Here is a 121,896-nt window from a genome sequence, read left to right as displayed (position 1 = left end):
ATGAGCGAAAATATTTCCTTTTCACTCCAAATACATCTTTTCTAATGTTTTGGAGGATGTAAAGGAATGAAAGTGCCATTATGAGTATCATGACACAAAATTCAACTGATTTTGACTTACTTTTGCGAATTCAGGAAGATTTTTAAAAATATGCCAGAATAATCACTTTTACTCAAAGTACATCTTTTCCTGTGTTTTGGATTTTGTAAATGAATGAGGATATATTTATATGTATCATGGCACAAAATTCAACTCATTTTGACTTAATTCTGCTAATTTGTAACAAGTACAAGAATCTGGATTTCCACTTCAATTTTCATGGCTTTTTCATTGTCTTGGAGGTTGTAAATATATGAATGAAAGTGTGTTTATAATTATCACGACAAAAAAATGAAATCATTCCGGTCTTAATTCGACTAATCTCTCTCGTGGACGAAATATTTTCGTTTGCTCGTTTTCTTTATTTTGCAAACATATGGCTTAAAAATAGATGAAATTCTAATGACAATTCAGTTTAATTTCGTGAGTTTAGTTTTATGTCGCACTCAGTAATATCCCAGCAATATGGCGGCGGTTTGTAGATAATCGAGTTTTACTTTACTTCCAGCAACATATACAATACACTTAGAATACTAAGCCTTGAGATTCTTTTGAATTTAGGTATTCTATAAATATACCAAAATTCGACCTATATCTATGAAGTTGAAGTTATTTGTGAAAGCCCTAATCAAGAGTGACCAAACTCCAGTGACTATGCTGGGACACATTATTAAACGGTGTTGTGAGATCTTTAAACTGTATTGAAATATGTCTTGCCAATTCCGCTGACATTCACCAAATGTACCTACCTAGTAGTTTTAAGTGTACCTACCCAGTTTAGCATGTGGCGTTTTAATAGTGTGGTCTCCATTTTTAGTAATTCCCGTTTGCCCGCCCCGGCTTTTCTTCGTCCGAGGTTTTATGGGGTATTCTCCTATTTGTCAGACCAGAAATTATCTACAACAGGGGTAGGTCACTCGCTTGTTTTCTTTACCATTTGTACTAATTAGTATGCGCCTCCTCATGCTCCAATGCACACAGTGACCTGATTCGTCTCCATCGCAACTTAGGCTGCGTTTAACAGTACTTCAGCCTGTTTACTGTATCAGTCGAAATCTTACAATGAATGAATGAATGAATGAATGAATGAAGAGCAAGAAGTATTTGTGAATGAATGAAAGAAATAATAAAAGAAAGAAGTACATATGTGAATGAATGAAAGAATAAATGATACACCACGGCCATCCCTTCCAAAACATGCTAAAGAACGCAAAACTATCGTTAGATCACATTCTAAACGAACCACATTCTTTGAGAATCAAAATATGTTTTAAGCACATTTCCAAAATTGAAATGCAGCATGCACACAATAACTAAATTGGAAGGAATATCGTGCCGGACAAGGTTTTTTCCAGAGCACCTGCACATAAATGTCAATGTCTTTCAAAGACTAATATGTGCAGGTCTTGCAAAAGGACAAAGCAGGTATGCTTGACGAAGTTCTTGCAAAGGAGGTTTATACACAACACCAAAACCAACCGGTCAGCTCGACGCCTTATAAAACAATCAAATCGAGATTTCCTTTGAATGTGAGATATTTGGCTGCGCGTCTTGCGCAATCAGTCTTTTTCATCTATATACACTCACGAACACCTGTTCATTTCAAAGCTGGTGTCCCCTAATGACCTAATGTGATCCATGGATGAATTTTGTACACTTGAAAGCGGCAGCTGTTATACTCCAATAAACAAGACCAGCGGACGAGACATGACTTTTTCGGCGCAAATTGTCGTAGGCACTTTGCGGAAATTACGTAAGTGAACGCGGAAGAAACACGAAGCGTCATCGTTCCGCTCAGTTTCCATTGTCTTTGCGAGTTATGCTGAGATACTCAACAAACTGAGATAAAAGTCAAAATGATGAAAAAGTGGAAATCAGTGTGTGGATTAGAAAGTGAAAATCACTCATGAAGTCTCTGACAAAGTAATATCTGTTCAGGTTATGATCATTTGGAAACAAATACGAAAGTTCTATGGATATACAACTTCTTATAAGGTAAGCAGCATTTCGGCGTAGCTGTTAAACTCGTTATCAAGAAAGGGATATCTTACAGGTAGTCCTGTAAGTTAAACCTTTGTTTTGTCGAGGTCAAAATCGTTTGGTGTAGTGACAACGGTGTTGTTTTATGGGATTAGACACGGATTTTCTATAAAAAAAAGTAAAATGTGTGTCCTCAGGAAACGAAATAAGACACGTGTACCAGAATGTAAGTGAATCGATGTTAGGGAGTTCAATCAGTGACTTCAGTTAATAAAATGGGCTTTCAGTTCACTCCTTCCATTAGTAATGAGTTATTTAGTTTCTTGGTAAACTTGCTTGCAAGGTGAATGTTGAAAATGACAGTTTTCAGGATCATTTTAACAACTTCAATTATGGCAATCAGTTATGGCTTCAGTAAAGCTGCTATGCTTCACGTTTCGTCCTACCTATTTTACGGGAAGATACCTTTGTGTAAACAGCTATATGTTCATTTTGAGAACTGGTAAAAAGGGAGAATATATCTCGTGAAAATGAATTTTGAAAGACTGCAGATCAACAGTTCCAGTTGTCTCAACAACATACTTTCTAAAATACTTAGAGACCACAATCACGAAAGCCAAAGTAAATCTGTTCGAGTGTAGCAAAAATAGTGAAAATTTATTTAAAAAATAGAAAAGTAAACGCAAAGTCAATCTTGATTACATTACGTATTCCTCATAGCCCGATATAATGATTACACATTAATAGTATGGATACGTTAATCTATAGTTTAAACTAATCTCCTCAAGTAATCGGGACCGGATTGGCAAGCATAAACATACATATCAATGCCGCTCCATACCAATAATATAATTACATAACATACATGATAACAACACTTCGTATTCCGCTCGTCAAACGTCAGAATAAATTTACAGTTATCAAAGCAGATTAACAGGCCCACTAGCAGTAAAAAACAAAACAAAACAAAAACAAATAAATTAATAAATCCAAATGAATAGATGGAATACTAAAAACCACCAAAATATGCACGCCCCCTTTAAAAAGGTAGAGTGCAAAAGTGGCAAAGCGGTAAAATATGCCACGATTCAAACTCAAAACTATACAATCGTATTTTACTCGATAAATCAGAATGGTCTCAATGTCATAATGTGGGTAGTTACAAATCGAAGCAAAATATTGTACATATATGTATCATGAAATGATAATTTATCAACTGAATAACACATAAAAAAAACTCTTATGATATGTATAACATCACATTTGAGTAAAAAAATGCATGTGTTGAGCTTGTTAGATGTTTTAAAGATTAATGGAATAGGTAGAAAAGGACACCCCCACTTGGGAACTTGGGAGCAGAGAGACGCCACGGTTCAGTGGTTACAGCTGTAGGGCCCTCTGTGCTCTCTGCTCAATATATTAAGGGTGGTGATGTAGATGAAGGTTACGCAGGAAAAGTAGGTGATGTGGGTATACTACGTCAACAGGCAGCTGTGCAGTCAACCAGATAGTTTGTTGTTTTAACCTGTCTGACAATTGTTACGCCTGACCAGGGAGACAACAACAAGCTGATGTTAACACATGTGATCTAACGATAGTTTTGCGTTCTTTAGCATGTTTTGGAAGGGATGGCCGTGGTGTATCATTTATTCTTTCATTCATTCACATATGTACTTCTTTCTTTTATTATTTCTTTCATTCATTCACATATACCTCTTGCTCTTCATTCATTCATTCATTCATTCATTCATTCATTGTAAGATTTCGACTGATACAGTAAACTGGCTGAAGTACTGTTAAACGCAGCCTAAGTTGCGATGGAGACGAATCAGGTCACTGTGTGCATTGGAGCATGAGGAGGCGCATACTAATTAGTACAAATGGTAAAGAAAACAAGCGAGTGACCTACCCCTGTTGTAGATAATTTCTGGTCTGACAAATAGGAGAATACCCCATAAAACCTCGGACGAAGAAAAGCCGGGGCGGGCAAACGGGAATTACTAAAAATGGAGACCACACTATTAAAACGCCACATGCTAAACTGGGTAGGTACACTTAAAACTACTAGGTAGGTACATTTGGTGAATGTCAGCGGAATTGGCAAGACATATTTCAATACAGTTTAAAGATCTCACAACACCGTTTAATAATGTGTCCCAGCATAGTCACTGGAGTTTGGTCACTCTTGATTAGGGCTTTCACAAATAACTTCAACTTCATAGATATAGGTCGAATTTTGGTATATTTATAGAATACCTAAATTCAAAAGAATCTCAAGGCTTAGTATTCTAAGTGTATTGTATATGTTGCTGGAAGTAAAGTAAAACTCGATTATCTACAAACCGCCGCCATATTGCTGGGATATTACTGAGTGCGACATAAAACTAAACTCACGAAATTAAACTGAATTGTCATTAGAATTTCATCTATTTTTAAGCCATATGTTTGCAAAATAAAGAAAACGAGCAAACGAAAATATTTCGTCCACGAGAGAGATTAGTCGAATTAAGACCGGAATGATTTCATTTTTTTGTCGTGATAATTATAAACACACTTTCATTCATATATTTACAACCTCCAAGACAATGAAAAAGCCATGAAAATTGAAGTGGAAATCCAGATTCTTGTACTTGTTACAAATTAGCAGAATTAAGTCAAAATGAGTTGAATTTTGCGCCATGATACATATAAATATATCCTCATTCATTTACAAAATCCAAAACACAGGAAAAGATGTACTTTGAGTAAAAGTGATTATTCTGGCATATTTTTAAAAATCTTCCTGAATTCGCAAAAGTAAGTCAAAATCAGTTGAATTTTGTGTCATGATACTCATAATGGCACTTTCATTCCTTTACATCCTCCAAAACATTAGAAAAGATGTATTTGGAGTGAAAAGGAAATATTTTCGCTCATGGGCCCAATGTTTTTCGCCCATGGGCGAGATGTTTTTGAAAATCGGTCTCAATTATCAGAATTAAGTCATAATGAGTTGGATTTTGTGCCACGATACTCATAAATATATCCTCATTCATTTACAACCTCCAAACCACAGGAAAAGATGTATTTTGAGTGAAGGCATATATTCTCGCCCATGGGCCAAAATATCTTTCTCCCATGGGCGAGAGTTTTCAAAATTGCTCTCATTTAGAGGAATTAAGTCAAAATGAGTTGAAATTTCTGTCATGATACTCATAAATGTACTTTCATTCATTTACATCCTCCAAATATTGGAAAAGATGTGTTTGGGGTAAAAGGAAATATTCTCGCCCATGGGCCAAAATGGGCCAAATGGTTTTCGAGGGCGAGGCGTTTTGAAAAATCACTTTAAATTAGCCGAATTAAGTCAAAATAAGCTTAATTTCGTGTCAAGACAATAATAAATACACGTTCATTCATTGAAAAGCTGCAAAGCCTGGAAAAAAACATGTAGTTTCAATGAAATTAATTATTCTCGTCCATGGGCCAATATGTTTTTCACCCATGGGCGAGATTTTTCAAAATCGCTGTCAGTTACCAGAGTCAAGTCACAACAAGCTGAAATTTGTGTCATGATACTTATCAACATTTTTTCATTCATTTACAACCTCCAAAACATTTATTCTGGATGAAATGAAGCACTTTCGCCCATGGGCCTGCCTATGGGCCTACCCATGGGCGAGCGAGTTTAAGTTTTGAGTTTTCGAAAAAATTTTTTTTCATTTTTCCATCCTTAGCACATATACAAAACAGCTGCCTGTTTAATTTTGCGAAATCCCTCGTGAGAGAGTGGCCACAGTGCTGAGAGTTTCTGGACTTTTGTGAGTCCAGAATTAAATTGTGACGTGTTCTCTGTTATTTGTAGCCACAAGGAAGGATGTGTACACACGAAGTGAAAACGTACATATACATATGCCATGGAATACCCCTAGTATTCGTAGAGAATATGTACAGAGACGGATGTGTACACGCGATGATAATATGGTTTAACCCCAGTGGTAAGATATCATTAAATCACAAAGGCCAAGATAAAGGTCTCTCATTCATCAATGATTGTTACCTAGGTGAGTAGAATAATTGTACAACTACAGGTAAATGCTTCAGAATATTTCAATCAGTACGATCAAAACCGTTGCTTATATTCAATACCCTCTCAAGACAATCAGGAATAGATTCGACGAGGTATGCCTCTAATTAAACATCGTACTAGGCAAGGTTTATTCCTTGCCATTCTTCATGCAGAGCGACGCCAAGTTCGACTGCGTTACCTCAGTGTAAAACATACCTACTGTGAGAATGCAAAACAAACATGACATACCTACTGCGAGAAAACAAAACCAAAAAACCTCAAAGCAAGCAAAAGCAACCCCCCCAAAAAAACCCTAAAAAAAAAACCAAACAAAAAGAACAAAGCAAAAAACACCCCCCCCAAAAAAACCAAACAAACAAAAAAAAAACAAAAAAACAAACAAAAAAACACACAAAAAAAAAAACAAAACAAAAACAAACAAACAAAAAAAACCCCCCAAAAAACAAACAACAAAAAAACAACAAAAAAACAAACAAACAACAACAACCAAAAAAACCCCGGGTCCACCCAAAAAGCAAAAACAGATCCCCAATAAACCGGCAGCGCCAAGGACACCGCCCTCCCCACCAAAACACGCACGCACGCACGCACGCACGCACGCACGCACGCACGCACGCACGCACGCACGCACGCACGCACGCACGCACGCACGCACTTCAAAACCCCACCCCCATGACTGCACTCGATTTACACCATTCAATTATCTTAGTTTAGGTAGGAATTTTAGCTTTTCATTTACGAATAGGATATATCAGAACGAATGGGATTTATCATAACGAATAGGATATATCACAATGAACAGGATTTATCACAACGAATTGGATATATCACAACGAATAGGATTTATCACAACGAATAGGATATATCACAACGAATAGGATTTATCACAACGAACAGGATATATATTTTGAGTTGTGGAGACAGATTCATGTCAGGTGAAATATGACAAGCTTTTCCTCGACTGATTCTTTATTCTCAATCCACACCCGCACCACATACATCGCCCTTCTTGTTCCAGTAGCTGTCCTCGGTACAACGCGGGGGGTAAACACATATCAGGCGTCCGGGACAGGTTCTATTAAACAATATTATCTTTATTGACAATTGTCATTTTACATTATAACGTACCAGGTAGTTTGTACAAGTGTATGCTTTAATCACAGATGTATGCGATATAACACAAGCTTTCTGACGATTCAGCACATGTTGCTTACATTCCCTCTGTCATACCTTCAACTGGTAATAGCTGATACATGATAACTAAAGACCGAGTAACTGTCGATGTAACAAGACACTTCAAACCTGTTTTTTCAAAGATATTGATGAACAGATATTAATTAAGGAACGTTTTAATACGTATTTTCTCCCTATCGTTCATTTCATATGATATCATGACCATATTATGTACAGTTAAATGGTAACACAAAGCATACATCTGATTATCTACACCTATTTACCGTCAGACACAGTATTATTACAGAGCATAGACTACCACGGTTTCTTCCGCAAAAGTAAGTCAAAATCAGTTGAATTTTGTGTCATGATACTCATAATGGCACTTTCATTCCTTTACATCCTCCAAAACATTAGAAAAGATGTATTTGGAGTGAAAAGGAAATATTTTCGCTCATGGGCCCAATGTTTTTCGCCCATGGGCGAGATGTTTTTGAAAATCGGTCTCAATTATCAGAATTAAGTCATAATGAGTTGGATTTTGTGCCACGATACTCATAAATATATCCTCATTCATTTACAACCTCCAAACCACAGGAAAAGATGTATTTTGAGTGAAGGCATATATTCTCGCCCATGGGCCAAAATATCTTTCTCCCATGGGCGAGAGTTTTCAAAATTGCTCTCATTTAGAGGAATTAAGTCAAAATGAGTTGAAATTTCTGTCATGATACTCATAAATGTACTTTCATTCATTTACATCCTCCAAATATTGGAAAAGATGTGTTTGGGGTAAAAGGAAATATTCTCGCCCATGGGCCAAAATGGGCCAAATGGTTTTCGAGGGCGAGGCGTTTTGAAAAATCACTTTAAATTAGCCGAATTAAGTCAAAATAAGCTTAATTTCGTGTCAAGACAATAATAAATACACGTTCATTCATTGAAAAGCTGCAAAGCCTGGAAAAAAACATGTAGTTTCAATGAAATTAATTATTCTCGTCCATGGGCCAATATGTTTTTCACCCATGGGCGAGATTTTTCAAAATCGCTGTCAGTTACCAGAGTCAAGTCACAACAAGCTGAAATTTGTGTCATGATACTTATCAACATTTTTTCATTCATTTACAACCTCCAAAACATTTATTCTGGATGAAATGAAGCACTTTCGCCCATGGGCCTGCCTATGGGCCTACCCATGGGCGAGCGAGTTTAAGTTTTGAGTTTTCGAAAAAATTTTTTTTCATTTTTCCATCCTTAGCACATATACAAAACAGCTGCCTGTTTAATTTTGCGAAATCCCTCGTGAGAGAGTGGCCACAGTGCTGAGAGTTTCTGGACTTTTGTGAGTCCAGAATTAAATTGTGACGTGTTCTCTGTTATTTGTAGCCACAAGGAAGGATGTGTACACACGAAGTGAAAACGTACATATACATATGCCATGGAATACCCCTAGTATTCGTAGAGAATATGTACAGAGACGGATGTGTACACGCGATGATAATATGGTTTAACCCCAGTGGTAAGATATCATTAAATCACAAAGGCCAAGATAAAGGTCTCTCATTCATCAATGATTGTTACCTAGGTGAGTAGAATAATTGTGCAACTACAGGTAAATGCTTCAGAATATTTCAATCAGTACGATCAAAACCGTTGCTTATATTCAATACCCTCTCAAGACAATCAGGAATAGATTCGACGAGGTATGCCTCTAATTAAATATCGTATTAGGCAAGGTTTATTCCTTGCCATTCTTCATGCAGAGCGACGCCAAGTTCGACTGCGTTACCTCAGTGTAAAACATACCTACTGTGAGAATGCAAAACAAACATGACATACCTACTGCGAGAAAACAAAACCAAAAAACCCCAAAGCAAGCAAAAGCAACCCCCCCAAAAAAAACCCTCAAAAAAAACCAAACAAAAAGAACAAAGCAAAAAACACCCCCCCCAAAAAAAACCAAAAACAAAAAAAAACAAAAAACAAAAAAACCAACAAAAAACAAAAAACAAAAAAACCCCCAAAAAACACAAAAAAAAACCAACAAAAAAACAAACAAACAACAACAACCAAAAAAACCCCGGGTCCTCCCAAAAACCCAAAAAGCAAAAACAGATCCCCAATAAACCGGCAGCGCCAAGGACACCGCCCTCCCCACCAAAACACGCACGCACGCACGCACGCACGCACGCACGCACGCACGCACGCACGCACGCACGCACGCACTTCAAAACCCCACCCCCATGACTGCACTCGATTTACACCATTCAATTATCTTAGTTTAGGTAGGAAGTTTAGCTTTTCATTTACGAATAGGATATATCAGAACGAATGGGATTTATCACAACGAATAGGATATATCACAATGAATAGGATTTATCACAACGAACAGGATATATATTTTGAGTTGTGGAGACAGATTCATGTCAGGTGAAATATGACAAGCTTTTCCTCGACTGATTCTTTATTCTCAATCCACACCCGCACCACATACATCGCCCTTCTTGTTCCAGTAGCTGTCCTCGGTACAACGCGGGGGGTAAACACATATCAGGCGTCCGGGACAGGTTCTATTAAACAATATTATCTTTATTGACAATTGTCATTTTATATTATAACGTACCAGGTAGTTTGTACAAGTGTATGCTTTAATCACAGATGTATGCGATATAACACAAGCTTTCTGACGATTCAGCACATGTTGCTTACATTCCCTCTGTCATACCTTCAATTGGTAATAGCTGATACATGATAACTAAAGACCGAGTAACTGTCGATGTAACAAGACACTTCAAAGCTGTTTTTTCAAAGATATTGATGAACAGATATTAATTAAGGAGCTTTTGAATACGTATTTTCTCCCTATCGTTCATTTCATATGATATCATGACCATATTATGTACAGTTAAATGGTAACACAAAGCATACATCTGATTATCTACACCTATTTACCGTCAGACACAGTATTATTACAGAGCATAGACTACCACGGTTTCTTCGCAGCTGTCTGTTTATATTTATGTAAATTCCTGTGTGCGATGTGGCTCTGGTGTAACAGATTATATTGACTGTCCATTGGGACTACGGCAAGGATGCATTGTAAGTCCGATTTTGTTCTCGTATTTCACTATCGAATTTTATTACGATGTTATGCAAAATGGCAAACGTGGTGTGCAGCTGTTTCCAGATATTATAGTAACTTTTTACGCTTTTATTTGCAGACGATGTTATCTTGATATCCGAAACAATTACTGGTTTGCAAAATCAACTAAATATTCTTGAAAGTTATTCTGCAAACTGGAAACTATCTGTTAGTTTAGACAAAACTAACATAGTCATATTTAGAAAGGGTGGTACTGTAATATCCAAGGAGAAATGTTTTTTTTCAACGGAAACCCTGTTGCTGTTGTCAAACAATATAAATATTTGGGAATAATCTTTTCGCATACGATGAATTCAAATGTGTCCATGACTTGGTTCGACGTGCAAAGAAAGCTACGATTTCAATTCTATCTATTTTCCAGGAATGTGGAATATTTACTCCAAATATATTTTTCAAACTATCTGATGCCCAGGTACAACCCATTTTGTTATTTGGATCGGAAGTGTGGGGATTTCATCGCTACGATTACTTGGAGAGACTACACCTTATGGCCTGCAAAAAATCTCTAGGTGTTGGGCCCGCCACTCCAAACTGTATGGTTTACGGTGAATTGGTGAGACACCCTATGTATATTAATTCACAAATACGATACCTTAAATACTGGTTTAAAATTCTGATAATTCCTGAAAGTCGTCTACCAAAAATATCGTATAATATGATGGTTCATCTAGATAATATGGGTAAAATATCTTGGGCATCACATATAAGAAATCTTCTGTTTTCTCATGGGTATGGTCTGGTATGGATAAGCTAGGGTGTTGGGGATGTCATTATGTTTTTGAAAGAATTTCGCAATCGAGCGGTAAATATGTTTTTTTTTTTTTTGAATTACACTTTATCAGAAGTGGCATTTCACTCTAGAAAGTAGCTCTGTTATGAATTATATATAACAACCTGAATTGTATTCATCTAAACTAACTTTTTGTAATAGAAACATGTTTGCCAAATACAGGACAGGCTTGTTGGACCTAATGGTAAATAGAGGTAGAAAACTGTCCATCCCAAAATATGAAAGAATTTGTCCTTTATGCAATTCCTCAGTTGAAGATGAAGTACATTTTACCCTTGATTCTCCGTTTTATGAAGACTTACGTTACAACTATATCCCAGAAACCATCATTGACAGCCTTCACTAGTATATTACCAACTAATAATGAATCCACCCTTAGTAACCTAGCTCTCTGTGTTAGGTATGCATTTATCCGTCGTAACGAGCACTTACAATTGGCCATATCCTAATGTATATCCCCCAAACATGTATCACGACGCTGTATGCAACTCTCCTGTATAAGGGCCGGTGGCCTAAAATACAATAAACGATTGTCTTGTCTTACCTCTCTCAGCAATATTCCAGCAATATGACAGCGGTCTGTAAATAACAGAATCTAAGCCAAACAAACCCGTGACTGATATCACAGGTATTGATCTATCCATTTGAAATACACCAACCTAGTTCATCATGGGCTCATGAAGACCAACTCCTCACAAAAGTAGCTTGCCAACCATCAAGAATCGGCACATAGTGATGTTTCAACGGTAGGCTTACGTAAGAAACTAACAGTCCATGAATGGGAGATCAGATATGGAAACCCGATTCAACAAAGAATTCCATGAACACTACCTACCTTTCTTACAAAGTAAAATATGTGTGAACAGAGAATCTCACCCAAGTGCTCACTCATATAGACTATATCAACAGGAGTTGATAAAGCTACAGATATGCAAGGCTTGAAAAGGATATGTTTACTTTTAACGGATTTTGACATATGTGATATCAGTAGGCATGAAGGTGAGATTCTATTTATCATCACACAGTGCCGCGATATCATAGCGTTGTGACGTCATCATATTTAGAGGCGTTGGGGTAGCCTGGTGGTTCAAGTGTTGGATCGTCACGCCGAAGACCCGGGTTTGATTCCCCACATGGGTACAATGCGTGAAAACCATTTCTGGTTTTCCCCGCCGTGACATTGCTGGAATATATGTATTGCTAAATGCGGTGTAAAACCATACTTACCCACCAAGTTTATGACGCCATAGCATTGTGAGTCATGTAATTGATTATATCAGGGCATTGTACAAAATCTACTGTCAAAATAATATCTCCTAGGGAATTTCGTTTGATCTCACACAAACTATATCTCAGTTCTGACACAGTTTTTGGATGCTAATATTATGTAACAATCACACTTGATTGTGGTTGCTTCTTGCATTGCGGATCTTTTAAAAGTTCATACGTCATTGACCATAGGGGCTTGTTTCGCTTAGAAACAGTGTTAGAAAGACATAGATGTATAGACCCAACCCTAGTACCATATACATGTATAAGAAATGTCATTTTGGAAAGGTATGGTACATGTGAAAAAGGAAATTGAATTGGGCATCATATTGGTCACTGGCACAGGTCCTTGCAGCGCTTGGAAACTTTGTTAGAGAAACATATAGGTGTATACTGTATAGAGTCTACTGTAGTACCATACCTTTCCAAATGTTTTCAGGTGAGCAGATTGCTAACCTTAGCACCGTCGCGCAGGATACGCGCATAATTCCGAGAATTCTGGTATCGTCACTTTTTTATGTTGATTCATGTCCTGTCGTCGTATCTTATTGTGTCAATGCCTGGACTGTACGGTCCAGACTCGATTGTTTAGTGACCGCGTCGTAAAGCTTTATACTGCTGAATGAATAGTCAGAATTCTACAATCGACTCTTACTGATGTGGAAGGGGTTTTGTCGTTTCTATCTGTAAACGCAGTTAGCCTTTGTCTGCCTTCCACAGTGAAGTTACACTATTCGTACTATTCAAGATTCCTTCAAGTGCTGGGTAGCTGCAAAAAACAAATAATATGCGTCTGGCTGGAACGTGCTGTTGTTGCAGTTCATCGTGATCCTTTGAATGGTCAGTTAATTTATATCCTAATGTAAATATATACATTACATTAATGTATGTATATATATACATTAGTACACACACACACAGATATATATATATATATATAAAAGAAGTGGTTTCCGAAATAGTAACAGATATAACGGTCTGTTTAGCTGAAATCACGTCTCCCTGGAGATACACGATTGAAATATGTAGGAGAATATCTGTATTGTGTTATATTGCTGAATACATGGCCTTTGTGACTATGTTGCTATCTTTGCACATTCACGTAACTATTTTGTTATGTTTGTACTGGTTCAGCATTCGCCTGATGAAGGAACAAGATTTAGCTCTGAAACGTCGTGTATAGGATAAACAGAAGTTGTTGGTATCCATACAACGTGTCATGTCTTTATGTTCGTTCAACTTCTAACTGCCTTTAAAAACTTAACAACGATTTTTCACTGGATCAAGGTTTATAGCATATTAACGCCTAGCTCATAAAAGGGCTCATTGAAACCCTTCAACTTTTCTCGGGAGAATGATTCACTTCTGAAATAGTGTATGGGTGTAATTTATATCCTCTTGTCAAGAGGATATTCATACCAAGCTTCCCCCGACACGGTCCTAGGATACGGAACAGTGAAGTTGAACTGTTAACGTGATAAGAGGATGTAATACTGCTTTCGTGAACGAAATCAAGCTTGTGTTGTGATTTATGATGGATTGTATTACAAGGGGACTATATTTGGGTGTGCGTCATCATGATTTTCAAATTATCAAGTACGTGTCACAACGAGGTTTTTTCAAGGAATTACCGTGTTGACGTCACGAACGTTTCACGTCACACTTGACTGTTGAAATGGTTACATGACGCGTTGCTATCCTGGAATTAAAACCATTTTTATTAAAGAAATGACTTTGTGGGTGGAACAATTTGATAATCCCCGAGTCAGCTACCTAATCGCCAGCACACACTAATAGGGATATCACCGCACGACTGACCATGAATTGCAATGCGTGTGTGTCAGTGGGTGAGTGTGTGTGCATGTGTGTTCCTATTGTCCCTATATTTTGGTTAACGGGGAATAAAACTGTTTAAGGAATTCCCCACAACTAAGCTATTCATTCGTTCAATAGTTAGTTTTAGCGCCGATTGTTCGCACTTCAATGATAGCAGGTGGATCCCTACAATCAGTGCAAACAAAGGATAACTACAGATTGCATAAAGCCTACAACTGTCATTTCTCCGTCTTATATAGATAGTTTGAATCGCCATGATCAAAGGTTCAAAGGATCATGAGTGACTGAGGAAATCGTTGGTACTGATGTCTTCTGTTTGATCATCTGATGACAAAATCTCCACCAGATCTGCTACATGGAAAGTAGCATTCTGTAAAAAGGTGTAAGCATGTGTGAGCTTATGATACAGGTATAATCAATTGTGTGAATAGTTCTGGCTTCACAGAATGCTGTCACCCAGCGCCGTTTTCGTTTGGGTTTGATTCGATTTACCTTCACCATGAACCTACAGTGCCGGTTTTAAACATCCAGTTGCATTGAAGAGGTATTTGCTCTCATTGTGTATGGGAGGATAATGTTTTAATTAGCAACTGTTAAAGCAAACGCCTGTTATACTAATGAAATGTATGGGATCATGAAGTGCTGTGACCCGTGACCCGAAGACAGATCAGTCATTTAAGATGTAATATAATTTTACTTCGTCATTAAAATGACTAAAATCATCACATTCAATGTGACATTTGTTAATTGCAATAGTCCTTTCATTCATATACAATGGACATTTTGTACGTCAACTGGGTGGCTGTGACCTACTGACCAAGAAACACAGGTTACAGTGTAGATATTACAGTGTCCACAGTATCTGGAAGCAAGACTAATATCACTGAGCTGAATATAGTGGGAGTGCTAAATCTGTGACTAATGAGACACGGATCTTAAGTAGTGAGTGGGTGACTTTAGTTTTACGCTACTTTTAGCAATATTCACGGTGAGGAAATGGGAGTCACACATTGTGACCATGTGGGGAGGCGCACCCGGGTCTTCCGCGTACCAAGCAAGCGCTTTAAGCACTAGGATATCCCACCGACCTTTAAGAAAAACAACCCAGCGGGAGATACTAAACAATAAAGTATGTTACATAGAGATTTTGAATATATGCATGTTGTACTTGGGCACCTCGACAGACTTTTCCATGATTACCTTTGCCAAATCTGCAGCATTTAGAGCTGACTGTTGTCTATGTGCTTCACAACGAATGACCTGAAAACGATTTTTCAATCTTATAGGTACATTTTGTTTTCAAATTGTTAGGATAACACACATTTTTTTCAGTATCAATGGGTAAATGTTCTTTTTTGTTGGCAATATATATCTAGTCAGGATCAAGGCGATTTCAAAGTGGTTTTGGTAATGCAGACATGTCTGTGTGGACTTTTTATGCAGCATGTTATATTTCTTTCTATGTCTCCGTTTGTGGACCTACACAGCCTACATTGTTCATTGTCGCATGGCACCCACTGCACGTTCTTCATTGTTACGTGACATCATTGTCGATTGACATCCATCGAGCGTTCTTGACAGTCGACTGGATATCCAGCGCACGTTCTTCATTGTTAGAAGGCATCAGTCGCGCGTTCTTCATAGTCAAGTGACACCACTCGCACGTTCTTCATTGTCAAGTGACATCACTCGCACATACTTCATTGTCAAGTGACATCACTCGCACGTTCTTCATTGTTACGAGGCATCAGTCGCGCGTTCTTCATAGTCAAGTGACATCACTCGCACATTCTTCATTGTTACGAGGCATCACTCGCGCGTTCTTCATAGTCAAGTGACATCACTCGCACGTTCTCCATAGTCAAGTGACATCACTCACACGTTATTCATTGTCAAGTGACATGACTCGCACGCTCTTCAATGTTACGTGGCATCCATCGAACGTTTCTTTTTTCTCGATTGACACTCGTTACCCTTTCAAAAATGTCAGGTATCATCAAATTTACCATAGCCTAAAGGTCGAATAACATTTTACAGAAACTGTACCCCGTAATCCATCCTGTAATCCACCCTGTCTCTTCTATAATTATTTCCACAACTACGCGTACAATAACTCTGATCAGAATTACCGGTAACGCACTTGACATCGAACGATACGACTAATTGGTTGTGAGGGTCAGAGTGGGTATACACGCACAAATTCCATAGGTTCGCCCAATACTAATTCTACAGACTGATGTATGTAGGTGGAATATGCCTTGTTAAAGAATTACACGAACATCTGCGAAAAAAAAGGAAAACAGATCAATCCAGAATAAGTCTAACTGAGTTAACCGCCTTCAGCTATACCCCAGGAACATCACGTACAACAGGGGACACAAGAAATGGACTTCACACATTGAACACGCGTGTGTGGCGAGTCGAACTCGGGTCTTCGCCGCGAAAGCTTTAACCATTAGGCTATCCCACCGACCGCTGAGCAGAATGAATGAATGTATATATAAACGAACGAACGAACAAATGCCTGGTAATTCGGTCTGGGACTAAAGATCCAGTGTACTAAGATGCATGTCGTAAAATCTTTGTAAATCTGGATTTCTCTGTCCCCGATGTATGTTAGTTTAATGATAAAGTTGTAACAGTACTTTCTTGCTCGTACATCAAGCACACATGCTGCATACTCTAGTAACACTATAACACACTGGTCATTGAACATTCCTCTGACTTGGTCATACCTTACCTGTATTAACCGGACATAACCTTCCGAGATTAGTGGACAATAGGTCATTTCGTGATTCCCTTCATGTTGTGATGACATGTGTACTTAATCGTGATGAGGAAATGGTCCGTGCTATTCGTCAGCATTTGTAATACACGTACTGTTCGCGATATAACGCTATCTTAAATGTCGCATCCAGTCACACAGATTACCATATCCTGTTTGGTGAGTGTGGGGGGTCTGTTAATATTGACATTGTTTTTACACCTGATAATACCTTTAAAAAACTACTGTCAACTGGACACTTCACAACTAATACCTCACACCGTCTGAAAATACTCGTCGGTCCGATAATAAACGAGATACTAATGGTGTCGACTCTACTTGTCATATTCAGCCTTATCAAAGGCGGTAGGGTAGCCCAGTGGATAAAGCGTTCGCTCGTCACCGCATTATTGCTGGAATATTGCTAAGAACGTTGTATATCTATACTCACTCAGCCTTATCAAGCTGACTCGCTTATCCAGTTTTCGCCGTTCGGGGACAGGTGTAAGGAGGGAGATATCATGACGCTTCAGTTAAAATGATCAGCATAATTTGAATAGTTCTGTTTCAGGTCGCAATAGATTCATGTATAGACACAGGGATCCCACAATATGATGACACAAACACGGAGTTTCCACAAACCGTTTCAGCTTTATAATTTACCTTTACAAAAAGTCGAATAAAGAGACTCAATGATATATTTCAAAAAGTAATATCATCACCCTTTATACTGGTTAAGCGCAACCCTGATTCATTTTATTTTAAATCTAAAACAGCGAAGATGAATTATAAAGAGGGTGCATATAAGCATCGGTCACAATAAAGATTTGCTATTCATAGAAAACAGGGAATTAAATGCTAGAGAATAGACACAGACTCTGGTTCTTGAACAGTTTTTGATGCTGATCCCATGTTCAACATCAGTACTATTTCGTATGTAATTCGTTGGATGTATAGCGTGTAAACAGACATATTGTGCAGTGTGCTCTGTGTCGATCGATCGATCGATCGATCGATCGAGAGAGAGAGAGAGAGAGAGAGAGAGAGAGAGAGAGAGAGAGAAAGAGAGAGAGCTCGAGCTCATCTGTGTAGATGGATGTTTAATGTGTTGTTTGGAGTGTGTGTTCCAGCTGCAGACGCGATCATTTACGTCATGACGTCCATCACCATGTCGAACTGTTGCTGGACACTATGTTAATCAGATCGAAGGAGAAATAACTTCATTAATTTGATTTATTGCTTCGGCAATTAGTTCATTTCACACAGAGCCTATAAACCCGAGGTTACGTTAGAGCTTGTGCAAGGAGAGACACGGGCGTCTTCGCCTTTACATGGAAGTGAAATCATCATCGCTGCGAGCCGATTTTAGCTCAAACCAACCTCTTTGACGGACAATGTAACCTCGTGACGATGATAGTGATAAAACATATCTTATACTTAAGGTTTTTTCTGAGTGAGTGAATATGGTTTACGCCGTTTTTAGAAATATCCTAGCAATGTCACGGCGGGGGACTCCGCAGATGGGGTTCCCACATTATACCCTTGGGAAGAATCGCCGTGTCCAGCGAACGCTTATACCACCAGGCCCCGATTTCTTGAAACAAACTTAAGTTTTTACTCAAATCCCAAACAGAGTTTCACAGTCTGAAACAGCTGAATTTTAACTCAACTGCATTTTGGTCATATAAAACCCAAACAAATTAAATAATCTTTTCACAAAACTCAAATTGTTTCCTACACTTTGAGTTTTGTGCCGATTTTAGTTCATTCTGAGAAATGCGTTTTCTCAGTTTTGTGTAAAATCTCAGACTTAAGTCAAAACTCAGACTTAAGTTTGTTACGAGAAATCGGGGCCCGGTATCCCAACACCCTGTTGTTTATGCGTTCAATACAAAACATGCAAGTTTCCAATACGATCATGGTATATTCTCTACAATATTTTGAGAAAGGTTTGCCTTCAGGGGAAAACAAATACATACACACTCCACACTGTCTCAAGATAAACTGCTTTTCCGGTTGACCTTCGAATACCAATTATTACTGAGTCTTAACACGGTTTTATTTGACAATCTAACTTCTCAAACCTTGTGTTGACATGTTTGTACTACCAGCACTTTGAGAAGCTGTGTTATGTGGAAGGTAGCAAATGAAGTTTTTCCTTTTAAACAAGTGCATTTATCGGAACACATAAACTTAATAGTCACTTAAAATGTCAATAAATGCAATAACAATAGCTTACATGAATTACTTACCTTACCTACGACGATTCTGAGTATAATACGTAAGTTATACAGTTGGTAGACATGGTTCATGTACGTTATCCGAATAGTCCGAATTACTTACTTGTCTCCCTTTAGTGATTACTTGTATCTGGTTTTGATTACAATATATAAATCATGCAGTTTCTATGGTAAATATGTTTATATTGTCCGAACAGTCTATCGCAGCTATATTGTTACTAGGGTGATTAAATTCTTCAGTGGGTCCAGACTGTGTATTCGAAAAGGATGGAAAGATAGGATGGTGTAGGCAAAGGCAAGATTACCGGAAATATGAATGATTAATTATGTAGTTGTCAATAAACATTTTTTATTCCAATTTGGATAAACGATGTCTATCGAAATATCATCCTCGATATCTCCAGGGTATACGTTCCGATAGGCCTCCACTATCGGAAAGTATACCCGATGTGGATGTCGAAGTATTTGCTTGTGGGAAAAACAAAACAAAACAACAACAAAAAAAACCCCCAAAAACATTATAACTGAATGTCTAACAGTACATTAGTCACGTTTTTGAGTATTTGTCAAATAAAGTGAGTTATGAATTACGTTTGCATAATATCTGAGAAAGGAATACACCAATCAACACTTTCAGATACATGTCAGCAAAACCAGTTCCTGACTGAATGTACACAGATTCATGTCTAACAGATCTTGTATGAGCAACTGACAGCTCAGATCTAGTAGTTATAATTTGTATGTGCTGGCTATGTAATTATTCTTATCATTTTACTCCAGGAATATGCCTACTATTTTGAATGTGTTTGTGCTGGTTATGTTAATATATTATTTTACTCCAAGAATAGACTTACTAGTTTTGAATTTGTTTCGATATATCACAGGGTTAAACATGTTTTTTGTGACTAGCGTTACTGATCAGTAAAGATGTTGTAATGTAATTCAAATTGTCAGCACAGCTGTACTGTCCATATAATCTCTCTTTGCGCTCTTTTCACTAACAGACTTTCGTGAAATTATGAAATTAGACCACAAATTATAACAAATTCAATACAATTCATTTGCAAGTTCCCTTCGTGGAGTAGTGTCGCTGCGAGCAAGTCTAGATTGCCACCTCACCGGCTAAGGGGGGGTTACTCTTAGTCTTACTCACAGTAAACGGGGATTCTCTCGACCTTGCGACATGTCAGTTCGCTTGTCTAACGTTATAGAGACAAATCCAAGTTTATTGCGCCCTCTACAGTCGTGTGGAGCTGTTTACATGCCCGTCAGCGTAGTCAAGACGGGTTTTAGAGAATACAGCCTAAATCAACAGTATCTCTGTAAGTCATATTCTTCCTGTTAAATAGTGTTATTGATGCAGATAATGCGAAATAACGCACAATAATGCTTATTTGTCTAATGAACGACACACCACGCTCATAGACAGTTGACAGTTCTGGGGCTGTGCTGTTGTAGGTAGAAAAAGATTGGTCACTTGCCGCTGCCAAAAAAAGCTCTTGATCAATTCAAATAAAACATACGTGTTCATAGATGCTCTGTCTAATTTGACTAAACTGATTGTCAGGAAAGGGCGATCTACGGCTGGTACTGAACCAATGCCTCCAAATGACTGACGTTCGATGTGTGTTAAAACGCCTATAATCTAAATATTTAGTAGGTCCATTTAGTGATATCAAGGTTCTGTTAACATCAGATTCACAGATTTCCAGATTAAGGAATCCCGTCAATAGGGTATATTAATTTAGATACATACATTCGTTCAGAATGAGATCTTCCAGAATGCAGAGATTTCTGATTAACAAGGTCTGTCCTATGGAGGTTTCACAGTATCCTTAATCCAAATATGTTTTTTATTTGTATTACATTCTTCTCTAACTTCAGATGTCCCACAATGACTCACCAAACAGTTTTCTCATTAATTTTTTCCACCCAAAAAGGAAACACTGAAAATGTTTAGCCAATCTTTTCATTATTCATCTAGACATCTAGAAGAGGCGTTGGCTGAAATGAAACCCCAGCCCCACAAAATGTCACAAATTTCCAATGGTGAAAATGTCATCACTCAAAACAGTTACTGACTGTGAGGTTAAAATGGGGTTTCTAGTAAACCATAACAGTAGAAACTATTTATGTAGTACCAGGTGAGTCTAAGCACACAGTGGTGGGCGTGTGGTCCTTAACTTGAAGTTAAGCTCTGTCTCTGCAAGGTTGAGTGCAGACAGTCCTTAGATGGGTGTCTGTGTTTGGAAGCCTGACTCCTGCGAGTTTCTAGGACTTTGGTCCTGCCCCCACAACAAAGCACATGCGGCACATTTTGCCTCACCTTACTCAAGTGAGTTTGTTCAAAAGTGCCACTGATCATCCCAGCAGACAATGGGTACCCAGTGGGATAGGTTGTGACTAATAACCTAGCACTTCACAGGCAGCTTGGATTATTCAGGGTAATAATGTGTTAGCAATTTGGGCATGCACTAGTGTGTGGAAAAGGTGTGGTATAAATAGCCATTATTATTGTAAGCATGGTAAGCATGCCGTACATCTCAACACACATGCAGTTATATTTGACTGAAGGAAGAGAGTTTTTATGGATGCCAACTTCTTTATTATGAGGAACACTGTGTTAACTATGTTACTCTCTGTACAGATTATTGCTTACCTATGTTGTCTCTCTTTAGAACACACTGCCACAAAAATTTCAAACTGGTCACCATTCCTTAGGTTATGATTTGTGATAATCTGTTTCTAAATACACCTACAAAATAATGCCATTTGAATTCATTGGTCATCAGGTATGCGTGATCAATCATATCTGCATACACAGTCATTGAATAAGTCCAATGATTTTGAGGGTTTTCTTTATCTGTTTAGTAAATAGCAGTGGCACATTTTATACAGGCTTTAGTCCATGAACACATTAACATTTTCAATATGTTCATTTTTTTCCAACATGTACTGGAATAATTTGATCATGCACACAGATTCCTTTTTATTTTTTAGTTTGAATTATTGTGCAAAGGAATGGAGATTATTAGGTCTATATTCACAGATGTTGCACGTGAATACTGTCATTCGAACACTCTCTATCTTCCTTTGGATGTGTTATGCACTCTGTTATATCTGTGCATGAGATTGGTGTGTATGAAGTTTCATGATTTACATAGGAATCTAGGAGGGTTGTTACTGCCAATTTCTCACTGAATCAATTTTTGGTGTTTTGATGCTACTGGTATGTCATTTCAGTTAAATCCCTGTGATTTGTATGATGATCATCTTCTAAATTCATCTAAATAAAAATGCTGAGTATTTCAAATCCTTTATTGATTCACAATTAGGTGTGTTGCGTAATATTTTATTCTCAGTATTGTTATCCGTTCAGTGGTGGTTCCCAATTTGTAACTATGTAAATAACCGAGAATCGGCCCGTAAAAGAGCTATGAGTACAACCAACAAACAGCACATGAATGTGATGTAACAACTGTATTAAAAATAACTAAGACCACAAATTATAACAAATTCAATACAATTCATTTGCAAGTTCCCTTCGTGGAGTAGTGTCGCTGCGAGCAAGTCTAGATTGCCAACTCACCGGCTAAGGGGGGGTTACTCTTAGTCTTACTCACAGTAAACGGGGATTCTCTCGACCTTGCGACATGTCAGTTCGCTTGTCTAACGTTATAGAGACAAATCCAAGTTTATTGCGCCCTCTACAGTCGTGTGGAGCTGTTTACATGCCCGTCAGCGTAGTCAAGACGGGTTTTAGAGAATACAGCCTAAATCAACAGTATCTCTGTAAGTCATATTCTTCCTGTTAAATAGTGTTATTGATGCAGATAATGCGAAATAACGCACAATAATGCTTATTTGTCTAATGAACGACACACCACGCTCATAGACAGTTGACAGTTCTGGGGCTGTGCTGTTGTAGGTAGAAAAAGATTGGTCACTTGCCGCTGCCAAAAAAAGCTCTTGATCAATTCAAATAAAACATACGTGTTCATAGATGCTCTGTCTAATTTGACTAAACTGATTGTCAGGAAAGGGCGATCTACGGCTGGTACTGAACCAATGCCTCCAAATGACTGACGTTCGATGTGTGTTAAAACGCCTATAATCTAAATATTTAGTAGGTCCATTTAGTGATATCAAGGTTCTGTTAACATCAGATTCACAGATTTCCAGATTAAGGAATCCCGTCAATAGGGTATATTAATTTAGATACATACATTCGTTCAGAATGAGATCTTCCAGAATGCAGAGATTTCTGATTAACAAGGTCTGTCCTATGGAGGTTTCACAGTATCCTTAATCCAAATATGTTTTTTATTTGTATTACATTCTTCTCTAACTTCAGATGTCCCACAATGACTCACCAAACAGTTTTCTCATTAATTTTTTCCACCCAAAAAGGAAACACTGAAAATGTTTAGCCAATCTTTTCATTATTCATCTAGACATCTAGAAGAGGCGTTGGCTGAAATGAAACCCCAGCCCCACAAAATGTCACAAATTTCCAATGGTGAAAATGTCATCACTCAAAACAGTTACTGACTGTGAGGTTAAAATGGGGTTTCTAGTAAACCATAACAGTAGAAACTATTTATGTAGTACCAGGTGAGTCTAAGCACACAGTGGTGGGCGTGTGGTCCTTAACTTGAAGTTAAGCTCTGTCTCTGCAAGGTTGAGTGCAGACAGTCCTTAGATGGGTGTCTGTGTTTGGAAGCCTGACTCCTGCGAGTTTCTAGGACTTTGGTCCTGCCCCCACAACAAAGCACATGCGGCACATTTTGCCTCACCTTACTCAAGTGAGTTTGTTCAAAAGTGCCACTGATCATCCCAGCAGACAATGGGTACCCAGTGGGATAGGTTGTGACTAATAACCTAGCACTTCACAGGCAGCTTGGATTATTCAGGGTAATAATGTGTTAGCAATTTGGGCATGCACTAGTGTGTGGAAAAGGTGTGGTATAAATAGCCATTATTATTGTAAGCATGGTAAGCATGCCGTACATCTCAACACACATGCAGTTATATTTGACTGAAGGAAGAGAGTTTTTATTCTCACTGAATCAATTTTTGGTGTTTTGATGCTACTGGTATGTCATTTCAGTTAAATCCCTGTGATTTGTATGATGATCATCTTCTAAATTCATCTAAATAAAAATGCTGAGTATTTGTTAGTAGTTGAGGTATGCAGTGACTTCAATTGAATGAAGTCATATATAGCTCTATTTGTTGAACAGTTTATTTTGAACAGGATGAAACTGCTGACATGTTTTTAGCTGTGAATGTTATGTCTATCACTTCACCAGGTCCCTTATTCTCAAACGTTCTTATCCTTAAGAATTCTTAAGTTTGTAATCAATGTGTTAGAATGGTCTTTAGAAGTTCATAAGGCTACGAATGTTCTGAGAATAGCTATCCTGGACAGACCAGGTAAACCAAAGGTCATTGCATGGGATAAAAGTGAAGTAGTTTACAAAGCTTGTTTATTTAACTGGAGGTCTATAGTACTGACATGTTTCTTCAGGTTTTCTTCCTGCAATATCAAGTGCTATTGAACATGTTGAATAATGCATATGTTAAGAAGATTTCACACAGGCCAGGTGATTGTTGATCGGGAATAGTGGAAGACGTTAGCAGTTATCATTAGTAACAGGTGGAAAGTTCTAATGCAAACATTAGGATAAGGAGATTCCGACATAACGGGTGTGGTAATGGTTGAGTGTAAATATGTTACTTAATGGTGAAAATTATCTATTGTGCATTGTACTGTGTTAATCATTGGACATGTTGGATGTAATATGGGTGATTAAAAGATTCTGATGTAACTTTGATGATACTGCGTAGTTGTGATATGATTAAATGAACTAATCAAAGATCAGAAGGTGAAAACAACAAGTTGATAATACATTTTAATAAATATGACACAAGCTGTTTTGCAAAGTTCAAATTCTGTTTTGTTTTCTGAGAGGGATTTTCATCTGCTTACTACTTAAAAAAGCACTTAAAGTATAAAACTGTGAGGCCAATGGTATTTTTAAAATGGGAGTTTAAATGAGTATTTATGTTTATTTTCATTAAGTGTGGCCTAGTGCTGCAGAACTCAATTTTACAAAATGGGATACAAGAACTGATGAATATTGATGATCAGTATGTTGGAATTACCAAGTGGCCAGTGCCCAACACTGGTAATACATGTGATAGTTGATTTTGTATATGTTTAATACTGAAACTCTTGGACTGTGTTCCTTTTGCTGTCCAGGTGTTATTTTATGTTTCCTATCTTCCTGTCGCCATGATTTTGTAAAATTTGGGGAAATTTCTGCTTTGATTTGCCCAAAAGTATTAAAACCTTTTGTACACTCATTAAAAACACAGATGAGTCTTCCTTTGATTTCCTCTTCAAATCTGGTTAGCTATTCTTGCAATGTTTGTAGCCTCTGAACTTCTAAAGTCCATTCTAATAGATTTTTTCACACTGGCTATGATTAAAGTTAAGAATACTTAGGGCTATGAACGTTTTGAAAATAAGGACCCAGTTTCCTAGCAAAGAAACTCAAACTTGAATTTATTTAAACTTGAATTTATTTATAGACAAGTTGTTACGTGAAGATATTGCAGTGCTTTATCAAATTGCTAAGTCTACCTGAGAGATGTGTACACTGATCTAGGAATTATTGAACAAGATGTACACTAGACAGTATGTTGAGTTGTGATGAGAAATAGCTGTCACCAGTCTAAGTAAGCTTAGTCTCAGTAATATTGGTTACACTCCTACACCCAGTCTACATCAGGTAACCTTTGAATGACCTATGACCATCCAGTAAAATGTGAGATGGATGAAAGTATTTAACCAATCAGACAACGGCTACTGTTTAGGGGTTTGGCAGGACTTACCAAATTCCCTGGGCACTGACACTGATCCCTCCAAAAACGAACATCCACATAAATCACAGATACTTGACCTGCAGTATATACGCTTGGGGTTTTCTGATGACATAGTTACCAAAAGTGCTTTATTCAGTGACTATTTACTCACTGTTTACAGTGCTGCAACATGCTAAATGTGCATCATCCAGAAGCGATCATATGGAAAATAGCATAATTTGGGTACAAATCTTTTTGAGGTAAAAAGCTCATGTCCACTTTCACGATTTGATAAGCTGTGTTCTGATTGGTCAGTCTCAGAGGTTATCTGATGTGATCTCCAACAAGTGTTTGTTAGACTCAGCAGAGGAGTGTAACAAATAATACTGAGACTAAGTTTACTTAGACTGGGCTGTCACCAGCAAATACTTGACCTGCATTGTTGAATGGCTTTTCCGAATCATTCAAGTTTGTTGATATTAATACAGACATGAAGGAATTTTTACTGTAAAATAGTCTCTGAAATGAACATATTTTATATATGAAACTGTTCATAATGATAAGTGTAATGGACAGAAGCCTTGAACTTAAATTTCTTCATTTTCACTGTGGTGTCTTGGGGAGTATTCAGGGACTCTCCCCATGAGTTACCCCTGTGAGAACTAATGGAAACTGTATACTTTAATATGTATTTTGTTGATCATGTATAACAGAATGTCTGTAAACGTCATAAACTTCCATGCAGGTGTACTGCGAACCTGTAAGATCGTCTGACAGAGCACTGACGACCTCAAAAATACTTCTGTGAAATTGTATCTGATAGATAAGCTGACCCCCTTCTGCAGACTGCTTTTTTAGGTCTTCAGAATTCAGCTTATAGATGGTAATATACAGTTTTGTTAAACACAAGTGGCAGCTAGAGTTCAGCTGATAATTACAAGCACTGTGTTCGCTTGTGAATTGAGCAGATTGGTACAGCCACTGAAACTGTGGAAATCTAGACTTGCCACGTAAGCTAGACTTACTTGGGCTTTCTTGAACTATATGTTTCATAATGTGTATAACATACCAGAGGGAACTTCAGATGTTTCAGAAAATACCTGCTTGCTTGTTAATTGTGAATGAAAATAAGATATGTTGGCTGAGAAGGTTAACTGATCTTTAATAACGGTCAATTAGCCAGATCTCTTCGACTGATTTACCCAAATGAACCTGAAGTAATGGTGGCTAGTAAGACTCCCACATGTTTCATTGCTCAGATCTACACATAAACTCTCCAAGAGACTGTATAGCAAGAGGAACCTGTTGGTATATTCATGTCAAATATTATCCCAGTGTGCTCAGCCATAGGTGTCCACAGTACACTTGTTCAAGGTACAATTAACCATAATTCTTCTATGAAGCTGTAAACCTGATCTATGATTCATGCTCAATAGTTGCGTGACTAACCCCACTACATTTAATGTTGCATCATAGTAACATCATAATGATAGAGATTCATATTCAGAGTCTCTAGTTATGTTCTTACAATGGACACAGGCATTTAGCAACTATGCCTTATGAATGTGGAAAGCATTTTGTAATTTTAACAAAACTGACACTATATAACTCTTTGAATTCACCAGATATTGTCTAAATGTGTTGATATGGACCCTTACTCAGCTGTTTTGTAAGAAGGTATTTGTCTTGTTTTTCTTTTGCCTGTCTGTCTCTTCCTTACACCTGAGACAATATATTGATATTTATGTCGGAGATGACATGCATGTGAAGAACATGAGTGGCCTCAGCCTGACTCCAGTGGACGTGCAAATGGACATTGCAAGTCATATATCATAGTGTTCTTGTCCCTATGAATTGCCAAATAACTCCATTTCAGTATCAGGACCATGTGCCATATTGTCATGTAAAAGATTATTTGTGATTCCAAGATATTTTGCAATTCAGTGTTCTCATGTGCCGACAAACAGACTGTACAAGTGACCCTCATCAAACTCATGGTAATGACAGGCACACAAAGTCATTTCTTACCATCACATTTGTACGATCAGTGTTACCCCAAATGCTATATTTATCTGGTATCAGCAGATCTCCACAAGCTATCATTTACCCTAAGCAGTAAACTACAACTACACTGAATAGGCTTGAAGGATCAAATGTGGGTTTGTCAAAGGCAGGGTGGGTAGATATCACAGATATACTCCACTGAGATCAGTCAGTTGGTGTCAGTGCATTGTAAAGGTGTGTGTGTCCCTGTGTGGTGTGTGTCCCAGTCTCAGTCTGTATGTATGTCCTGGTGTAGTGTCTCCAGGCAGGGGGCCAGCATGCTTTTCTGACCCAAAGACTGCCTACATCTGTAGTAGCAGTACTCCACAGACTTCAACATACTTAAGAATATTGATTGATCATAAAGGTTAGGTGAACCTGAATCTCAAATGGTGTAGATTATCAGAGTGTGTTGAATGTTATCATGGTTATCCACTCAACACTGACAACCTGTTTGCTTGTTGTAGTAGTGAACTTGATAGTGCCTGTAGACATGGCCTTGAGTAGCCTGCCTGACAACATGCTGGGTAGTGAAAATAAACAACGGAAAAAGTTATTATTAAAGAACACTTGCATGCTGTCCACCCGATGTACATGTATACAAGACATGCAAGATGTAACTGTTTTGCAACATAGCATTATTTTGTAACTTAGGTTTTTAAGGATCCATGTTTTAGTAGATCTATTTTGTTGGTATCTAAATCCAAACTTGCCAGTAAAAAGGCTGTGCAAAATCCATATCAATTTGGCAGTGGTTGGGTAGACTAATCATTAAAGCATCCCTTTGTCATGCAGAAGACTGGAGTCTATTCCCCATATTAGTACTGCGTTTGAAGGCCAGTTCTGGTGTCCTCTGCCATTGTATTAAACAATTTATCAGTTAATGAGCTTTGTTGTCAAGTTTTCATAATTACTTAGAAAGAAAAATAATTCCATGAGCCCTTTTTTATAATCCTGTGACATTGTGTTGAGTCAGTATATTTTCTTCATTCATGCCTTTTTGCTGACTGATATCTAACAGGACTAAATTGTGGGTAAATATTTAAAGATTCTTACACCTCAAACAATGGCTTGATGAAGCTGCCAGTTGAATGTTAGAAGTGGCGCATTGATTTCATGTGGGAAGTGTTTGGCTTGTGAAGTAATTAACTGTATATTGGATGTGTGTGTGTGTGATGTGGTGGCCCCTGGTGTAGGTGGAGCATCAGGGAAGAAAAGCCAGAAGATCATCAATATTGCACAGAAAACTACACCCAGGTCTTGATGTCTGGGTAACTGGGAAGGCTGGGGAATTGTCTTGTGTGCATTTCGGAACTGTTCTTCACACTCTTTGACTCCCATGATCTTTGTGTAAGGCTATATGTTTTAGTTTGTTTGATTCAGATATATGGAATATGGAAAGTGGAAAGACAAATCAGAAGGACATGTTTTTTCACATGTGGTCAAAGCTGAAGATCTCTTTGACAAAAACATAATTTAAGGAGTATTTATTTATAGAGTCAGTTTTGATCCCCAGCGACTCATCTCTGTCACTTCTGACTGGGCTTAGACTAACAGTTGTTGAGGAACAGTTTGAAAAGTGTGATATGTATTCATTCACTCTTGAACAAGCAAATTGAAGTGAATGTTACTTTAGCTGTAGTTCAAACTAATTTGATACTTTGCTCAAACTGAGATGTATTTCACTGATTACAGGTCCAGTAAAGAGTAATGGACTTTTATGATTAATTTACACTGTCCCATAATAATACTGAAAGAATACTGTGCTAAAAAAACCTCTGAAATTAAGGGAGTTCAAATGTTAAAGTTCTCATTTTTTCACAACAATATCATTTAAGTTCAAACTTTAAAAAGTTTGTTAGGTTTTAGTTTTGAGTGAAGAGAACATGCTGCATTGGATACAAGTAAATTTTGCAAATATTGTTTTTACAGCAAATACATAGGTTGAAAAAATTCACATTGTCCCTTGCAGATGGGGTATGACAAGCTCTCTTACCTTCATGTGAATGTCAAGTCTGATCAGCTAAGGTGGCCCATTCTGTTACTGACAAGCCGATCAATACCCAGTTTACACGTGAAGTACATTTCTTGTGTTCTCTCTTGATGTGTTCAGCCTCTGACTGGGTATTTACAGACATACCAACCGAAATGTTTCATCTTAAATCACTGATGCAAGATTCCTTTCTCTGGACATTTCTGTAATGCTTTCCTAATGAAGTAAATCTAGATGGTTTAACTCTAAAGTGGCCTTCACTTGACAGTCTGAAATTTGACAACACATGTTGAAATGTTTAAACTTGTCTAACTCATGCTTTCACACATCAAACACATGTTGTCAAAAACTTGTGTGTAAACCATGTCTCTATCAGTGTGGTCACGTGACTATTTCGTTGTCTGTAATTGTTTTTTTCTGAACAACATCAGTTCGACAACACTTCAGACATCAAACTCAAGTTAACAACACTGAAAGTTTCATGAAAAAGTTGTTGAGTAGAAAGACCGATCCTATTTCTCCACACCAGTTTGACATCTCTGAAATTGGTGGCAAGTTGTTGGAATGTTCATACTCTCAAACTCAAGTTTGACAACAGGTATTGTCAGTTTGTTGTGTGATGGCTGCCGATGTTTGTTTACTGGTGTAAGCTATAAATGCCTCTCTGTGGTAACCTTGCAAATTGTGAACGAAGCATGCACACTTACAAAATAATTAGGTGTTCGGTAACCTAAGCTCATTGTCCACTAATCCCTTGAGTGATATCCCTTCACTGAAACATAACTAACATGATGTCCCCATCAAGGTGCCCATCAAGGTGATTGAACTACTGAGCCTGGCCATCTAGTACCTCATACTACCTATGACAGATCTATGAAGGGGTGTGAGAGACTTATTCTTTTCCTTTTCCTTACCTTCTCTTGTGGACTGTCAGACGGGGTATATGAAGTTGCTTATCATTTCCTCTATTTTTTTTTGCCTCATAACATAAATGAACTGTTGTATTGTATTGCAAATTACTTATGATGACAGATAATATCCTGCCATACCATTGTCCTCTGTCTTATAATACCAGCCTGACTGAATGGACAGAATTTGCCTGGTTGTTGTGTTAGCTGAAGTAAATTTTGAAGATGATTAATATTAGGATAATGACGTGAAAGTGTCTCTGTGCCATTGGTTGCTCCACAAACTGTTTCAATCTCCCAACAGCAAGTGTGACTATCTTTATCGGTCATTATCCCGTCAATAAATCTGTCAGCCCCCTGTTGTGCTGTTTATTTCTGATCTTATTGATTTCCATTGCTACCTGCACTGCAATGATTAGCTCCACTGTGGGACTATTTCAGGGGATGCCTGCTCTGGTGAAGTCATGGTTTGATTGAGGTGCATGCTTTTGGACAAGGACGTCCCCCAGAGTGCAGCACTATGGCGGCAACAGAGGACAAGGGACCTGACAGAACGATGGGGTGAGAGTGGGAGAGTCTATGGGTGGGGATGGGAGAACATACAAATGGAGGAATATGGTTTTATGGTCTCAGACTGTGAGAATATGCTTACAGATAGCTATATGTTGTAAGAGTAGGCACTGAGCAATTGGAATTACTGTATTTGTTTATATTTGTTTATATTTATATATATTTATGTAGCTCCAATATCCAGATCACCTCCTCAGAGGTGCTTTGTTTTCCCCATGATCATTGGATGTCAGTCTCAGACAGTTATCAATCTCAACTCCCTGAGGATCATTGAACTCTTGCAGCCACAAGGCGCAGTAAGTTGTGGCTTTCCCATCCGTATGAGGTACCCATTCACACTTGGGTGGACTGGGACACATGGTCACTTTGTGCAAGGTTGCTGCAACACCGCAACTAGGTGTATGCATGTGTTCGTGTGACCACCATCTGGTCATATACCAACGGATTCGTGGGTTCTTTTAAGTGCACAGGGTTGTGTACTGTACACTAGGGGTTGTGACAACACTGGAAGAGTCTGTACACTAAGTTGACTCGAAGGTTTTTACATTAATTTTAAAAAACAATAAATTTGTACGAAGTAAATGTCTGTATGGAACTGAGGGAGACAGCATTGTTTGGTACATTTGTGTGTAGGGTTGATGTCAGGATGTAAACATTGCGTGTCCGTGGTTTACTTCCATAATGCACAACTCGGTCAGAAACAGATGAAAACAGCACACTTCTTAATTGGGCCATGCTCGTCAGCTCTAATTAATGAATGGTTTGGTCCACTCCCATACCAGGGGTTACTGTTACTCTGAGTCACAGAGTAGTGCACAACAGCAACATTGTCTTACAACATTACTTCTTTCTTAAATCTGCTATTGACAAATTTGGTGAGCACAAGCTGTGTTGAGAGGATCAGAAAATTTAACTCTTCTCACGAATCTTATTCAAACATAACCTTAAAGCATGTAAAAATATTTGCATTAAAAAAAAATAAATCAACTAACGTATAGTCTGACTGAGTGAAAATGATACCAATGAATCACAGTCTAATTCCAAATTGGTGCATAATCAAACATTCATTTTAGCTCAGAATGTAATGAAAACATCAGGCTAATTCTGGAAGAAGTTTCAAAAAGTTTTTCCGCCAAATGAAAACGTTACTGAACAAACTGTCATCACTTTGTTTCGATTTTCCAAGCGAATGGGGGGTAATGTTACTGTAGTACTGTTGTAGGAACAGCCTCAAGGTTTCTTAGACCACCAACCAACTATGACGGATGTTGTTTTAACAGGTCTGCATCTTGGGAGGATACCACTTGTGTAATGAAAGTGGTAATGTGTAACGAAAATGAATATAGCATGGTCATTTGTGTATTGCATGTTTGGAAGTACAGTGGAAGCTGTCAAAACCAGCATCTGTCTAATCCGGCAAGTTGTCAACACCAGCATAAAATCTCACTCCTGTCCGTGGCTTGTACATTTATCATCAGCTGTACAATCTGGCACACTGTCTTGACCGGATTATTTCCTCAGTCCCAATGAGTGCTGATTTAGACAGCTTCCACTGTAGTCTTTTGTGTCTGTCTAATGAAGGGCTGTTAGTGATGAACACATCAAGGACAGTTGTGTATTGTATGTTCAGGACCAGGATGAGCAACCTGTTCCAACTGCTGGAGAAGACATTGGGGAAGTCAAGCAAGAAGCAGACAGTTGAAGATCTACAGCAGATCAAGTATGTCACCACCAAGCTGCACCAGATCGTCAATGGGCAAGGTGAGATACCAGTTCAATTGGGACTGGACCCCAGAAATCATGCTTTTTTTCAAGTACCTAATCATATAATGAATTATTATTGTTGATTATCATATTTAGGGCAGCATTCTTATCTGATCATCCTCTCACCAAAGGCCCAGGTTTGATTTCTCTCATGGGTACAATGTGTCAAGCCTGGTTCTAGTGTCCCCCAATATGATATATCTGGAATATTGATAAAAGCGGAATAAAAACGAATTCACTCACTAACTCACCGATGATGTTGATTGATTATATTCACTTTTAGCTCTTACTGTAGGATCATGTCACATGACCTTGGTCATTGATTATGTCATGATGGCACAGCATTGCAGCAGCAGATTTGAGACACCAGTTATGTTTCATATTTTTCAAACTGACCTTTAATACACACATCTGTGAATTCCTTGTAATTTCAAATTTGAATGGAAATTTGTCATCACCAGTACAAGTGCTTCTGATGAAATCAAGTCAAACAAATTGAGGCATGAAAAGAGCAGCTTTTTTAAATGTAATCCAAGCAAAATGTATATTTTATACAGTGTAAAGTATACAACCACTGATAAGCCATATTTTGATGATAATAACCATATGCTGTAGAAAGAGTTTGGTTTATCTGAAACCATGGTTATGCTTTCACCAAACATTTTTTTCTGGTGGTAAGATATGACGTTGTATTGCTTCATGTGAATGAACAAGAAAAACTTTGCAAGGATGTCAAATTTAATAATTAAACTTCAGAAGACGGGATGATTTAACTTTTCAATTCTAATTTGTTTTTGCAAGGCATTGTATTATGTGCAGGGAATAATATTATTGTGACTGTGTGTCTTGTAAACTGAGCTGGAAATAGCAATGAATTGTTCCAACAAATATCACTTGTAATGAGAGAAAATATACAAATATCTCTATTTTCTGTCAACAGCAGTTCATTTCAGCATGTTATTCATGACAATATGATTGTGCTTGCTGTGAATAATGTAACTTAGTTTTAAGAGTCAGATTCATATAATTTCATTACAATTAATATAAACTTTATTGAATGACATTTTGAGTAATATTGATAAACCAGATTATGAACATAAATCCAGATATATAAAAACATCTTTTATTATGAGATAATGTAACAACATAATTAACATGCATAGTACAATACTGGTGACTCAATACGACATGAAGTTTGGTAGGTTGGTGGTTTGGTTTCATGTACCACACATACCATTTTGATACTTATTTTAAGGGTCAAGTTAAGACCTGACTTATGTATGAGATCGGCTTATCTACAGTCATATATTGCAGTATTTTCATCCATGATATAAGATTAAATCTTCTTGATTACATATTTATGAGTATTGTGATGAGAAGGCCAAATGTTGAAACACGACAACATATACTGAAGAGCGAAAGAAACTCAACTGTTTATTTTGGCAAGTTTTTTATGTAGGAGACATAAATATGAACGCTTACTTTTTGAAATTTCATTTTTTTCAACTCTTGCATTTCTTTTGCTGTTCAGTATATTACAGTTATCCGTTCAAAAGAAATAGTCAACAATTCCCTTCTTGCACTATGTCAATAGTATCTATCTACATTTCTTAATTGTTATTTTTGGTAGAATAAAAAACATTAAGTCAATCGATATTCAGATTGTCAGGTGGTTTCTGATTACTGAGGTAAAACAATTATCTAAATAATGGATAAATATTGCACATATTCAGTAATTTCTTCAAGGTGAAGGTCAACTGAGAAAGTGTACTCATAGGAATTGTTTCCTGTTGTTAAGTCATGATGAATATCTTTAGTTGTTCTTTTCACACAATGAATTACCCATTGGGTATTCATCAGTGATCAATATTTTGTCATGCATAGATCATTGCCACAATCCTTGTGAACCTTTGATAATCTGGGTTTTTCAGTTGACAAATTTAGTTTTGTATGCCATTCTTATCTTCTAATGATGCGTGATAGAAAATGTACCAAATGTACCAATTTGGAGTGTTTGTTTGGAATTACAACAAATATTGTAATTTTGCAGAATATGTGAATGAAAATGCTTTCCTGTTTTCCTCCTGTCATGTAATACCAGGGTATATAGTTAGTGACTTCTCTTACCATCAACTTTTGTCTTGATCATATTTCATCAAAACATGTTATCTCTTGAAAATTTGAATATCTGAGCATTTAGAGACTGCATGTCAGCTGGTGCCTGTTGCTTTTTAGGAATTTTTAGAATGTGTGTTTTTCTCTCAAAGGGCGCACATTTGATTGACTCTGTCATATCTTGGAGCATTTTTCTGGACAATGTCTGTGAAAATATTAGGTAATCTTTCATGAAATTTTGCACATGGACTTATGACTGGTACTTTTTGCTGTTTGGGAATATTGAGAATTTGTATCATGGCATCAGTTGGGACCTTGACTCAGTTCACAAGGAAATGATTCTCCAGATTCTCCTTATCTCCACAAATGCTCTTTTTCTTCTGTAAGTACACACAATGACCAAAGTTTGAACTGGTGCTTTCAGTTGTCTGTATAATTTCAATCATTCTCTGACATCCGCTAACTCATATCTTTGCCAAGGAAACCCTGGCATACAAATATACGTTTGTGAATCCCATCTCCCTGCTATTGTCTTGTCAGCTCAGTAACTGCTCTGGTATGTTGACTGATTACATAGGAATACCCTCATCAATAATACAAACATCTCAGCAACTCACGTGCACAAGTTACAGATCACTTTTGTAGGATGAGCTGCAGGACTATGAAGACGTGCCCTCTCAGACAATACCATGTCACACAGTACATTTATAGCACTACAGTAGTTGCTAAATTTGCCATTTTTAGACATTTCTGAATCTCTGAATCATGTCTGCTTTCAAACAATTCAATAATTTAAAGAATTTTTCACCTTTATATCTGTGCACAGGTGAACAGCTTGTGTAGCACCAGTGCTGTGCAGTCACTATTCTGATGTGTGTTACTGTTAGGTGTGTCATCAAAATGATCTTGCATCTAGGGGGTTAAGGTGGGAGCTACTGGACTGTCATGCGTTCCCTTACCAGGTCTTACATTATTTTTATCACTGTTGATGATTAAGGTGCATGTCAAGGAAATAATTTGTTCATTACTTCTACACTGATATTTTCCTGTATACATACCACAGCTGTATATGGCTGTCTTGTCTTCAACCGTCCAGTCACAATGAGTGAGTGAGGTTTAGTTTTACATCAGTTTGGGCAATATTCCAGTTGTATGATGATGTGGGACATCAGAAATAGGCTTCACTCATTGTACCTATGTGGGGAATCGAACCTGGTCTTCGGTATGGTAAGCTAACACCTCACTGCTTGGCTATCCCATCTGTACCTGAATGACACTTGCCATGTGTCTGATGGAGCCACAGCTATAGCTCCATGGCCTGGTGTGCTGATGTTCAGAGTGTATAGACCTCCGTAACATCAGTATTACATGGTCAATTATTTAACACCATTTGTAACTGCCTCTGTTGCACTAGACACTTGTAAAATAAGATAGCAATGTTGATCTTTTTTTCAGTAACAAATCATGTGATGGCAACGCTCCTTTGTCGAGTGCACACAAATGTTTTTAAAGAAATACTGATCTGAAGGGATGTAGAGATTCTTAATGTTAAAATTGAGTAGCAATATCATCAGCCTTACTTTGTGTTTATTCATGCAATTCACAAGCAGATATTTAATCACGTGTGTATGTTGTTTGACTTTCAAGAATTTGAATATCAAAGATGTTTCATTATTATGATCAGTATTAAAAACAAATTGTCAGATTTGTGTTCCTGACTACCAAACACAAGTTACAATAGTTTATGTCCCCTAGTACCAAATGTGCATTTCATGTTTCAAGGTCAGTTGCTATAGTTTCCTTTGAGACTTTGGGATGATCATGTAATTGTTACGGATGGAAATATCTTTAAAATTGCTGGTGTACTCTGGTACAGTGGCATGTGTAAAATCACTTATCCTGATAATTTTTCCAGTATACTGGCTGATTGTTCATGTTCATTTCTAAATGAGCAATATTATTAACACTGGAAAGTCAACTGGACTCGGAACAGATTGATATACAAATTTGCTTGCCAGACAGAAAAACACACTGGACTGGGATGTTGAGCTGTGGGTTATTGCCACACCTACTGGTTAACATGTTGTGACCTTGGTATTGGTGTTGAAGTATCTTCCTTCTTTCACAGACAAGCTGCATCGGGACTTGATACTGAAACAATCTAGCAATGTGGACATCTTGGTGGCGACACTGCAGGTATGGCAATATTTCCTGTGTAATGAAGGGTGGAATAGAGATTACCCACAAGACATTCTCCTCAAGTATTCAACTACTATTTTATTTCTTTTTGGAGTATTCAAAATAACAGTAGCATCTTATGATAAAAATCCATGTTACCTGTATGTAACAGTGAAATAACTGCCACATGTTTTCTAAGTGTCTGTTCCAGCACTAATCATCAGTGAAGACCATGAGTTAGAATTGGTCTGCAGGGCCTAGATTTTCGAAGCTCTGTGTTAACGCTAAGACAGTCGTAAGTTCATGTTAATGTATGGCTCTTATGACTATCTTAGTGCTAAGTGTGCTTCGAAAATCGAGGCCCAGCATCTCATGCTTGTCATAAGAGGCGACTTATGGGATTTGATGCTCAGGCTTGCTGACATGGTTTACACATGTCATCGTATCCAAAACGTGTAGATTGATTCTCTTGCCGTTGATGACCTTATTGTCTGGTCCAAACTAGATTAATTACAGACTGCTGTCAACAGCTGGTATATTGCAGAGTGTGGTGTTACACAATGAACAATGAAATACATTGTCTTTTTAACTAATTTCCCCAGATTGTTGTTGTTATTCTGTTATCATTGTATTTGTAGTTGTGGTTCTGAGTTTACCTCCATGGTTAAGTTGATGCACCTTGACACACACTGATATAGTGTTCAAAGTGGTGGTAAAACCAAACACTTATCCTTTGTGGGAAGGTGCTGATGGATATCCAAGCATAGGGTTTGTGAGAATCCCATGTCGTTCGATTCTGGAGCTCAAACTTTGATTGACCAATCATTTCCTGTGTTTGTAGAATACATCAGACGATCAGGTCATTGCAGGGGTAGTTGGTATTCTCATCGAACTGGTTGGTAAAGCCCGTAAGTATACTATTCATTTGGAATACTTTGTTCTGTTAGAGTAAACATATGGCATATTCTGTTGCTTAAGTCACAGAGAATGTTTGATATCGAGAAAATTTAACTTGTATATGAACACCATGATGGTTACTTGATGTATATACGTTCTTTAATGTCATTCTTTTCAGTTCAGAAAATGATTTGATGGCTGAAAGTTATACACATCATAATCTAAGCATTGACGAAAATTCAGAATGTCAGAACATGCTACGTTTATCTTTTAAGATATGCGATTTGGTCTTTAAAAATAGATATTTTTTCACACTAAAGATAAAGTTACTAAGAGGGTCATTTAGATGTGAAATGCATAAGAAAAGCAAGAATTATGGATGTGAACTTCTTTACTGTGAATAACATGACTTTTCGGGCGTATGCCTGCTCATTCATCATTGAAACTGAAAGGAAGTAAGGAGGTATATGCACCATTGCAAACTCAACCTGCCTAACTGTCCGGGACTGTCTATTTTGCAACGGGACGGTCAGGTTTAAAAAGTTGCATTCCTGATGGTCTTGGACGAATCTGACTTTAAGTATAATGATTAAATCCTTGATGTGAAACAGATTTGAAAACCCAGTTTCCCTCCTCTTATTTACCTTCTTATTATTTTTCTTAATCCTGAAAATTCTGGACATACACCCCGAAACTTGGTATTATTCACAATAAAGAAGTTGACATCCATAAATCTTGTCTGAAAACAAAGTAGTCATACCCAAATTTTTTAAAGTCCGAAGTGATAATGTAATTGGGTGAGCTGATTGTGTGGGTTTCCTGTACAGAAGTAGGGAAAAGGGCCAGTCTCCTAGTCAACCATGGAGTCACCTCTGTTCTCTTCCACATCCTCAAGATGGCAGCACAGGACATGCCATTGGCTGATGATGTCCTCATGAATATTCATATGGTACTCAGCAAGATTGGACACAAGGGTAAGATTACTAAATCTTATTCATTGTTTAAAGCTGAAGATGCAGCTTAATGATTTTGTCATAACCCAGAATAAACTTATAAGAAGACTTATAGATCAAGTTTCTTCAGCAAATCATCTTAAGGTCAAGGTGACACCTGTGGATACATAATATAGGTGCGGGGAAGACAGAGAAGTATCATGTGTCTTGTTTAGACATTATGGATTTGATAAGAATAGGCCAAACATAATCTTTTGTAATCATCTATAACACTCTGTTCAGTTGAGAGAGTGCATCTTTTCACAATAGCCCATCATAGCTTTGCTCGATCATGGAGCTGAGCACTGTGACAGAATTCACAAGAAGTCCTGACTGTTAATATATCATGTTCCAGATCGTAAGTTTGCTGTGAAGGCTCGGCTGAACAAAGTGCTGTTATTGACACTTGGGCTCATTAAGAGCAACACCTCCACCTTCCGTAACCTACAGTGTCTTCTTCAGGTCTTTAAGATGTACACAAATAACAGTGAGTAGTCAACACTGATGCACCCTGTACATTCTGAGACTGTTGTTGTTCTAGGAAGGCATTTTGTATGCTCACACTACTTAAAGATATCATCTGAAAAAAATAACACAAACAATTCTTGCTATATGAGTGCTTGTTGTTTTTTAAATGAAGTGCCTTCTCCTCTAACATCTACGTCTATCAGCTGCTAGATCCATCAGGTGAATTATCACTCGTGAGCCTGGTGATAAACAATGCCATCCGATATTGACGAAATGAGGTTCCATGTTATAGACTCTATGGAAGAGCAGTCCAGAGGGCTGGAAAAAGTTATTATATGCTCAAGGTCATGAATTTTATACAGATGTACTTGGGGCATCAGCAATTTTGTACATAAAAATATGAAATAATTATTGATTTTGTATGTGGTTTGCAAGGGAATCACTTACATTGTACATAAAGTATAGTGGGGGTCATTCACATTGTACATGCTTCTCCATAAAAATCATCACCATCATCACCATTGTCTTCGTCGTCATCATCCCATAAATTATGAACAGTCCCTGTAGTATGTAGTATGTTGAAACATACATTTCAAAAGATCCAAATTCCTAATGTTGTTTGTCCTGGGACATATTGTCATGAACATGTTTTACTTGTTTGCAGCATTGATAAACCATGAATTTTCTCATTATTAGGTGTAAATGCATCCTACCTGGGCAAACACAGTTCCATCAATGTCATGTTCAAAGTTACCTCCCTTTGTGGTAAGAAGCACACTGCTGTCCTCAAGCTTGCCCTGGATAACCTCAACAACCTGACCAAATCAAGTAAGGGCAACCACACACAACTTTCACCTTCTATCGTTTTATTTTTCATGTCACCAGTTACATCTGATTTCGTAATTTATTACACTACGCACACCTTAAATGGATGGCCCCAGAAGACTTCACTTAGTCCGTTTATCAAAGATGTTCCATTCCTTCTTGTGATAGTGAGTTTAAATCCGGGTTTGCACTAAAGTTGTTTACATCTAACACCTACATCACTTCATGATGATGCATCATGATACTACTGAAGTTTGCTATATGTTTGTTGATTTGTTTTAGCATATTTTATTGTTTCAAAAATCCCAAGTTTTTCAGGAAGTTACCACATATTTTATAGATTGATGTGACCATTCAGCTACAAATATTCATGACATGTAAATCTTCATTTTTAATGCAGCATTTACCTTACCAAAAATGATGCATTTTTACCAATTTTGACTGTCATACATTGGCCTCAATTGACAATGCCAGTGTTTATGCATCATCAACATTTTTTTACCTGATAAACCAAGTGTGTGTTACAGAAAGCAACTCTGCAAGAACTATTGGAATGGGGGGAGTTCCCACAGTATTGTCTCTCTACACGGACTGGCATCAGACAGACAGCAAACACAGACACATTAACCTCAGGAAGGCTGTGCTCAACATCCTCAAGAACATCACCAATCTCAGTAAGTCATATCTATAGGCTATGCATGGAGTGACTGCTATCTTAAGTGCTACAGTTTATTGTGCTGATTTGTGTTCCTTTAATATACCAGTATTCCTTGGTTGGTCCTTGGTTAGAATACTTATTTCTGTCTGATAAGATGTGACATAACTGACTGTTGACATAACTGTTGAAAGCAGCCTGACACCAAACTTGGCCTCCAGCTCAGTTCTGTATACAGCAAATGTACATTGAGCCAGACATTCTGTATATTGGCACTGTAAGTGTAGTTTGCTTCTAAAGATTTTGTTGTCATAAATACAATTTAATGTTACCATTTTTTTATGATATTTTAGGAAAGGTCTCAAGACATCTATTGCTTAAAGGTCACATATACTCTAAAAGGGTACAAATGCAAAATCACTTGCTGACATTGTTATAAATGAAACCCCATCATTAAAACTGCTCATTTCGATCTTTAATTACCTTAAATAGACCTTTTTGTCAACTGTGCACAATTCTCAGCCACAAACGAAGTTTCAAACAATCAGAGCGGCGCGTCTCCGTGACGTAGTAGTGGGTATAGAAATGAGGGTCTGTGCAGTATTCATCTACATTTCAAGGGTTAAACTATTTCGTTTACAGGTTTGTACAAATATGAAATCGCGAAAGCTGTTGAGAAAAATGAAAGCTATATGTTCTCACAATCTACTATCATTTAGTTTTGTCTCCTGCTTTGCCTAGTTTTGGAGTAACAACCCTTGTTTTCATAGACGATTCTGTCAAAATCACTTGGTGTCGCTAGGTTGTAATCCATGTTAGGTGGTATAAACCTACACGTTATTTGTTATCATTCACTTGATGCTCAGTTAATGAATTTATAACAGGTATAATTAGTGGTAACGCCACTTAGATTACCCGCCAAAGGCCCCCAATTGGCATTTCTTGCGTCTGGATCGATCAAAGGATTAACCGATAACACGCTGATTGATTAATTAGTTTTATGGGGATTTAAATGGGGGATTTGTCAAAAGGTAGTGTTTATGTATGTACATTTACTAATCTATACTGAATACACTCTGTCGTGTCTGTGTCTATGTAAAACAACAAAGGATTAACCGCCAATACATTGATTGCTCATTATTGGCTAACTAAATAACTTTTTAAAAAGAATGACGCACATTATGCAATTAGTTGCCAGGTGAGCTATGTTGGGTAACCAATGAAACTATACAGCAATGTGAAAAAGCTGAAACGATACATCACGTTTTCGTATATTAGACTGTTAAAAGACATATGACTTGTGATATCTGCAGATGAATTATACATCACTTGTTTTTGTGGATATTGATGGATACATTCCTCGAAGAAGGTAATAGCCTGACATTGCTCCTATAACTTTAATTTTAATATTTGCATTTTTTTTTTTAATAAGTTGTGGTAGCTTTCAACAGAATCATTGTTTTCGTCGTTAAGTGTAATGATGCAGACGACATACACTAGGGCGTGCGTGCGAATTATGATTCATATAGGAAAACTATGATATGTCTACATATTACATTCCTGTTATACATTCGCAGATCACTTCTTTTTATCAAGTTTCAAAATGCATACAAGTATGATTATAAAGTAATTAGGATTAGGAGACCAGGTATAAAGACATATATTGACAAGTGTCTACATACTGGTGAGTGAGTGTTACAAACCAAGCAAATTAAGCAAGTGAAGAAATTTATCGCGCAGTATTTTCACTTCGACTCCGACCTCGCTTAGGTTATGTTACAGGTTGTGTCATGCAAACCTCCTTTTGGTAATGATTCAAATACATATTTATGTAGTTTTGATTTTCTAACGTGATGAGAACAAACCATACATAATCTCATTAATTCAAATGGATTTGACTTCACGGTTTTCAAAAATGGCAGTGCCCTGTCTTAGGATGAATGCTATTTCAGTTTGTTTCCATCGACTCACAAAAGGACAATTACTTTCTATTGGTAGTAAAATATGTATTTTATTGATGGACAATAGGATTTTGCATGACATTGCTTATAGCATAACAATTTCACTCTTGGAAGTTAGGTGGAGGTCAATATAACATTGCTTGCAATATAAATGTCACTTCGACCCCCACCTTGCTTCCTTGGAAGAAGTCCTTATGTTAAAAGTTGTGTCATGCAAAATCCTTTTGGCCATGATTTAAATGCATATTTAACTCCCAGTAAAAAGTAGTTTTGATTTTATAACTTGATGAGAACAAATCATAATGTCAATAATTCTAACAGACTTTAGCCTGTGACTTCAGGATTTTCAAAAATGGCGGCGCCCTGTCTGAGGATGAATGCTATTTAAGTTTGTTTTCACCGACTTACAAAATCAAAATTACTTTCTACAGGTAGTAAAATATGTATTTTATTGATGGACATTAGGATTTTACATGACATTGCTTATAACATAACAATTTCACTCTTGGAATCGGTCAAAATAAGGGGTCAATATAATATTACTTACGATAATATTGTCACTTCGACCACAACCTCGTATCGAGGAAGAAAGCGTTATATCCATGCAAAATCCTTTTGGTCAGCAATGTGTAGTAAGCAGTCTTAATTTTATAAACTCGATGAAACATAAACTCCATTTTCTATCCTGGAAGCATAGTAGGTGGGGGAACCATCCGATTTAGTGTATACCACAAAGCTCATTTCGCACACACTAACAACCAATTTAAGCACAAACTACGGAGTCTGGTGGAAATCTGTGCATAGTGACACCATCACCCGACCCCAAGGAACAATTGATGGCAACACAACAATTTGGCATGTCTTTGGTGACGTCGCGAAATCAGCAAAATGACGAGCTTCCTACACATTTTCTCTACATTTAACTGGAAACCGTTCCTTCTATGACGTCACTGTGAGACTCTGGCGACAGAGTTATGTAACCTGTCTGCCGTTTTGTTTGCGGGCGAGAGAGAAGCAGACGGCTTTAGCAACTTTTAAACGCTTGGTATTAATTAACCACAAGTTTTTTTTTTTAAAAAAAAATGGTGTTTCGTTTAGGACCTACCAAAGTCTTTCATATGCAGTGATAAAAAGAGTACCAAAAAATTGAGTTTAGTGGTCCTTTAAAAGAGATGACTCTTTTGGGTCAGGCTTGCTCTTCTGGAAATGTTTGCCACCCTACGAACTTCCTAAACCCATTCTTAACACATTGGCTGTGATCAAAGTTAGAATTCTTAGGGCTACGAAGGTTTCGAGAATATGGGCCCAGGTTGTGAGTGATAAATGCTGTACATAATACCACTGGCTTGTCTGTCATGTACTCTACTATTTATAGCACACATCGACATGGCTGCAGGGTCGTTGACTGACAAAAATACAGCTGAAGATATGAACATGATGTTTTATCATTGAGCAGGGCTTGGGGGTTCCTATTTAGTAGGGGAGTTAAGTATCCCATTAATATTGATGTTACAAGAATAAGCCTACTTCATCTTATTGATGTTTACATTGATTTGAAATGGGATTAAACTACTGTTTTGTCTCCAAAATGAACATATTTTACAGAAAACAGTTCCTAAATTATGTTCAGAAAATAAAATTTATTTAGCCCAGACAGGTTCTACATGCTGTAGTGAACAAACTTTCTAATTTTTAACTTACCTTACCATAGGTCTTATGCATATTACCTCAAGCTTCGCTAGTAGAGATCAGACTTCCTGAATGGCTACCTCGTATAATCTACGGATGTAGTCACGGAAGTGACGTGATCTCCCTACTCGCGGGAAAGCGAGCCATCCCAAAATTCACTTTTACTTCTAGCGTTCGTCTGATCAGACGTGTTTGTTTCGCTCGGAGTTTTCTATTGTGTTGAATAAAGTTGTCGTTCAACAGGTAGGTATGTCTTGTTTCCCTAGGTGTGTGGTTAGTTAAATTGAATTTAACTTCACTTACCTTGCTACCTCGTGTTGTAAATGTTTCTTTTTTTTTCTCACTTCGATGTGGGTTTTCCTGCGTCGTTTGTGAGGTGTCATGGCGGCCTTGGAGGTTCTTTATTCCGTCAGGAATACTTCCTCCATCTGTTCTGCTATTTTGTATGGTATTTCCTCCCGATTTTTGCCGTTTTTCATGTGTTTTTTGTCCCACGTGGCATGTTTCACAGGTAGCCATGTTGGTTGCTAGCCGTCGCTGTCGCGAGCTTACAGGCGTACCCACTTTAGGTTGGGGGTGCGCTTTTGCTGCATTTTTTATGTAGGGGTGTTTTTCGTTTCTACCTCTAGCGTTATTGTTTTATTTCACGCTTCGGGTATGTTTTTATCTGTTGCAGTTAACTGTGTATGACTCGGCAGTTTTGTACTGTCTGCAAGGGGCAGAAGTCAGCCAAGGATCCCCACCCCTGGTGTCCGGATTGTGCATCGCAGACCTGTTCCCTTGACAGCCGCTGTCAGCATTGTACTAGTCTTTCAGTGGCGGATTTCAAGACCTTTTTAGCTGTCCGTAGAAAGAGGTTTACTCAGCGGAAGAGGAGAATGTCTTCCCCAGCTTCTTCTTTAGGTTCTTTACAGGACGACCCGGAGCTGCCTACCTTTACAGCACCAACGCCGACGTCTGGTTTGGAGCGCTCATCTACGACGCCGGTTCGATCGTCTCCGGAGCCACTTCGCTCGGACGCCTTTGTTGACTTATCCCGTCCGGACGCCTTAGCGCACCCAGAAGTTCAGAGGCTATTACGGTCTCTCCTGACGCCCAGCACTTCTACTAGAGAGCCAGCGCCGACCTCAGCTACTGTGCCAGCGCCCATGTCAGCGCCTGCCTTGATTCCCGAACTAATTTCAACGTCAATGCCTACGCCTATGCCAGCACCGACACCTACGTCAGCGCCTATGCCCACGTCAGCGTCTACAGCCTTGATGGGGACACCTTCACTGGTTCCAATACCAGCACCTATACCTACGCCAGCGCTTGTTCAGACGCCGGCTCCTGTGCCTCCGCCAGCGCCTTACCGGATCCCCAGGATTTCTCACACGCTATCTAGAGAAGAGGTGCTACAACGTCAGCTAGACGAGGAGCGCGCTCGGCGCTTAGAAGCTGAGCGCTCGAGACGCAGATCATGGTCCAGATCTCCGAGGAATCGGCGCTCCCGTTCTCCTCACCGTAGTCGGCGCCGGCGCTCGCGCTCATGCTCACGCTCTCCTAGACGACGGCGCTTCCGTTCGCGATCCAGATCTCCTCGGCGCTCTTCCAGAACCCGGCGTTCACGTTCACCAGAGGCCTCGCGAGTTTCACTGAAGGATTCTTCTACTCGGACGCCTTCTACCTCTTCCACCCAGCGGCGGGAATCGACTTCAGTCTCTTGGGAAGATTTGGAGGAGCAACACTTCTGCCCTGACTATGAAGAAGAGGCAGGTGTAGGCGAGGATGATGGCACCTATCTACCACTATCGGCAGTGTTTGAGTGGATTGCTGACAGGCTACCTGACTGTCCTTCTCCGTCAGTCGATCCTAATAATCCGGCGTCCATCCGTTTGTCCCCGGAACTACTCATTCCACCTCATCCTATGGTGGCGGATGCAGTGTCTCTCCTGGACGAGGATTTTGCCAAGCTGTCTCTGAATCCTACAATCAAGGTGTCTAAGTCAAGGAAGTCTGATTACAAGATCCACAGCCTAGACTTCACAGATAATGGTGCAGCCCAGGACGACTCACTCAAGCGCTTGTCAAGTTCTTCACTCTCAGCTTATAAAGTGCAGGACTCCAAATTAGCAGCTATTGACACGGAACTCAAGCGTATGCTTAAACCCATTTCGGCGTTAGCCTCAGCTACTTCAGCGGCTGCAGCAGACCTATCAGAAGACAACGCCTCCAGGGTGGATCATCTCACGACGATCTTCCAGTGGCAGGGCAAAGTTCTTCATGACTTACTCGGTCACTTACGTGCAGCGTTGGCTATGACAACTTCGGTTCGCCGCTCCGGCTTCCTGGATACATGTAATTGGCAGGAGGAATTTAAGCGCCAATTACTTCGGGCTCCCTTCACTTCCAAGTTTCTGTTCGCCGACAAGATTCCAGATATTTACAAGTCGCACGCGGAATTAACGAACACTGAAGTCGCGCTGTCTACCTTTGAGGCGCTTGGTTCTGCCTTTCGTGGCAGAGCCAGAGGAAGTGGAAAGAAGCGCTATATTCCCAGGAGGAAATCCATCCGCTCCTCCTTTGGGAGGGGACGGGGCCGCACCAAGGATAATGACACTCAGCGGAAGCCCCAGGAGCGCAGCCGGGACACCCCCTCGACGCCAGGGCGAGGCAGAGGCAAGCGCCCCTACTCTGGTCGCTGAAGCCGTGGATGTCTCCGACTGGGACCTCCCACCCCCAGTCGTACCTGTCCATCCGACTCCAGTAGGTGGGAGACTAGGGATCTTCTGGCCCAACTGGTCATTCCTAGAGGATCCGTTTGTAAGCAAGATTCTGAAGTCCGGCTACAAACTACCATTGGTCGAGACTCCACCGCTGACATCTACTTCCCAGTCGCGGATATATCCTCAACACCAACTAGCTCTCCTAGAGTCCAATATCGACATTCTGTTATCCAAGAGAGCCATAGAGACAGTGCTGGAACCCCACCGCTCCCCGGGGTTCTACTCACCCATCTTCCTGGTGCCAAAGAAAGATTCCGACAAGATGCGCATGATTCACAACATGGCGGTCTTCAACAGACAGTATCTGGCCGACCCTCCTCATTTCCGAATGACGTCCCTAGAGCAGATTTGAGCCAAATTGTCTCCCGGGGCCTGGCTAGCCAGTCTGGACCTACAGGACGCTTACCTACATGTTCCCATACATCCGCGTCACAGGAAGTACCTGAGGTTCGTCTTCAACGGAATACATTACCAGTGGAGGGTGCTTCCGTTTGGCATTTCTACGGCCCCGTGGCTTTTCACACGCATCACGCTTCCGGTTACCAGGTTTCTTCATCTAAGGGGAGTGGACTTCGATCCATACATAGACGACTGCCTTCTCAACCACGGCAGTCCTCTACTGCTACGCAAACAGTTGGACTTCTCCACCCGCCTGCTGCATCAACTGGGTTGGATGGTCAACACCAACAAGTCACATCTGGAACCAACTCAAGAACTGACCTTCATCGGGGGATTATTTTTAACAAAAGACAATCTTGTCAGGGTCCCTCCAGATCGATGGCTAAAGATTCTGGCGTTTGCGGATCGAGGTCTCTCTCAACCCATGACCCTCAGAGAGTGGCAGTCTCTGTTGGGTCTTTTGACATCGGCGCAGGATCTTACTCTCAGAGGGCGCCTTATGCTACGGCCCTTACAGAGGTTTCTGTCACCATTCATCCAGATGAACGACCTCAAGTCACGGGTTCTTCTACCTCCACATCTACATCAGTATCTCCGGTGGTGGATGGTAGAATCGAATGTCTGCGTCGGCGTCTGTTTGGAAGACTCCAGTCACGACCACGAGTTGTTCGTGGATGCGTCTCTACTAGGGTGGGGCGCCCATCTGGCGGGCCGAACGACCTCAGGGCTGTGGTCCGACGCCGAAAGGTTGTGGCACATCAACAACCTGGAATTGCAAGCCGTCATTCTAGCAGTTCGCCGCTGGCTACCGATTTTGTCCAACACCAAGCTCCTGGTGGCGTCGGACAACTCCACAGTCGTCTGGGTTATCCGGAATCAGGGCACGACCAGGTCCAAGCAACTTCTAGACCAGATGTTCGTGTTAGCAGATCTGCTAGACAGCAACGGGATCACAATCAGGGTTCGACACATACCCGGCTGCAAGAACATTCTGGCAGACGCGTTGTCGCGCCCAGGCAGACCTTCACCGACGGAATGGATGCTTCATCCAGACGTGTTTCGTCAGATTTGCCTTCGCCACGGGAGACCCCTGATGGACCTCTTCGCCACCAGCTTCAACCATCAGCTACCAACTTACGTGTCTACCGTACCGGATCCACAGGCTTGGGCAGTCGACGCTCTATCTCTGTCGTGGGAGGGTCTAGACGCGTACGCTTTTCCACCACCCGTTCTTCTCCCAGAAGTGATTGGCAAGATCAAGCAGACACAGAACCTGAGACTGCTTTTGGCCGTGCCCTGGTGGCCAGCCAGACCGTGGTTCCCCGATCTGCGACGCCTCGTCAGCGGAGATCCGGTTCAGCTTCCAGATTGGCCACACCTCCTTCGTCATCCGCACAGCCAACAACTCCATCCAGATCCGCTGAGATTCCATCTGCACGGCTGGACCATTTACAGAAGGCATTAAGGGCGAAAGGCTATTCCTTGCATGTGGCGAATGCCATAACCCGAGCTCATCGGACATCCACCAGATCCCTCTATGATGACAAGTGGCGCTCATTTGAAAGCTTTTGTGCTCAGAGATCACAGGATCCCATGACAGCTTCCCCACAGTTCGTGGCGAATTTTTTGATGTTTCTACGTAATTCCAAGCATCTCAAAGGGAGTACGTTGGGTACCTACTTGTCAGCGTTGAACTCCGTCTTGGCGGTCAAGACGGATCGTCAGATTTCTAAAGTTCCAGAACTGGTTGCCCTGCTGAAGGTGTTCAAGTTGGAGGACCAGAAGGTCAAGTTCCGCCCTCCAGCTTGGGATCTGAATGTTGTTTTGCAACACTTGAGAGGCTCCCCATATGAGCCCCTAGAGGATGCTTCCTTCGAGCTGTTGTCCAGGAAGACGGTCTTCTTACTTGCCCTAGCTACGGCAGCTAGAGTTAGTGAGATTCATGCCCTGGATGTCACACAAGTGCGTTTTGAACAAGCTAGGCATGGTCAAGTCCACTTGGGATTGCTGTGGGACTTCATTGCCAAGAATCAGCTTCCCGGGCAACCAGATAGACGGTTCTCCATCCCGCCTTTATCGACCATCCTCGGACGACATGATACGGAGGAGGAGTTCCTGTGTCCAGTCAGGGCCCTTAGATATTACATCCAGAGGTCTGCCTTGAAGAGACATTCCCGAAAGAGACTGTTTATCCCTTTTTCTTCATCGTGCAAGGGGGAAGTTAATAGAAACACTATTGCTCTGTGGCTTCGTGCGACTATCCTGGCGGCGTACGATGCCAAGAAACTCCCCCATCCGACGGCGAACAACCCCCATGAAATTAGAGCCCTGGCGTCCACTATGGCCCTCCACAGGAACTGTACGGTGCCACAGATTATGGAGGGTTGTTTTTGGAAGTCGTCCACCGTTTTTGCCTCACACTACCTGAGGGACTTGGCTGTCGAGGACATGGAGGGGCTTCAGTCTTTTGGCCCGTTGGTGGTTGCACAGCAACTCACCCAGCCTTCCGCCCATTAGGTAATTGTGTTGTTCTTACCTTTGGTCTTAAGATTAACCTCACCCTCTGGGTGCGTCGGTTTCTCTTTGGAGTTCCCTTGGGTTATCCTTTATCCTGTTTCCAGGTTTGCCCTGTGACGTTGGCATTGGTCTCCCGGGTCTCCTGTGCATGTGCTTGGTCTGCTGAAGATGTGAAGGTCCTCCGGAGTCCACACCACCGTCCTCTCTGTCGAAGCCATATGCATAAGACCTATGGTAAGGTAAGTTAAAAATTTATTAAAATCTAAATATTTTAGATATTTAAATACTTACCTTACCATAGGGCGGTGACTCCCTCCCAACGCTGGATGCTCCTCCCCACTTTGGACTCATCGGACCTTTCTTTCCTGCTGCCAGTAAAAGTGAATTTTGGGATGGCTCGCTTTCCCGCGAGTAGGGAGATCACGTCACTTCCGTGACTACATCCGTAGATTATACGAGGTAGCCATTCAGGGAATGGCGAATCAACGTCTGTCTGATCTCTACTAGCGAAGCTTGAGGTAATATGCATAAGACCTATGGTAAGGTAAGTATTTAAATATCTAAAATATTTAGATTTTAATAACTTTCTGTTGTGACATAGGTATGATTCTGTGTTTACAGAATCTGGCAGGAAGGCGTTTGTGGAATCTGAAGGTATTCGGGTGCTGTATGAAACATCCCAGGAGGTGATCGACTGTCGTGAGATGGAAAGTCTCATTCTGCTGGCCAGTATCATAATGAGGAAGTGCTGTCCACGTAACAAACTTCCCATCGCCGATGTCCAGAGTTGTGTGTCCTACCCCTTGCCAGCATCTGATTTCCATGTTCCAGAATGCTGCCTGTCTGATGAGCAAGGTAGTCATTCTCTTAACAATTTCTTGCATTCTCTTTATGATCCTGAAAGTATTTCATGGTTTTTGTTTTCGGTATTAAGGGATTCCTTGCCAACATCTATCAAGGGAGATAATCTTATCGCCACTTGTTTATTTATGTTACTTTGTACACTTGCGTTTTTGCTGTCACATTGCTGAATGAATGCTTGATGATACTGTGCAATCTAATGTTTGATTGTATTGTTTCAGCTTTTGGTATTGTGCCTAGTCAAGAAGAGAGTGATCATAGTTCAATGGATGACGATGATGACATTGACAGTGATGATGAAAGATTCAGAACTGATCACTCAGATGAGGTAATTTAGATGTTTAGATGGATATATTATGTACAGGTCAAATGTCACAGTAGCAATGGGATACTGAACTTCTTCCATTGGTGGTTTTCAACTGTGTTTACCTCACAATGCTATTGATTGAGATTGTTTTAATGACCATGGGGATTTCTTTTAGCGTGCCATTAAAAGTTGGAAGGTTAAGGTCACAAGATAAACAATCTCACTTGTAAGGTTGTTGCACTTTTTGAAGAAGTTGTAGTGCGCTGTCTTTATCTTTTCAAGTTTACAAGGTTTGAAACGCCATAGGGCTGGTTAGATATTAAACCTGTCAGCTCTGACCAAAACTTACCTGCCCACAGATTGTCTTCATGTACATGTCTACATATTAACCAACTGTCGGGTAGGTGAATTTAAGAATCTGTCGGTTTGTGTTGAAAATAATCTGTCCTGAGCAGAAATTTGTGTCTGTACCATGAAAACTGCAACTCTTGTGTCAAGATTACTTATCCACACCAGACCAAACGTCTAGTATCACATGTGTCCAACTCAGGGATGAGAAATGTGGATGTTTTCAGCCTGATGAGGAGCAAGGGGATGGGCTTGAACCGATGATACAAAGAACAGCTGAAGACCTCCGAATGTATGATAAGTTCTTTCCTGAACTATTTGAATATGATTTTGAGGTAAGAATGTTACTTTGAAAACCCTTGACATATGGCAAATATATATGAGATTGGCAAACTATCTTTATGTACAGCTAGTTGGTCTGTAGACTTATCTGAACGAGTTTGAATTTTGATAAAAAAATAATTGAGATAGAAACACTGTTAAATGTTATCTCTTGCAATGATAGAACCATCAAAATAGCTTTTTAAGCAGATGTGCTTGATGTGATTTTGACTGACCAAACACAATTAGGTAATTCCCAAATCTGTTGCAGGATTTTGATTATAGGAAGTGTTTTTGAATTTCCAGAACTGTTTTTCTGGTAAAAACCTTTGAAAAAATGGAACTAGCTGGAAGTTTCTTTTGTGGTAATTTTATGCTATTTCATAGTCCTGTTGATAAATATGTGGGTTTTATTTCATTGTACTAATGCTTAAACCAAGAATTGATTGTATTAATCATATTTGTATTGATCTGTGAACCATTGCAGAATCCGGGAGGCCAACCTCAAGGTTCGGTGGTGATACCCACTGCTGCCTCTGAGCCAGTGTTCCTCAGTGCATATGACCATTACCCAGACATTGCTTGCCGCCGAGTCAAGTCATCTTCCAATATCAGTGACAGTTTCGGCCGGACATCACACAGATCTGTTGGTGGTAGCGAGTCTGACACAGTCATTAATCGGATAAGCAGCCATCGACCTGCTGTAGGCAGTGACATCAGCTTTGGGCGCTATGGTCCTTTCCAGACCAATGAAACTGCGACAGCTGTGAATGTGAAAACTGGTGCCAGTGTGTTTTCCTTGGATCTTCAAATACCAAATAGTAACAAACCCATGCCAAAGTCTGCACAGTCCTCGCAAAGGCCTTCAAAAAAGCTGAAAAATTCTAAAAAGTCCCAAACAGGAAGAGACAAGAAAACAAAACGAAGCAAAGCGGAGCCTGAGTTCACAGAGGCTTTGTCTATCACGCCGATTTCCAGCCCCCATGAGTATCTAGAGGATTACGATCGACCCATGTCATCTAGCAGTGATGATATAGATGAATATGACTTGACATATGACCCTAGGGTTCACAATCATTTAGCTTCAGCAACAAGAAGTGCCTTTAAATTTGAGAAACTGGCTTATCCAGATCTCCACGGTGCCAAAGCAATGCCTCTACCTGAAAATCTCTACAACAGAAAGTTTGGAGTACAGAGGTGAGTTGTTCTGTCATAGATTTGTGAATCAATAAGTCACTATGACTGACATGAAAACTATGTAAATGTGTAATTCTAGTTATGTATATTTTGTCTCTTGTTGAGTAAGTGAGTGTGTTTAGTTTTACGCCACACTCAGCAATGTTGCAGCTATAAGCAATGTTCCAGCTATATAGGTGTATAAGTAACTGAGTCAGGACTAGAAAATCCAGTGATCAACAGCATGAGCATCAATCTGTGAAATTGGATTACGACGATGTGTCAACCAAATCAGCAAGTCTGACAACCCAGTCCCGTAAGTAACCTCTTATGACAAGCATGGGCTATTGAAGATCAGTTTTAACCTGTATCTTCATAGGTTATTAAAAGTTGTCAACATAAAACATGTTCCTCCATGAGACACACCTGGATAGTGTCTGCATCACCTGTTTGTGTCATGAGAGTGAACTGTGATCAGCAGCAATACTTACCTTGAAACCAGGACTGGTTTGTGATACTGATGTAAGCGTGAAAAGGATATGCACTAAGCCCCCCCAAAAGGTTAGAAATTGTCCTGCCCCTCAGTATGCCATGTTACATCAGACAATGTGACTTCCTTTGGGAAAGTAGCTTCTACTGGCAAACAATGATAAGTTGAGCACCGACCTGACAATTGACCAGTATTAGCATGTATGTGTGCCACCCACTGACACTTACCCATGGTGAACAAGGAACCCCAAGTTGTCTGTGGTTGGTACGCTGAACATGTGAGAGTCATATGAGCAAGGTGTGTATATCTATGCATGGAATCAATTTCATTGTCATGTACAGCATGTGCACTAGCCTACATCTGTTCTTGCTTTCACAAACCAAATGGGTTTTCTCATTGCCATGCACCACCTACTTCTTGTAAACATGTTCTCTGCACCGGTCCAATTTATCATTGTTTGCAAGTATCTAAGATAATGATCACCATTATTGAAAATGACACAGACATAAATTATGTCTGTGTTCCTGATGATATGAACCATCGATCGGTATGAACAGCACTTTTTCTGCCCCAGACCGATTGTTTAGCTTGAATGCAGCTGGAAGCACATGTAAGCCACGAAGTCCACTCCACTGTGGGTTACAGCTGCAAAGGGATTCTAAGCAATATTAGGGATGGGGATGGGGATGGGGATGCTTCACAGGAATACTGCCATCATAATGTTTGTTGTAATGTAGAGCCAAAGTATTTGAGGACATTGACAGAATGATCCACTCTGACTATATTATCGACCGTGTGGTGTACAACCTTGACCTTGCCATGTCCGATGCTACTGGACACAGTCAGGAAAACTCCAACCTTGCCAACAGAGATGAGCTCAGGTAGGCACATTGCATATATATGGCATCTATAACATGTCTCTAAATAACATTTGTACCATAGTCCTGAGATACTAAACAGATTTCCTTTCCACTGGACACATCACCTCCCCAGAAACCATTACACCAATGACACTTAAACTTCGCCATGTTTCTTACCAAAGGTGATGACACTTAATTTATACAAGACGTTATATTTAGCACATTATGACCTTTTTTCAGCCATGTTTGTTTTTTGGCACATGTGTAATTAGTAGTAAGTGGGGTTTAGCATATATTTAAAGCTCTTCATCTATGAAATTACCAGACCTGGTGAAGTGAACATATGCATGTGTGTTTCTGTCTATGATGACTTGTCTTTAGCTTTTCATGTCTTCTTTCTTTAGTCCGTATCTATATATATTTGCAAGCATAAATGCTGAAATCAGGGCGATTTTGTGACTTTGGGTGACATTTGTAACTGTTTGTCATACTGTATTGTGTATTTCTTCCTAAAATTAATTTTAAGTTTCATTTAACACATTCTGAAAGGTTGAAAAAGACGTTTTCATATTTTTCCAGGTGTTGATTAATGCAAAACAAACAAAGTGAGTTTAATGTGGATAGGGCTATGCAAGCTTATGCAGTTGAACCCATACAGAGCTTGTTACTGATATAAATCAAATCTTACACATGATTTATAAGCATCATTTTGGAAGTCTCTTGGTATGATGCCCAATGTAATCAACTTACTTTGCTCTCAGGATAGGTAGACAGGACATGACCAGTAGTGCCTTACGATTTAACTCACAATTTGAGAGTGGAAACCTCAGGAAAGTCATTCAGGTAAGATAAGAGATCATTCATGTAGTGCAGGGACCCCTTTCCACAAAGAGATATTAGTGCTGTGAGCGTCCTAAGTCAATGTTAGAGTGTGGGAGTTATGACTGTCTGAGCACTAGGACTTCTGTTTGCAATGGCGTCAACAGAAGAGGTTCCAACAATTTTCCAATTTTGTCATGGTTCTTCAGAGCAAAGCCTAAAGTGATACATGTCTTAAACATGTACTTACTTGATGAAACACGTATGGACAAGTATAGGGCTGACTATTAGTTCATAATGAGAGTAAACTTTGGATGAATCCATGACTAGCAGATCCTGCTGAGGTCATGGGAAGAAACTCTTCACAGTAAATTGTGTTACCTAAGTGCCACCTTGGCATGTCTTATTAGATGAGAAAATTAATGTTATGTATATATGTGTATAAGAAAAATAATTTTGAAGTCTTTCTAGAATATAACATGATGAGAAAGATTATCACAACTGCAAGCCACTGTGTTTTCATGACATGATAAACTATTGCTTGCAGGTACGTGAATATGAGTATGACTTGATCCTTAATCCTGACGTCAACACAAACCATCATCATCAATGGTTCTACTTTGAAGTGAGCAACATGGTTGCTGATGTGCCGTACCGCTTCAACATCGTCAACTGTGAAAAACTCAACAGCCAGTTCAACTCAGGTAGCCTTAGTTGTAATGTGTTATTTACAGATTTACGTCCTTCGAGTGATAACTGTTTGGACATGTAACATGCCTCTGTATCAAAATCTGATTAAACCTCCACTGATATGGATATGTCTGATGATACCTCCAATGAAGTATATGTAAGAGGACCAAGGATTGGATATTTCTCGGTCAACAGGAATTAGGTGTGAGTTTCGGAGCCAAAATGATGACAGCTGACCTGAACAACTTTGCTTGTAACTTGACCTCCTTGACTTGGTCAGTTCAACAGTCAGTCAATTTATTACAAAGGAAGTTAGTTTTGTTTTATAAAACAATGAGTTTACACAGGTTTAAGTGTGTGTTGTTTTATGTTTTTAAGAGAACCAGTAAAGTATGTCTTTAACTATTTACCTAATGGGAGGATATCAGGATAATGTTGAGTTTGGTCTCACAAGTTTGTGAAACCTTGCAGGAATGAAGCCAGTGATGTATTCTGTGACTGATGCGGTGGAGGGCCGTGGGTTCTGGAAGCGGGTTGGGACAGAGATCTGTTATTACAAGAACCACTTCATCCGTAGTGGCCTCACGACAGGTGGTGTGAAGGGCAAGTCTTACTACACTGCTACCTTCACCATCAAGTTTAAACACAATCGGGATATCTGCTACCTGGCTTACCACTACCCCTATACCTACACCATGCTCATGGTAAGTCTTCTTTCCCCTATACCTACACCACGCTCATGGTACGTCTTCTGTCCCCTATACCTACACCACACTCATGGTAAGTCTTCTTTCCCATACACCTACACCACACTCATGGTAAGTCTTCTTTCCCATACACCTTCACCACACTCATGGTAAGTCTTCTTTCCCATACACCTTCACCACACTCATGGTAAGTCTTCTTTCGAATATAACTACACCACATTCATGGTATGTCTTCTGTCCCCTATACCTACACCACACTCATGGTAAGTCTTCTGTCCCCTATACGTACACCACACTCATGGTAAGTCTTCTTTCCCATACACCTTCACCACACTCATGGTAAGTCTTCTTTCCCCTATACCTTCACCACACTCATGGTAAGTCTTCTTTCGAATATAACTACACCACATTCATGGTACGTCTTCTTTCCCATACACCTTCACCACACTCATGGTAAGTCTTCTTTCCACTATACCTTCACCACATTCATGGTAAGTCTTCTTTCCACTATACCTTCACCACACTCATGGTAAGTCTTCTTTCCCTATACCTTCACCACGCTCATGGTAAGTCTTCTTTCCACTATACCTTCACCACACTCATGGTAAGTCTTCTTTCCCTATACCTTCACCACGCTCATGGTAAGTCTTCTTTCCCCTATACCTTCACCACACTCATGGTAAGTCTTCTTTCCACTATACCTTCACCACACTCATGGTAAGTCTTCTTTCCCATACACCTTCACCACACTCATGGTAAGTTTTCTTTCCACTATACCTTCACCACACTCATGGTAAGTCTTCTTTCGAATATAACTACACCACATTCATGGTACGTCTTCTTTCCCATACACCTTCACCACACTCATGGTAAGTCTTCTTTCGAATATAACTACACCACATTCATGGTAAGTCTTCTTTCCCATACACCTTCACCACACTCATGGTAAGTCTTCTTTCCCCTATACCTTCACCACACTCATGGTAAGTCTTCTTTCCACTATACCTTCACCACACTCATGGTAAGTCTTCTTTCCCCTATACCTTCACCACACTCATGGTAAGTCTTCTTTCCCATACACCATCACCACTCTCATGGTAAGTCTTCTTTCCCATACACCTTCACCACACTCATGGTAAGTCTTCTTTCCCCTATACCTACACCACACTCATGGTAAGTCTTCTTTCCCATACACCTTCACCACACTCATGGTAAATCCATCTTCCCATAAACCTCTATCACACTCATGGTAAGTCTTCATCTGTCTGGACTAATATGCTGTGATTGCCGATATAATGGTGGACTCATCACTCAGTTACTCCTCTTAAAGAAGTGTTTACTTGAATTAATTACTTGAAGATGGAAACATTTCAATTGAAAGAGGAGTTATGTTGCCCTGTGGATGTTGTAGACCCATCTGTACCAGCTTGAGGGGCAGCTGGACACCCGTCAAATCTACTACCACAACCAGACCCTTTGTGACACCCTGGGAGGGAACGCCACCCCAGTTCTCACCATCACCGCCCAGCCCCACACTCTTGACAAGGAGGGTATAGAGGAGTTCAGTAAGTCACTAGCACAGATATACCTATGAGGCAGTTGTTTGAATATAACAAGTGCTATAGATCAGAGTTCAGGATTTGGGGGATTCTGATTCTGAAACGTAGCATGCTTCATTGTAGGATCATATCAATCTGACACTGTTGGGAATTTCACTCACTTGCATCTGTATAGACCTCAGGTGCTTCAGGATTGGATGGCCCAGTCATCCATCAATGGTGCAGCAGTCCATCTTATAGAGTTGACTCCCTGCCCTCCACATTCAGCTGACAGGCTGTGATGTAATTGACATACTGTTCAAACTGCCAGGAAACCAAACCCAACCAAAGCAAGCACTGAAAAAGGTTATAATTTTGTTCTGTTATTAGGTGTAAAGTCATTACGGATAGTTTGGGCATCAGTCCTGCATGGAGATCGAGGGTAGTTCTTCAATAATTCTTTAGTGTACTCTGACTGAAATGTTTTGGCAAAGCAGTGTTTATAATGTAAACAATAGTTGTATTTATTTGCACCAACAGGGAGTCGTCCGTACATTTTCTTGAGTGCTCGTGTCCACCCAGGTGAAAGCAATGCCAGCTGGATCATGAAAGGTACAGAAAGAACAAACTGTGGTACTGGTTGTTACCTTGCCTGATGTCCATGTCCAGAGGACATTAATGGGACTGCAATTTTCCAGCTATATGCAGGTGGTCTGTAAATAATTGAATCTGGACCAGACAAGCCACTGATCAACAGCATCAGTATCAATCTGCGCAATTGGAAACTGATGACATGTGTCAGCCAAGTCAGTGAGCCTGACAACCAGATTCTGCTAGTTGTCTCTTATGACAAGAATATTGCAAGCATGGGCTGCTGAAGGCCCATTCTATCCTGGACCTTCACGGGTCAGTCAGGGACTGGTCAGCTTGGTGTTAGTAAGCTATGGATGTGGTGTTAAATGTGAGATGCAATATCCATCATCTAGCAGAGTGAAACCAGCATTAGTCCTGACTAGTACAAATGGCCGCACACTGTATGCTCTTTACTATTAATGAAAAGTCATCATAATTGCACCTCATGTCACCTTGCCTCACCCATTTAGCACATTGCTATACTTCTGTTACAAAGTCTGGAGTCATCTGGAAATGGCTCACTTTTAAAAAAAATTAACTGATTCAAATACACCTCTAAATGTATGTATCATAAATCTTTTCAGCATTGTGGTGTCTTTGTGTGAAGTGATACTTTTTTTTGAAGGATCAAATACATGTACCTTTGAACTGATGTATCTTATGTTTTGTAGGCCAGCCATCATGTTAGAATGAAGAAGTCAAACAGATCAATTGATGCTGAAATCAAATGAAGATAAGACATTTCCTGAAGTAGTGATTCATTGTATTACGTTGCAGGCACCATTGACTTTTTGATGAGCAAGAGTTCACATGCTCAACAGCTGCGAGAGAAATTCATCTTCAAAATTGTTCCCATGCTGAACCCTGATGGTGTCATCAATGGAAAGTAAGTAATCTAATAGGAGATTATGGCAGTGCCTGGGGTGCACTGGCAGTGCTTCTAAACCAGACAGACATTAATAACCCTTCTGACTCAAGTAGTAGGTCATGGTGGCTGAAGTAAGTGATGAGCAGGAAAGCACATTGCTAGAAGATAAGCTGTAGAGTAACAATCAGTTGACAGTGTTGGTGACACAAAACTGAAGAAATACATGTGACAATGCCAATAACCAGCATGTGATGAGGATATTTTCATGTCCAATAATGTGTGCACCTCCTCAAGTCACTTTGTAAAGAATGACTTTGATTTCACAATGCCATTTAGAAAATGGTTACATGTAACAAATGTTATATTTGGGAGTACTATTTCTTAGGAAAGTATAAATTCCAGTGGAAGGTGTGGTGGCTGAGTGGATGAGGCGGCTGACTGTGTGTGCTGGTGATTAGGTGCCTGAGGGGTGTGAGTTCGAATCCTGGATGAGATTCAACTCAAAAAGTACTAGAATTTGTGCTACATTAGGAAAGTGTAATCCCAAATGTAACTTAAGTTAGATAGGATTGACTTTGTGAGTATGTTTGTATCCTGTGTCCATTATAGCAACTCTTGTTTCCAGTCATCGATGTTCACTGGTTGCGGAAGATCTGAATCGTCGATGGCAACATCCTTGTCCCAAGCTGCACCCGACGATATACCACACAAAGGGTTTACTTCAGTATCTCAATATGGTTGGCAAGACCCCTCTGGTGAGTTCACATTGCTTCGGTAGGTTTATACCATTGTTGCTACATGCATTGATAACAATGGATACTATTGTCTGTGAAGGTATTGTGTGATTGGCAGGGCACTGTTGTTATCTGTGAAGGTATTTTGTGATTGGCATGGACACTGTTGCTATATGTGAAGGTACTGTGTGATTGCCATGGACACTGTTGTTATCTGTGAAGGTATTGTGTGATTGCAATCTGTGAAGGTACAGACGTCTGTGACACGTCAGGTGTCACACCATTTTTGTTGCTTCTGTGGCTGATTGGATTAGGTTGCTGTTCTAATGATCAGGGATGGTAATTTTCCGCAGATCCATGGATTTCTGCCGATATTGTTTCAAACTGATCAGTTATGTGAATCGTCTGAACCCCTATTCAAAAACACAATATTAAGTTTTCAGCTGAGAACCAATTTTGGTAGTACCATCCGTTTGTGATTATACCATGGATACTGTTGTTATCTGTGATGTTACACTGAGGCTATCATGTCATCTCATGTTTACAATGTAGGTATATTGTGACTACCATGGACACTCTCGGAGGAAGAACATCTTCCTGTACGGCTGTAGTCCCTCCATGTCCTGGATACCAAGTGATGCCCAGAACCCTGCCTCCACCGGCAACAAGAGTGAAGACAATGGCTTTAAGGTAGGCAGATCATGGAGAGTTATAGAGTTAATGTCAAGGTGGAATCTGGAGTCTGGGAACAGCAAGGGTTGATAGTGCGAGCAGTGGTCCATGTTATATGGTCATGTAAGATCATGGACAGTTACACAGTTAATGTTAAGACTTCATTTTGTGAAGATAGGATTCATGTTGAGTTGAACTGATTAGATCTCAGAAATGACCTAATTTTCCAAACATGTTTGTCCCATTCTCCTGGTGATGGTAAATGCTTTTCCATTTCAGGCTTTACCTCGTATTTTGCACTCTGCTTGCCAGTCCTTCTCCATTCAAAACTGTAGCTTTGTGGTAGAGAGGGCTAAGGAGACAACTGCTCGTGTTGTGGTGTGGCGGCAGATAGGTGTGGTGCGCAGCTACACAATGGAGAGCAGTTACTGTGGCTGTGATCAGGGCAAGTATAAGGTGAGTCTGGTGACAGTGAGAGTGTAGGAAAGGGAGACAACTGCCCGTGAAGTGATGTGGCGGCAGATTGGTGTAGTGCACAGCTTTGGTCAACAGAACTGGTTGTGTTGTGTGATGTTTTGACAGATATGTATTTAAAGTACAGCTATTATAAATCCATGAATACCTTTTGTGAAATGCTCTGACTTGAAGTAAGACCCAGACATGTACACAGCAGACTATAGGATGTTATCCTGCTGCAGGACCTGCACATGAACACCAGGATGCTGGAGGAGATGGGGGTGAAGTTCTGTGAGTCCCTGGTGAGAGTCCTCAAGACAAGCTCAGCCTTTGATCAGATGCCTAACCTGGAACACAGCATGGGTGGAGCTAACCAGGAAACTATAGCAGGGTAGGCAAGACACAGGGATCTTTTTCATCAGGGCTATGCCAGTGCTTACATTAATATTTTCCTGGATAGATGAATCAATACAGTGAAATTATGTTGATCTTTAGCCCTGTTGTGACTATTTACAGACTGTTATGATATGTAAGGAAAATGAATCATTTGGTCTCAGACTCCGATACAAATTACAGAGGGACCCTGACTTGGCAAGGCTTTTGTAGCTTCTATAGTAAGGAGCCCTAATGATGACACAAAGATTCTATAGTAGAATAGGACATGATCTACTTTGTCAGACTTGACTCTTCTTTCAGGGAGGACCTTGGCGATGATGTTGTGTATGACATCGATGATGACATGAAGGCTGAAGGACAGAGTGTCCTTGACCTTGACCTTAATGAAGATGACAGTGACGAAGAGGCCTACCAAGATGATGATGAGGAGAACTATTATGATGATGATGCCCAATAATACAGATATTGCTACCCATCACCATGTCTTGCCATCACTCAACATCAGGGACTTATGAAGGACAACAGAAATAATGTTCTTGCTTCACTCCCTCCTACTTGTCCCAAAGACTCATGAAATGGACAGCATGTCACAGGATTTCGCAGAGATGATCAACAGCAATGTATGTGCTGTTTTGTTCATATATGATAGTGCATCATTTATCATCTTTGATAAGAAGGTTCCCCTGTTTCTGACAACACTCGATACAAACAGTGGTTATTCCAAAGTTGTTCTGACCAAAGTGCTTCAAGAATAAACCCATCGAAAAGCACAAGATTGCCCTGCTTGTTATAACAGATTAGAAATGTCTTCTTTCTTGACGTTAAAGAGGACAACCTTTAATTTCCTGAAACAGTTTCATGGCCATTGAGATGTATAAAAAGAGGATGTGTGTGTAATTATTTGTTTGTTTACTGACTGATGCATCAGACACCTTGGCTCCAGGGAAACTAGCGTTGTGTATAGACAGATGAATCAGATAGGCACCATTGACAGATACCTTCCACAATGGAGAATCTCCAACATCAGCTTCTAGAATGATCACAAGACAATATGTACAGATGCAGTGGTTGTATGATTGTTAGCTGGATCACGCATATGTATCTATAGACGTGTGTAATGTGTTACACCATAAACAGACTTGCCATACATTGAAACAACAGATATCAGTCATCCCTGTCTATATGCATTTATTATTCATTGGCATTTCAGGTTATATTTTGATGTACTTATGACATATGTGGTACAGTATGTTCATATGTAGAAAATTTCAGTGCATAAGTTGTGATATGTATTCTGTTAGCATTTTATATCGACCTGACAAAACAGACCGCTTCAAATTGCTATTCCCATGGACTCAAATGTTCATTAGTGCCAGTTACTGAACTGAATGATGTGCAGGTGATTTCTGAGACATCTTGTCAGAGTGAATCAGCCATGATGTCTTCTGTGTGTTATGTTCTGCTGCCTGTGTGCTGATGGATCAGTCAGTAGTATGTTTGGGTTCAATTGAGGTCAATGAATGATTAAATAATTCAAAATTGGGCTAAGTGCAACAAAACATAAATAAGACATTTTCACAGCTGGTGGAACAGCATCAGTATACATTCAAGTGCAACTCTGCACATCCAGAGGCATGTTCAGAATCATGAGCGCCCGCGGACCATCTTCACAGCTGCCTGCCTTCACAGCTGCTTCACAGCGAATAAAGATGGCAACCATGTTTAACAGAAAAAAAATGCCATTCAAATCATTATTATTAGTTAGCATCCACCTGACGAATGGGCAAGGAATAGCCAAGAAACGTTGTGTCAAGAATAAAGGAAGAGACATTCATCACATTTTGTCTTATACATGTTTAATGTCATTCGTCATCACTCGCCCCTCTCTGCAACCTCCAACAAGAAGACAAAAAGTTATTAGGCTTGTCCCGGAATAACACGAGTTAGTCACGAATAGTTTAATGTAACCATGGGCTTGCATCTGTTCAGGACCCATGTGAGCGCTCACGGGAGGCAGTCGTGCGGGCTCTTGCGGTTCTGAACACACCTCGGATGAGATGACCCGAGCTGGTCAGGTGCTGTTCCATCAGCCTTTCGTCACCTCCTGGTGTGAAGCATGAAAATAGCACACTATTACAAGATAGTTTCGTAAACAACTTTTTCCACAGTCGATTAAAAAATGTCAAATTTCAGATCCTTTGGGGTTCAGAGGTTTCAGGATCATGTGTCTTATTTCTGTTTTGAGCACCTATCCAAATTTCAACTTATTTAATCATTTGTCATTCTCATTTGAACCCAAATGTGACTGACTATAGATACGCCTGCTGTAATGAAGGACAGGTAGCTGCTGTTGTGTGTATGTTGTCAGGTTACCCTACAAACATTACAGACCTCTTCCATAGACAGGGCTTACTTAGAGCCTCTACCATCACGGGTAGCCACTATGTTTGGTCTCTGTTTTATTGATAAATGCCCCAGATCCATACAACACCAAGCACAGCTTCATTTATGGAAATCTGTCTCTCTCCTTTCATGCAGTAGGTATAGTTTTTTCCTGTCCTGAACTTACAATCACCAGTCCGTAAAAATGATTCTTCAAGATGTGAGTTTTGAATACATCCAGAAGAATATTTTATACTTCATACGAACAAGCCGAGAATTTGTTGTCAATTGTTTATTTGAATCAGAAAACTATTACTAATGTGCTAGTAAGTGGAAAATTGTTCCCAGAGTATTTTGACATAGAGGGAGATACTTATTCTACTGGCTGTCCCAGTTTGTATGTGAGATGGTATGTACTGGTAACCAAGCAAAGGAAGTACTGAGGATATTGGTTGAGAGGTATTTGATTGGCTAAATGAGGCTATGCTTTTATATGTGTCCAGGGTATTTACTGTAGAGATCATTATGTGATCGATGATATTCCTGTTCAGGTAGCATTTGTATTAGCTCAGGACATCCAAAATGGCTGCCACCCAGGTGAATCTGTTGACATGAAGGTGATATTTAGGTCACACTGCTCCCTCATCTTGACTTCACAATTTCACCAGGAAAGGTGGAATATGAACAATAAATAGATGGAACTAAGAAAATACTTTATTGGTTCAAATCCTTTCAATGTGTAAACAAGGAAATAAATCTGTCTGACCTGAATAACGATGTTTGTACATAAGAGCCAGCTATGTGGTTTCTGATGAGCTGTTATTGAGTTTACCATATTGGGGACTCAGTTAAACGGAAATCTTGTCATATCCACAGCTGTACTCCTGGGATCGCTCTGAGATTGCATGTCTGGTGGAGATGTGGCAGCTTCAGTTTGCAGCTTCTGCCAAAACAAAAGTCATTCTGTTTACATTTATTGTTATTTACAGTTTCTTTATTGGAAACTGGACTGTTTTGCCAACCTAGTGCTAGTGCTGAAGATGTGATGGTTGTCCTGCTAGGCTTTATCTAGTGCACCTCATGTAAATATCTTGTGAGGAACTTGAACGTTTATTTTGTAAGTGTATACATATTTTTGTTGTGTATGTGTTCTAGATGTTTGGAAAATCCTTTGCCATGCCACTGTTAGTTGTACTTTCAAACTAAACTTTTAAAATCAAACAGCATTTTCTCATTTGGCTCTTGGAAGATCAATGTCATGATAAATATGTTGTCCTTGTTCCTTCATTTAATATGCTGAAAGATGTATAATACAAAGAGATGTATCTTTTTGGTGAGTACTGCTTGGGCTTTTGGTATCTTATTCAATTCTTGCTGGATGAGTACAGGTAGAAAGTCACTGCTTTGTTGCTAGTAAGACCATATAATCAGTAGATATTGTTAACTGTCTAATTTCCACGCCTTTAAATTTTTGCGACTGACGGTCACTAAATCTTATCGTGCCTTCTTATTTTCGCGAGGTGATCTGGTTATAGGGGCGTCCCGGGATGTTTTTACACAACACACAGGTGTGTGACCATTGATCTGTTATAAAATAAACAGATTTGCGAAGTGATCAAACAACAAATTAATGTAATTGATTTCAGAATTAATCCTTTTTATTTGGGTGTTAGAGCAATGAAAATAGAACATGATTGAGCATGTTTTTATTCTCTCGTCATGAAGTCTGACATGAAGTTCGCAAAAATTAAACGGTCGTGAAAATTTGACTGTTTACAATAGTATGCCATGACTGCATACGTTTTATGCAGATTTTAAAAAATACATGGCAATTTCGTTCTAAAGGCACATTATTTCAATATTCCATTCATGCTACATCTATTTGTAGATATGGTTTGCAGTCATGTGGATAAATTGAACGAGTAAGATCTCGGTGTTTGGTTGATACTGTTTTCTTGTACAACACTTGCTGCTCAGTGTTTACAACATGCTGGTACGTGTCTGTTCTTGACTTACACTTGCGGAACTGGTAGAAATCAGTCTTTGAAATGTACATTGAGTAGTCAACAGATCGAGTACATTCATATTTAAGTGAGCTGCAGGAAAAATGAAAAAATGTGGAAATCTGAGCCTATTCAAAGTGAACAAGAGAAATAAATACTTTGGAAAAGGTTCAGCTCTTCAGTGCTGTCATATAACTGGACCTGAGTGGGTTTGGGCAGAGTGTATTCATGGACCTCCAAATGCCTCCAAGAGGACCCCTATGAAGCTGAGGTTTTCTTGAAAAGCACCCACCAGTTGTCTTTAATATGAGTCAGTTACATGTCTATCGCTGTTTCCTTTCTGCATCTTCTTCACCTGTATGGATATAGTGACTGGGATCTAGCTAGCAGTGCCTTTCGCTCAGTTAAGAAATATAGGAACCTTGTTCATTGTAATGTTACACATTGTTGTCTATGTTTGTTGTGGTTAATATAATCATATATATTGGCATATGGTTCAGACAAGATTGACGAGGGAAGATATCACAATATATTGATATATGTAACTGTTTAAAGACATGTGCCACATGATTTTAATAGTCTTCCATTTTATTAGCAGTACTAATTAGTACTAATTGCTTTGGTAATGTATTGGGTGCCTAATTTAACTGTTTCCTCCTTCATTTCTTTGAATGTATGACAATGGCAGTTTGTTCATTTTTACCATCTCTAGCCAGTATATGCTTTGTGTAGTGTCATGTGATAATGACCATGTATAACCTGATTGTACTTGTGATGGGACATGATTTCGTGCCAGTCTGTCTGTCTCACAGTGTGTAACAGCTATTACACATAGCTGACCATTAATAAGCCATACACAGTAGTTGGTCATGACTGAGTGATCATTAGTGGAATTCCCACAAACTTGTCGGTTAATTAACTCTTGCAAGGATAACTGTCATAAATTCAGTTTCAGTCGAATTGTTTTCTGTGCTTACTTGCCAGCTAAGAAATCACCTCAGCTACATACACACAATTTCTATTGAATTTTCTGATGATTTAGTATGGCCAGCTGGTAACTACTGTAGTGTTTGTTTAGACCATTGTACACTGTGCTGTCAGATAGTGTTATGAAAATGTGTTTTTTTGGGTTTTTTAGTAATTGACACGAATGTAAGTGATATTAATTAAAGCTAAATGTTTAACATGTCTAACTGATAATGGTTTACCAATCCAACTTTGGGCTAACAGAGTAAGAATTGGGACTTTAATGGCACATTTTGAACAGAATTTCATATTTCATGGACAGAAATAGAACAATTTTTGGCATGTTTTTGCTTCATCCCAGGTGCTGAGCACAAGGAATCTTGTAATAATGGCAGGCCTTATTTCTTCATGTTCATTCTTGGCATGATCAAAGAATGCCAGAAGACGTTTGTTTCTTGTGCCTATTTTGACAACATGTGACACTTGAATTAAAATACCCGGTACCATTGATGTAGCGATGAGATAACTTGTAGTGGCAAGTTCGACGAGAATTGATTCTACAAGTATACCCGTGAGAGGCAGCCAATGTGTTAATGAATGTGTTGTCCAGCATGAAGTAACAATCCCTGTGTGTTTGAATTATGTTTGTATGACATGAAGGTCAGTTGTAGGGGTATCATATACAGACACCTCAACATTCCAGGGCTTGGTCTAAGGAATAGAAACCTTCATGCACCTGATGATGTCTTAGGTAATAGCTTTTTGTACTGGCCAGGCAGAAACAGGTTGCACCTGCTTAAATAAATGATAATGCTTTAGTTTTGATAGAGATCACTTAGAATACGTTTATAAAAAAATTGTTCTGGGTCAGACAAAATGTTTATTTTACTTCATAAAATTTCATGACATGAACAGCAGCGGTCGTTCCATTGCAGTTCCTCCTCAGTCTGTTTTCCAGAAGAAGTCTGTGTTGTTTAAACAGCAGCAGAATATTAACATTCCATGGGTATAATTATGAGGTTGCGTTTAGTACTGCTTGACACGTATTAGATGAGCCTGTGCAGTAAACACATTTGTGACAAGTAGGCGGGGCAGGGAATGTAGACGAATACACTTGGTTGCTATAGGTACATGAGGTATATTGTGAATTAAATGCATACAGTACATGCTGAATGTAGCGGGAACTCTCATGGGTATAATTATCAGGTTGCGTTTAGTACTGCTTGACACGTATTAGATGAGCCTGTGCAGTAAACACATTTGTGACAAGTAGGCGGGGCAGGGAATGTAGACGAATACACTTGGTTGCTATAGGTACATGAGGTATATTGTGAATTAAATGCATACAGTACATGCTGAATGTAGCGGGAACTCGCATGGGTATAATTATCAGGTTGCGTTTAGTACTGCTTGACACGTATTAGATGAGCCTGTGCAGTAAACACATTTGTGACAAGTAGGCGGGGCAGGGAATGTAGACGAATACACTTGGTTGCTATAGGTACATGAGGTATATTGTGAATTAAATGCATACAGTACATGCTGAATGTAGCGGGAACTCTCATGGGTATAATTATCAGGTTGCATAAAATAGTACTGCTTGACACGTATTAGATGAGCCTGTGCAGTAAACACATTTGTGACAAGTAGGCGGGGCAGGGAATGTAGACGAATACACTTGGTTGCTATAGGTACATGAGGTATATTGTGAATTAAATGCGTACAGTACATGCTGAATGTAGCGTGAACTCGGTGCTGCTTCTATTTAACATGTGTCCTGCAGACACGGTTTGCACGAATAAATTGAATTTGTCAAAATGTAGGCGACAACCTGTTTCACTCATTTTTCAAATGGAATGTTCTGGAGGGCCTTCCCATGTATACAACCTTGGGTCATTTGTCAGGTCATGGCTCATCTAATACTGGATCATCAGTAGTTTGAAGCTGTACCAGTGCAAGTTCAAAGCCTTACATTCTTATGTAGGTATATACATTACAACCAGTGCCAACCAACAGAAACTGAGGGAATGGTTACATTGGCTTAAGTATTCTCATCAAGTCAGTTAAATATTTTTACATATTCAGTATCCTGTCCCTCTGTATTGATTCTTCTGTCACAAATTACAGATATCAGATGAAGTGAGGAGTTGTCTCCCTTGGAATGGAGGCAGCTTGTCTTAGTGGCTGACTTCATGCCATGTTAGCATACTACCACTGCTTGCCTTCTGGTACTGTAGTATGTATGCACACTTTTGTAGAGTAATTACTCAGCATTACTTACCACTTGTCCTGAGAATTTCATGAAATGTGCCATTGCTAATGCTTACATTTGAATTTTGACATTCTTGCTGGTCATATGTTTTCCCCTCCCTATAGCCTTGTGATCCTCTCTGAAAAGACAAAATGAAAATGCACATTGTTTTTTAATCTATTCGATGAACCTAATGAGATGCGAATTTTTCAATCTTCCGTAAAAACTGTCATGTTTTAGGGAGACCCTTCCCTTATGTCTTCGAACCAACAACCCATAAAAAAATATATGAATGATCCCTTGGGTGTTTTTATCCTCTGCCAGTACATTACAGCTAGTGATATGTGAAACTCTGTACTGGTATGTGTCCAGTGATTTGACCAGTGTATATGTATGTGTATTTATTGTGTGGTAACTAAGTTTTAGGAATTCTTAGGGGTATAGAGAAACTGTATATATAAAGTGATTACATATTCATATGTCATTGGTTTCTATTTCAGAATACATTGTTTTGCTTGTTGATGTTTGAAAATACTGAAATAAGATTATTTTACTGTTCATGTGTTTAATGGAAATAAGCAACAAATGACAACTAGATGTATTAAAGTCTAGTCGTGAGTGAAAGAGTTGTGATTCATGTAAACATGGCATGGGTACCTTTACACAAAGTGATCTTAGTGATATGACTGTCTCAAGGTTATGCTAAGGTTGCTTTGTACATGTGTGACCTGGTTTTAGCTCTTTGCAAAAAGAATAAGTTGGACCACCTAGAGAATGCATTTGAGAAGTGGCATAATGAGATTGGGTAGGCTCGCTGACTTTGTTGACTTATGTCATCATATCCCAATTCGTAGATCGATGCTCATGCTTTTGAACACTGATTTGTCTGGTTCAAACTTGATTATTTACAGACCACAGCCATATAGCTGGAATACTGCTGAGTGCAGCATGATCTCACTCACAAATGGCTAACATGCCGTAAATTGAATAATGCCCTCATGTGTTGTTAGAGCATTTGTTTGTCACGCCAAAGACCCCCACATTGTTACAATGTGTGAAGCCAACTTTTGGTGTCCAAAGCCATGATATTACTGGAACTTTGCTAAACAATGGATAAAATAGACTCACTCACTCACTGATATCATGTGTAGGGTATCCTGTCTGTATGGGAGGAAACCAGTTTTACCAGTTTTAGAACACAATCTTGAAACATAAGATACGTGGTCATTGGCTGTCAGTGATTATTCATCATGTCCACATCCCAGTCAAGTCATTATATCTGTGTTGAGGGAGAGAAGCATTTTTTCTACACCTGTTATTGGCTGGTGTAAGAGATTAAATTTTTGGAAATGTTTCGTCCCTAAGTGCCAATGTCAATCATATTTGAACTCTCAACATCAACCTTTGCTGTCAAGGTGCACCGTTATTTATTTTCATGTAACTCGCCATGCTAATATTGGAATTTTGAATAGCAATGATAGCAATGTAAACACTAATCATAATGAACAATTCATGAATCAACAAACATACACAGAAAAAAGTTTCGACGAGGATGGGATTCGAACCCACGCGGGGAGACCCCAATGGATTAGCAGTCCATCGCCTTAACCACTCGGCCACCTCGTCATCTGAGCATGTACAGGGGTAATATGTGATTATAAAATACATGAAACAAATATCGATTATGGTTCTTTAGTGTGAAGTCTACAGTTTACAGATATCACTAATACGCCCTTGGATTGGAGCACAACCGAAATGGTAGTTGAGAATAATGCTTATCAAAAGAAAACGCCTCGTTTTTGAAGAGCTCCTCACAGTGACCGTCGGTAAGCAGAGCTCAACACAGTGACACGACAGAGTTGCCCCCCTTTGTCCATAAGGACTCGGGCGAAGCTTTGTGCATTTAGTATTGTCTGAGTCTGTGTAAACAAACACACCGACCATCCGACCGATCCACAAACGACGTGATTCGACAGTCTTACCAAGCTTGTGTTTTTCTCGATAAAGTGTTCATAATTTGCTAGGTATGTCTTCCAACTTTTATCACCAAACCGAGATGGATTATAAAACAATGCATGTTAAAACCAGGGATACTCTGTAACTCTCTATATAGGCTCCCTGTTAAAACTAAATAAGTATGCAACGAAAAAGGTAACAATCATATGGCCAAAAACGAAATATGCACAATATGTTCACCTCAAGTTTATAACTGAATATCACCGAAACGTGTCAGGCTTCGGGTTTAACATTACAGAACAAAAAAGCACGGGGTGATTGACATCATATCGAAGACATGCGGCGCCTTCCTTCATGCAGACGAGATCTCCGTCCTTGTCTGGCAAGACGTTTTCTGAGCTGGGAATATTTCCTCCTCTTGTGCCCCAGTTTGACCCAGCCTGCTGCTTTTGAGTGTTAGGGAGGATCTTTACCTCCGTGAAACAGTGTTCTGATTTAATGAATTGTCAATCACTGGCAGTGATCTTTGACAGTTCCTAGAACCAAATTGAATCCTCTGAAACCCACCGCATTAGCTCAGAAAAGTTGCACATAAAGAATAAAAAGAAGTTGTTATCCATGGAAACGTGCCATGTATTCGGCTGAATCCTGTAAATAATTCGATCCAAAGTAACTCTTGGCCCAACGTAGACTCAAAGACCATATACTAGTATAAGGTCTCTGGTCCACCGCTATATAGGAGTAGCAACAAATCTGAACCGGGGGTATGCATTTGGCATTTGGCAGTTAGTTAAGATTTGTTTTGTTATTACACAAATGTTATTGATATACATCGATATATGTGTGACTGGTCTGACAAATTAACTGGTATCTGAAATGAGCATATCTTGCTGATAAAAAAATTAATAAAATTGAACACGAGACTATCTGAGGTTGTGGAAATCTACACTTGCAACATTTTCTAGTCTTGCGTCGGTTTTCTTGGATATTTTTGCTTTAGGGTCAGTATGACAGACTAACTGACCAGTACACCGAACGTTAAACGAATGCAGGTTATTTTTAGCTGATAAGAGTTTGCATGTAAAATACTCGACTTTCAGTGCGTGTGCTTGTGCGCATGACGATTACTTAATACAAAGTCAAGACTTTACTACTATCGTCATGTATCCCAGGCCTAGGTTTAAGAGCAAATACAATCAGTTCAATTAAATAGCATTTTCTGACAACAGTATTAACACATATCATGCTCTTCACATTAAAGTAGCCAATCTTTCTACAACAATGTATTAAGGCGTCATCCAACCGAGGCGTGAATGATGAATGATGAATGATGAATGATTACATTTTATTTCGTCACGCAATGTCTAACTCCACACAAGGATGTGTGGAACTACATCCTCTGTTACCCAGTATATCACTTTTGTGCTTTATTGTGATAGAACCAATTCTCCTTAGGAGCCTTATTCTACTAGGGCGACGCTAGGAAAGGGTCTTTCAATCAAATTGCTTTCAAACGCGATACAATCGATATCTTTGCCAAATTAGAGAAAAGAGCGATGGAAGCACAGACCGAGAAGAAACTATGGGCGCAGACGATTTCCGGGTATTTATGATATTAGAATTGAACAATTAAAGTGTAGACACGGTACGATGTAACCCATTACACAGCTATTAAATTGTTGATTTGATACTTCTTAAGGAAGAGGAATACGAAGCATATGATTTCATCACTTTCTCTTGGGCATTTGGGTGTCTTATACGATTTTATGTTTTCTGTAGAAGACTTTACGTATTTTGGACAATTGATATTGGAAATCTGTTGGTAGTAATTTTTGTTCATGTGCCCTGGAAATGTAACTGTGACTTCCTTAATATTGTTTAAGATCGACGAGAGGGTCCTGGAAATACTCGACTCCTAGATTATTTGCAAATCTACAGAAATAGAACAAAGAAAATAACCACGATCCATTTTGAACCTACATCAATTTCCGAGGAATGTTTTTTTTTTCACAAAAAAATGTCAGGCTGTTTTTCTCAGCAGAGCATAGGACGTCAGCCTTAGAGCAAGCCAGAGTCACGTTGTTTTGTTTGCGATCGATTACGGGGCCTTGATGTTCGAGTCCAGTGCAATATTCTGTGTTTATTATAGTCGTGATATTCCAATCAAATGATTGCGTCGTAATGAGAAAAACATTGATTTGTCATAAAGAGACGGTATGTGTAATTTTAACCGACTTTATAAGTCAGTTCCACGTCTGATCGTCCCAGACGTAATGACGGTGAATATGTGGAGATCACAAGGGCATACCTCTGCTGTTTTAACACGAGAGTCAGCAGCTAGGTCAGGATAAAACATCCTGCAGGTACATGAAAAACGGTGGCGTAGATCGATCAGTGAAACGGTTGCTGGGATATTTATAGAGACGAGTCAAAGTAAATGACTCCTTTTACCATAGGTCGCCTGTCTGGATAAACGAGACAGTTCCTGCCCAGTACGTTGTATCCAACTGTGGTTTGTCGACCGATTGTCTCGACGAAACAACTTGGTATCACCTTATTCTTTGTTTCGTTGTAGGCTGTGTCGAGCTTCGGATAGCTTGAATCATTACGTTGGTCCCCTCGAAGTTAGTCTTTGGTTGTCTGATGTACTGATTGGTTAAACTAATAGTATTTTTTTGTGACATGTGATGTATGGCTGGTCGCCTGGAGTTGGTTAGAGGCGTAATGTACAATCAGACCCAGAACTTATCCAACGATAAATGAGATAATACAGGGCTGTAGGCCTTCTTTCTCCTGATTTGGCAAACATCTGCGCGTGGTTGTCTTCAAAGCTGATGATGTTATGTTAGTGCCAAGGGCACAAGACCCATCATGCTCTGTTGGGAATGTATCACTATAAGTATGTATTCCGTTACGTACCGATACCCGACTTGAAACGATAAGTTAACAACAAATCTGTGGTGAAAATTCGGCGTGTACCCAACCAAGAAATGTTATACACTGAACAGCTGCATTTTAAAAGTAACTATGCTTACAAGTCCATGCAAAATAACTTTACCAATTCAATTACACCGACATAATACATCACTGGGATGCTGCACAAATACAACAGCAATACAATTACACTGGTTATATAACATTGAGAGGTTGTACCAATATAAAAGCAGTACAATTACACTGGCATACATTGAGAGGTTGTACCGATAAAATAGCAGTACAATTACACAGGCAATACAACATTGAGAGGTTGTACCAATATAATAGCAGTACAATTACACAGGCAATAGAACGTAGACTGGCAGTACCAATTCAATAGTAGTAGTATTAATACAATAGCAGTACGACAACACTGGCAGTATAACATCAAAGCTGTCATGATAATGTAGCATTACAGACAATGGCGATAAAAAATCACCTTCGACAAGAGTCGCCAAACATTAACATGCTTAGAATCAAGGTAATTCGCCATCGCACAGTCCTGTCACGATGTATTTGTGCCATGACAGACAAACTGGCACACCTCAGTATCAACTATACAGAAGGATACTTGGAATTTCGAAAAGAGATACAAAAATAATTGTAATAACGAGCAATTTCTGGATAAAAAATAATGTATGAATCTTAATGAGGATGTTCAACATGGCTGACTCTAACCGCCCGACATTGTATTCAATGTAAACAACATTGCAGATCTTATTTCATAGTTTGATTTGAAAAAATGCTTGAAAGCAGTAAAACTATATTTTGTTCTATTGAATATAGCTGTCTAAAACTGGCTGAACGGAGGCTGGCGGCTGTCTGTATGTTTCTTATTAATTTTCAGTTGGCGTAGAAACATTATGATGTTACCATGGCAACAATGTTTATTTGATAGTTGATGTTTGCTGTACAAAGTCCAAGCTATTTAACACATGCAATGTTTACAAGTTTATCCCGATCCTCAGATGACTGAGATGGAAGCACCTTCCTGCGATCGATTCCATTCAGTTGACAGTGATCGGATGATGACGAAACGATTAAAAACGTTTAAATTTCTCAAATTCTCTAGATTTTTCAAATTCTCACACACAGCCGTTGAGAACAGAGAAGCCATCAGAGAACAGAGGAGAAAGAGACACGTCGTCTCGCATCTGTTATGAGCTTTGATTCGAGGATGCGAGGGAGTGGAAACTCGGGAGATTTTAGACATTAATTCGCCTGAGATGCCGGAGAAGCGCCTCGGGCTCCACGCCAGTGTTTACTGCGCTGTGAGGAGCGGCCGGGATTCACTTGGTAGAAGATGGTATGCTTGATTAACCCGGCATCAGTGTTTCACTGGCAGGTGTGAAAAAATGAGAAAAAGAAGTGTATTAAATTTTCGTCTCTGCATCTTCCTTGAAAGAGAGAGAAGATGAATTATGTGGACCTCGAACGTCACCCAACAACTATTTCAGAGAACAATATTTCTGCTTGACGTTTTTCATTTAAACTCAAGCGCATGTTACATTTATTTCATTCAACACTCAGTTGGCCTAGTGTCTTGATCTATCTGTTACTCATAGTGTTCACCTAAAGACGGTTCCATAGTGTTTCACCCTCTTCCATTTCATGGCAAATATATAGAGCCCACCGTCTCTAGAATAACAGAGTCCACCGTCATCCAATCACGCTCTAGAATAACATAGAGCCCATCGTCACTCAGTCACTCTCTAGAATAGCATAGAGTCCACCTTCACCCCGTCACTCTCTAGAATAACATAGAGCCCACCGTCACTGCATCACTCTCTAGAAGCGTAGAGCTCACCTCCTGTTGTCATGCTCTCTAGAATAACATAGAGTCCACCCCCATTCCATCACTCTCTAGAGTAACAGAGAGCCCACCCTTACTCCATCAAACTCTAGAGTAACAGAGAGCCCACCCTCACTCCATCACTCTCTAGAATAACACAGAGTCCACTCTCTCTTCATCGCTCTCTAGAATAACATAGAGCCCGCCCTCCTGCTATCACGCTCTAGAATAACTTAGAATAGCATAGTGCCCCCTCCTCTATCACTCTCTAGAATAACATGGATCCCCCACCCCCCTTCTGTCACTCTCTAGAATAACATGAGTCCACCCCCGTTCCATCACTAGAATAGCATAGAGCCGACTCACTCCATCACGCTCTAGAATAACATAGAGCTACGAATTATATACCCCAATGCCATCAACCTGGGTAAAATGCGTGAAGTATATTTCTGGTTTTGCCCGTTGGGATATTTCTGTAATATTGCTAAAAGCGGCGTCAAACCATACTCACCCATTCCATCACAAATTAGAATAACATAAAGCCCATTTCTGCAACCCATGCTTAGAGGCGACTAAAAGGATCGGATGATCAGGTTCGCTGACGTTGTTGAAACATCATGTCATTTGCGCAGACCCATGCTCATGCTGTTGATCACTGAATTATCCGTGTGGTCTCAATTATTTACGATTATTTAAGCGATCTTAGCGCCTAAGTGATCGTAATTCCCACAACGTAACATAACGTACCTGCTGTGGGTAGCCTGATCCTGCCGATATATATATACACACACATACCTACACAATGCATATCGTGTCGCCAGGTAGGGGGATTCGGGAGGACAAGTGGCCTAAGGTCTCGCTGTGCAGATTGGTTCAGACTCGAGTATTCACAGCCCGCCTCCATATAGTTGGACTATTGCTGAGTTAAACAACAAACCAACCAACCATTTCCTATATTTATTCGGAACCCATTCTCATTCACATGCCCACAGGTTGACAAGGAACGTCTTTATATTTCACCTGCATAATATAAACCAGCCACACACCTTGATTGATCCCAATGCGATATATGAACATGGTTCCCCTTTCCTTCTTATTTAACAAGGAACCCATCCTCACTGTGCCACACTTTCAGATAAACACAAAGTCACCCTTGTTGCACAAGAGACTCATTATATCTCAATTTGGATTTAAAACAGGAGCCTCTCCTCATTTCATTTCAACCTGGATAAACACATGAGATTGTCCTCACTGCATGTCTACCTGATTTAAAACAGGAGCTTCTCCTCATTTCATCTCAACCTGGATTAACACATGAGGTTGTCCTCACTGCATGTCTACCTGATTTAAAACAGGAGCCTCTCCTCATTTCATCTCAACCTGGATTAACACATGAGATTGTCCTCACTGCATGTCTACCTGATTTAAAACAGGAGCTTCTCCTCATTTCATCTCAACCTGGATTAACACATGAGATTGTCCTCACTGCATGTCTACCTGATTTAAAACAGGAGCTTCTCCTCATTTCATCTCAACCTGGATTAACACATGAGATTGTCCTCACTGCATGTCTACCTGATTTAAAACAGGAGCTTCTCCTCATTTCATCTCAACCTGGATTAACACATGAGATTGTCCTCACTGCATGTCTACCTGATTTAAACAGGAGCTTCTCCTCATTTCATCTCAACCTGGATTAACACATGAGATTGTCCTCACTGCATGTCTACCTGATTTAAAACAGGAGCTTCTCCTCATTTCATCTCAACCTGGATTAACACATGAGATTGTCCTCACTGCATGTCTACCTGATTTAAAACAGGAGCTTTTCCTCATTTCATCTCAACCTGGATTAACACATGAGATTGTCCTCACTGCATGTCTACCTGATTTAAAACAGGAGCCTCTCCTCATTTCATCTCAACCTGGATTAACACATGAGATTGTCCTCACTGCATGTCTACCTGATTTAAAACAGGAGCTTCTCCTCATTTCATCTCAACCTGGATTAACACATGAGATTGTCCTCACTGCATGTCTACCTGATTTAAAACAGGAGCCTCTCCTCATTTCATCTCAACCTGGATTAACACATGAGATTGTCCTCACTGCATGTCTACCTGATTTAAAACAGGAGCCTCTCCTCATTTCATCTCAACCTGGATTAACACATGAGATTGTCCTCACTGCATGTCTACCTGATTTAAAACAGGAGCTTCTCCTCATTTCATCTCAACCTGGATTAACACATGAGATTGTCCTCACTGCATGTCTACCTGATTTAAAACAGGAGCCTCTCCTCATTTCATCTCAACCTGGATTAACACATGAGATTGTCCTCACTGCATGTCTACCTGATTTAAAACAGGAGCCTCTCCTCATTTCATCTCAACCTGGATTAACACATGAGATTGTCCTCACTGCATGTCTACCTGATTTAAAACAGGAGCCTCTCCTCATTTCATCTCAACCTGGATTAACACATGAGATTGTCCTCACTGCATGTCTACCTGATTTAAAACAGGAGCTTCTCCTCATTTCATCTCAACCTGGATTAACACATGAGATTGTCCTCACTGCATGTCTACCTGATTTAAAACAGGAGCTTCTCCTCATTTCATCTCAACCTGGATTAACACATGAGATTGTCCTCACTGCATGTCTACCTGATTTAAAACAGGAGCCTCTCCTCATTTCATCTCAACCTGGATTAACACATGAGATTGTCCTCACTGCATGTCTACCTGATTTAAAACAGGAGCTTCTCCTCATTTCATCTCAACCTGGATTAACACATGAGATTGTCCTCACTGCATGTCTACCTGATTTAAAACAGGAGCTTCTCCTCATTTCATCTCAACCTGGATTAACACATGAGATTGTCCTCACTGCATGTCTACCTGATTTAAAACAGGAGCTTCTCCTCATTTCATCTCAACCTGGATTAACACATGAGATTGTCCTCACTGCATGTCTACCTGATTTAAAACAGGAGCCTCTCCTCATTTCATCTCAACCTGGATTAACACATGAGATTGTCCTCACTGCATGTCTACCTGATTTAAAACAGGAGCTTCTCCTCATTTCATCTCAACCTGGATTAACACATGAGATTGTCCTCACTGCATGTCTACCTGATTTAAAACAGGAGCTTCTCCTCATTTCATCTCAACCTGGATTAACACATGAGATTGTCCTCACTGCATGTCTACCTGATTTAAAACAGGAGCTTCTCCTCATTTCATCTCAACCTGGATTAACACATGAGATTGTCCTCACTGCATGTCTACCTGATTTAAAACAGGAGCTTCTCCTCATTTCATCTCAACCTGGATTAACACATGAGATTGTCCTCACTGCATGTCTACCTGATTTAAAACAGGAGCTTCTCCTCATTTCATCTCAACCTGGATTAACACATGAGATTGTCCTCACTGCATGTCTACCTGATTTAAAACAGGAGCCTCTCCTCATTTCATCTCAACCTGGATTAACACATGAGATTGTCCTCACTGCATGTCTACCTGATTTAAAACAGGAGCTTCTCCTCATTTCATCTCAACCTGGATTAACACATGAGATTGTCCTCACTGCATGTCTACCTGATTTAAAACAGGAGCTTCTCCTCATTTCATCTCAACCTGGATTAACACATGAGATTGTCCTCACTGCATGTCTACCTGATTTAAAACAGGAGCTTCTCCTCATTTCATCTCAACCTGGATTAACACATGAGATTGTCCTCACTGCATGTCTACCTGATTTAAAACAGGAGCTTCTCCTCATTTCATCTCAACCTGGATTAACACATGAGATTGTCCTCACTGCATGTCTACCTGATTTAAAACAGGAGCTTCTCCTCATTTCATCTCAACCTGGATTAACACATGAGATTGTCCTCACTGCATGTCTACCTGATTTAAAACAGGAGCTTCTCCTCATTTCATCTCAACCTGGATTAACACATGAGGTTGTCCTCACTGCATGTCTACCTGATTTAAAACAGGAGCTTCTCCTGATTTCATCTCAACCTGGATTAACACATGAGATTGTCCTCACTGCATGTCTACCTGATTTAAAACAGGAGCCTCTCCTCATTTCATCTCAACCTGGATTAACACATGAGATTGTCCTCACTGCATGTCTACCTGATTTAAAACAGGAGCCTCTCCTCATTTCATCTCAACCTGGATTAACACATGAGATTGTCCTCACTGCATGTCTACCTGATTTAAAACAGGAGCCTCTCCTCATTTCATCTCAACCTGGATTAACACATGAGATTGTCCTCACTGCATGTCTACCTGATTTAAAACAGGAGCTTCTCCTGATTTCATCTCAACCTGGATTAACACATGAGATTGTCCTCACTGCATGTCTACCTGATTTAAAACAGGAGCCTCTCCTCATTTCATCTCAACCTGGATTAACACATGAGATTGTCCTCACTGCATGTCTACCTGATTTAAAACAGGAGCCTCTCCTCATTTCATCTCAACCTGGATTAACACATGAGATTGTCCTCACTGCATGTCTACCTGATTTAAAACAGGAGCCTCTCCTCATTTCATCTCAACCTGGATTAACACATGAGATTGTCCTCACTGCATGTCTACCTGATTTAAAACAGGAGCTTCTCCTCATTTCATCTCAACCTGGATTAACACATGAGATTGTCCTCACTGCATGTCTACCTGATTTAAAACAGGAGCTTCTCCTCATTTCATCTCAACCTGGATTAACACATGAGATTGTCCTCACTGCATGTCTACCTGATTTAAAACAGGAGCTTCTCCTCATTTCATCTCAACCTGGATTAACACATGAGATTGTCCTCACTGCATGTCTACCTGATTTAAAACAGGAGCTTCTCCTCATTTCATCTCAACCTGGATTAACACATGAGATTGTCCTCACTGCATGTCTACCTGATTTAAAACAGGAGCTTCTCCTCATTTCATCTCAACCTGGATTAACACATGAGGTTCTCCCCCTCCCATCAACTCATGCTGGTTATGAGAGCTAGGCGTCTTCTTGATATGGTAGATCAGACTTTGTGACTTGTTTGATAGGTCGACACAGGAGACTCGTGGTTTTGGATTTAGAACGTTATTAACCATAGACCATCTGTCGATATAGGAGACATTGTATGTCATTTAAGACAAAAACTAGTCACAATTTTCAAAATGCTGTTCCCGCAGCAAACCAAATATAACTAAATATAACTTCAGAAGAACCAAAGGTACAGTGATCTTGACCGTAACCTCAACCTTGACCTGTCATGAGTGTTAAATTTGTGAATTTCTGTGAATCTGTAGCTGATGTTTTTGCTTGGCCGTTTTCATCACGCGTCCTTTATATGAGCATAGAGGTCCTGAGGCTTTGACGTTTTAATTAAATATTTGACAAAACAACATAACTGTGTCCATCACGGAGAGCATGCCACCTCCCCATTTTCCTCGTGGATCAGCGTGGGTGTCAGCTGTCGCCGACAACGTCAACGACCGCCGAGACCGGATATACATCGATGACTCAGCCTCGGGTCCTCTTAGCTGCAATGTGGAGTTATACAAACTGCCTTTAGAAACGATTTCAGCAAGATCTATGAATCGCTTATAACGCGAGGAACGGAAACGTACAGACAAATGGTGACATGCATTCTTTCTCCGCTAAGGGAACAGCAACACGCTGCAGTTCGTGCACGGCTTTATTCTAAATGAAGCACGTGTTAAAGTCTCAAACACGTGTATTTGACGCCCACATCTGACATAGTGGTGGTTGACTCACTGAACCTGCAACGCAAGTCATGTTCCTTCTTATCTCTCTGAACTTCCCTACCCGATCTTTGACCAACAAACATGTTTTCCCAAATTTCTCCTTCCTTTCTTCCTTTGGCCTTTCCAGTGCGCTGGTCCCATCCTGTAGAATTCTCTCCCTCTCCATTTAAGCGGTCTTAATTTCAAAATTAATTTGAGAACCTCGTTTTTCTCCAACGCCGATGTCTAAAACATGATTTTTGTCAGTTTAAATGTACATTGATTTTACTGTTTTATCCCATGTATATATTGTATGTATGCCTTTACGCAGCACCTTCAGCATGTACCAGTTGGTGGATAATAGCTCGCTAAAGATATCAATTAAAATAATGGTGTCTTTAGCAGTTGTCACGATCCATTCATTTCTGATGCACCTATCACTTCATAATCGTGTCTTGACAATTATCACCGTCTAATCGTGTCTCAAACACGTGTCGATCCGTAAAGAGGGCAGAGTACGCCTTCAGCAAATCATGCCTGCCATAAAAGGCGACTATGTTTGTCGTAAGCTAGAATGTTCCTGAGTGCGGCGTAAAACTAAACTCATTCAGTCAATCAAACACGTGTTACAATGATGAGCGTCGAGGTATATCTGTACCCAAAACACGTGTGTCTGAAAGACTGTGTCATATATAGGTCCGATGAAATATTGTCTGAAGTACCTCTACAAATTATATGTGTCCAATACACATGCCGATGCATGGTCATGTGTCCAACACGCATCGGTAGACACCCGTGTCAGAATCAAGTACTGCGATCTAATAATGTCTGAAACGGGTATCGATGTTCTGTCGTGTCTGAAACACTGTTTAACAGTGTGTTACGAGAGCGTATTTTCTGTGATTTGTATTGTTATTGATTAAGTGATAGTTATTGTTGGGTCACAATGTTTATAGTTCTGAGTGATAGTTATTATGGGTTACATTTCGGATCATCGGTAATAGTGTGTTAGCGGCACGCCTTTAAGTTTAGAGTTGCTTCCCTTTGGTGTGTTTTGACTATTGGTAACTAGGCCGATCCCGAAGCTTCGATACCTTTTTGCTGGAATGTTCCAGAATCAGTGACTGTGTATATATATAAGGCTGGTTGTTGTGTTGACTTACACTCCGAGTAATAAAGGAGTTGTGTCATCATTCGGCCTACCTACATCTGTTTACCTTTTCGTCAAGTCTGACCTACATTCAAGATCGCTCGCTGTGAAAGATTTAGTAGAACTGTTTCTCACTGAAAACCAAGGCTTTGGTGAGTTGATATTATATTTGTGACCCATTACTTCAAATTTGACTCAGTTGCATTGTCCTAAAAAACTCTATTATGAATCTTTGTATCTTGCTCTTCATTGCTAAATACATGATATTGAATATTTTAGACTTGTCTGTGTTATATTCTGCTGGTTCTGAGGGGAGTTTTTGTACCTTTTGTCACGGCAAATTATTAACCGTAACAAGTGTCTCAAGATCTAGCTATCATCACGTACATTTCTTGGTTTCGTCGTTACCAAATGACATGTCAAATGATCTCCAGTAATATGAATTACGTGTACGTAATATACGCACACATTCGTCTATACGGCTGACTTGAAACTATATGAAACGAAATAATTCAGACTTACAAATATTCACTGCTAACGGCGACTGTTTTACACAGCAGAAGTAAAATGGCAACTTTGTCATTTAACGACTCACTGCAATGTTCCTGCTACATGGCGACATTGTGTCTTGACCAGACAATTCACTTATTAAAATCATGGCATCAGCCAAGGTCGAACCTCCATCCTGTTAGTCGACTCAAGCGACATGCATGGGTTGCTGAAGATTAAGTCCATCAAATGTTCGAGAGAAGAGTGCCATGTTGCCGCGTACATTTGCGACTAGCCCATGAAAGTGCCAGCTGCATTTCCTAACGCAGACAAATCACAGCCAAAAAGCTGGGCTTGCAAAATGACCATACGTTCATCTAGCTGAACTGACGCTACTTACAGAACACAGCATGCGGTATAAACACATCAGCTTGTCAATGGCGCCATTTGGTGTTTTATGTATTTCGTGCATTTGCCGTTAGTTATGCTTGTTAACTGCTACTGAAAATAACAACTCACAGCCAATCAAGGACTGTTCGCTTGTAAGCAATCAAGGTCCTTGTTGAGAGAGTCGCTGATTACGGTATGCCGAGCTGCACAAAAACTTAAACTCATAAACAGTCGGCAAGTCCAATACGAGACACTTGATAGTATCCATCTGATACATACATGTATTTTTCGTTCGCATAGAAAGGTTCAGCAAATCAGGCGAGTTTATTTGCCTCCAGAGCTATATCGAATTACTGATTGTCGTCTGTACTTTGCAAGTAGATGTTCATTTATATTTGAATGTCATGGTAGAAACCAGTTCCCGTTATTTGATTACGCTCTTGGGTTCTTCCGTAATATAATACCTCGCTGCCCTGGCGTAGTGATATTACATGCTTCATTGTATTTCCTGCATTGCCAGATCCTACCGCATGTAGTTGGTTTAAATGAGTGGCCGATTTGAAATCTATTTATTGTATTGCTGCATGTGTCTGTAGCAATGTGCACGGGTTTTACGAGCTGACTGGGCTTGATCACCATGCTCTAATGTAGTAATTTGTCATTACGAATTCACAAGTTGCAAAAGCGTAGTGACGTGTGTTATTCTGCGGCCCACATCCCACTATGGTCGACTTGCGATACATGTGGCTATGCTCCAAGTCTAAAGGTACACGAGACGTTTATGTTAATTGTATAGGAATTTCGAACATTGTCTTCAGTTGTCTGTGCTCATCATATTTTGGGATATATGGTTTACATGTTCCATTACGCTGTTAGTTTATAGTTTCAAACCCCTAAATTCATGACATGTGAAATAGTCAACATTAACCACACGGTCGTTAGCCGACTTTTGGCCACCGTTGAAGTAAAGGATCGTATTAGACCTGGGGGCCATAGGAAGACCAATAGCTGTGATGGCTGAGTCCCAATTCGTTTGGCAAGACGCATTTCCATGACTCATAGCGAAGAACTAGTCCGGCAATGGAGAGCTGGAGTTCAACTCCCTGCTAGGACCACCAGACAGAGGCTGCAGACTACTGCACTGAGGGAACATCGCCCGATCCGATGCCCTTTTCCTCACAGATACGTACAGACATGGGCGTCTGATATGAAGTGCATTCTCCCAGAAAACACCAACTGTCTATTCATGTGACTAAAGTCTCAATCTTCGAGACATATCACCAGGAGTATCAGTGTGGTGGGTCAGTGCATGGACGTCTGAAGAGGTGCATTCTCCAAGAAAATATCAACTTGATTGTTTGTTTTTGTGTTTTTCGCAATATTCTAGTGGACATTACCGGCTCTTGTCGTCGCGTGTAGAGACATCTTAACGACATGCCGACAGAAGTAGTATGGTGGGTCATCGATAGCATGGGGATATTTGTATGACTGCGAGTTGGATCTTAGTACAGTACCTGAGATGCTCGACGGTCAACAGTATCAACAGAAAGTACTGTATCCCGCCGTCGTTCCATAGTGTGATAGCCACCCCCTTGCCAGTCGTTCGTTGCTGACGGATGATAGCGCAATATCTCACTGTTCTCAAGCCGCCATCACCCATTTGCAACGCCATCGAAACATTGCTATCGCCCTCAAGGATCCCCAATACGCATCACATACGCATTACATGGAACAGTGTAATGAGTATCTTGGACGCCAGGAACAAATGAACACATTTGACGAGCGTTTTAATTTCCTTGAAATGTATCAGTGTTCATAAAATATTCAGTATTTTTATCCGTTTTCATAGATTTCCGACAGGTTTATTGGTCTTATTGCTAAATGAATTAGACATCCATTTCGTTTTTAACAATTCTTTATTAGTCAAACTGGGTCTAGCCATTCTTCTAACACTTCACACTTTGTTGGAATGCCATTATTATGTCTTTAACCCCGAATTCTACCACGGGTTCTGATTGGATGTTCAGAAACATCAGATGGCATCAATTCTGGATTGATGCCATCTGATGTTAGGCCGTTTCACCGCGCATGAACAAGTCTTATTGTGAGAACAACTTCCATTTGACCACAATGATGGCGGGTCATAACAACTCGATGGATTTTGACGCTGACTCGGGAATTTGCCACACAGATCTATGCACATGTGATGTTTTCTCAGTGTTAATGGCACCGTGCACATGTGGCCATCTTACTGTCTGACTACGCGACAGAGTTCACTTACTCTAGGAAGGCAATTCGGTAGATAACACGCTAATCGCATTGAAGTATGGTATAGTTTTAGATCAGACGCTTAGGAAGCCAGGTTTTTCGTGTAAGCTCAATAGGTTAAATAGCGTTCTATTTATATTATTGAGGGCTGGCCCAACCTTTTTAGCAACAACGATTTGTAAACCCGTTTTTAATAATGGTAGCTACGCCCCTGGATGTATAGGAGGGACGCAACTGAAACTGTTATTGTTCCTGTTGTTTTAAAAATGTCTGTTTTGGGGAGCAAATTATTGGTTTGTTTCACTCCAGGCTGGTGCATCCCATCTGTCTAGGACATTGGCTGTCTTTTGCCCGACATCAGCTGGGTCTCATCTGTTAGACCATATAATGGCTTTGGCACAAGATGAGTACCCGCACAGGCAAGACGGGCCCCAGTTATGTTTTATAGGTATCTGTGTGGTTGTCACTAACTGTGTAGTCAATTGTGATGTCAGCAGTGCGTGACGTCTCATCGTATATAATGACGTCATGGTATCTATCCAACAAACTCTTTCTCTTTTTGCCGTCAGACAGCTGGATTCTGTAACAGACACTGATAACTATAATTCACACATATGTGTACGACATTTGGATAACATTGTACGTGGAAATACAAGTCATGCGGTAATCATGTAATTTTATTACAACCCAAATTCGTTCTTTTCAGTTATGTAAATTTGCCTTCTTGACGAAAGTCAAATGACTGCGACTGATATCCTGGAAACTAGTAAATCATAATGTCCCTGACATAGCGTCCCCTTGTTGCACCTCATGTTTGTGGTAGAGGTGATTCTAAGTTGATCACGTGGCCACAATGTCACTTTTGCGGAGGTGGTATCGTGTTGTGTGTTATCTGTGTAGCATATACTCTCATAACCTATGACATCGTAGCCCCACAGTTGGGTGAGTTGCTCACTCTGGATAGGTTGGTCCTTGCCAGTGTTGGTCAGTATTATGTTTATTCAATCATGTGCATATAATAAGCATGAACGCATGCCCTTGCCTTGGTGATGCTGCTGTCGATGGCACAGTTCCTGTAAATCGGCACCGAAATGTCAGTCCTAACAGTAAACAACGTTCGCAAAACACAAACCACAAATCTCATACTTGTACCTTGCAGTTTATGGCATGCTCGTTACATATACGGTCAAGAGAATCATGTGGGCGACGGGGTAGCTTAGTGGTTAAAGTGTTCGCCTGTCACGCCGAAGACCCGGGTTCGATTCCCCACATAGGTAACGTTAGTGAGGCCATTTCTGGTGTCGCCCGCCGTGATATTGCTGGAATATTTCTAAAAGTGACGTAAAACTAAACTCATTCACTCACTCAAGAGAACCATACACACATTTAGCCTTGTTCTTTGTCTAAGCCTTCACTCACGGACCAATTGACACCGTAATCACTTTGTAAATCGTGATTGATTCTCCGATAAGTGTTACCCAGAATCTGGTGTTAGACTGTACAACATTACGCTGTATATCGGAGTCCTTAACGCAAACGCTACATCGTTCCAATACACTTCTTCAGTTTATAAAGAAACGATGTAATAACACTTTATAACATCTCATTTCTTAAGGATAACCTCTTTTCTATTGCTAGTAAGAGCACTTTAGTTCCTGTAAAAACCTCATTTTCCTCTTGACCAGCAACACGCGCTAGTCTGTTGTGGAAGCTCTCTGTTCTATAGTGACACCACCTCGCGTGGCTGTAAGTGGATTAGCGATGGGAAAATAGAACTCGCCAGACTCATGCCAGCTTCATAACGGCCCCGAGCGTTTTTTATGGCTGTGTTTGCCTCAGTTTTAGTGAAATATTGTGTGTTGTCGATGAATAATTTAGTAACCCACTCGCTGAAATTGACTGCGACCCCGGATTTTGTCTTTCAAGATGTCATCCGAGTTGACATTTCCAGAGAGAAAGCGTACATAAATTTGTAAAACTTTTTTTCTGTTCTATTGAATTTAACCTTTAAGGCAGCACTAACATTAGGTGTTATTTTGTATTGTTGTCAGGTTCCTCACGCATGGTGTGAGGAACTAACTTACTGCGTCGACCGAGAAGGTATGAGCTCACCCTGTCACCATCAATCACGCCCTCAGTCTGTCACCTTTCCTTCTTCCCCCAGACGGGCACTCACCCCGTCACCATCAATCACGTCCTCAGTCTGTCACCTTTCCTTCTTCCCCCAGACGGTCACTCACCCCGTCACCATCAATCACGTCCTCAGTCTGTCACCTTCCCTTCTTCCCCCAGACGGTCACTCACCCCGTCACCATCAATCACGTCCTCAGTCTGTTACCTTCCCTTCTTCCCCCAGACGGGCACTCACCCCGTCACCATCAATCACCCCCTCAGTCTGTCACCTTCCCTTCTTCCTCCAGACAGCCACTCACCCCGTCAGCATCAATCACGTCCTCAGTCTGTCACCTTCCCTTCTTCCTCCAGACAGCCACTCACCCCGTCAGCATCAATCACGTCCTCAGTCTGTCACCTTCCCTTCCTCCCCCATACAGTCACTCACCCCGTCACCATCAATCACGTCCTCAATCTGTCAGCTTCCATCCTCTCCTCATTCACCCCCTCCCTCACCCAACAAACAGAAGCAATCCTGCCATCATCCATCGTCAGTCAGCCACTCAGTTGCATGAATGGTTATTTTTTACCTTGTTACACAATCTTCGTCTTGAGGTTTCACCTCTCGTGAGATCCTACTTCTGATAATGTAAAAGACAACTGTCGTCCAGCTTATTACATGAAGTAAACACAGTCCGAATGAAGTGCCGGGGATTCAAGACTATTTCACCCACATTCGGCTCCACATAAAATATATTTAAGTGAACACCAGGGGATAATGTTATCCTCCTTTCTACAGGCTACAAACTGAGAGGTTTGTTCGTTGTCTGACGCCCCACCGCGGAATGTAGATATATGATTCTGGACTGCTGTGACACTGGGAACAACAATCCATGGCAGCCGGATACTATTACACCATGATACCAAGTCACTGAGTCTGGCCACCCCATACAGAACACCCCGCTTCATCCAGGGCTACATAACGGATGAGATGGGTAGGGTTGGGAAGGGATTGGATGGGAACTAATAAGTTCGGAAGGGATGGGAGGAGGAGGGAAGGGAAGGGAAGGGAAGGGAAGGGAAGGGAAGGGAAAGGATGGGGAGGGAAGGGATGGGATGGGAAGGGAAGGGATGGAAAGGGAAGGGATGGGGAGGGAAAGGAAGGGAAGGGATGGGATGGGAAGGGAAGGGATGGGTAGGGAAGGGATGGGATGGGGAGGGAAGAGAAGGGAAGGGATGGGATGGGGTGGAAATGGATGGAAGGGATGGGGGTGGATGAGAAGAGATGGGGTGGCATGGGAAAGGATGCATTCATGTGTATAATAAGAATGTAGTGAATCCCAGTGGACGTCAATGAGATCAGTTTCTCTGCCTTGTTTACAACGCCATGAAGCATGATGTAACTGTGTCATTACAGCTTACATGTAACATGACTAGAACAATGCGTAGTCTATTATTCATAACAGAAATAAGTAACTACATTGAACTGAAACGGAATCCAGGTGTGACCGGACGTCTAGGAGATTGTTTCATTCAGGACTACAGCATCACGGTAAAATGTATTTCCCAAGAGAAAAAACAGAGATCCTACAAACAAGGAAAACCGGTTGTTGAAAGTATACTCACGATGGCCATAAAGGGGTGCATGGCTTCACGCCGGGTGGAACAGTATTTCATCTGCATAACGGCACGGCATTGTGGGAGGGAACCCAACATGACACATGTCTTTGATGGTAATGACTTATGTGACACTCGCCACAACGAGCTTGGTGCTGACAAGCATTGGAACACATTCAGGGCGAAATGGGATCGGAACCCACAATCAATTTTCAAACCATTCTTGACATCTCCAGGGTTTACGTTCCGATAAATATGTACTATTATAGTCTGGAGGGTTTGTGGAGGATGGTTTCACTTACGACTTCAGCTGCCGTTTTTCTACGTTGTGAGGTACGATGCCCGCGGTGATGAGATCACTTTGTACCACGATATCCAGGTTTCTTCAGATTCCGCTTCCTAAACTTTGTCCTTTCTATATCACGTCAACACATCTCTGAAACCGGAACTAACAGGTTGACTCCACTGTTAGCCAATTTGCACCAACATTTTCCGATAACACTCTCCTGTGTTCACAGAATCAGACTGCCAGATCACCGGTGTAAGTACTCCAAAACAGCGCCCCATCTGAAAGCATCTGAAAGAACAGACGGATAAGCGACAACGACGTCTAAGGACGCAATGCAGAAACCTCTTACCTCCTGCACTCTTGCTTACAAAATGTCTGTTAGATCATCATCATGGTTTTGCACCTCATTCAGCAATATCCCAGTCTGGACCATGCAGTGATTAATATTATGGGTAATACATGTTAATTGCTGATGTTTTACTGTTAATATATTTTATTTCATTGGATTCAAAGGGAATTTATTAGGATTACAAGATCCAGTTTATAGAATATTATATTTTTAGAGAATTTATAGAATTTATAGAATTAGAAGATTATGACAAACGTTTGCGTTTTTTATATTTCACACTTATGAACATAGGAATGACCGTATTTTTGCACATTGTCAAATCACAACACAACTAGGAATGCGTGTCCTCCTTCAGGTGTGAACCCGTTAAATGCAGACAGTATAGAGGATATTATGAGTGCCCATGTAATACCAATATGTTTAATATTATAATCTTCGTGTTGGTATTTCGGGAACGAGTGTGTCGTAAAGATAGGCTGGCTACACGTCGTCGCTGCATGTAGAACGCAACGCCATAGAAGAAACGTGACGCCATAGCGTTGTTCATGACGTCAGGTCATAATGACAAAGTTATATTTTGCATTAGGGGATATGAAATATATAAACTCCGATATTTTCGCCCTCTGAGGTAATAAACATATATATATCCTACATCATTATTTAGGAGTTGTAATTTAACCTTTGAACAAAATACAGCAGAATTCATACATGAATTTATTCATAATTGATGATGATTGCTAGACGTTGACGAGGTGATATGAGGTGATATGCTTTTTATGAGCTGCATGTTTTGCTCAGCGATGTCCTGTTCAAGCAGAATCTGTTGTCTTGACATTCAATGTTTTTCATGAACTCGTTGTGCATCTAGTTCCAGCTCTTTAACTCGCCGATGATAATCACTGAGTTCATTCGATGTGTTTTGTATGTCAGAGATTTATACCATGATTCCGTCGTGACAAAAGCTTCAAACAGCCATTAGCTCACAAAGAACACGAAGAGATTTGTTTGACTTTTTAACGACGATTTATGCGACCGTTCAAGTAAAGGTATTTAGCTTGACGTTAATGGCCTTTAATGCTTGTAAATGTCGATAAAAAATTACCCAACATGCATGAGAAGTATTCATTTCCTTTCTGAAAGAAGAGGACGCGCAAAGGAAAGAACTGTGCATAATGTACTGTCTCGTTTCAGTGTGCGTTTGTGTATGCGTGTGTGTGTGTGTGCGTGCGTGTGTATGCGTGTATGCGTGTGTGCGCGCGCCCACTCCCACACCCACGCGATTGTGTGCGTGTGGAAGCATGTATTGCTGGTTGACTTATCCTAATATCCACGATGGTATGGATTGGGTTGATGGGATTGTTAAGATAGGTTGGGATTTTATGTGATAGGATTGTTGAGATGGGATGGGGTTGAGTGTGATGGGATTGTAGAGATGGGATGGGGTTGGGTGTGATGGGATTGTTGAGATGAGATGGGGTTGAGTGTGGTGGGATTGTTGAGATGAGATGGGTTTGGATGTGGTGAGATAATTGAGATGGGGTGGGTTTGGGTGTGGTGGGAGTATTGAGATGGGATGGAATTGTTAGATGGGATGTGACGGGAATGTTGACGCGGGAAGAGATTAGATGGCCTTGAAATACATTGCAAACTGGGCTTAGCTCACTGTTATCCATTTCGCCTATGTGTTTGACGCGGTTCAACAGTGACGGTATTTTTCACATTGTACACAATGGTCTGTGTATCCATGCAATGTGACAGAGCACAGTTAACGTCAACCTCGGTTCAGCAGTTGTGATCAACAGGGTGCACCGAGTTGAACAGATGGCGACAGAAAACCCCATACCTGACGAATAGAACTGAATTTTATTTGAGACTTGGATCGTGGGAAGACAGACAGGAGGCTGAATCGTTTGCGGCATATTATCACCGCTTATGTGCCGTATGAAAGTGAATAGTGTATAATGGTGTATAGTTAAACTGAACAAATATATATGACTTGGGTCAGGGACGTGAAAACAGGAAAGGGATATCCATTTTTATCATCCAAAACTGTGTTCCACAGAAGAAATCGCCTGTGTGAGATCAGACGATCTATAGTAGATTTTGCACAATGCCCTGGCAATGCTGTGACGTCATGAACTTGATGACGTCACAATGCTGTAACATCACTGCACTGCAAATCCAGTAATAGTACTATGTTCAGACATGTATATTTTTCATTGAAAACTAATGAAGAATGATTTTGGATGATAAATATAATATCACCCTCTTGTCTGCTGATATCAATTATATCAACACTCATTGACAAAGGTAAAAAAAGCCTCGGATATTTGTTACTTTATCAACTCTTGATGTTCGATATCAGCAGAACCATGGGTGAGATTCTCTATTTATATAACTGTGGTGTAGCTTTGACTACATAACGCACGTTTTTCATTCGACTAACATCTGGTCTCTGAAATGAACATATTTTACAGAAAAAAGTTTCCTAAATTGAAATAATAAAATATAGTGAAAAAGGAGCCCAGACACTTTCTTCAGTTTGAGAAACTATTGACATCTAGACTAGCCACATAGCTTGGGTGTATTTGCGGAGAAATGTTATTGCTAGGCTGCCGCGACACAGACCATGTAAACTAGGGTACATACGTCAGTGCGTATAATGTGTGAGGCCCATTTCTGGTATTCCCCTCCATAATATTGCTAAAGCCATACACACGCACTTAGAGTTGTCAGTAATTTAAGCGGAATATCGTTGAATCCGAGCGTGGCAGTGCTATCCAAAGCCTCTTGTATATTTGACAGGATCAGGTGGTCAGCCTCACTAACACATATGGCTCATGTCATCGTAACTGAATTGTATTGGTTGATACTCAGGATGACCATCACTGGATGGACTTACAAGACTCTGAATATTGCCGAGTTTTCTATTTATCGGGCATATGCTTGCACTTAGGACCTTTTCACCAACTGATTATACCGATCGCAGTCTGTCAATAATCTAGACTGGACCAGAAAATGAAGTGATTGACATCATGAAGTTCTATCGACGGAATTTTCCTGCGATGACGTGTCACCCAAGTCAGCGATCTTGACCACCCAGTCCCATTGCTCACATCTTCCGACAAGCATGGGTTGCTGAAGACCAATTCTAACCCCAATATTCACGGGTCTTAAGTGACTGTTAATTAGACCACGTGGATGATGTTTCGCACTCGTTATATTGAGCACCGTTGACGTCTTCATGAACGTCATCGACTCAAAATAGCAACAACACAAATAGATATCATTGTTAAGATGTGCTCTGTTCGTCAATAAATTACTCATTCACGGTAGACGTATTGTAGTGTTTCTTAACGTCTCGTGTTACGATTAATATATGCTGAGAAGAATAATGAGGTCCGAGTCTTCGCTTCGTTGACATTTAATGATGAGGGCAGGTTCCGAGTTACGAGAGGTGTATTTTTGTTTTATCTCTCCTCGTGTTTTCTTAAGAAATGAAAAGAAAATAGGTTTTGCGATGGCAAATGGTGACAAACGCTCAATTGGCGTTTTTGTTAGGACGACGAGCGACGTAATGCGCAGTGGTGATTATAGTGGAACAAGGTAGCCATATTGTAACAGCGAGTGAGTGAGTTTGGTTTTACGACGCTTTCAGCAATATTTCAGCAATATCGCGATGGGAGTTCACCAGAAAAAGGCTTCACACATTGCATCCATGTGGGAATTAAACAATGGCCATCACAGTGACGAGCGAACGCTTTAACCATTAGGCTACCCAACTGTCCCCTTACTGTAAGAAGCAAACCGTATAACGCTGAGTATGAAATAACATATCCCTATGGAGTATTATTATATATACACACATATTTGCAACATAGTGCAAAGCGCTCAGGTCAATATTGAGTTGAAGTGAAGCAACGCTGCACTCGGACAGCCGATTGATGGGTGACCGCGTTAGCAGCTTAACCCCCGAGAGCTTCTATGACGTCAATCCTGCCCCACAAGGAAGCACATGTTATGCATTTGGTCTCACCTTAGGCAACTGAGGTTGTTCAAAAGTGCACCCATTAGAAAACGGGTACCCGGTGGGATAAGTCATGTGGCTATTAACCTTGTAGCGCCTAACAGACAGCTTGGTTATCGGGGTAAAAATAATCTGATTGTGCGCTTTGTGCAGTATATATAGCCTGGAAAAGGCACGTCATAAACTTATACTGAACATCAAAAGAAACGCAAATTTAAAAGAAGGAAACCTCATGAAAATAAGCTTTCACGTTTATGTCTTCTGTTACTTAACAAACAAACAGAGTTTCTTTTGGCGTTCATTATATTTTCAGAATAAGTTATAGACTAAACCGTGGACAATTTTGTCGATCACGTTCGCATAACGACTGTTGTGTTATCCAATCGTTGTCCAATCGTGCAGTCTTTCTTCGTTTCAACGATAAATTCTTCTAACATTTATTACCTTTTAAGTTTGTTAAAAAATGGGATAAAGGATACCAGTTTGACTTTACCACTGGTTCAACTGCTGTATATTTGATTACAACTTCTGTGCGGAAAACAGCCGACAGCTATTATCACTGAGCAAAGCGAACCACTCACACTAACGCAAGTAAACAGCGAAAAGAATACAAAGAATCCATACATTATATAATGAGTAGGTGTCCATGCGCCTTCAGGGTGTTTGATCTCTGTAAGAGATCTGTAAGACGTCTGTAACATAATTACGCATCGACGAAATAATATTTTTTTTCGGATACGAAAAAGTCAGCTTAGCATATCATTTTCATATCTACCGGAGCTGCGCTCTCAGTACAAAGTTTGCGAGGTCAATGACAAGGTCTTCATCATGAAAGATACAGACCAGTTAGTCCATGATTAGCAGGGCGGAGAAAATGATAGAATGAAGTGTAGTGATGAGAATAACAAGAATACTGAATGTGTGAGTTTTTGACAATATTCCAACAACATCACGGCGGGGAGCAGCAGAAATGGGCTTCACACATTGTATCCATGTGGGGAATCGAGCCTTGGTCTTCGGCGTGACGAGCGAACGCTTTAACCACTAGGCTACCTCACCGCCCCTCCAGCAATATCACGGTCTGGGAAATATGAATAGATATTGTAGAACAATTGATTATTTTTTTTCAATGACAGGTCTTTGTCATACTAATTAGATATGACAAATCATGACAAAAACATGGTTTGGTCAAATTTGGTCAAATGGTGCTGTTCAAAAGGATATAATACCACATACACTTAAAATTCACCAACAATCGAACGAATGCAATATGTTCAACTGAACGATGTTAGTGTGTTTGTGGACTGATGCACAAATGGTACACTTTTAAACGTTGCAAGTTTTGACAATCATGTGCGGACAATGACTGTAAAATGTCAAACGTCAGCAAACATTTGTCGACTAGAGAAGACTCCGGTTAGAATTGATCTGCAGTAACTCATACTTGTCGTAAGAAGCTCTCTGACGTCGTTATCACATGTCATCGCATCCCAACTGCGTAGATCGATGCTCATGCTGTTGATCATTGGCTTGTCTGGGCCCGATTCAATTATTTGCAGATTGCCGCTGTATAGCTGGAATATTGCTGAGTGCGGCGTAAAGCTAAATTCACTCATACATGCGTTGACTCATTGGAAGTGTGAACATGCCGAGAAAGACTACAGTCAAGTACAACATCAACATAACACATGTTGAAGAAGCTGTAAGTTCCAGTCTGCAGTTGAGCCTCATTTGAAGGTACACCAGAACGCCTTATTTCGTTTATAAGGTCCGTATACCCGTATCAGTTCTTCCCAAGATCCTCCGCGAATTAGTAAACCAAAAAGCGCAAGATTACCACATCTTGGCATTTTGTTGATGTCATCAAGGGGCTGTGGGGTAGCCTAGTGGTTAAAGGGTTCCATCCTCACTCCGAAAACCTGGGCTCAATTCATTACATGGGTACAATCTGTGAAGCTTTTTTCTGTTGTCACCGCCATGAAATTTCTTGAATATTGCTAAAAGTGGCGTAAAGCCATTCTCGCTCATTCTACGTCATCAACATGCTACTGTCACTGAAACTGTAGGACATTTGACCGGTTTGAGGAGGGAATCGGACCAAACAATCACGAATCCCCTGCGAGAGGTGGGACTAAAAGGATAGGTATGTATCACAGAGATGCTGCGGTATGATTCTGTACACGAATGGACTGAAGAATGGGTCAGCTGCAAATCACGGTTTCTTCTCCAAGGCTTAAACGAAAGACAGCGTGTCTACCGACGTTGAAATAAACATTTCGCACCAAAGCAGCATTGGACAGGCCAACAGTTTCGGCGTGAACATGGCGTGGGACATCAATATTCTACACACGGAGATTGTGGTGGTTCACAGGAAATTGACATCAAATCGGCAGAATGACCAAATTCTTCAACGTCACTTTCTTCCGATTATGAAGCGATATAGGAATTTAGTTGTTTCAACATTTCAACACCTCACCACACAAGACCCGTACCACCGTTTACCTCCCTCATAATTCAAACGTCAATGCCTTATCATGGTCTTCCATGGCTTCATATTTAAACTCGACAAAGGATCTGTGCGGTGTACTCGATATTCACGTATGTCAACTTCATCGCATATTAGGACGTTGCGGGAAGAATAGAAGAGAATACCACGAGAACGAATCAGTGGACGTATTTAGTCTCCATAATGGAGGTGTTGCGCTGTGATCACGGTACATGGGGGTCACACCACGTACACATCAAAACGAATCCTTCCTTGACGTAATCCTCTTGGGACGCATCGATACGCATCGATCCATGGGGCGCTGATACAGTGGATCGATGCAAAGGTTTACATTGTGGTATGTCTCGATACGATACTTCAGATGTTCCTATATCGATGTTAAGATATTTACTGTTTTTTAAAATCATCACAAATTTCATTCTATTATATAAATGATATGTATTATCTATGTTTTCTGCTTACAACAGCGTTTTCTTTTATATACTTTGTACTTGTTTTAAAACGTGTCTAATGTGACCTTTTTTTCAAATTAAAGTGTTTTTCTTTCAAACATTGCTTTCGTTAACATCATATGGTGTTTTATATTTCGTGTTAGAGTGAAAGATTTCAGTATTGTGCTATGTATCGTATCGCCACCCTTATCGTATCGCCACCCTTATCGTATCGCCACCCTTATCGTATCGCCACCCTTATATCTCGCATCATATCGTATCACAGCTTCACTTCACTATACCCTGGCAATATATCGTCATGACTAATATTTTAATATCGTGATGAATCGTATCGCAGGTTGGAACTGCCGTCATCTTTACAAAACATAAATGCTGGGTTTCCTTCTTGTGTCAAACACATTACATTACCCTAACTTCTTTGAGAAGCATTTTCCTACATTAGCCTAGATATGCACTTTTAATGGAACACCTTAATATATATTTATTTCACCACGTGCACGTGTCTATGCGGTTTTGTAAAAGATAGCTTTTCTTCCGTGCTTGCGCTGTTAAAGAACGATGAATAGATATATTTTCTACTCGAGACATTCGTGCGAGGCTCGCATCCTTCATGCAAGTAGTACAAATACTCTGTTATCCCACATGTCTCGTTAACAGGACTTCAGTACCTACACGGATAGCACCGAGACTGTCTGGATGAATGATAAATACCAAAAAGACATTGTAAAACCCATATGGACAGTGATAAAGCTTGAAGGGACAATAAGAAATCATTATAAGTCATTGATTAATCTAGAAGTGTTTAGCTGGGGAGTACGAGGTCGGCCGTTTCCGCCAAGTGACCGCTTAGTGATCTGTCTGTGTGATGATCCACGCTTGTGTACGTAGTTATTCGATACGACTTTATTCGGGCTATTTCGGCCTAAGTGGATTCGATACGGTAATACCTTGTGTCAGATGCTTCACTTGGATGTGCGGCATCGACCACGTGCTTATTCAATCATTGGGTAATGTTTTCTGTTTCTTCATCTGAACATTCTGGTCGACCACAGTGAATAAAGTGTTTGCTCGACGAATGAGTTAGGTAATAGCATAAAAACAGTAATCATAGCACATCCGGGTTACTGAGACGAGTAAAATGGGTTTCACGAGGATATTCCACACATGGTGGGATTCGAACCCGTGTCTTCGGCATGACGAACTAACGAGATCAGTAGGCCACCCCAGAGCCTTCATCAGCACCGTCTATGCTTTGTCTTCCTTACACGTTATATTATTAGAGGGACGGTGGGGTAACCAAGTGGTTAAAGCGTTTGCTTGTCACGCCCGTGACCCACCTTCGATTCCTCACATGGCCACAGTGTGTGAAGTCTCTTTCTGCTGCTCCCTGCCGTGATATTGATAAAACTCACTCGCTCACAATGATATTAGAGTTATGAGTACACACAAACCCTAAATACTATTTCACTATAGTACAAACGGGAACTTGAGCGAACGGAAAAAAGTTTCAGTGATTAAACAGACTTCCACAAACTGTCATCTTTAATCAACATCACTTAACCTAATCGCTGCCAAAGTTGGAACGTCATCCTAAAGGTGTGAAAACCCCTACATCTACATTTTCTCACAGTGGTACCAACGCACTAAAATGTTCAGTAGTAAGCTAGATGGTTTCTACGGTGACTGTTTCAATGGAAGCAGAACCGGGGTTTATGGACAATAGTGTTCTCTCATCATAGCTTTATCCCCCTGCCGATATGTAATGTAGCTGGAGACTCGTGAAGGTCCGGGGTGGAATAGGCCTTCAGCAATTCAAGCTTGCCATCAAAAGGCGGCTATGCTTGTCGTAAGAGGCGACTAACGGGATCGGGTGGTCAGGCTCGCTGAATTGGTTGGCACATGTCATTGGTTCCCTATTGCACAGGTCGATGCTCACGCTGTTGATCACTGGATTGTCTGGTCCAGACTCGATTATTTACAGACCACCGCCATATAGTTGGAATATTGCTGAGTGCGGCGTAAAACTAAACTCACTCACTAATGTAGTTGGAACTGTTAGTGACTCGTCAGTCACAGAACCTTTCACCAGGCAGCCTCAAAGAAGAATGTATTGATTTTACTGAACTTGCAATAGGTTTATGAGTTCAAGACCAGATATGGAATTTCTTTGTAGATGAATAGAATGGATGCAGAGACAGTGGGAGACAGGAACTGACAATCTAGAGTGCTGCAAGTCGGAATGTGAATTTCCAGAGTCCGTGTGGGAATTAGTGCGTAAGTTGGGGGTCCTGGTTATTTTTTCATTCTTTAACGTCACTTAATCACAACGCATGATAACTGAAATCATGTCACAACATATGATAATAGTGTCATAGCATATGACAACATTATCAAAACATACAATAATGATAAATTAATATTGTCATAGCATATGATAACATTGTCAGTATGTGATAACATTGTTACAGTATATGGTAACAGTAACAATCTGAAAACATATGGTACTGGTAACATTATCACAGTATGATAATAATTATAGCGTTTTCACGGTGTATGCATGATAAATGTTTACTTTGCCACAAGACTATACGTTTATATATAAAATGAATGCTGATGCTATTGATGTTACCTTGTCACAGTGTATGACAAATATGTCAGTCTGAGAATACGTGACAGTTGTTTGTCCATGCGACGTCCGTGATGAATCATACTACGTCGAGTTGAGTAATGAAGGAAAAAAACAGTTCTGTATATAGTCAGCTTCTTTATTGCAATGGGTACGACATTTCGGTGTAGATACTAACACCGTTATTGAGCAAGTGACCTACACCGAAACGGCGTACTCATTGCAATAAAGAAGTTGATCATCTATAGAACTAACTCTTGGATTTCCTTTATCTTTACAGCTTCTTAAATGCCTCTCAACTGAGTCGAGTATCTCTAGAATCTCAATGCCCTCACCACCTTCTCATAAGTGAAAAATGAACTGCGTATATATGTGTGCCTCTCTGCATGCCTTGTGTATCTGTATGTCTGTCTCTCTGCATGCTTTGTGCATCTGTATGTCTGTCTATCTGCCTGCCTTGTGCATCTGTATGTCTGTCTATCTGTCTGCCTCGTGCGTCTGTATGTTCGTCACTCTGGATGCCTTGTGTGTCTGCATGTCTTTCGCCTTATGATGCGCAATCTGTGATCTCTCACCTGCATGTTTATGCCCAGCTATATGCATGTCTACAGCTTACTGTGCTTCTCTCTATCACTTTCTCTCTCCGTATTTGACACGTGCGTTCCTCTCTCTCCCTCTCACCGACCTATCCCTCTCTGTGTGTACACGCGTCTCAAAGTATGTCTTTGTTGTATCAGTACATGTGACGTGCCAGGTGGCCTAATTTGGATACTCATCTTCATCTTATCACGGTAATCGGACTGGTTTACCACGTGGTTAATAGTAGGGATTATATACACCTGGAAATTAATCAAGCAACACCCCAATTTTTTCTATTGGAGCAACTTTGAAGTGTTCTGACAATCAAAATATGCCGGGTTGATATAGTTTGACACTTTTTTATTCAACAGACGATCTCTGACAAACAACTTAAAGGGAAAAAGTATCAAGACTTTGCTTTATTGCAACGAAATCCAAATTCTTAAAACTGTCTTAAATTCATGAAAAAATGGACACAATTTACTATTCATCCACAGACGTTGTTGTCAGGTGTATTAACACAAATGTCACATGGAAAGAAAGAACAGTCATCTGAGAGTCTGCACACCGACTTTCATCAATATCTAGTGTGTCCTCCCTGCGCACGCACCACCGATTCCAGACGCCTCCTCATTCCTTGGATGAGTCTCCGGATCTGATTCTGGGGGATCCTGTTCCACTCCTCATGCAGGGCAGCCGTCAATTCGTTGAGATTATGGACTGGTGGGTCTCTCTGCCTCACACGACGGCCAATAAAGTCCCACAAATGTTCAATGGGGTTGAGGTCAGGGCTCATGGCAGGCCATGGAATTCTGTCAATTGCATTTTGCCGCAAAAAATCATTTACAGCATGCGCCCTGTGAGGTCTAGCATTGTCGTCCATAAATATGGGTCTCGTTGCCAGAGGATGGTTCTCAAAATGAGGTACCACAGCCCTGTCAAGAACCTCCTGTTGGTAACGAACACCGTTAAGGTTGCCACGGATGGTAATGATATCCAACTTGCAGTTCATGGAAATGCACCCCCATACCATAACGGAACCTCCCCCAAAGGCCACAGTCTCCTGGATGTTCCGTGGAGCCATTGCTGTGTTCCTCTGCCTCCAGACCCGAGTACGACCGTCCACCATGTGCAGCAAGAACCGGCTCTCATCTGAGAAATGGACCTTCCTCCAAGAGGCAATGTTCCAGTGCAAACGGTCATTACACCAGGCCAGTCGGGCTGCCTTATGGGCTGGAGACAGTCTGGGTCGCTTGATTGGCCTCCTTGCCCGGTATCCTGCAGCTTTCAGACGATTCCGAACAGTCCTGTTCGAGATGGGTCTCCCTGGAAGCCACTCCTGTCTCAACCGAGAGCTCGAGTCGAAGGACCTGCGCCGTACAAGTCTCAGTAAAGCTCTGTCCTCCCGGACTGTGGTCTTCCTGGGTCTTCCTGGTCTAGGCAGGTCTTTAACTTCATTAGTGGCCCGGTATTTTTTCAAAAGTTTTGAAATTATGGAATGATGTCGTCCGATTTGAGTCCCGATTTGTCTTAGAGACATACCAGCATTCCTCATGCCGATTATTTGCCAACGAGTGGCCTCTGATAATTTCCTACGTGCCATGACATTGAAATGAATGAAAAACCGAATGCAATCGACAACCTGCGCTTGTAAACACCCCAGGGAAAAAGTGCATTTTTCGAAAGTTGAGGTTAAAGCAATGCACGTGCGCTGTGCAAGCTTCACGCGCGTCATATCAACCCATGAAAAGCTCATGCTGTATGTCAATACATCAAAATTGAATAATCAATCATCAAAATTACTTCGTTAAACTTTGTTAAGTTTTTATGTGTCTTTGAATTTGGTGTTGCTTAATTAATTTCCATATGTATATATGTTTAAATTAACCATCTCTCTCACTCTCTTTCTCCCCACCCCCTCCTTCTCTCTCTCTCTCTCTCCTTGGGCTATATGTACGCACACATTCTTCAGTGTAATATGTGTGTCTTCTCACTCACAACGGTCATGGATTGACAGATACAATTCTAAACATAACAGGCACAACCACTCTTCCCATGGACGGCATTTATAAAACGTAATGCGATTATCCTAGTGTTCTAAAGCAATGCAATAAGACACCATTGTAGACAGCCAGGTGCATCGCTGGCGTTTTCGTGTTCACCTCCGCTTGAGGCAGCATCCCTCCATCCCAGCTGCACTCACCGCCTCATCCATAAAACATGCAACGTTACGACCTGGGGCCGCTCTCTTGCACTGGATGATGCTGAATGTTGCTGTGTTTAGCCAGGGCTGGAATGGCGTTTGGCCCTGAGGCTGGCCTACACAGAAGGAATGCCATTTATTGCCCCAGCAGTTCATTGAGCAGCATATTTATGACTAAACTATTATATCCCTATCTGTAGAATCAACGATACAATGACATTACCGGTTGTTTTTGTATTTGTGATCAGCCTGGGGACATGGGTGATGTATCGGGTCCGTCATGTTCAAACAGGCTGATGACAAGACATGACGAGCTTTCTAATAAATGTCGTGATTTGGAAATTTGTCAAGGAATAAGAAATAGGGTGTTTTTAGTTTTCAGTGTGAGAGTTTGCACATGTGTTCATCCGGAAATGACGCTGAGGGCTATTGAATATATTAAGGGTAAACTCGAGACCTCGCAAAATGTTTAATACATGATTGTGCCGAGTGTACATCCTTGAAGGTGTTGCCCCAGAGCACTACATTTGTATAAGAGACCCTTGTAGAAGGGTTATCGATGCAGGAAGCAACATCATCAAAAGAGTCATCACACACAACGATAAGCGCGCCTTGCCATGTGGGTAATATGAGAAACTATGTCTAACTTCGACACCAAGAGGAAGCAGCAACATTCTCAAATGAAATCTGATTCAGATAGTCTTGTAATTATATAGATATATGACGCATCGTCGGACAAATGTGGGCATATTTATTGCACAGAGACATGAAAAGTAATCCGACAAAATGTTATGTGGGCGTGTTGGCTGCAGAGATATGAAGCATAGCCCGACATATGTGGGCGTGTTGGCTGCAAAGAAATATAGAGCATAGCCCGACACATGTGGGCGTGTTGGCTGCAGAGATATGAAGCATAACCCGACATATGTGGGCGTGTTAGTTGCAGGTGAGATATGAAGCATAACCCGACACATGTGGGCGTATTGGTTGCAGAGATGTGAAGCATAGCCCGACATATGTGGGCGTGTTAGTTGCGGGTGAGATATGAAGCATAACCCGACACATGTGGGTGTATTGGTTGCCGAGATATGAAGAATAGTATATTCCTTAGTTAATGATTCCTCCCGATCCTACAACTGGGAATATGTCAGCGTCGAGCTTAATCCTCTAAGTAGTGGATCTGCGTATTGCCAGCCATATTCCTCTTGGTGTACTATGTGACTATATGATATGAGTCAGTGAGACTGACACATGGTAATATATAAAGGATGCTGAGTCTTCAATAAAAATATTATCACCCTTCGACTAGGAAATACATAATCAAATAATGACAATACAAATGGAAACACAACACCGTCACAGCAACGACGCATGCGCAGCCACCATCAGCTTTCTGTAAGGGTTTGGACTTTGATATGAACTTACGAGCTAACGTCTGGTGGACAAAATCTGTCTGATATATGTAAGTGTAAGCAAGTAAATCCCTCTATTAGACATAAGCTGAGCGCATTAAGCCAGGGATTATCCCAATGGTCGTCTGCTGCCTCAACATATATACGACATTTGTAGCATACAACGTGCCTCCTCGGCGAAGTCGTAACTGTGGTGTTAAGGCTAAAAGCACTTGAATATGCTCCACAGGGAAGAAAAGTTATGTGTACTAGCCCAGAACATGTATTTAGTGATCAGTTTGCTCAATGGCTGTTTACTCGCCGTCTGCAGTGGCAAAATCATCTGCATATACATATAGTTTTAGATCAATACCACCATGTTGGTTTAGTCTTTGTGTAAGGGGAAATTGTTCCTCGGTGGCCCCACTGACTGTAAAGAGATGCTAATTCTGTCGATTTTGCACGAAAGAAATTGCTTTCATTATCAGTTACAACCAAAAACATTCCGGGGTAATATTTTTGGTGGCTCCTGTTGTCTGCGCATAGTTTCTCTGAACAGATATGTCATATATTCGGTAACACTTGCTGATACTCGTTCTGTTATTATAAGAGCATAAGCACACTCGTTTAACTTCTTCGCCTTGGATATAGCTAGATGGGGAAATGTATGGTTTTCGATGAGTGAGTGAGTTGGGATAGCGCCTCTCTGGGCAATATTCCCACAAGATTTGTATGGGCAACTGAAGAAAGTGTTCTCACGGGAGGAATCTAACTTGGGGCTCAGTCGAGATGAGCGATCTGTAACCTGACTGTTGTAACACTTTTGTCCATGGCATCTTGAAAACTTGAAAACTGCTTCTGTTATGGGTTTGGTTCTTGTCTACGTCATAACAGCACACCTGTGTGTATCTTGTGTTCTGTGCTTACTTCTTGTCTACGCTATAACAGTACACCTGTGTGTGACGTGTGTTATATGTGTACCTCTTGTCTACGTCATAACAGCACACCTGTGTGTATCTTGTGTTCTGTGCTTACTTCTTGTCTACGCTATAACAGTACACCTGTGTGTGACGTGTGTTATATGTGTACCTCTTGTCTACGTCATAACAGCACACCTGTGTGTATCTTGTGTTCTGTGTTTACTTCTTGTCTACGCTATAACAGTACACCTGTGTGTGACGTGTGTTATATGTGTACCTCTTGTCTACGTCATAACAGCACACCTGTGTGTATCTTGTGTTCTGTGCTTACTTCTTGTCTACGCTATAACAGTACACCTGTGTGTGACGTGTGTTATATGTGTACCTCTTGTCTACGTCATAACAGCACACCTGTGTGTATCTTGTGTTCTGTGCTTACTTCTTGTCTACGCTATAACAGTACACCTGTGTGTGACGTGTGTTATATGTGTACCTCTTGTCTACGTCATAACAGCACACCTGTGTGTATCTTGTGTTCTGTGCTTACTTCTTGTCTACGCTATAACAGTACACCTGTGTGTATCTTGTGTTCTTTGCTTACTTCTTGTCTACGTTATAACAGTACACCTGTGTGTGACGTGTGTTATATGTGTACCTCTTGTCTACGTCACAACAGTACACCTGTGTGTATCTTGTGTTATATGTGTACCTCTTGTCTACGTCACAACAGTACACCTGTGTGTATCTTGTGTTCTTTGCTTACTTCTTGTCTACGTCATAACAGCACACCTGTGTGTATCTTGTGTTCTTTGCTTACTTCTTGTCTACGTCATAACAGTACACCTGTGTGTGACGTGTGTTATATGTGTACCTCTTGTCTACGTCATAACAGCACACCTGTGTGTATCTTGTGTTCTGTGTTTACTTCTTGTCTACGCTATAACAGTACACCTGTGTGTGACGTGTGTTATATGTGTACCTCTTGTCTACGTCATAACAGCACACCTGTGTGTATCTTGTGTTCTGTGCTTACTTCTTGTCTACGCTATAACAGTACACCTGTGTGTGACGTGTGTTATATGTGTACCTCTTGTCTACGTCATAACAGCACACCTGTGTGTATCTTGTGTTCTGTGCTTACTTCTTGTCTACGCTATAACAGTACACCTGTGTGTGACGTGTGTTATATGTGTACCTCTTGTCTACGTCATAACAGCACACCTGTGTGTATCTTGTGTTCTGTGCTTACTTCTTGTCTACGCTATAACAGTACACCTGTGTGTATCTTGTGTTCTTTGCTTACTTCTTGTCTACGTTATAACAGTACACCTGTGTGTGACGTGTGTTATATGTGTACCTCTTGTCTACGTCACAACAGTACACCTGTGTGTATCTTGTGTTCTTTGCTTACTTCTTGTCTACGTCATAACAGCACACCTGTGTGTATCTTGTGTTCTTTGCTTACTTCTTGTCTACGTCATAACAGCACACCTGTGTGTGACGTGTGTTATATGTGCACCTCTTGTCTACGTTATAACAGTACACCTGTGTGTATCTTGTGTTCTGTGCTTACTTCTTGTCTACGCTATAACAGTACACCTGTGTGTATCTTGTGTTCTTTGCTTACTTCTTGTCTACGTTATAACAGTACACCTGTGTGTGGCGTGTGTTATATGTGTACCTCTTGTCTACGTCATAACAGCACACCTGTGTGTATCTTGTGTTCTTTGCTTACTTCTTGTCTACGTTATAACAGTACACCTGTGTGTGTGTTGTGTTCTTTGCTTACTTCTTGTCTACGTCATAACAGCACACCTGTGTGTGACGTGTGTTATATGTGTACCTCTTGTCTACGTCATAACAGTACACCTGTGTGTGGCGTGTGTTATATGTGTACCTCTTGTCTACGTCATAACAGCACACCTGTGTGTGGCGTGTGTTATATGTGTACCTCTTGTCTACGTCATAACAGCACACCTGTGTGTGGCGTGTGTTATATGTGTACCTCTTGTCTACGTTATAACAGTACACCTGTGTGTGTCTTGTGTTCTTTGCTTACTTCTTGTCTACGTCATAACAGCACACCTGTGTGTGACGTGTGTTATTTGTGTACCTCTTGTCTACGTTATAACAGTACACCTGTGTGTATCTTGTGTTCTGTGCTTACTTCTTGTCTACGCTATGACAGTACACCTGTGTGTATCTTGTGTTCTTTGCTTACTTCTTGTCTACGTTATAACAGTACACCTGTGTGTGGCGTGTGTTATATGTGTACCTCTTGTCTACGTCATAACAGCACACCTGTGTGTATCTTGTGTTCTTTGCTTACTTCTTGTCTACGTCATAACAGCACACCTGTGTGTGACGTGTGTTATATGTGTACCTCTTGTCTACGTCATAACAGTACACCTGTGTGTATCTTGTGTTCTGTGCTTACTTCTTGTCTACGCTATAACAGTACACCTGTGTGTATCTTGTGTTCTTTGCTTACTTCTTGTCTACGTCATAACAGCACACCTGTGTGTGACGTGTGTTATATGTGTACCTCTTGTCTACGTTATAACAGTACACCTGTGTGTATCTTGTGTTCTGTGCTTACTTCTTGCCTACGCTATAACAGTACACCTGTGTGTGGCGTGTGTTCTTTGCTTACTTCTTGTCTACGTCATAACAGCACACCTGTGTGTGGCGTGTTTTCTTTGCTTACTTCTTGTCTACGTCATAACAGCACACCTGTGTGTGGCGTGTGTTCTTTGCTTACTTCTTGTCTACGTCATAACAGCACACCTGTGTGTGTCTTGTGTTCTTTGCTTACTTCTTGTCTACGTCATAACAGCACACCTGTGTGTGTCTTGTGTTCTTTGCTTACTTCTTGTCTACGTCATAACAGCACACCTGTGTGTGTCTTGTGTTCTTTGCTTACTTCTTGTCTACGTCATAACAGCACACTTGTGTGTATCTTGTGTTCTTTGCTTACTTCTTGTCTACGTCATAACAGCACACCTGCGTGTATCTTGTGTTCTTTGCTTACTTCTTGTCTACGTCATAACAGCACACCTGCGTGTATCTTGTGTTCTTTGCTTACTTCTTGTCTACGTCATAACAGCACACCTGTGTGTATCTTGTGTTCTTTGCTTACTTCTTGTCTACGTCATAACAGCACACCTGTGTGTATCTTGTGTTCTTTGCTTACTTCTTGTCTACGTCATAACAGCACACCTGTGTGTATCTTGTGTTCTTTGCTTACTTCTTGTCTACGTCATAACAGCACACCTGTGTGTATCTTGTGTTCTTTGCTTACTTCTTGTCTACGTCATAACAGCACACCTGTGTGTATCTTGTGTTCTTTGCTTACTTCTTGTCTACGTCATAACAGCACACCTGCGTGTATCTTGTGTTCTTTGCTTACTTCTTGTCTACGTCATAACAGCACACCTGTGTGTATCTTGTGTTCTTTGCTTACTTCTTGTCTACGTCATAACAGCACACCTGTGTGTATCTTGTGTTCTTTGCTTACTTCTTGTCTACGTCATAACAGCACACCTGTGTGTATCTTGTGTTCTTTGCTTACTTCTTGTCTACGTCATAACAGCACACCTGTGTGTATCTTGTGTTCTGTGCTTACTTCTTGTCTACGCTATAACAGTACACCTGTGTGTATCTTGTGTTCTTTGCTTACTTCTTGTCTACGTCATAACAGCACACCTGTGTGTATCTTGTGTTCTTTGCTTACTTCTTGTCTACGTCATAACAGCACACCTGTGTGTATCTTGTGTTCTTTGCTTACTTCTTGTCTACGCTATAACAGTACACCTGTGTGTATCTTGTGTTCTTTGCTTACTTCTTGTCTACGTCATAACAGCACACCTGTGTGTATCTTGTGTTCTTTGCTTACTTCTTGTCTACGTCATAACAGCACACCTGTGTGTATCTTGTGTTCTTTGCTTACTTCTTGTCTACGTCATAACAGCACACCTGTGTGTATCTTGTGTTCTTTGCTTACTTCTTGTCTACGTCATAACAGCACACCTGTGTGTATCTTGTGTTCTTTGCTTACTTCTTGTCTACGTCATAACAGCACACCTGTGTGTATCTTGTGTTCTTTGCTTACTTCTTGTCTACGTCATAACAGCACACCTGTGTGTATCTTGTGTTCTTTGCTTACTTCTTGTCTACGTCATAACAGCACACCTGTGTGTATCTTGTGTTCTTTGCTTACTTCTTGTCTACGTCATAACAGCACACCTGCGTGTATCTTGTGTTCTTTGCTTACTTCTTGTCTACGTCATAACAGCACACCTGTGTGTATCTTGTGTTCTTTGCTTACTTCTTGTCTACGTCATAACAGCACACCTGTGTGTATCTTGTGTTCTTTGCTTACTTCTTGTCTACGTCATAACAGCACACCTGTGTGTATCTTGTGTTCTTTGCTTACTTCTTGTCTACGTCATAACAGCACACCTGTGTGTATCTTGTGTTCTGTGCTTACTTCTTGTCTACGCTATAACAGTACACCTGTGTGTATCTTGTGTTCTTTGCTTACTTCTTGTCTACGTCATAACAGCACACCTGTGTGTATCTTGTGTTCTTTGCTTACTTCTTGTCTACGTCATAACAGCACACCTGTGTGTATCTTGTGTTCTTTGCTTACTTCTTGTCTACGCTATAACAGTACACCTGTGTGTATCTTGTGTTCTTTGCTTACTTCTTGTCTACGTCATAACAGCACACCTGTGTGTATCTTGTGTTCTTTGCTTACTTCTTGTCTACGTCATAACAGCACACCTGTGTGTATCTTGTGTTCTTTGCTTACTTCTTGTCTACGTCATAACAGCACACCTGTGTGTATCTTGTGTTCTTTGCTTACTTCTTGTCTACGTCATAACAGCACACCTGTGTGTATCTTGTGTTCTTTGCTTACTTCTTGTCTACGTCATAACAGCACACCTGTGTGTATCTTGTGTTCTTTGCTTACTTCTTGTGTACGTCATAACAGCACACCTGTGTGTATCTTGTGTTCTTTGCTTACTTCTTGTCTACGTCATAACAGTACACCTGTGTGTATCTTGTGTTCTTTGCTTACTTCTTGTCTACGTCATAACAGTGCACCTGTGTGTATCTTGTGTTCTTTGCTCACTTCTTGTCTACGTCATAACAGCACACCTGTGTGTATCTTGTGTTCTTTGCTTACTTCTTGTCTACGTCATAAGAGCACACCTGTGTGTATCTTGTGTTCTTTGCTTACTTCTTGTCTACGTCATAACAGCACACCTGTGTGTATCTTGTGTTCTTTGCTTACTTCTTGTCTACGCTATAACAGTACACCTGTGTGTATCTTGTGTTCTTTGCTTACTTCTTGTCTACGTCATAACAGTACACCTGTGTGTATCTTGTGTTCTTTGCTTACTTCTTGTCTACGTCATAACAGTACACCTGTGTGTGGCGTGTGTTATATGTGTACCTCTTGTCTACGTCATAACAGCACACCTGTGTGTATCTTGTGTTCTTTGCTTACTTCTTGTCTACGTCATAACAGCACACCTGTGTGTGACGTGTGTTATATGTGTACCTCTTGTCTACGTTATAACAGTACACCTGTGTGTATCTTGTGTTCTGTGCTTACTTCTTGTCTACGCTATAACAGTACACCTGTGTGTATCTTGTGTTCTTTGCTTACTTCTTGTCTACGTCATAACAGCACACCTGTGTGTGACGTGTGTTATATGTGTACCTCTTGTCTACGTTATAACAGTACACCTGTGTGTATCTTGTGTTCTGTGCTTACTTCTTGCCTACGCTATAACAGTACACCTGTGTGTGGCGTGTGTTCTTTGCTTACTTCTTGTCTACGTCATAACAGCACACCTGTGTGTGGCGTGTGTTCTTTGCTTACTTCTTGTCTACGTCATAACAGCACACCTGTGTGTGGCGTGTGTTCTTTGCTTACTTCTTGTCTACGTCATAACAGCACACCTGTGTGTGTCTTGTGTTCTTTGCTTACTTCTTGTCTACGTCATAACAGCACACCTGTGTGTGTCTTGTGTTCTTTGCTTACTTCTTGTCTACGTCATAACAGCACACCTGTGTGTGTCTTGTGTTCTTTGCTTACTTCTTGTCTACGTCATAACAGCACACCTGTGTGTATCTTGTGTTCTTTGCTTACTTCTTGTCTACGTCATAACAGCACACCTGCGTGTATCTTGTGTTCTTTGCTTACTTCTTGTCTACGTCATAACAGCACACCTGCGTGTATCTTGTGTTCTTTGCTTACTTCTTGTCTACGTCATAACAGCACACCTGTGTGTATCTTGTGTTCTTTGCTTACTTCTTGTCTACGTCATAACAGCACACCTGTGTGTATCTTGTGTTCTTTGCTTACTTCTTGTCTACGTCATAACAGGACACCTGTGTGTATCTTGTGTTCTTTGCTTACTTCTTGTCTACGTCATAACAGCACACCTGTGTGTATCTTGTGTTCTTTGCTTACTTCTTGTCTACGTCATAACAGCACACCTGTGTGTATCTTGTGTTCTTTGCTTACTTCTTGTCTACGTCATAACAGCACACCTGTGTGTATCTTGTGTTCTTTGCTTACTTCTTGTCTACGTCATAACAGCACACCTGTGTGTATCTTGTGTTCTTTGCTTACTTCTTGTCTACGTCATAACAGCACACCTGTGTGTATCTTGTGTTCTTTGCTTGCTTCTTGTCTACGTCATAACAGGACACCTGTGTGTATCTTGTGTTCTTTGCTTACTTCTTGTCTACGTCATAACAGCACACCTGTGTGTATCTTGTGTTCTTTGCTTACTTCTTGTCTACGTCATAACAGCACACCTGTGTGTATCTTGTGTTCTTTGCTTACTTCTTGTCTACGTCATAACAGCACACCTGTGTGTATCTTGTGTTCTTTGCTTACTTCTTGTCTACGTCATAACAGTACACCTGTGTGTATCTTGTGTTCTTTGCTTACTTCTTGTCTACGTCATAACAGTACACCTGTGTGTATCTTGTGTTCTTTGTTCACTTCTTGTCTACGTCATAACAGTACACCTGTGTGTATCTTGTGTTCTTTGCTTACTTCTTGTCTACGTCATAACAGCACACCTGTGTGTATCTTGTGTTCTTTGCTTACTTCTTGTCTACGTCATAACAGCACACCTGTGTGTATCTTGTGTTCTTTGCTTACTTCTTGTCTACGCTATAACAGTACACCTGTGTGTATCTTGTGTTCTTTGCTTACTTCTTGTCTACGTCATAACAGCACACCTGTGTGTATCTTGTGTTCTTTGCTTACTTCTTGTCTACGTCATAACAGCACACCTGTGTGTATCTTGTGTTCTTTGCTTACTTCTTGTCTACGTCATAACAGCACACCTGTGTGTATCTTGTGTTCTTTGCTTACTTCTTGTCTACGTCATAACAGTACACCTGTGTGTATCTTGTGTTCTTTGCTTACTTCTTGTCTACGTCATAACAGTACACCTGTGTGTATCTTGTGTTCTTTGCTCACTTCTTGTCTACGTCATAACAGCACACCTGTGTGTATCTTGTGTTCTTTGCTTACTTCTTGTCTACGTCATAACAGCACACCTGTGTGTATCTTGTGTTCTTTGCTTACTTCTTGTCTACGTCATAACAGCACACCTGTGTGTATCTTGTGTTCTTTGCTTACTTCTTGTCTACGCTATAACAGTACACCTGTGTGTATCTTGTGTTCTTTGCTTACTTCTTGTCTACGTCATAACAGCACACCTGTGTGTATCTTGTGTTCTTTGCTTACTTCTTGTCTACGTCATAACAGCACACCTGTGTGTATCTTGTGTTCTTTGCTTACTTCTTGTCTACGTCATAACAGCACACCTGTGTGTGGCGTGTGTTCTTTGCTTACTTCTTGTCTACGTCATAACAGCACACCTGTGTGTGGCGTGTGTTCTTTGCTTACTTCTTGTCTACGTCATAACAGCACACCTGTGTGTGTCTTGTGTTCTTTGCTTACTTCTTGTCTACGTCATAACAGCACACCTGTGTGTGTCTTGTGTTCTTTGCTTACTTCTTGTCTACGTCATAACAGCACACCTGTGTGTGTCTTGTGTTCTTTGCTTACTTCTTGTCTACGTCATAACAGCACACCTGTGTGTATCTTGTGTTCTTTGCTTACTTCTTGTCTACGTCATAACAGCACACCTGTGTGTATCTTGTGTTCTTTGCTTACTTCTTGTCTACGTCATTACAGCACACCTGTGTGTATCTTGTGTTCTTTGCTTACTTCTTGTCTACGTCATAACAGCACACCTGTGTGTATCTTGTGTTCTTTGCTTACTTCTTGTCTACGTCATAACAGCACACCTGTGTGTATCTTGTGTTCTTTGCTTACTTCTTGTCTACGTCATAACAGCACACCTGTGTGTATCTTGTGTTCTGTGCTTACTTCTTGTCTACGCTATAACAGTACACCTGTGTGTATCTTGTGTTCTTTGCTTACTTCTTGTCTACGTCATAACAGCACACCTGTGTGTATCTTGTGTTCTTTGCTTACTTCTTGTCTACGTCATAACAGCACACCTGTGTGTATCTTGTGTTCTTTGCTTACTTCTTGTCTACGCTATAACAGTACACCTGTGTGTATCTTGTGTTCTTTGCTTACTTCTTGTCTACGTCATAACAGCACACCTGTGTGTATCTTGTGTTCTTTGCTTACTTCTTGTCTACGTCATAACAGCACACCTGTGTGTATCTTGTGTTCTTTGCTTACTTCTTGTCTACGTCATAACAGCACACCTGTGTGTATCTTGTGTTCTTTGCTTACTTCTTGTCTACGTCATAACAGCACACCTGTGTGTATCTTGTGTTCTTTGCTTACTTCTTGTCTACGTCATAACAGCACACCTGTGTGTATCTTGTGTTCTTTGCTTACTTCTTGTCTACGCTATAACAGTACACCTGTGTGTATCTTGTGTTCTTTGCTTACTTCTTGTCTACGTCATAACAGCACACCTGTGTGTGACGTGTGTTATATGTGTACCTCTTGTCTACGTTATAACAGTACACCTGTGTGTATCTTGTGTTCTGTGCTTACTTCTTGCCTACGCTATAACAGTACACCTGTGTGTGGCGTGTGTTCTTTGCTTACTTCTTGTCTACGTCATAACAGCACACCTGTGTGTGGCGTGTTTTCTTTGCTTACTTCTTGTCTACGTCATAACAGCACACCTGTGTGTGGCGTGTGTTCTTTGCTTACTTCTTGTCTACGTCATAACAGCACACCTGTGTGTGTCTTGTGTTCTTTGCTTACTTCTTGTCTACGTCATAACAGCACACCTGTGTGTGTCTTGTGTTCTTTGCTTACTTCTTGTCTACGTCATAACAGCACACCTGTGTGTGTCTTGTGTTCTTTGCTTACTTCTTGTCTACGTCATAACAGCACACTTGTGTGTATCTTGTGTTCTTTGCTTACTTCTTGTCTACGTCATAACAGCACACCTGCGTGTATCTTGTGTTCTTTGCTTACTTCTTGTCTACGTCATAACAGCACACCTGCGTGTATCTTGTGTTCTTTGCTTACTTCTTGTCTACGTCATAACAGCACACCTGTGTGTATCTTGTGTTCTTTGCTTACTTCTTGTCTACGTCATAACAGCACACCTGTGTGTATCTTGTGTTCTTTGCTTACTTCTTGTCTACGTCATAACAGCACACCTGTGTGTATCTTGTGTTCTTTGCTTACTTCTTGTCTACGTCATAACAGCACACCTGTGTGTATCTTGTGTTCTTTGCTTACTTCTTGTCTACGTCATAACAGCACACCTGTGTGTATCTTGTGTTCTTTGCTTACTTCTTGTCTACGTCATAACAGCACACCTGCGTGTATCTTGTGTTCTTTGCTTACTTCTTGTCTACGTCATAACAGCACACCTGTGTGTATCTTGTGTTCTTTGCTTACTTCTTGTCTACGTCATAACAGCACACCTGTGTGTATCTTGTGTTCTTTGCTTACTTCTTGTCTACGTCATAACAGCACACCTGTGTGTATCTTGTGTTCTTTGCTTACTTCTTGTCTACGTCATAACAGCACACCTGTGTGTATCTTGTGTTCTGTGCTTACTTCTTGTCTACGCTATAACAGTACACCTGTGTGTATCTTGTGTTCTTTGCTTACTTCTTGTCTACGTCATAACAGCACACCTGTGTGTATCTTGTGTTCTTTGCTTACTTCTTGTCTACGTCATAACAGCACACCTGTGTGTATCTTGTGTTCTTTGCTTACTTCTTGTCTACGCTATAACAGTACACCTGTGTGTATCTTGTGTTCTTTGCTTACTTCTTGTCTACGTCATAACAGCACACCTGTGTGTATCTTGTGTTCTTTGCTTACTTCTTGTCTACGTCATAACAGCACACCTGTGTGTATCTTGTGTTCTTTGCTTACTTCTTGTCTACGTCATAACAGCACACCTGTGTGTATCTTGTGTTCTTTGCTTACTTCTTGTCTACGTCATAACAGCACACCTGTGTGTATCTTGTGTTCTTTGCTTACTTCTTGTCTACGTCATAACAGCACACCTGTGTGTATCTTGTGTTCTTTGCTTACTTCTTGTGTACGTCATAACAGCACACCTGTGTGTATCTTGTGTTCTTTGCTTACTTCTTGTCTACGTCATAACAGTACACCTGTGTGTATCTTGTGTTCTTTGCTTACTTCTTGTCTACGTCATAACAGTGCACCTGTGTGTATCTTGTGTTCTTTGCTCACTTCTTGTCTACGTCATAACAGCACACCTGTGTGTATCTTGTGTTCTTTGCTTACTTCTTGTCTACGTCATAAGAGCACACCTGTGTGTATCTTGTGTTCTTTGCTTACTTCTTGTCTACGTCATAACAGCACACCTGTGTGTATCTTGTGTTCTTTGCTTACTTCTTGTCTACGCTATAACAGTACACCTGTGTGTATCTTGTGTTCTTTGCTTACTTCTTGTCTACGTCATAACAGTACACCTGTGTGTATCTTGTGTTCTTTGCTTACTTCTTGTCTACGTCATAACAGTACACCTGTGTGTGGCGTGTGTTATATGTGTACCTCTTGTCTACGTCATAACAGCACACCTGTGTGTATCTTGTGTTCTTTGCTTACTTCTTGTCTACGTCATAACAGCACACCTGTGTGTGACGTGTGTTATATGTGTACCTCTTGTCTACGTTATAACAGTACACCTGTGTGTATCTTGTGTTCTGTGCTTACTTCTTGTCTACGCTATAACAGTACACCTGTGTGTATCTTGTGTTCTTTGCTTACTTCTTGTCTACGTCATAACAGCACACCTGTGTGTGACGTGTGTTATATGTGTACCTCTTGTCTACGTTATAACAGTACACCTGTGTGTATCTTGTGTTCTGTGCTTACTTCTTGCCTACGCTATAACAGTACACCTGTGTGTGGCGTGTGTTCTTTGCTTACTTCTTGTCTACGTCATAACAGCACACCTGTGTGTGGCGTGTGTTCTTTGCTTACTTCTTGTCTACGTCATAACAGCACACCTGTGTGTGGCGTGTGTTCTTTGCTTACTTCTTGTCTACGTCATAACAGCACACCTGTGTGTGTCTTGTGTTCTTTGCTTACTTCTTGTCTACGTCATAACAGCACACCTGTGTGTGTCTTGTGTTCTTTGCTTACTTCTTGTCTACGTCATAACAGCACACCTGTGTGTGTCTTGTGTTCTTTGCTTACTTCTTGTCTACGTCATAACAGCACACCTGTGTGTATCTTGTGTTCTTTGCTTACTTCTTGTCTACGTCATAACAGCACACCTGCGTGTATCTTGTGTTCTTTGCTTACTTCTTGTCTACGTCATAACAGCACACCTGCGTGTATCTTGTGTTCTTTGCTTACTTCTTGTCTACGTCATAACAGCACACCTGTGTGTATCTTGTGTTCTTTGCTTACTTCTTGTCTACGTCATAACAGCACACCTGTGTGTATCTTGTGTTCTTTGCTTACTTCTTGTCTACGTCATAACAGGACACCTGTGTGTATCTTGTGTTCTTTGCTTACTTCTTGTCTACGTCATAACAGCACACCTGTGTGTATCTTGTGTTCTTTGCTTACTTCTTGTCTACGTCATAACAGCACACCTGTGTGTATCTTGTGTTCTTTGCTTACTTCTTGTCTACGTCATAACAGCACACCTGTGTGTATCTTGTGTTCTTTGCTTACTTCTTGTCTACGTCATAACAGCACACCTGTGTGTATCTTGTGTTCTTTGCTTACTTCTTGTCTACGTCATAACAGCACACCTGTGTGTATCTTGTGTTCTTTGCTTGCTTCTTGTCTACGTCATAACAGGACACCTGTGTGTATCTTGTGTTCTTTGCTTACTTCTTGTCTACGTCATAACAGCACACCTGTGTGTATCTTGTGTTCTTTGCTTACTTCTTGTCTACGTCATAACAGCACACCTGTGTGTATCTTGTGTTCTTTGCTTACTTCTTGTCTACGTCATAACAGCACACCTGTGTGTATCTTGTGTTCTGTGTTTACTTCTTGTCTACGTCATAACAGTACACCTGTGTGTATCTTGTGTTCTTTGCTTACTTCTTGTCTACGTCATAACAGTACACCTGTGTGTATCTTGTGTTCTTTGTTCACTTCTTGTCTACGTCATAACAGTACACCTGTGTGTATCTTGTGTTCTTTGCTTACTTCTTGTCTACGTCATAACAGCACACCTGTGTGTATCTTGTGTTCTTTGCTTACTTCTTGTCTACGTCATAACAGCACACCTGTGTGTATCTTGTGTTCTTTGCTTACTTCTTGTCTACGCTATAACAGTACACCTGTGTGTATCTTGTGTTCTTTGCTTACTTCTTGTCTACGTCATAACAGCACACCTGTGTGTATCTTGTGTTCTTTGCTTACTTCTTGTCTACGTCATAACAGCACACCTGTGTGTATCTTGTGTTCTTTGCTTACTTCTTGTCTACGTCATAACAGCACACCTGTGTGTATCTTGTGTTCTTTGCTTACTTCTTGTCTACGTCATAACAGTACACCTGTGTGTATCTTGTGTTCTTTGCTTACTTCTTGTCTACGTCATAACAGTACACCTGTGTGTATCTTGTGTTCTTTGCTCACTTCTTGTCTACGTCATAACAGCACACCTGTGTGTATCTTGTGTTCTTTGCTTACTTCTTGTCTACGTCATAACAGCACACCTGTGTGTATCTTGTGTTCTTTGCTTACTTCTTGTCTACGTCATAACAGCACACCTGTGTGTATCTTGTGTTCTTTGCTTACTTCTTGTCTACGCTATAACAGTACACCTGTGTGTATCTTGTGTTCTTTGCTTACTTCTTGTCTACGTCATAACAGCACACCTGTGTGTATCTTGTGTTCTTTGCTTACTTCTTGTCTACGTCATAACAGCACACCTGTGTGTATCTTGTGTTCTTTGCTTACTTCTTGTCTACGTCATAACAGCACACCTGTGTGTGGCGTGTGTTCTTTGCTTACTTCTTGTCTACGTCATAACAGCACACCTGTGTGTGGCGTGTGTTCTTTGCTTACTTCTTGTCTACGTCATAACAGCACACCTGTGTGTGTCTTGTGTTCTTTGCTTACTTCTTGTCTACGTCATAACAGCACACCTGTGTGTGTCTTGTGTTCTTTGCTTACTTCTTGTCTACGTCATAACAGCACACCTGTGTGTGTCTTGTGTTCTTTGCTTACTTCTTGTCTACGTCATAACAGCACACCTGTGTGTATCTTGTGTTCTTTGCTTACTTCTTGTCTACGTCATAACAGCACACCTGTGTGTATCTTGTGTTCTTTGCTTACTTCTTGTCTACGTCATAACAGCACACCTGTGTGTATCTTGTGTTCTTTGCTTACTTCTTGTCTACGTCATAACAGCACACCTGTGTGTATCTTGTGTTCTTTGCTTACTTCTTGTCTACGTCATAACAGCACACCTGTGTGTATCTTGTGTTCTTTGCTTACTTCTTGTCTACGTCATAACAGCACACCTGTGTGTATCTTGTGTTCTGTGCTTACTTCTTGTCTACGCTATAACAGTACACCTGTGTGTATCTTGTGTTCTTTGCTTACTTCTTGTCTACGTCATAACAGCACACCTGTGTGTATCTTGTGTTCTTTGCTTACTTCTTGTCTACGTCATAACAGCACACCTGTGTGTATCTTGTGTTCTTTGCTTACTTCTTGTCTACGCTATAACAGTACACCTGTGTGTATCTTGTGTTCTTTGCTTACTTCTTGTCTACGTCATAACAGCACACCTGTGTGTATCTTGTGTTCTTTGCTTACTTCTTGTCTACGTCATAACAGCACACCTGTGTGTATCTTGTGTTCTTTGCTTACTTCTTGTCTACGTCATAACAGCACACCTGTGTGTATCTTGTGTTCTTTGCTTACTTCTTGTCTACGTCATAACAGCACACCTGTGTGTATCTTGTGTTCTTTGCTTACTTCTTGTCTACGTCATAACAGCACACCTGTGTGTATCTTGTGTTCTTTGCTTACTTCTTGTCTACGTCATAACAGCACACCTGTGTGTATCTTGTGTTCTTTGCTTACTTCTTGTCTACGTCATAACAGTACACCTGTGTGTATCTTGTGTTCTTTGCTTACTTCTTGTCTACGTCATAACAGTACACCTGTGTGTATCTTGTGTTCTTTGCTCACTTCTTGTCTACGTCATAACAGCACACCTGTGTGTATCTTGTGTTCTTTGCTTACTTCTTGTCTACGTCATAACAGCACACCTGTGTGTATCTTGTGTTCTTTGCTTACTTCTTGTCTACGTCATAACAGCACACCTGTGTGTATCTTGTGTTCTTTGCTTACTTCTTGTCTACGCTATAACAGTACACCTGTGTGTATCTTGTGTTCTTTGCTTACTTCTTGTCTACGTCATAACAGCACACCTGTGTGTATCTTGTGTTCTTTGCTTACTTCTTGTCTACGTCATAACAGCACACCTGTGTGTATCTTGTGTTCTTTGCTTACTTCTTGTCTACGTCATAACAGCACACCTGTGTGTGGCGTGTGTTCTTTGCTTACTTCTTGTCTACGTCATAACAGCACACCTGTGTGTGGCGTGTGTTCTTTGCTTACTTCTTGTCTACGTCATAACAGCACACCTGTGTGTGTCTTGTGTTCTTTGCTTACTTCTTGTCTACGTCATAACAGCACACCTGTGTGTGTCTTGTGTTCTTTGCTTACTTCTTGTCTACGTCATAACAGCACACCTGTGTGTGTCTTGTGTTCTTTGCTTACTTCTTGTCTACGTCATAACAGCACACCTGTGTGTATCTTGTGTTCTTTGCTTACTTCTTGTCTACGTCATAACAGCACACCTGCGTGTATCTTGTGTTCTTTGCTTACTTCTTGTCTACGTCATAACAGCACACCTGTGTGTGTCTTGTGTTCTTTGCTTACTTCTTGTCTACGTCATAACAGCACACCTGTGTGTGTCTTGTGTTCTTTGCTTACTTCTTGTCTACGTCATAACAGCACACCTGTGTGTATCTTGTGTTCTTTGCTTACTTCTTGTCTACGTCATAAC

The 121,896-nt window shown here is 40.4% G+C and overlaps 1 protein-coding gene and 1 non-coding gene across 2 annotated transcripts; one reads left to right on the top strand and one right to left on the bottom strand.

Moving 5' to 3' along the window:
* The first annotated feature begins 20,622 nt into the window (after positions 1-20,622).
* Positions 20,623-63,638, top strand: LOC137278459 (cytosolic carboxypeptidase 1-like). Its single transcript, XM_067810789.1, has 25 exons — positions 20,623-20,705; positions 31,639-31,758; positions 33,398-33,528; positions 37,775-37,842; positions 38,666-38,732; positions 39,549-39,695; positions 40,069-40,200; positions 40,878-41,009; positions 41,534-41,680; positions 51,614-51,847; positions 52,075-52,181; positions 52,736-52,843; positions 53,317-54,026; positions 55,233-55,376; positions 56,117-56,198; positions 56,722-56,878; positions 57,336-57,568; positions 58,983-59,136; positions 59,650-59,721; positions 60,520-60,628; positions 61,236-61,365; positions 61,897-62,034; positions 62,296-62,472; positions 62,715-62,863; positions 63,169-63,638. Exons 2-25 carry the CDS (start codon positions 31,718-31,720, stop codon positions 63,323-63,325), a joined length of 3,726 nt encoding a protein of 1,241 aa, XP_067666890.1. The 5' UTR covers positions 20,623-20,705; positions 31,639-31,717; the 3' UTR covers positions 63,326-63,638.
* An 8,376-nt stretch (positions 63,639-72,014) lies between these two features.
* Positions 72,015-72,096, bottom strand: Trnas-gcu (transfer RNA serine (anticodon GCU)). The gene has a single exon. It is a non-coding gene; the product is annotated as a tRNA-Ser (tRNA).
* Positions 72,097-121,896: the final 49,800 nt, after the last annotated feature.

Source organism: Haliotis asinina, chromosome 3 (assembly GCF_037392515.1).
Source record: "Haliotis asinina isolate JCU_RB_2024 chromosome 3, JCU_Hal_asi_v2, whole genome shotgun sequence".
In the NCBI taxonomy this organism is placed as follows: Eukaryota; Metazoa; Mollusca; class Gastropoda; order Lepetellida; family Haliotidae; genus Haliotis; species Haliotis asinina.
This window is presented reverse-complemented; position numbering and strand designations above follow the sequence as displayed.

Bases quoted from the DNA above. Each gene is read 5' to 3' on its own strand.
- LOC137278459 (XM_067810789.1), top strand. From the start codon at position 31,718: ATGGCGGCAACAGAGGACAAGGGACCTGACAGAACGATGGG. The intron at 38,733-39,548 runs GTAAGTATACTA...TTTCCTGTACAG, and splicing joins CGAACTGGTTGGTAAAGCCC to AAGTAGGGAAAAGGGCCAGT. The intron at 60,629-61,235 runs GTAAGTAATCTA...TCTTGTTTCCAG, and splicing joins GATGGTGTCATCAATGGAAA to TCATCGATGTTCACTGGTTG.